Consider the following 144,179-nt stretch of genomic DNA (forward strand, 5'->3'; position numbering starts at 1 on the left):
GAATGGAATGGAATGGAATGGAATAGAATAGAATGGAATTGAATCAACCCGCGTGGAACGGAAATAAACGGAACGGAACGGAATGAACCAGAGTAGAACGGAATGGAGTGGACTGGAATGGAATGCAATGCAATGGAATGGAATGGAATGGAATGGAATGGAATGGAGTCGAATGAAATAGAATGGAATCAACCCGAGTAGAACGGAATGGAATGGAATGGAATGGAATGGAATGGAATGGAATGGAATGGAATGGAATGGAATAGAATGGAATCAACTCGAGTAGAACGGAATGGAATGGAATGGAATGGAATGGAATGGAATGGAATGGAATGGAATGGAACGGAACGGGACGGAATGAAACGGAACGGAATGGAATGGAATGAACCCGAGTAGAACGGAATGGAATGGAATGGAATGGAATGGAATGGAATGGAATGGAATGGAATGGAATGGAATCTACCCGACTAGAACGGAATGGAATGGATTGGAATGGTATGGAATCTACCAGAGTAGAATGGGATGGGATGGAATGGAATGGAATAGAATGGAATGGAATGGAATGGAATGGAACAGAACGGAATAGAATGGAATGGAATGGAATGGAATGGAATGGAATGGAATGGAATGGAATGGAATGGAATGGAATTTAATGGAATCGAATGGAATAGAATGGAATAAACCCGAGTAGAACGGAATGGAATGGAATGGAATGGAATGGAATGGAATGGAATGGAATGGAATGAAATGGAATGGAATGGAATGGAATGGAAAGGAATAGAATGGAATCAACCGGAGTAGAACGGAATGGAATGGAATGGAATGGAATGGAACGGAACGGAACGGAACGGAACGGAACGGAATGAACCCGAGTAGAACGGAATGGAATGGAATGGAATGGATTGCAATGGAATGGAATGGAATGGAATGCAATGGAATGCAATGGAATGGAATAGAATGCAATGGAATGCAATGGAATGGAATGGAATCGAATAGAATGGAATGGAATGGAATGGAATGGAAAGGAATGGATTGGAATGGAATGGAATGGAATTGAATGGAATCGAATAGAATGGAATTGAATGGAATGGAATGGAATGGAATGGAATGGAATGGAATGGGTAGGAATGGAATGGAATCAACCCGAGTAGAACGGAATGGAATGGAATGGAATGGAGTGGAATGGAATGGAATGGAATGGAATTCAATGGAATAGAATTGAATGGAATGGAATGGAATCGATTGGAATCGAATGTCATCGAATGGAATTGAATGGAATAGAATGGAATCAACCCCAGTAGAACGGAATGGAATGGAATGGAATGGAATGGAATGGAATGGAATGGAATCGAATGGAATGGAATGGAATGGAATGGAATGGAATGGAATGGAATGAATTGGAATGGAACGGAATGGAATGGAGTGGAGTGGAATGGAGTGTAATGGAATGGAATGGAATGGAATCAACCCGAGTATAATGGAATGGATTGGAATGGAATGGAATGGAATGGAATCGAATGGAATGGAATGAAATGATCAACCCGAGTAGAACGGAATGGAATGGAATGGAATGGAATGAAATGGAATAGAATGGAATCAACCCGAGTAGAACGGAACGGAACGGAATGGAATGGAATCAACCCGAGGAGAATGGAATGGAATGGAATGGAATGGAATGGAATGGAATGGAATGGAATGGAATCGAATGGAATCAACCCGAGTGGAACGGAACGGAACGGAACGGAATGGAATGGAATCAACCCGAGTAGAACGGAATGGAATGGAATGGAATGGAGTGGAGTGGAATGTAATTTAATGGAATGGATTGGAAAGGAATCGAATAGAATGGAATGGAATGGAATGGAATGGAATGGAATGGAATGGAATGGAACGGAATGGAATGGAATGGAATCAACCCGAGTAGAATTTAATGGATTGGAATGGAATGGAATGGAATGGAATGGAATCGAATGGAACGGAATGGAATGGAATGGAATGGAATGGAATGGAATGGAATGGAATGGAATGGAATGGAATGGAATCAACCCGAGTAGAATGGCATGGATTGGAATGGACTGGAATGGAATGGAATGGAATGGAATAAATCCGAGTAGAATGGAATGGAATGGAATGGAATTAAATGTAATAGAATGGAATTGAATCAACCCGCGTGGAACGGAATGGAACGGAACGGAAAGGAACGGAACGGAATGGAACGGAAACCACCCGAGCAGAACGGAACGGGATGGGACGGGATGGAACGGGACGGGACGGGTCGAGATGGGACGGAATGGAACGAAACGGAAAGGCATGGAATCAACCCGAGTAGAATGGAATGGAATGGAATGGAATGGAATGGAATAGAATAGAATGGAATTGAATCAACCCGCGTGGAACGGAATTAAACGGAACGGAACGGAATGAACCAGAGTAGAATGGAATGGAAAGAACTGGAATGGAATGGAATGCAATGGAATGGAATGGAATTTAATAGAATGGAGTCGAATGGAATAGAATGGAATCAACCCGAGTAGAACGGAATGGAATGGAATGGAATGGAATGGAATGGAATGGAATGGAATGGAATGGAATGGAATAGAATGGAATCAACTCGAGTAGAACGGAATGGAATGGAATGGAATGGAATGGAATGGAATGGAATGGAATGGAACGAAACGGAACGGAACGGAATGGAACGGAACGGAATGGAATGGAATGAACCCGAGTAGAACGGAATGGAATGGAATGGAATGGAATGGAATGGAATGGAATGGAATGGAATGGAATGGAATGGAATGGAATGGAATGGAATGGAATCTACCCGACTAGAACGGAATGGAATGGATTGGAATGGTATGGAATCTACCAGAGTAGAACGGGATGGAATGGAATGGAATGGAATGGAATGGAATGGAATGGAATGGAATTGAACAGAACGGAATAGAATGGAATGGAATGGAATGGAATGGAATGGAATGGAATGGAATGGAATTTAATGGAATCGAACGGAATAGAATGGAATCAACCCGAGTAGAACGGAATGGAATGGAATGGAATGGAATGGAATGGAATGGAATGGAATGGAATGAAATGGAATGGAATGGAATGGAATGGAATGGAAAGGAATAGAATGGAATCAACCGGAGTAGAACGGAATGGAATGGAATGGAATGGAATGGAACGGGTCGCAAGGAACGGAACGGAACGGAATGGAATGGAATGAACCCGAGGAGAACTGAACGGAATTGAATGGAATGGAATGGAATGGAATGGAATGGAATGGAATGGAATGGAATGGAATGGAATCGAATGGAATCGAATGGAATCGAATGGAATAGAATGGAATCAACCCGAGTAGAACGGAATGGAATGGAATGGAATGGAATGGAATGGAATGGAATGGAATGGAAGGGAACGGAAAGGAACGGAACGGAATAGAATGGAAAGAACCCGAGTAGAACGGAATGGAATGGAATGGAAAAGAATGGAATGGAATGGAATGGAATGGAATGGAATGGAATGGAATAGAATGGAATCAACCCGGGTAGAACGGAAAGGAATGGAATGGAATGGAATGGAATGGAATGGAATGGAATGGAATGGAATGGAATGGAATGGAATGGAATGGAATGGAATGGAGTGGAATGGAATGGAATGGAATGGAATGATCAACCCGAGCAGAACGGAATGGAATGGAATGGAATGGAATGGAATGGAATGGAATGGAATGAACCCGAGTAGAACGGAATGGAATGGAATGGAATGGAAAGGAATGGAATGGAATGGAATGGAATGGAATGGATTCGAATGGAATGGAATGGAATGGAATGGAATCGAATAGAATGGAATGGAATGGAATGGAATGGAATGGAATGGAATGGGAAGGAATGGAATGGAATCAACCCGAGTAGAACGGAATGGAATGGAATGGAACAGAATGGAATCAACCCGAGTAGAACGGAACGGAATGGAACGGAAAGTAACGGAATGGAATGGAATGGAATGGAATCAACCCGAGTAGAACGGAATGGAATGAAATCTAATGGAATGGAAAGGAATGGAATGGAGTGGAATGGAATGGAAGGGAATGGAATGGAATCGAATGGAATCGAATGGAATGGAATGTAATAGAATGGTGTCAACCCGAGTAGAACGGAATGGAATGGAATGGAATGGAATGGAATGGAATGCAACGGAATAGAACAGAATGGAACGGAAAGGAACGGAACGGAATGGAATGGAGAGTACCCGAGTAGAACGGAATGGAATGGAATGGAATGGATTGGAATGGAATGGAATGAAATGGAATGATCAACCCGAGTGGAATGGAATGGAATGGAATGGAATGGAATGGAATGGAATAGAATGGAATCTACCCAAGTAGAACGGAACGGAACGGAACAGAACGGAATGGAACGGAATGGAATGGAATGGAAAGGAATCAACCAGAGTAGAAAGGAATGGAATGGAGTGGAATGGAATGGAATGGAATGGAATGGAATGGAATGGAATAGAATGGAAAGGAATGGAATGAATTGGAATGGAATGGAATGGAATGGTATGGAATGGAATGGAATGGAATGGAATGGAATGGAATCAACCCTAGTAGAATGGCATGCATTGGAATGGACTGGAATGGAATGGAATGGAATGGAATAAATCCGAGTAGAATGGAATGGAATGGAATGGAATTAAATGTAATAGAATGGAATTGAATCAACCCGCGTGGAACGGAATGGAACGAAACGGAAAGGAACGGAACGGAATGGAACGGAAACCACCCGAGCAGAACGGAACGGGATGGGACGGGATGGGACGGGACGGGACGGGTCGAGATGGGACGGAATGGAACGAAACGGAAGGGCATGGAATCAACCCGAGTAGAAAGGAATGGAATGGAATGGAATGGAATGGAATAGAATAGAATGGAATTGAATCAACCCGCGTGGAACGGAATTAAACGGAACGGAACGGAATGAACCAGAGTAGAACGGAATGGAGTGGACTGGAATGGAATGGAATGCAATGGAATGGAATGGAATGGAATGGAGTCGAATGAAATAGAATGGAATCAACCCGAGTAGAACGGAATGGAATGGAATGGAATGGAATGGAATGGAATGGAATGGAATGGAATGGAATGGAATGGAATGGAATGGAATGGAATGGAATGGAATAGAATGGAATCAACTCGAGTAGAACGGAATGGAATGGAATGGAATGGAATGGAATGGAATGGAATGGAATGGAATGGAACGGAACGGGACGGAATGAAACGGAACGGAATGGAATGGAATGAACCCGAGTAGAACGGAATGGAATGGAATGGAATGGAATGGAATGGAATGGAATGGAATGGAATGGAATGGAATGGAATGGAATCTACCCGACTAGAACGGAATGGAATGGATTGGAATGGTATGGAATCTACCAGAGTAGAATGGGATGGGATGGAATGGAATGGAATGGAATGGAATGGAATGGAATGGAACAGAACGGAATAGAATGGAATGGAATGGAATGGAATGGAACGGAATGGAATGGAATGGAATGGAATGGAATTTAATGGAATCGAATGGAATAGAATGGAATAAACCCGAGTAGAACGGAATGGAATGGAATGGAATGGAATGGAATGGAATGGAATGGAATGGAATGGAATGAAATGGAATGGAATGGAATGGAATGGAAAGGAATAGAATGGAATCAACCGGAGTAGAACGGAATGGAATGGAATGGAATGGAATGGAACGGGTCGCAAGGAACGGAACGGAACGGAATGGAATGGAATGAACCCGAGTAGAACTGAACGGAATTGAATGGAATGGAATGGAATGGAATGGAATGGAATGGAATGGAATGGAATGGAGTGGAATCGAATGGAATCGAATGGAATCGAATGGAATAGAATGGAATCAACCCGAGTAGAACGGAATGGAATGGAATGGAATGGAATGGAATGGAATGGAAGGGAACGGAAAGGAACGGAATGGAATAGAATGGAAAGAACCCGAGTAGAACGGAATGGAATGGAATGGAAAAGAATGGAATGGAATGGAATGGAATGGAGGGGAATGGAATAGAATGGAATCAACCCGGGTAGAACGGAAAGGAATGGAATGGAATGGAATGGAATGGAATGGAGTGGAATGGAATGGAATGGAATGGAATGGAATGGAATGGAATGGAATGGAGGGGAATGGAATGGAATGGAATGGAATGATCAACCCGAGCAGAACGGAATGGAATGGAATGGAATGGAATGGAATGGAATGGAATGGAATGGAATGAACCCGAGTAGAACGGAATGGAATGGAATGGAATGGAATGGAATGGAATGGAATGGAATGGAATGGAATGGAATGGAATGGAATGGAATGGATTCGAATGGAATGGAATGGAATTGAAAGGAATGGAATGGAATGGAATGATCAACCCGAGTAGAACGGGATGGAATGGAATGGAATGGAATGGAATGGAATGGAATGGGAAGGAATGGAATGGAATCAACCCGAGTAGAACGGAATGGAATGGAATGGAACAGAATGGAATCAACCCGAGTAGAACGGAACGGAATGGAACGGAAAGTAACGGAATGGAATGGAATGGAATGGAATCAACCCGAGTAGAACGGAATGGAATGAAATCTAATGGAATGGAATGGAATGGAATGGAGTGGAATGGAATGGAAGGGAATGGAATGGAATCGAATGGAATCTAATGGAATGGAATGTAATAGAATGGTATCAACCCGAGTAGAACGGAATGGAATGGAATGGAATGGAATGGAATGCAAAGGAATAGAACAGAATGGAACGGAAAGGAACGGAACGGAATGGAATGGAGAGTACCCGAGTAGAACGGAATGGAATGGAATGGAATGGATTGGAATGGAATGGAATGGAATGGAATGATCAACCCGAGTGGAATGGAATGGAATGGAATGGAATGGAATGGAATGGAATGGAATGGAATAGAATGGAATCAACCCGAGTAGAACGGAACGGAACGGAACAGAACGGAATGGAACGGAATGGAATGGAATGGAAAGGAATCAACCAGAGTAGAAAGGAATGGAATGGAGTGGAATGGAATGAAATGGAATGGAATGGAATGGAATGGAATAGAATGGAAAGGAATGGAATGAATTGGAATGGAATGGAATAGAATGGTATGGAATGAAATGGAATGGAATGGAATGGAATGGAATTCAATGGAATAGAATGGAATGGAATGGAATGGAATCGATTGGAATCGAATGTCATCGAATGGAATTGAATGGAATAGAATGGAATCAACCCCAGTAGAACGGAATGGAATGGAATGGAATGGAATGGAATGGAATGGAATGGAATCGAATGGAATGGAATGGAATGGAATGGAATGGAATGAATTGGAATGGAACGGAATGGAATGGATTGGAGTGGAATGGAGTGTAATGGAATGGAATGGAATGGAATCAACCCGAGTATAATGGAATGGATTGGAATGGAATGGAATGGAATGGAATCGAATGGAATGGAATGAAATGATCAACCCGAGTAGAACGGAATGGAATGGAATGGAATGGAATGAAATGGAATAGAATGGAATCAACCCGAGTAGAACGGAACGGAACGGAATGGAATGGAATCAACCCGAGGAGAATGGAATGGAATGGAATGGAATGGAATGGAATGGAATGGAATGGAATCGAATGGAATCAACCCGAGTAGAACGGAACGGAACGGAACGGAATGGAATGGAATCAACCCGAGTAGAACGGAATGGAATGGAATGGAATGGAGTGGAGTGGAATGTAATGTAATGGAATGGAATGGAATGGAATCGAATGGAATGGAATGGAATGGAATGGAATGGAATGGAATGGAATGGAATGGAATGGAATGGAATGGAATCAACCCGAGTAGAATTTAATGGATTGGAATGGAATGGAATGGAATGGAATCGAATGGAACGGAATGGAATGGAATGGAATGGAATGGAATGGAATGGAATGGAATGGAATGGAATGGAATCAACTCGAGTAGAATGGCATGGATTGGAATGGACTGGAATGGAATGGAATGGAATGGAATAAATCCGAGTAGAATGGAATGGAATGGAATGGAATGGAATGGAATGGAATGGAATGAAATGGAATGGAATGGAATGGAATGGAATGGAAAGGAATAGAATGGAATCAACCGGAGTAGAACGGAGTGGAATGGAATGGAATGGAATGGAACGGGTCGCAAGGAACGGAACGGAACGGAATGGAATGGAATGAACCCGAGTAGAACTGAACGGAATTGAATGGAATGGAATGGAATGGAATGGAATGGAATGGAATGGAATGGAATCGAATGGAATCGAATGGAATCGAATGGAATAGAATGGAATCAACCCGAGTAGAACGGAATGGAATGGAATGGAATGGAATGGAATGGAATGGAAGGGAACGGAAAGGAACGGAACGGAATAGAATGGAAAGAACCCGAGTAGAACGGAATGGAATGCAATGGAAAAGAATGGAATGGAATGGAATGGAATGGAATGGAATGGAATAGAATGGAATCAACCCGGGTAGAACGGAAAGGAATGGAATGGAATGGAATGGAATGGAATGGAATGGAGTGGAATGGAATGGAATGGAATGGAATGGAATGGAATGGAGTGGAATGGAATGGAATGGAATGGAATGATCAACCCGAGCAGAACGGAATGGAATGGAATGGAATGGAATGGAATGGAATGGAATGGAATGGAATGGAATGAACCCGAGTAGAACGGAATGGAATGGAATGGAATGGAATGGAATGGAATGGAATGGAATGGAATGGAATGGAATGGATTCGAATGGAATGGAATGGAATGGAATGGAATCGAATAGAATGGAATGGAATGGAATGGAATGGAATGGAATGGAATGGAATGGGAAGGAATGGAATGGAATCAACCCGAGTAGAACGGAATGGAATGGAATGGAATGGAGTGGAGTGGAATGTAATGGAATGGAATGGAATGGAATGGAATCGAATGGAATGGAATGGAATGGAATGGAATGGAATGGAATGGAATGGAATGGAATGGAATGGAATGGAATCAACCCGAGTAGAATTTAATGGATTGGAATGGAATGGAATGGAATGGAATCGAATGGAACGGAATGGAATGGAATGGAATGGAATGGAATGGAATGGAATGGAATGGAATGGAATGGAATCAACTCGAGTAGAATGGCATGGATTGGAATGGACTGGAATGGAATGGAATGGAATGGAATAAATCCGAGTAGAATGGAATGGAATGGAATGGAATTAAATGTAATAGAATGGAATTGAATCAACCCGCGTGGAACGGAATGGAACGGAACGGAAAGGAACGGAACGGAATGGAACGGAAACGACCCGAGCAGAACGGAACGGGATGGGACGGGATGGAACGGGACGGGACGGGTCGAGATGGGACGGAATGGAACGAAACGGAAAGGCATGGAATCAACCCGAGTAGAATGGAATGGAATGGAATGGAATGGAATGGAATAGAATAGAATGGAATTGAATCAACCCGCGTGGAACGGAATTAAACGGAACGGAACGGAATGAACCAGAGTAGAATGGAATGGAATGGACTGGAATGGAATGGAATGCAATGGAATGGAATGGAATGGAATAGAATGGAGTCGAATGGAATAGAATGGAATCAACCCGAGTAGAACGGAATGGAATGGAATGGAATGGAATGGAATGGAATGGAATGGAATGGAATGCAATGGAATGGAATGGAATAGAATGGAATCAACTCGAGTAGAACGGAATGGAATGGAATGGAATGGAATGGAATGGAATGGAATGGAATGGAACGAAACGGAACGGAACGGAATGGAACGGAACGGAATGTAATGGAATGAACCCGAGTAGAACGGAATGGAATGGAATGGAATGGAATGGAATGGAATGGAATGGAATGGAATGGAATGGAATGGAATGGAATCTACCCGACTAGAACGGAATGGAATGGATTGGAATGGTATGGAATCTACCAGAGTAGAACGGGATGGAATGGATTGGAATGGAATGGAATGGAATGGAACAGAACGGAATAGAATGGAATGGAATGGAATGGAATGGAATGGAATGGAATGGAATGGAATGGAATGGAATGGAATTTAATGGAATCGAATGGAATAGAATGGAATCAACCCGAGTAGAACGGAATGGAATGGAATGGAATGGAATGGAATGGAATGGAATGGAATGGAATGGAATGGAATGAAATGGAATGGAATGGAATGGAATGGAATGGAAAGGAATAGAATGGAATCAACCGGAGTAGAACGGAATGGAATGGAATGGAATGGAATGGAACGGGTCGCAAGGAACGGAACGGAACGGAATGGAATGGAATGAACCCGAGTAGAAGTGAACGGAATTGAATGGAATGGAATGGAATGGAATGGAATGGAATGGAATGGAATGGAATGGAATGGAATCGAATGGAATCGAATGGAATAGAATGGAATCAACCCGAGTAGAACGGAATGGAATGGAATGGAATGGAATGGAATGGAATGGAAGGGAACGGAAAGGAACGGAACGGAATAGAATGGAAAGAACCCGAGTAGAACGGAATGGAATGCAATGGAAAAGAATGGAATGGAATGGAATGGAATGGAATGGAATGGAATAGAATGGAATCAACCCGGGTAGAACGGAATGGAATGGAATGGAATAGAATGGAATGGAATGGAATGGAATGGAATCGAATGGAATGGAATGGAAAGAACCCGAGTAGAACGGAATGGAATGGAATGAAATGGAATGGAATGGAATGGAATGAACCCGAGAAGAACGGAATGGAATGGAATGGAATGGAATGGAATGGAATGGAATGGAATGGAATGGAATGGAATGGAATAGAATGGAATCAACCCGAGTAGAACGGAATGGAATGGAATGGAATGGAATGGAGTGGAGTGGAATGGAATGGAATGGAATGGAATGGAATGGTATGGAATCAACCCGAGTAGAATGGAATGGATCGGAATGGAATGCAATGGAATGGAATGGAATGGAATGGAATGGAATGGAATGGAATGGAATGGAATGGAATCAACCCGAGTAGAACGGAATGGAATGGAATGGAATGGAATGGAATGGAATGGAATAGAATGGAATCAACCCGAGTAGAACGGAATGGAATGGAATGGAATGGAATGGAGTGGAATGGAATGGAATGGAATGGAATGGAATGGTATGGAATCAACCCGAGTAGAATGGAATGGATTGGAATGGAATGCAATGGAATGGAATGGAATGGAATGGAATGGAATCGAGTGGAATCGAATGGAATGGAGTGGAACAGAATGGAATCAATCCGAATAGAACGGAATGGAATGGAATGGAATGGAATGGAACGGAATGGAACAGAATGGAACGGAATGGAATGGAACGGAACGGAACGGAATGGAATGGAATGAACCCGAGTAGAATGGAATGGAATGGAATGGAATGGAATGGAATGGAATGGAATGGAATAGTATCGAATGGAATCGAATGGAATCGAATGGAATAGAATGGAGTCAACCCAAATAGAACGGAACGGAACTGAACAACACGGAACGGAACGGAATGGAATGGAATGGAATGGAATTGAAAAATCAACCCGAGTAAAATGGAATGGAATGAAATGATCAACCCGAGTGGAATGGAATGGAATGGAATGGAATGGAATGGAATGGAATGGAATGGAATGGAATAGAATGGAATCAACCCGAGTAGAACGGAATGGAATGGAATGGAATGGAATGGAATGGAATGAACCCGAGAAGAACGGAATGGAATGTAATGGAATGGATTGGAATGGAATGGAAAGGAATGGAATGGAATGGAATGGAATGGAATGGAATGCAATGGAATCAACCCGAGTAGAACGGAATGGAATGGAATGGAATGGAATGGAATGGAATGGAATGGAATGGAATGGAATGGAATGGAATGGAATGGAGTAGAATGGAATCAACCCGAGTAGAATGGAATGGAATAGAATGGAATGGAATGGAATGGAATGAACCCGAGTAGAATGGAATGCATTGGAACGGAATGTAATGTAATGTAATGGAAAGGAATGGAATGGAATCGAATGGAATCGAATGGAAAGGAATGGAACAGAATGGAATCAATGCGAGTAGAACGGAATGGAATGGAATGGAATGGAATGGAACGGAATGGAACAGAACGGAACGGAATGGAATGGAATGAACCCGAGTAGAACGGAATAGAATGGAATGGAATGGAATGGAATGGAATGGAATGGAATGGAATGGAATGGAATTGAATGGTATCGAATGGAATCGAATGAAATCGAATGGAATCGAATGGAATGGAATGGAACAGAATGGAATCAATCAGAGTAGAACGGAATGGAATGGAATGGAATGGAATGGAACAGAACGGAACGGAATGGAATGGAACGGAATGGAACTGAATGGAATGGAATAAACCCGAGTAGAAAGGAATGGAATGGAATGGAATGGAATGGAATGGAATGGAATGGAATGGAATGGAATTGAAGGGAATGGAATGGAATGGTATCGAATGGAATCGAATGGAATCGAATGGAATAGAATGGAATCAACCCCAGTAGAACGGAACGGAACTGAACAGAACGGAACGGAATGGAATGGAATGGAATGGAATGGAATGGAATGATCAACCCGAGTAGAATGGAATGGAATGGAATGGAATGGAATCGAATGGAATGGAATGGAATGGAATGGAATGGAATGGAATGGAATGGAATGGAATGGAATGGAATCAACCCGAGTAGAATGGAATGGATTGGAATGGAATGGAATGGAATGGAATGGAATGGAATGGAATGGAATCAAATGGAATCGAATGGAAAGGAATGGAACAGAATGGAATCAATCCGAGTAGAACGGAATGGAATGGAATGGAATGGAATGGAACGGAATGGAACAGAACGGAATGGAATGGAATGAACCCGAGTAGAACGGAATGGAATGGAATGGAATGGAATGGAATGGAATGGAATGGAACGCAATGGAATGGAATGGTATCGAATGGAAACGAATGGAATCGAATGGAATAGAATGGAATCAACCCCAGTAGAATGGAACGGAACTGAACAGAACGGAACGGAACGGAATGGAGTGGAATGGAATGGAATGGAATGGAATAATCAACCCGAGTAGAATGGAATGGAATGGAATGGAATGGAATGGAATGGAATGGAATGGAATGGAATGGAAAAGAATGGAATCAACCCGAGTAGAACGGAATTGAATGGAATGGAATGGAATGGAATGGAATGGAATGGAATGGAATGGAATAGAATGGAATCAACCCGAGTAGAACGGAATGGAATGGAATGGAATGGAATGGAATGGAATGGAATGGAACGGAACGGAATGGAACGGAATGGAACGGAATGGAATGGAATCAACCCGAGTAGAACGGGATGGAATGGAATGGAATGGAATGGAAGGGAATGGAATGGAATGGAATGGAATGGAATGGAATGATCAAACCGGGTAGAACGGAATGGAATGGAATTGAATTGAATGGAATGGAATGGTATGGAATGGAAAGGAATGGAATGGAATTTAATGGAATAGAATGGAATAGAATGGAATCAACCCGAGTAGAACGGAATGGAATGGAATGGAATGGAATGGAATGGAATGGAATGGAATGGAATGGAATGGAATGGAATGAAATGGAATGGAATGGAATGGAATGGAATGGAAAGGAATAGAATGGAATCAACCGGAGTAGAACGGAATGGAATGGAATGGAATGGAATGGAATGGAACGGGTCGCAAGGAACGGAACGGAACGGAATGGAATGGAATGAACCCGAGTAGAACTGAACGGAATTGAATGGAATGGAATGGAATGGAATTGAATGGAATGGAATGGAATCGAATGGAATCGAATGGAATCGAATGGAATAGAATGGAATCAACCCGAGTAGAACGGAATGGAATGGAATGGAATGGAATGGAATGGAATGGAATGGAAGGGAACGGAAAGGAACGGAACGGAATAGAATGGAAAGAACCCGAGTAGAACGGAATGGAATGGAATGGAATAGAATGGAATGGAATGGAATGGAATGGAATGGAATGGAATGGAATGGAATGGAATGGAATGGAATAGAATGGAATCAACCCGGGTAGAACGGAATGGAATGGAATGGAATGGAATGGAATGGAATGGAATGGAATGGAATGGAATGCAATGGAATGGAATGGAATGATCAACGCGAGCAGAACGGAATGGAATGGAATGGAATGGAATGGAATGGAATGGAATGGAATGGAATGGGAAGGAATGGAATGGAATCAACCCGAGTAGAACGGAATGGAATGGAATGGAACAGAATGGAATCAACCCGAGTAGAACGGAACGGAATGGAATGGAAAGTTACGGAATGGAATGGAATGGAATGGAATCAACCCGAGTAGAACGGAATGGAATGGAATCTAATGGAATGGAATGGAATGGAATGGAGTGGAATGGAATGGAAGGGAATGGAATGGAATCGAATGGAATCGAATGGAATGGAATGTAATAGAATGGTATCAACCAGAGTAGAACGGAATGGAATGGAACGGAATGGAATGGAACAGAATGGAACGGAAAGGAACGGAACGGAATGGAATGGAAAGTACCCGAGTAGATCGGAATGGAATGGAATGGAATGGATTGGAATGGAATGGAATGGAATGGAATGATCAACCCGAGTGGAATTGAAAGGAATGGAATGGAATGGAATGGAATGGAATGGAATGGAATAGAATGGAATCAACACGAGTAGAACGGAACGGAACGGAACAGAACGGAATGGAACAGAATGGAATGGAATGGAATGGAATCAACCAGAGTAGAAAGGAAAGGAATGGAATGGAATGGAATGGAATGGAATGGAATAGAATGGAAAGGAATGGAATGAATTGGAATGGAATGGAATGGAATGGTATGGAATGGAATGGAATGGAATGGAATAGAATGGAATCAACCCGAGTAGAACGGAATGGAATGGAATGGAATGGAATGGAATGGAACGGAACGGAACGGAACGGAACGGAACGGAATGAACCCGAGTAGAACGGAATGGAATGGAATGGAATGGAATGGAATGGAATGGAATGGAATGGAATGGAATGCAATGGAATGCAATGGAATGGAATGGAATGCAATGGAATGCAATGGATTGGAATGGAATCGAATAGAATGGAATGGAATGGAATGGAATGGAAAGGAATGGATTGGAATGGAATGGAATGGAATGGATTGGAATCGAATAGAATGGAATGGAATGGAATGGAATGGAATGGAATGGAATGGAATGGAATGGGAAGGAATGGAATGGAACCAACCCGAGTAGAACGGAATGGAATGGAATGGAATGGAGTGGAATGGAATGGAATGGAATGGAATGGAATTCAATGGAATAGAATGGAATGGAATGGAATGGAATCGATTGGAATCGAATGTCATCGAATGGAATTGAATGGAATAGAATGGAATCAACCCCAGTAGAACGGAATGGAATGGAATGGAATGGAATGGAATGGAATGGAATGGAATCGAATGGAATGGTATGGAATGGAATGGAATGGAATGGAATGGAATGGAATGGAATGGATTGGAATGGAATGGAGTGGAGTGGAATGGAGTGTAATTGAATGGAATGGAATGGAATGGAATCAACCCGAGTATAATGGAATGGATTGGAATGGAATGGAATGGAATGGAATCGAATGGAATGGAATGGAATGATCAACCCGAGTAGAACGGAAAGGAATGGAATGGAATGGAATGGAATGGAATGGAATGGAATGGAATGGAATAGAATGGAATCAACCCGAGTAGAACGGAACGGAACGGAATGGAATGGAATCAACTCGAGTAGAATGGAATGGAATGGAATGGAATGGAATCGAATGGAATCAACCCGAGTAGAATGGAAAGGAACGGAACGGAACGGACCGGAATGGAATGGAATCAACCCGAGTAGAACGGAATGGAATGGAATGGAATGGAGTGGAGTGGAATGGAATGGAATGGAATGGAATGGAATGGAATGGAATGGAATGGAATCAACCCGAGTAGAATTTAATGGATTGGAATGGAATGGAATGGAATGGAATGGAATCGAATGGAACGGAATGGAATGGAATGGAATGGAATGGAATGGAATGAACCCGAGTAGAACGGAATGGAATGGAATGGAATGGAATGGAATCTACCCGACTAGAACGGAATGGAATGGATTGGAATGGAATGGAATGAAACGGAACGGAACGGAATGGAACGGAACGGAATGGAATGGAATGAACCCGAGTAGAACGGAATGGAATGGAATGGAATGGAATGGAATGGAATGGAATGGAATGGAATGGAATGGAATGGAATGGAATCTACCCGACTAGAACGGAATGGAATGGATTGGAATGGAATGGAATCTACCAGAGTAGAACGGGATGGAATGGAATGGAATGGAATGGAATGGAATGGAATGGAATGGAATGGAATGGAACAGAACGGAATAGAATGGAATGGAATGGAATGGAATCTACCCCAGTAGAACGGAATGGAATGGAATGGAATGGAATGGAATGGAATGGAATGGAATGGAATGGAATGGAATGCAAAGGAATGGAAAGGTATGGAATCTAACCGGGTTGAACAGAATCGAATTGAGTGGAATGGAATGGAATGGAATGCAATGGAATGGAAAGGAATGGATTGGAATGGAATGGAATGGAATTGAATGGAATCGAATAGAATGGAATGGAATGGAATGGAATGGAATGGAATGGAATGGAATGGAATGGAATGGAATGGGAAGGAATGGAATGGAATCAACCCGAGTAGAACGGAATGGAATGGAATGGAATGGAGTGGAATGGAATGGAATGGAATGGAATGGAATGGAATGGAATGGAATTCAATGGAATAGAATGGAATGGAATGGAATGGAATCGATTGGAATCGAATGTCATCGAATGGAATTGAATGGAATAGAATGGAATCAACCCCAGTAGAACGGAACGGAATGGAATGGAATGGAATGGAATGGAATGGAATGGAATCGAATGGAATGGAATGGAATGGAATGGAATGGAATGGAATGGAATGGAATGGAATGGAGAGGAATGGAGTGTAATGTAATGGAATGGAATGGAATCAACCCGAGTATAATGGAATGGATTGGAATGGAATGGAATGCAATCGAATGGAATGGAATGGAATGATCAACTCGAGTAGAACGGAATGGAATGGAATGGAATGGAATGGAATGGAATGGAATGGAATGGAATAGAATGGAATCAACCCGAGTAGAACGGAACGGAACGGAACGGAACGGAACGGAACGGAACGGAACGGAAAGGAATGGAATCAACCCGAGTAGAATGGAATGGAATGGAATGGAATGGAATGGAATCGAATGGCATCAACCCGAGTAGAACGGAACGGATCGGAACGGAACGGAACGGAATGGAATGGAATCAACCCGAGTAGAACGGAATGGAATGGAATGGAATGGAGTGGAATGGAATGGAATGGAATGGAGTGGAATGGAATGGAATGGAATGGAACGGAATGGAATGGAATGGAATGGAATGGAATGGTATGGAATGGAATCAACCCGAGTAGAATTTAATGGATTGGAATGGAATGGAATGGAATGGAATGGAATGGAATGGAATGGAATGGAATGGAATCAACCCGATTAGAATTTAATGGATTGGAATGGAATGGAATGGAATGGAATGGAATCGAATGGAATGGAATGGAATGGAATGGAATGGAATGGAATGGAATGGAATGGAACGGAATCAACCCGAGTAGAATGGCATGGATTGGAATGGACTAGAATGGAATGGAATGGAATGGAATAAATCCGAGTAGAATGGAATGGAATGGAATGGAATTAAATGTAATAGAATGGAATTGAATCAACCCGCGTGGAACGGAATGGAACGGAACGGAAAGGAACGGAACGGAATGGAATGGAAACCACCCTAGCAGAACGGAACGGGATGGGACGGGATGGGACGGGACGGGACGGGTCGAGATGGGACGGAATGGAACGAAACGGAAAGGCATGGAATCAACCCGAGTAGAATGGAATGGAATGGAATGGAATAGAATAGAATGGAATTGAATCAACCCGCGTGGAACGGAATTAAACGGAACGGAACGGAATGAACCAGAGTAGAACGGAATGGAATGGACTGGAATGGAATGGAATGCAATGGAATGGAATGGAATGGAATGGAATGGAATGGAGTCGAATGAAATAGAATGGAATCAACCCGAGTAGAACGTAATGGAATGGAATGGAATGGAATGGAATGGAATGGAATGGAATGGAAAGGAATGGAATTGAATGGAATAGAATGGAATCAACTGGAGTAGAACGGAATGAAATGGAATGGAATGGAATGGAATGGAATGAAACGGAACGGAACGGAATGGAACGGAACGGAATGGAATGGAAAGAACCCGAGTAGAACGGAATGGAATGGAATGGAATGGAATGGAAAGGAATGGAATGGAATGGAATGGAATGGAATGGAATGGAATGGAATGGAATGGAATGGAATGGAATCTACCCGACTAGAACGGAATGGAATGGATTGGAATGGTATGGAATCTACCAGAGTAGAACGGGATGGAATGGAATGGAATGGAATGGAATGGAATGGAATGGAATGGAACGGAATGGAATGGAATGGAATGGAATGGTATGGAATGGAATCAACCCGAGTAGAATTTAATGGATTGGAATGGAATGGAATGGAATGGAATGGAATGGAATGGAATGGAATGGAATGGAATCAACCCGATTAGAATTTAATGGATTGGAATGGAATGGAATGGAATGGAATGGAATCGAATGGAATGGAATGGAATGGAACGGAATGGAATGGATTGGAATGGTATGGAATCTACCAGAGTAGAACGGGATGGAATGGAATGGAATGGAATGGAATGGAATGGAATGGAATGGAATGGAATGGAACAGAACGGAATAGAATGGAATGGAATGGAACGGAATCTACCCCAGTAGAACGGAATGGAATGGAATGGAATGGAATGGAATGGAATGGAATGGAATGGAATGGAATGGAATGCAAAGGAATGGAAAGGTATGGAATCTAACCGGGTTGAACAGAATCGAATTGAGTGGAATGGAATGGAATGGAATGCAATGGAATGGAAAGGAATGGATTGGAATGGAATGGAATGGAATTGAATGGAATCGAATAGAATGGAATGGAATGGAATGGAATGGAATGGAATGGAATGGAATGGAATGGAATGGAATGGAATGGAATGGAATGGAATGGGAAGGAATGGAATGGAATCAACCCGAGTAGAACGGAATGGAATGGAATGGAATGGAGTGGAATGGAATGGAATGGAATGGAATGGAATGGAATTCAATGGAATAGAATGGAATGGAATGGAATGGAATGGAATGGAATCGATTGGAATCGAATGTCATCGAATGGAATTGAATGGAATAGAATGGAATCAACCCCAGTAGAACGGAACGGAATGGAATGGAATGGAATGGAATGGAATGGAATGGAATGGAATGGAATGGAATGGAATGGAGAGGAATGGAGTGTAATGGAATGGAATGGAATGGAATCAACCCGAGTATAATGGAATGGATTGGAAGGGAATGGAATGGAATGCAATCGAATGGAATGGAATGGAATGATCAACTGGAGTAGAACGGAATGGAATGGAATGGAATGGAATGGAATGGAATGGAATGGAATGGAATGGAATAGAATGGAATCAACCCGAGTAGAACGGTACGGAACGGAACGGAACGGAACGGAAAGGAATGGAATCAACCCGAGTAGAATGGAATGGAATGGAACGGAACGGAATGCAATGGAATGGAATGGAATGGAATGGAATGGAGTCGAATGGAATAGAATGGAATCAACCCGAGTAGAACGGAATGGAATGGAATGGAATGGAATGGAATGGAATGGAATGGAATGGAATGGAATGGAATGGAATGGAATGTAATGGAATGTAATGGAATGGAATGGAATGGTATGGAATGGAATCAACCCGAGTAGAATTTAATGGATTGGAATGGAATGGAATGGAATGGAATGGAATGGAATGGAATGGAATGGAATGGAATGAAATGGAATCAACCCGAGTAGAATGGCATGGATTGTAATGGACTGGAATGGAATGCAATGGAATGGAATAAATCCGAGTAGAATGGAATGGAAGGGAATGGAATTAAATGTAATAGAATGGAATTGAATCAACCCGCGTGGAACGGAATGGAACGGAACGGAAAGGAACGGAACGGAATGGAACGGAAACCATCCGAGAAGAACGGAACGAGATGGGACGGGATGGGACGGGACGGGACGGGTCGAGATGGGACGGAATGGAACGAAACGGAAAGGTATGGAATCAACCCGAGTAGAATGGAATGGAATGGAATGGAATGGAATGGAATAGAATAGAATGGAATTGAATCAACCCGCGTGGAACGGAATTAAACGGAATGGAACGGAATGAACCAGAGTAGAACGGAATGGAATGGACTGGAATGGAATGGAATGAAATGGAATGGAATGGAATGGAATGGAATGGAGTCGAATGGAATAGAATGGAATCAACCCGAGTAGAACGGAATGGAATGGAATGGAATGGAATGGAATGGAATGGAATGGAATGGAATGGAATGGAATGGAATAGAATGGAATCAACTCGAGTAGAACGGAATGGAATGGAATGGAATGGAATGGAATGGAATGAAACGGAACGGAACGGAATGGAACGGAACGGAATGGAATGGAATGAACCCGTGTAGAACGGAATGGAATGGAATGGAATGGAATGGAATGGAATGGAATGGAATGGAATGGAATGGAATGGAATGGAATGGAATGGAATTGAATGGAATAGAATGGAATCAACTGGAGTAGAACGGAATGAAATGGAATGGAATGGAATGGAATGGAATGAAAGGGAACGGAACGGAATGGAACGGAACGGAATGGAATGGAAAGAACCCGAGTAGAACGGAATGGAATGGAATGGAATGGAATGGAAAGGAATGGAATGGAATGGAATGGAATGGAATGGAATGGAATGGAATGGAATGGAATGGAATGGAATGGAATGGAATCTACCCGACTAGAACGGAATGGAATGGATTGGAATGGTATGGAATCTACCAGAGTAGAACGGGATGGAATGGAATGGAATGGAATGGAATGGAATGGAATGGAATGGAACAGAACGGAATAGAATGGAATGGAATGGAACGGAATCTACCCCAGTAGAACGGAATGGAATGGAATGGAATGGAATGGAATGGAATGGAATGGAATGGAATGGAATGCAAAGGAATGGAAAGGTATGGAATCTAACCGGGTTGAACAGAATCGAATTGAGTGGAATGGAATGGAATGGAATGCAATGGAATGGAAAGGAATGTTTTGGAATGGAATGGAATGGAATTGAATGGAATCGAATAGAATGGAATGGAATGGAATGGAATGGAATGGAATGGAATGGAATGGAATGGAATGGAATGGGAAGGAATGGAATGGAATCAACCCGAGTAGAACGGAATGGAATGGAATGGAATGGAGTGGAATGGAATGGAATGGAATGGAATGGAATGGAATTCAATGGAATAGAATGGAATGGAATGGAATGGAATGGAATGGAATGGAATCGATTGGAATCGAATGTCATCGAATGGAATTGAATGGAATAGAATGGAATCAACCCCAGTAGAACGGAACGGAATGGAATGGAATGGAATGGAATGGAATGGAATGGAATGGAATGGAATGGAATGGAGAGGAATGGAGTGTAATGGAATGGAATGTAATGGAATCAACCCGAGTATAATGGAATGGATTGGAATGGAATGGAATGGAATGCAATCGAATGGAATGGAATGGAATGATCAACCCGAGTAGAACGGAATGGAATGGAATGGAATGGAATGGAATGGAATGGAATGGAATGGAATGGAATAGAATGGAATCAACCCGAGTAGAACGGAACGGAACGGAACGGAACGGAACGGAAAGGAATGGAATCAACCCGAGTAGAATGGAATGGAATGGAATGGAATGGAATGGAATCGAATGGCATCAACCCGAGTAGAACGGAACGGAACGGAACAGAACGGAACGGAATGGAATGGAATCAACCCGAGTAGAACGGAATGGAATGGAATGGAATGGAGTGGAATGGAATGAAATGGAATCAACCCGAGTAGAATGGCATGGATTGTAATGGACTGGAATGGAATGGAATGGAATGTAATGGAATAAATCCGAGTAGAAAGGAATGGAAGGGAATGGAATTAAATGTAATAGAATGGAATTGAATCAACCCGCGTGGAACGGAATGGAACGGAACGGAAAGGAACGGAACGGAATGGAACGGAAACCATCCGAGAAGAACGGAACGAGATGGGACGGGATGGGACGGGACGGGACGGGTCGAGATGGGAGGGAATGGAACGAAACGGAAAGGTATGGAATCAACCCGAGTAGAATGGAATGGAATGGAATGGAATGTAATGGAATAGAATAGAATGGAATTGAATCAACCCGCGTGGAACGGAATTAAACGGAACGGAACGGAATGAACCAGAGTAGAACGGAATGGAATGGACTGGAATGGAATGGAATGCAATGGAATGGAATGGAATGGAATGGAATGGAGTCGAATGGAATAGAATGGAATCAACCCGAGTAGAACGGAATGGAATGGAATGGAATGGAATGGAATGGAATGGAATGGAATGGAATGGAATGGAATGGAATAGAATGGAATCAACTCGAGTAGAACGGAATGGAATGGAATGGAATGGAATGGAATGGAATGAAACGGAACGGAACGGAATGGAACGGAACGGAATGGAATGGAATGAACCCGAGTAGAACGGAATGGAATGGAATGGAATGGAATGGAATGGAATGGAATGGAATGGGATGGAATTGAATGGAATAGAATGGAATCAACTGGAGTAGAACGGAATGAAATGGAATGGAATGGAATGGAATGGAATGAAACGGAACGGAACGGAATGGAACGGAACGGAATGGAATGGAAAGAACCCTAGTAGAACGGAATGGAATGGAATGGAATGGAATGGAAAGGAATGGAATGGAATGGAATGGAATGGAATGGAATGGAATGGAATGGAATGGAATGGAATGGAATGGAATGGAATCTACCCGACTAGAACGGAATGGAATGGATTGGAATGGTATGGAATCTACCAGAGTAGAACGGGATGGAATGGAATGGAATGGAATGGAATGGAATGGAATGGAATGGAATGGAATGGAATGGAACAGAACGGAATAGAATGGAATGGAATGGAACGGAATCTACCCCAGTAGAACGGAGTGGAATGGAATGGAATGGAATGGAATGGAATGGAATGGAATGGAATGGAATGCAAAGGAATGGAAAGGTATGGAATCTAACCGGGTTGAACAGAATCGAATTGAGTGGAATGGAATGGAATGGAATGCAATGGAATGGAAAGGAATGGATTGGAATGGAATGGAATGGAATTGAATGGAATCGAATAGAATGGAATGGAATGGAATGGAATGGAATGGAATGGAATGGAATGGAATGGAATGGAATGGAATGGAATGGGAAGGAATGGAATGGAATCAACCCGAGTAGAACGGAATGGAATGGAATGGAATGGAGTGGAATGGAATGGAATGGAATGGAATGGAATGGAATTCAATGGAATAGAATGGAATGGAATGGAATGGAATGGAATGGAATCGATTGGAATCGAATGTCATCGAATGGAATTGAATGGAATAGAATGGAATCAACCCCAGTAGAACGGAACGGAATGGAATGGAATGGAATGGAATGGAATAGAATGGAATGGAATGGAATGGAATGGAATGGAGAGGAATGGAGTGTAATGGAATGGAATGTAATGGAATCAACCCGAGTATAATGGAATGGATTGGAATGGAATGGAATGGAATGCAATCGAATGGAATGGAATGGAATGATCAACCGGAGTAGAACGTAATGGAATGGAATGGAATGGAATGGAATGGAATGGAATGGAATGGAATGGAATGGAATGGAATGGAATAGAATGGAATCAACCCGAGTAGAACGGAACGGAACGGAACGGAACGGAACGGAAAGGAATGGAATCAACCCGAGTAGAATGGAATGGAATGGAATGGAATGGAATGGAATCGAATGGCATCAACCCGAGTAGAACGGAACGGAACGGAACAGAACGGAACGGAATGGAATGGAATCAACCCGAGTAGAACGGAATGGAATGGAATGGAATGGAGTGGAATGGAATGGAATGGAATGGAGTGGAATGGAATGGAATGGAATGGAATGGAATGGAATGGAATGGAATGGAATGGAATGGAAAGGAATGGTATGGAATGGAATCAACCCGAGTAGAATTTAATGGATTGGAATGGAATGGAATGGAATGGAATGGAATGGAATGAAATGGAATCAACCCGAGTAGAATGGCATGGATTGTAATGGACTGGAATGGAATGGAATGGAATGGAATAAATCCGAGTAGAATGGAATGGAAGGGAATGGAATTAAATGTAATAGAATGGAATTGAATCAACCCGCGTGGAACGGAATGGAACGGAACGGAAAGGAACGGAACGGAATGGAACGGAAACCATCCGAGAAGAACGGAACGAGATGGGACGGGATGGGACGGGACGGGACGGGTCGAGATGGGAGGGAATGGAACGAAACGGAAAGGTATGGAATCAACCCGAGTAGAATGGAATGGAATGGAATGGAATGGAATGGAATGGAATAGAATAGAATGGATTTGAATCAACCCGCGTGGAACGGAATTAAACGGAACGGAACGGAATGAACCAGAGTAGAACGGAATGGAATGGACTGGAATGGAATGGAATGCAATGGAATGGAATGGAATGGAATGGAATGGAGTCCAATGGAATAGAATGGAATCAACCCGAGTAGAACGGAATGGAATGGAATGGAATGGAATGGAATGGAATGGAATGGAATGGAATGGAATGGAATGGAATAGAATGGAATCAACTCGAGTAGAACGGAATGGAATGGAATGGAATGGAATGGAATGGAATGAAACGGAACGGAACGGAATGGAACGGAACGGAATGGAATGGAATGAACCCGAGTAGAACGGAATGGAATGGAATGGAATGGAATGGAATGGAATGGAATGGAATGGAATGGAATGGAATGGAATGGAATGGAATGGAATGGAATGGAATCTACCCGACTAGAACGGAATGGAATGGATTGGAATGGTATGGAATCTACCAGAGTAGAACTGGATGGAATGGAATGGAATGGAATGGAATGGAATGGAATTGAATGGAACAGAACGGAATAGAATGGAATGGAATGGAATGGAATCTACCCCAGTAGAACGGAATGGAATGGAATGGAATGGAATGGAATGGAATGGAATGGAATGGAATGGAATGGAATGAAATGCAAAGGAATGGAAAGGTATGGAATCTAACCGGGTTGAACAGAATCGAATTGAGTGGAATGGAATTGAATGGAATGCAATGGAATGGAAAGGAATAGAATGGAATGGAATGGAATGGAATCGAATGGAATCTACCCGACTAGAACGGAATGGAATGGAATGGAATGGTATGGAATCCACACGAGTAGAACGGAATGGAATGGAATGGAATGGAATGGAATGGAATGGAATGGAATGGAATGGAATGGAATGGAATCTACCCAAGTAGAACTGAACGGAATGGAACGGAACGGAAGGGAGCGGAATGGAATCTACAGGAGAAGAACGGAATGGAATGCAATGGAATGGAATGGAATGGAATGGAATGGAATGGAATGGAATGGAAAGGAATGGAATGGAATGCACCCGAGTAGAATGCAATGGATTGTAATGCAATGGAATGGAATGGTATGAAATGGAATGGAATGGAATGAAATGGAATGGAATGGAATCTACCCGAGTAGAATGGAATGAAATGGAATGGAACGGAATGGAAATGAATGGAATGGAACAGAATGGAATGGAATGGAATGGAATGGAATCTACCCGAGTAGAACTGAACGGAATGGAATGGAATGGAATGGAATGTAAAGGACCCGAGAAGAATGGAACGGAATGGAATGGAATGGAATGGATTGTAATGGAAGGGAATGGAATGGAAAGGAATGAATTGGAATGGAATGAACTCGAGTAGAACGGAATGGAATGGAATGGAAAGGAATGGAATGAAATGGAATGGAATGGAATGGAATGGAATGGAATGGAATGGAATGAAATCAACCCCAGTAGAACGGAACGGAACGGAACGGAACGGAATGGAATGTACCCGATTAGAGCGGAATGGAATGGAATGGAATGGAATAGAATGGAGTGGAATGGAGTGTAATGGAATGGAATGGAATGGAATCAACCCGAGTATAATGGAATGGATTGGAATGGAATGGAATGGAATGGAATGGAATGGAATGGAATGGAATGGAATGGAATGATCAACCCGAGTAGAACGGAATGGAATGGAATGGAATGGAATGGAATGGAATAGAATGGAATCATCCCGAGTAGAACGGAACGGAACGGAACGGAACGGAACGGAATGGAATGGAATCAACCCGAGTGGAATGGAATGGAATGGAATGGAATGGAATGGAATCGAATGGAATCAACCCGAGTAGAACGGAACGGAACGGAACGGAACGAAACGGAATGGAATGGAATCAACCCGAGTAGAACGGAATGGAATGGAATGGAATGGGGTGGAATGGAATGGAATGGAATGGAACGGAATGGAATGGAATGGAATGGAATGGAATCGAATGGAATGAAATGGAATGGAATGGAATGGAATGGAATGGAATGGAATGGAATGGAATGGAATCAACCCGAGTAGAATTTAATGGATTGGAATGGAATGGAATGGAATGGAATGGAATGGAATGGAATGGAATGGAATGGAATTAACCCGAGTAGAATGGCATGGATTGGAATGGACTGGAATGGAATGGAATGGAATGGAATAAATCCGAGTAGAATGGAATGGAATGGAATGGAATTAAATGTAATAGAATGGAATTGAATCAACCCGCGTGGAACGGAATGGAACGGAACGGAAAGGAACGGAACGGAATGGAACGGAAACCACCCGAGCAGAACGGAACGGGATGGGACGGGATGGGACGGGACGGGACGGGTGGAGATGGGACGGAATGGAACGAAACGGAAAGGCATGGAATCAACCCGAGGAGAATGGAATGGAATGGAATGGAATGGAATGGAATAGAATAGAATGGAATTGAATCAACCCGCGTGGAACGGAATTAAACGGAACGGAACGGAATGAACCAGAGTAGAACGGAATGGAATGGACTGGAATGGAATGGAATGCAATGGAATGGAATGCAATGGAATGGAGTCGAATGGAATAGAATGGAATCAACCCGAGTAGAACGGAATGGAATGGAATGGAATGGAATGGAATGGAATGGAATGGAATGGAATGGAATAGAATGGAATCAACTCGAGTAGAACGGAATGGAATGGAATGGAATGGAACGGAACGGAACGGAATGTAACGGAACGGAATGGAATGGAATGAACCCGAGTAGAACGGAATGGAATGGAATGGAATGGAATGGAATGGAATGGAATGGAATGGAATGGAATGGAATGGAATGGAATGGAATGGAATGGAATCTACCCGACTAGAACGGAATGGAATGGATTGGAATGGTATGGAATGTACCAGACTAGAACGGGATGGAATGGAATGGAATGGAATGGAATGGAATGGAATGGAATGGAATGGAATCGAATGGAATGGAATGGAATGGAATGGAATGGAATGGAATCGAATGGAATGGAATGGAATGGAATGGAATGGAATGGAGTGGAATGGAATGGAATGGAATGGAATGGAATGGAGTGGAATGGAATGGAATGGAATGGAATGGAATGGAATGGAATGGAATGGAGTGGAATGGAATGGAATGGAATGGAATGGAATGGAATCAACCCGAGTAGAATTTAATGGATTGGAATGGAATGGAATGGAATGGAATGGAATGGAATGGAATGGAATTAACCCGAGTAGAATGGCATGGATTGGAATGGACTGGACTGGAATGGAATGGAATGGAATAAATCCGAGTAGAATGGAATGGAATGGAATGGAATTAAATGTAATAGAATGGAATTGAATCAACCCGCGTGGAACGGAATGGAACGGAACGGAAAGGAACGGAACGGAATGGAACGGAAACCACCCGAGCAGAACGGAACGGGATGGGACGGGACGGGACGGGACGGGACGGGTCGAGATGGGACGGAATGGAACGAAACGGAAAGGCATGGAATCAACCCGAGTAGAATGGAATGGAATGGAATGGAATGGAAAGGAATAGAATAGAATGGAATTGAATCAACCCGCGTGGAACGGAATTAAACGGAACGGAACGGAATGAACCAGAGTAGAACGGAATGGAATGGACTGGAATGGAATGGAATGCAATGGAATGGAATGCAATGGAATGGAGTCGAATGGAATAGAATGGAATCAACCCGAGTAGAACGGAATGGAATGGAATGGAATGGAATGGAATGGAATGGAATGGAATGGAATGGAATGGAATAGAATGGAATAAACTCGAGTAGAACGGAATGGAATGGAATGGAATGGAATGGAATGGAACGGAACGGAACGGAATGAAACGGAACGGAATGGAATGGAATGAACCCGAGTAGAACGGAATGGAATGGAATGGAATGGAATGGAATGGAATGGAATGGAATGGAATGGAATGGAATGGAATGGAATGGAATGGAATCTACCCGACTAGAACTGAATGGAATGGATTGGAATGGTATGGAATATACCAGACTAGAACGGGATGGAATGGAATGGAATGGAATGGAATGGATTGGAAAGGAATGGAATGGAATGGAACAGAACGGAATAGAATGGAATGGAATGGAATGGAATCTACCCCAGTAGAACGGAATGGAATGGAATGGAATGGAATGGAATGGAATGGAATGGAATGGAACGGAATGGAATGGAATGCAAAGGAATGGAAAGGTATGGAATCTAACCGGGTTGAACAGAATCTAATTGAGTGGAATGGAATGGAATGGAATGCAATGGAATGGAAAGGAATAGAATGAAATGGAATGGAATGGAATGGAATGGAATGGAATGGAATCTACCCAAGTAGAACTGAACGGAACGGAAAGGAACGGAAGGGAACGGAATGTAATCTACAGGAGAAGAACGGAATGGAATGCAATGGAATGGAATGGAATGGAATGGAATGGAATGGAATGGAATGGAATGTACCCGTGTAGAATGGAATGGATTGGAATGCAATGGAATGGAATGGTATGGAATGGAATGGAATGGAATGAGATGGAATGGAATGGAATCTACCCGAGTAGAATGGAATGAAATGGAATGGAATGGAATCTACCCGAGTAGAACGGAACGGAATGCAATGGAATGGAATGGAATGGAAAGGACCCGAGAAGAACGGAACGGAATGGAATGGAATGGAATGGATTGTAATGGAAGGGAATGGAATGGAATGGAATGGAATGGAATGGAATGGAATCAACCCGAGTAGAACGGAACGGAACGGAACGGAACGGAATAGAATGTACCCGATTAGAGCGGAATGGAATGGAATGGAACAGAATGTAATGTAATGGAATGGAATTCAATGGAATCTCCACTAATACAACGGAATGGAATGGAATGGAATGGAATGGAATGGAATGGAATGGAATGGAATGGAATGGAATGGAATGGAATGGAATGGAATGGAATGCAATGGAATGGAATGGAATGGAATCTACCCGAGTACAACGGAATGGAACTGATCGGAACGGAATGGAATCTACATGAGAAGAACGGAATGGAATGAGATGGAATGGAATGGAATGGAATGGAATGTGCACATGTAGAATGTAATTTATTGGAATGCAATGGAATGGAATGGAATAGAATGAAATGGAATGTAATGGAATCTACCCGAGTAGAAAAGAATGGAATGGAATGGAAAGGAATGGAATGGAATGTAATGGAATGGAATGGAACGGAATAGAATCTACCCGAAAAGAACGGCAGGGAACGGAACGGAATGGAACGGAACTGAATGTAATCTACCCGAGTAGAATGGAATGGAATCGAAAGGAATGGAACGGAACGGAATGGAATGGAATGGAATGCAATGGAATTGAATGGAATGGAATGGAATGGAATCTACTCGAGTAGAATGGAATGGAATGGAATGAATGGAATGGAATCTGCCCGACTAGAACGGAATGGAATGGAATGGAATGGAATGGAATGGAATGGAATGGAATGGAATGGAATGGAATGCAAAGGAATGGAAAGGTATGGAATCTACCCGGGTTGAACAGAATCGAATTGAGTGGAATGGAATGGAATGGAATGCAATGGAATGGAAAGGAATAGAATGGAATGGAATGGAATGGAATCGCATGGAGTCTACCCGACTAGAACGGAATGGAATGGAATGGAATGGTATGGAATCTACCCGAGTAGAACGGAATGGAATGGAATGGAATGGAATGGAATGGAATGGAATGGAATGGAACGGAACGGAAGAGAATGGAATGGAATGGAATGGAACAGAATAGAATCTACCCGAAAAGAACGGCACGGAACGGAACGGAACGGAAGAGAAATGAATGTAATCTAAACGAGAAGAATGGAATGGAATCGAAAGGAATGGAACGGAACTGAATGGAATGGAATGGAATGCAATGGAATGGAATGGAATGGAATGGAATCTACTCGAGTAGAATGGAATGGAATGGAATGGAATGGAATGGAATGGAATGGAATCTACCCGACTAGAACCGAATGGAATTGATTGGAATGGTATGGAATCTACCAGAGTAGAACGGGATGGAATGGAATGGAATGGAATGGAATGGAACAGAACGGAATAGAATGGAATGGAATGGAATGGAATCTACCCCAGTAGAACGGAATGGAATGGAATGGAATGGAATGGAATGGAATGGAATGGAATGGAATGGAACGGAAGAGAGTGGAATGGAACGGAATGGAACCTACCCGAGTAGAACGGAATGGAATGGAATGGAATGGTATGAAATCTACACGAGTAGAACGGAATGGAATGCAATGGAATGGAAAGGAACGGTATGGAATAGAATGGAATGGAATGGAACGGAATGCAATGGAATGGAATCTATCCGATTAGAATGGAATGGAAGGGAATGGAATGGAATGGAACGGAAAGTTACGGAAGAGGACGGAACGGAACGGAAGGGAACGCAATGGAATGGAATCCACCCGAGAAGAACGGAACGGAACGGAATGGAACGCAATGGAATGTAATCCAGCAGAGAAGAACGAAACGGAACGGAATGGAACGGAACGGAATGGAACGGAACGGAACGGATTGGAACGAAATGGAATGGAATGCAATGGAATGGAAACTACCCGAGTAGAAACGAATGGAATGGAATGGAATGGAAAGCAAAGGAATGGAATGGTATGGAATCTACCCGACTTGAACAGAATGGAATGGAATGGAATGGAATGGAATCTACCCGACTAGAATGGAAAGGAATGGATTGGAATGGTATGGAATCTACCAGAGTAGAACGGAATGGATTGTAATGGAATGGAACCGAATGGAATGGAATAGAATGGAATGGAATGAAAAGGAATGGAATGGAATGGAATCTTCCCGGGTTGAACAGAATCGACTTGAATGGAATGGAATGGAATGGAATGCAATGGAACGGAAAGGAATAGAATGGAATGGAATGGAATGGAATTGAATGGAATCTACCCGACTAGAACGGAATGGAATGGAATGGAATGGCATGGAATCTACCCGAGTAGAATGGAATTGAATGGACTGGAATGGAATGGAATGGAATGGAATGGAATGGAATGGAATGGAATGGAATAGAATGGAAAGGAATGGAATAGAATGGAATGGAATGGAATGGAATGGAATGGAATGGAATGGAATGGAATGGAATGGAATGGAATGGAATGCAATGGAAAGGAATGGAATGGAATCTACCCGAGTACAACGGAATGGAACGGATCGGAACGGAAAGGAATCTACATGAGAAGAACGGAATGGAATGAAATGGAATGGAATGGAATGGAATGGAAAGAAATGGAATGGAATGTGCACATGTAGAATGTAATTTATTGGAATGCAATGGAATGGAATGGAATGGAATGAAATGGAATGTAATGGAATCTACCCGAGTAGAATAGAATGGAATGGAATGGAAAGGAATGTAATGTAATGTAATGGAATGGAATGGAACGGAATAGAATCTACCCGAAAAGAAAGGCACGGAACGGAACGGAACGGAAGAGAACTGAATGTAATCTAAAGGAGTAGAATGGAATGGAATCGAAAGGAATGGAACGGAACGGAATGGAATGGAATGGAATGCAATGGAATGGAATGGAATGGAATGGAATCTACTCGAGTAGAATGGAATGGAATGGAATGGAATGGATTGGAAAGGAATCTACCCGACTAGAACGGAATGGAATGGATTGGAATGGTATGGAATCTACCAGAGTAGAACGGGATGGAATGGAATGGAATGGAATGGAATGGAATGGAATGGAACAGAACGGAATAGAATGGAATGGAAGGGAATGGAATCTACCCCAGTAGAACGGAATGGAATGGAATGGAATGGAATGGAATGGAATGGAATGGAATGGAATGGAATGGAATGGAATGGAATGGAATGCAAAGGAATGGAAAGGTATGGAATCTACCCGGGTTGAACAGAATCGAATTGAGTGGAATGGAATGGAATGGAATGCAATGGAATGGAAAGGAATAGAATGGAATGGAATGGAATGGAATCGCATGGAATCTACCCGACTAGAACGGAATGGAATGGAATGGAATGGTATGGAATCTACCCGAGTAGAACGGAATGGAATGGAATGGAATGGAATGGAATGGAATGGAATGGAATGGAACGGAACGGAAGAGAATGGAATGGAATGGAATGGAACGGAATAGAATCTACCCGAAAAGAACGGCACGGAACGGAACGGAACGGAAGAGAAATGAATGTAATCTAAACGAGAAGAATGGAATGGAATCGAAAGGAATGGAACGGAACTGAATGGAATGGAATGGAATGCAATGGAATGGAATGGAATGGAATGGAATCTACCCGACTAGAACGGAATGGAATGGATTGGAATGGTATGGAATCTACCAGAGTAGAACGGGATGAAATGGAATGGAATGGAATGGAATGGAACAGAACGGAATAGAATGGAATGGAATGGAATGGAATCTACCCCAGTAGAACGGAATGGAATGGAATGGAATGGAATTGAATGGAATGGAATGGAATGGAATGGAATGGAATGGAATGGAATGGAATGGAATGGAATGCAAAGGAATGGAAAGGTATGGAATCTACCCGGGTTGAACAGAATCGAATTGAGTGGAATGGAATGGAATGGAAAGTAATGGAATGGAAAGGAATAGAATGGAATGGAATGGAATGGAGTCAAATGGAATCTACCCGACTAGAACGGAATGGAATGGAATGGAATGGAATGGAATGGAACGGAAGAGAGTGGAATGGAACGGAATGGAACCTACCCGAGTAGAACGGAATGGAATGGAATGGAATAGTATGAAATCTACACGAGTAGAACGGAATGGAATGCAATGGAATGGAAAGGAACGGTATGGAATAGAATGGAATGGAATGGAACGGAATGCAATGGAATGGAATCTATCCGATTAGAATGGAATGGAAGGGAATGGAATGGAATGAAACGGAAAGTTACGGAAGAGGACGGAACGGAACGGAAGGGAACGCAATGGAATGGAATCCACCCGAGAAGAACGGAACGGAACGGAATGGAACGCAATGGAATGTAATCCAACAGAGAAGAACGAAATGGAACGGAATGGAACGGAACGGAATGGAACGGAACGGAACGGACTGGAACGCAATGGTATGGAATGCAATGGAATGGAAACTACCCGAGTAGAAACGAATGGAATGGAATGGAATGGAATGGAATGGAATGGAATGGAATGGAATGGAATGGTATGGAATCTACCCGAATTGAACAGAATGGAATGGAATGGAATGGAACGGAATCTACCCGACTAGAATGGAAGGGAATGGATTGGAATGGTATGAAATCTACCAGAGTAGAACGGAATGGATTGTAATGGAATGGAACCGAATGGAATGGAATGGAATGGAGTCTACCCGAGTAGAACGGAATGGAATGGAATGGAATGGAACCGAATGGAATGGAATAGAATGGAATGGAATGAAAAGGAATGGAATGGTATAGAATCTTCCCGGGTTGAACAGAATCGACTTGAATGGAATGGAATGGAATGGAATGCAATGGAACGGAAAGGAATAGAATGGAATGGAATGGAATGGAATTGAATGGAATCTACCCGACTAGAACGGAATGGAATGGAATGGAATGGCATGGAATCTACCCGAGTAGAATGGAATGGAATGGAATGGAATGGCATGGAATCTACCCGAGTAGAATGGAATGGAATGGAATGGAATGGAATGGAATGGAATGGAATGGAATGGAATAGAATGGAAAGGAATGGAATAGAATGGAATGGAATGGAATGGAATGGAATGGAATGGAATGGAATGGAATGGAATGGAATGCAATGGAAAGGAATGGAATGGAATCTACCCGAGTACAACGGAATGGAACGGATCGGAACGGAAAGGAATCTACATGAGAAGAACGGAATGGAATGAAATGGAATGGAATGGAATGGAATGGAAGGGAATGGAATGGAATGTGCACATGTAGAATGTAATTTATTGGAATGCAATGGAATGGAATGGAATGGAATGAAATGGAATGTAATGGAATCTACCCGAGTAGAATAGAATGGAATGAAATGGAAAGGAATGGAATGTAATGTAATGGAATGGAATGGAACGGAATAGAATCTACCCTAAAAGAACGGCACGGAACGGAACGGAACGGAAGAGAACTGAATGTAATCTAAACGAGTAGAATGGAATGGAATCGAAAGGAATGGAATGGAACGGAATGAAATGGAATGGAATGCAATGGAATGGAATGGAACGGAATGGAATCTACTCGACTAGAATGGAATGGAATGGAATGGAATGGATTGGAAAGGAATCTACCCGACTGGAACGGAATGGAATGGATTGGAATGGTATGGAATCTACCAGAGTAGAACGGGATGGAATGGAATGGAATGGAATGGAATGGAATGGAATGGAACAGAACGGAATAGAATGGAATGGAAGGGAATGGAATCTACCCCAGTAGAACGGAATGGAATGGAATGGAATGGAATGGAATGGAATGGAATGGAATGGAATGGAATGGAATGCAAAGGAATGGAAAGGTATGGAATCTACCCGGGTTGAACAGAATCGAATTGAGTGGAATGGAATGGAATGGAATGCAATGGAATGGAAAGGAATAGAATGGAATGGAATGGAATGGAATCGCATGGAATCTACCCGACTAGAGCGGAATGGAATGGAATGGAATGGTATGGAATCTACCCGAATAGAACGGAATGGAATGGAATGGAATGGAATGGAATGGAATGGAATGGAATGGAATGGAATGGAATGGAATGGAACGGAACTGAAGAGAATGGAATGGAATGGAATGGAACGGAATAGAATATACCCGAAAAGAACGGCACGGAATGGAACGGAACGGAAGAGAAATGAATGTAATCTAAACGAGTAGAATGGAATGGAATCGAAAGGAATGGAACGGAACGGAATGGAATGGAATGGAATGCAATGGAATGGAATGGAATGGAATGGAATCTACTCGAGTAGAATGGAATGGAATGGAATGGAATGGAATGGAATGGAATGGAATGGAATGGATTCTACCCGACTAGAACGGAATGGAATGGATTGGAATGGTATGGAATCTACCAGAGTAGAACGGGATGGAATGGAATGGAATGGAATGGAATGGAACAGAACGGAATAGAATGGAATGGAATGGAATGGAATCTACCCCAGTAGAACGGAATGGAATGGAATGGAATGGAATTGAATGGAATGGAATGGAATGGAATGGAATGGAATGGAATGGAATGGAATGGAATGCAAAGGAATGGAAAGGTATGGAATCTATCCGGGTTGAACAGAATCGAATTGAGTGGAATGGAATGGAATGGAAAGTAATGGAATGGAAAGGAATAGAATGGAATGGAATGGAATGGAGTCAAATGGAATCTACCCGACTAGAACCGAATGGAATGGAATGGAATGGAATGGAATGGAATGGAATGGAACGGAAGAGAGTGGAATGGAACGGAATGGAACCTACCCGAGTAGAACGGAATGGAATGGAATGGAATGGAATGGTATGAAATCTACACGAGTAGAACGGAATGGAATGCAATGGAATGGAAAGGAACGGTATGGAATAGAATGGAATGGAATGGAACGGAATGCAATGGAATGGAATCTATCCGATTAGAATGGAATGGAAGGGAATGGAATGGAATGGAACGGAAAGTTACGGAAGAGGACGGAACGGAACGGAAGGGAACGCAATGGAAAGGAATCCACCCGAGAAGAACGGAAAGGAACGGAATGGAACGCAATGGAATGTAATCCAACAGAGAAGAACGAAACGGTACGGAATGGAACGGAACGGAATGGAACGGAACGGAACGGATTGGAACGCAATGGAATGGAATGCAATGGAATGGAAACTACCCGAGTAGAAACGAATGGAATGGAATGGAATGGAATGGAATGGAATGGAATGGAATGGAATGGAATGGAATGGTATGGAATCTACCCGACTTGAACAGAATGGAATGGAATGGAATGGAATGGAATCTACCCGACTAGAATGGAAAGGAATGTATTGGAATGGTTTGGAATCTACCAGAGTAGAACGGGATGGAATGGAATGGAATGGAATGGAATGGAACAGAACGGAATAGAATGGAATGGAATGGAATGGAATCTACCCCAGTAGAACGGAATGGAATGGAATGGAATGGAATTGAATGGAATGGAATGGAATGGAATGGAATGGAATGGAATGCAAAGGAATGGAAAGGTACGGAATCTACCCGGGTTGAACAGAATCGAATTGAGTGGAATGGAATGGAATGGAAAGTAATGGAATGGAAAGGAATAGAATGGAATGGAATGGAATGGAGTCAAATGGAATCTACCCGACTAGAACGGAATGGAATGGAATGGAATGGAATGGAATGGAATGGAATGGAATGGAACGGAAGAGAGTGGAATGGAACGGAATGGAACCTACCCGAGTAGAACGGAATGGAAAGGAATGGAATGGGATGGAATTTAGCCGACTAGAACGGAATGGAATGCAATAGAATGGAATGGAATGGAAAGGTATGGAATAGAATGGAATGGAATGGAATGGAATGGAATGTAACGGAAAGGTACGGAAGAGAAGGGAATGGAATGGAACGGAACGCAATGGAATGGAATCCACCTGAGAAAAACGGAACGGAATGGAACAGAACGGAACGGAATGGAACGGAACGGAACGGAATGTACTTCAATGGAATGGAATGCAATGGAATGGAATCTTCCCGAGTAGAAAGGAATGGAATGGAATGGAATGAAATGGAATGGAATGGAATGGAATGGAATGGAACAGAATGGAATAGAATGGAATGGAATGGAAAGGAATCTACCCGAGTAGAACGGAATGGAATGGAATGGAATGGAGTGCAAACGAATGGAATGGTATGGAATCTACCCGGGTTGAACAGAATCGAATTGAATGGAATGGAAAGGAATGGAATGGAATGGAACGGAAAGGAATAGAATGGAATGGAATGGAATGGAATCGAATGGAATCTACCCGACTAGAACGGAATAGAATGGAATGGAATGGTATGGAATCTACCCTAGTAGAACGGAATGGAATGGAATGGAATGGAATGTACCCAAGTAGAACTGAACGGAACGGAACGGAACGGAAGGTAACGGAACGGAATCTACAGGAGAAGAACGGAATGGAATGCAATGGAATGGAATGGAATGGAATGGAATGGAATGCAAAGGAATGGAATGGTATGGAATCTACCAGGGTTGAACAGAATCGAATTGAGTGGAATGGAATGGAATGGAATGCAATGGAATGGAAAGGAATAGAATGGAATGGAAAGGAATGGAATCGAATGGAATCTACCCGACTAGAACGGAATGGAATGGAATGGAATGGTATGGAATCTACCCGAGTAGAACGGAATGGAATGGAATGGAATGGAATGGAATGGAACGGAATGGAAGATAATGGAATGGAATGGAATGGAATGGAACCTAACCGAGTAGAATGGAATAGAATGGAATGGAATGGTATGGAATTTACCCGAGTAGAACGGAATGGAATGCAATGGAATGGAATGGAATGGAAAGGAACGGGATGGAATAGAATGCAATGGAAAGGAACGGAATGCAATGCAATGGAATCTATCCGAGTAGAATGGAATGTAATGGAATGGAATGGAACGGAAAGGCACGGAAGAGAACGGAACGGAAGGGAACGGAACGCAATGGAATGGAATCCACCTGAGAAGAACGGAACGGAATGGAATGGAACGCAATGGAATGGAAGGGAACGGAACGGATTGGAACAAAATGGAATGGAATGCAATGGAATGGAATCTACCCGAGTAGAAACGAATGGAATGGAATGGAATGGAATGGAATCGTATGGAATCTACCCGAGTTGAACAGAATGGAATGGAATGGAATGGAATGGAATCTACCCGACTAGAACGGAAAGGAATGGATTAGAATGGTATGGAATCTACCAGAGTAGAACGGAATGGAATGGAATGGAATGCATTGGAATGGAATGGAATGGAATGGAATGGAATGGAATGGAATGTAAAGGAATGGAAATGTATGGAATCTACCCGGGACGAACAGAATCGAATTGAGTGGAATGGAATGGAATGGAATGCAATGGAATGGAAAGGAATAGAATGGAATGGAATGGAATGGAATCAAATGGAATCTACCTGTCTAGAACGGAATGGAATGGAATGCAATGGTATGGAATCTACACGAGTAGAACGGAATGGAATGGAATGCAATGGAATGGAATGGAATGGAACGGGATGGAACAGAATGGAATGGAATGGAATTGAATGGAATGGAATGCAATGGAATGGAATGGAATGGAATGGAATGGAACCTACCCGAGTAGAACGGAATGGAATGCAATGGAATGGAATGGAATGGAAAGGAACGGTATGGAATAGAATGGAACGGAATGGAACGGAATGCAATGGAATGGAATCTATTCGAGTAGTATGGAACGGAATGGAATGGAATGGAATGGAACAGAAAGGTACGAAAGAGAACGGAACGGAACAGAACGGAAAACAATGGAATGGAATCCAACCGAAAAGAATGGAACGGAATGGAACGGAACGGAACGGAATGGAACGGAACGGAACGGATTGGAACGCAGTGGAATGGAATGCAATGGAATGGTAACTACCCGAGTAGAACGGAATGGAATGGAATGGAATGGAATGGAATGGAATGGAATGGAATGGTATGGAATCTACCCGATTTGAATAGAATGGAATGGAATGGAATGGAATGGAATGGAATCTACCCGACTAGAACGGAAAGGAATGAATTGGAATGGTATGGAATCTACCAGAGTAGAAAGGATTGGAATGGAATGGAATGGAATGGAATGGAATGGAATGGAACAGAATGGAATGGAATGGAATGGAATCTACCCGAGTAGAACGGAATGGAATGGAATGGAATGGAATGGAATGGAATGGAATGGAATGGAATGGAATGGAATGGAATGGAATGGAATCTACCCGAGTAGAATGGAACGGAACGGAACGGAACGGAACGGAACGGAATGGAATGTACCCGATTAGAACGGAATGGAATGGAATGGAATTCAATGGAATCTCCACGAATACAACGGAATGGAATGGAATGGAATGGAATGGAATGGAACAGAATGGAATGGAATGGATTGGAATGGAATGTAAAGGAATGGAATGGAATGGAATCTACCCGAGTACAACGGAATGGAACGGATCGGAACGGAATGGAATCTACTTGAGAGGAGCGGAATGGAATGAAATGGAATGGAGTGGAATGGAATTGAATGGAATGGAAAGGAATGGAATGGAATGTGCACATGTAGAATGTAATATATTGGAATGCAATGGAATGGAATGGAATGGAATGGAATGGAATGAAATGGAATGGAATGGAATCTACCCGAGTAGAATAGAATGGAATGGAATGGAAAGGAATGGAATGTAATGTAACGGAATGGAATGGAACGGAATAGAATCTACCTGAAAAGAACGGCACGGAACCGAACGGAACGGAACGGAACTGAATGTAATCTACCCGAGTAGAATGGAATGGAATCGAAAGGAACGGAACGGAATAGAATGGAATGGAATGGAATGGAATGGAATGCAATGGAATGGAATGGTATAGAATGGAATCTACTCGAGTAGAATGGAATGGAATGGAATGGAATGGAATGGAATCTACCCGACCAGAACGGAATGGAATGGATTGGAATGGAATGGAATCTACCCGAGTTGAATAGAATGGAATGGAATGGAATGGAATGGAATGGAATGGAATGGAATGGAATGGAATGGAATCTACCCGACTTGAACGGAAAGGAATTAATTGGAATGGTATGGAATCTACCAGAGTAGAACGGAACGGAATGGGATGGAATGGAATGTAATGGAACAGAATGGAATGGAATGGAATGGAATCTACCCGAGTAGAACGGAATGGAATGGAATTTAATGGAATGGAATGGAATGGAATGGAATGGAATGGAATGGAATGGAATGCAAAGGAATGGAATGGTATGGAATCTACCTGGGTTGAACAGAATCGAATTGAATGGAATGGAGTGGAATGGAATGCAATGGAATGGAAAGAAATAGAATGGAATGGAATGGAATGGAATTCAATGGAATCTACCCGACTAGAACGGAATGGAATGGAATGGAATGGTGTGGAATCTACCCGAGTAGAATGGAATGGAATGGAATGGAATGGAATGAAATGGAAAGGAATGCAAAGGAATGGAATGGTATGGAATCTACCCGGTTTGAACAGAATCGAATGGAATGGAATGGAATGGAACGGAATGGAATGGAATGTAAAGGAAGGGAATGAAACGGAACGGAACGGAACGGAACCGAACGGAGTGGCGTCTACACGAGTATAACCGAATGGAATCTAATGGAATGGAATGGAATGGAATGGAATGGAATGGAATGGAATGGAATGCAATCTATCTGAGTTGAACAAAACCGAATGGAATGGAATGGAATGGAATGGAATGGAATCTACCCGAGTAGAACGGAATGGAAAGGAATGGAATGGGATGGAATTTACCCGACTAGAACGGAATGGAATGCAATAGAATGGAATGGAATGGAACGGTATGGAATAGAATGGAATGGAATGGAATGCAATGGAATGGTATCTATCCGAGTAGAACGGAAAGGAATGGAATGGAATGGAATGTAACGGAAAGGTACGGAAGAGAACGGAATGGAATGGAACGGAATGCAATGGAATGGAATCCACCAGAGAAAAACGGAACGGAATGGGACGGAACGGAACGGATTGGAACGGAACGGAACGGAATGTACTTCAATGGAATGGAATGCAATGGAATGGAATCTTCCCGAGTAGAAAGGAATGGAATGGAATGGAATGAAATGGAATGGAATGGAATGGAATGGAATGGAACAGAATGGAATAGAATGGAATGGAATGGAAAGGAATCTACCCGAGTAGAACGGAATGGAATGGAATGGAATGGAATGCAAACGAATGGAATGGTTTGGAATATACCCGGGTTGAACAGAATCGAATTGAATGGAATGGAAAGGAATGGAATGGAATGGAATGGAAAGGAATAGATTGGAATGGAATGGAATGGAATGGAATCGAATGGATTCTACCCGACTGGAACGGAATAGAATGGAATGGAATGGCATGGAATCTACCCTAGTAGAACGGAATGGAATGCAATGGAATGGAATGGTATGGAATCTACCTGAGTTGAACTGAATCGAATGGAATGGAAAGGAACGGAATGGAATGGAATGGAACGGAATGGGATAGAATGGAACGGAATGGAATTGAATGGAATCCACCCGAGAAGAACGGAATGGAATTGCAAGTTATGGAATGGAATGGAATGGAATGGAATGGAATGGAATGGAATGGAATCTACCCGAGTAGAACGGAAAGGAATGGAATGGAAGGCAAAGGAATGGAAGGGTATGGAATCTACCCGGGTTGAACAGAATGGAATGGAATGGAATGGAATGGAACGGAACGGAACGGAACAGAATGGAATGGAATGAAATGGAATGGAATGGAATGGAATCTAACCGAGTAGAACGAAATGGAATGGAGTGGCATGGTATGGAATCTACCGGAGTAGAATGGAATGGTATGGAACGTAACGGAATGGTACGGAACAGAATGGAACAGAACGGAAGGGAACCCAATTTAATGGAATCCACCTGAGAAGAGCGGAACGGAATGGAACGGAATGGAACGGAAAAACCAGAGTAGAACGGAATGGAATGGAATTGAAAGTAACGGAATGGAATGGAATCCACCCAAGAAGAACGGAATTTAACGGAAGGGAATGGAACGGAGCAGAACAGAATGGAATATAATGGAATGGAATAGAATGGAATGGAATAGATTGGAATCTACCCAAGTAGAACAGAATGGAATGGAATGGAATGGAATTTAATCCACCTGAGAAGAACGGAATGGAACGGAACGGAATGGAATGGAATGGAATGGAATGGAATGGAATCCACAAGAGAAGAACGGAATGGAATGGAACGGAATGGAATGGAATGGAATGGAATGGAATGGAACGGAACCGAACGGAATGGAATTGAATCTACCCGAGTAGAATGGAATGGAATGGAATGGAATGGAATGGAATGGAATGCAATGGAATGGAATGGAATGAAATGGAATGGAATGGAATCTATCTGAGTTGAACAGAATCGAATGGAATGGAATGGAAGGGAATGTAATGTAATGGAACGGAATGGAATAGAATGGAATGGAATGGAATGGAATGGAATGGAATGGAATTGAATGGAACGGAACGGAACGGAACAGAACGGAATGGAATGGAATGGAATCCACCCGAGAAGAACGGAGTGGAATGGTACAATATGGAATGGAATGGAATAGAATGGAATGGATTTGAATCGCATGGAATGGAATGGAATGGAACCTACCCGAGTAGAACGGAATGGAATGGAATGGAATGGAATACAATGGAATGGAATGGTATGGAATCTATCCGGGTTGAACAGAATCGAATGGAATGGAAATGAATGGAATGGAATGGAATGGAACGGAACGGAATAGAATGCAAAGGAATGGAACGGAATGGAATGGAATGGAATGGAATGGAATGGAATGGAATGGAATGGAATGGAATGGAATCTACCCGAGTAGAACACAATGGAATGGAATGGAATGGAATGGAATGGAATGGACCCAAGAAGAACGGAACGGAATGGAATGGAATGTAATGGAGTGTAATGGAACGGAATGGAATGGAATGGAATGGAATGGAATAAACTCGAGTAGAACGGAATGGAATGGAATGGAATGGAATGGAACGGAATGGAATGGAATGGAATCTACTCGAGTAGAATGGAACGGAATGGAACGGAATGGAACGTAATGGAATGTACCCGAGTAGAACGGAATGGATTGGAATGGAATGGAATGGAACGGAATGGAATGTAAAGGAATGGAATGCAATGGAATCTCCACGAATAGAACGGAATGGAATGGAATGGAATGGAATGGAATGGAATGGAATGGAATGGAATGGAATGGAATGGAATGCAATGGAATGGAATGGAATGGAATCCAACTGAGGACAACGGAACGGAACGGAACGGAAAGGAATGGAATCTACACGTGAAGAACAGAATGGAATCAAATGGAATGGAATGGAATAGAATGGAATGGAATGGAATGGAATGGAATCTATCCGAGTGGAAAGGAATGGAATGGAATGGAGGGGAATGGAATGGAGTGGAACGGAATAGAATGGATTCTACCCGAGTAAAGCTGAAAGGAATGGAATGGCATTGAATGGAATGGAATGGAATGGGATGGAATGGAATGGAATGGAATGGAATGGAATGGAATGGAATGGAATGGAATGGAATGAAATGGAATGGAATCTACAGGGGTAGAATGGAATCGAATCAAATGGAACGGAATCTACAGGAGCAGAATGAAATGGAATGTAATGTAATGGAATGGAATGGAATGCAATGCAAAGGAATGGAGTGGAATCTACACGAGAAGTAGGGAATGGAACGGAACGGAACGGATAAAAATGGAATGGAACGGAAGGGAACGGAATCTACCCGAGTAGAATGGAATGGATTGGAATGGAATGGAATGGAATGGAATGGAACGGAACGGAAGGGAACGGAACGGAACGGAAGGGAATGTACCCTAGTAGAACGGAATGGAATGGAATGGAATGAAATGGAACATAATATAACGGAGGGGAATGGAATGGAATGGAATGGAATCTTCCCGAGTAGAACAGAGCGGAACGGAACGGAAAGGAACGGAACGGAACGGAACGCAATGGAATGTACCAGAGTAGAACGGAATGGAATGGAATTTATTGGAATGGATTGAAATGGAATCTACCAGAGGAGAACGGAACTGAGTGGCATGGAATGGAGTGGAATGGAATGAAATCTACCCGAGTAGAACGGAACGGAATGGAACAGAACGGAACGGAATGGAATCTACCCGAGTAGAACGGAAGGGAATGGAATGGAATGGAATGGACCCGAGAAGAGCGGAACAGAATGGAATGGAATGGAATGGAATGGAATGGATTGGAATGCAATGGAATGGAAAGGAATGGAATGGAATGGAATGGAATGGAATGGAATGGAATGGAATGGAATGGAATGGAATGGAATGGAACGGAATGGAATGGAATGGAATGGAATCTACCCAAGTGGAAAGGAATGGAATGGAATGGAATGGAATATAATGGAATGGAATGGAATGGAATGGAATCTGCCCAAGTAGAACTGAACGTAACGGAACGGAACGGAAGGGAACGGAATGGAATCTAGAGGAGAAGAACGGAATGGAATGCAATGGAATGGAATGGAATGGAATGGAATGGAATGGAATGGAATGGAATGGAATGGAATGTACCCGAGTAGAATGGAATGGATTGTAATGCAATCGAATGGAATGGTATCAAATGGAATCTACCCGAGTAGAATGGAATGAAATGCAATGGAACGGAATGGAAATGAATGGAATGGAACAGAATGGAATGGAATGGAATCTACCCCAGTAGAACGGAGTGGAATGGAATGGAATGGAATGGAATGGAATGAAAAGGACCAGAGAAGAACGGAACGGAATGGAATGGAATGGAATGGAGTGTTATGGAATGGAATGGAATGGAATGGAATGGAATGGAATGGAATGGAATGGAATGGAATGGAATGGAACGGAATGGAATGGAATCTACCCGAGTAGAATGGAACGGAACGGAACGGAACGGAACGGAATGGAATGTACCGGATTAGAACGGAATGGAATGGAATGGAACGGAATGGAATGTAATGGAATGGAATTCAATGGAATATCGACGAATACAACGGAATGGAATGGAATGGAATGGAATGGGATAGAATGGAATGGAATGGAATGGAATGGAATGCAATGGAATGGAATGGAAAGGAATCTACACGAGTACAACGGAATGGAACGGATCGGAACGGAATGGAATCTACATGAGAAGAATGGAATGGATTGAAATGGAATGGAATGGAATGGAATGGAATGGAATGGAATGGAATGGAATGGAATGGAAAGGATTGGAATGGAATGTGCACATGTAGAATGTAATATATTGGAATGCAATGGAATGGAATGGAATGGAATGGAATGGAATGGAACGGAATGTAATGGAATCTACCCGAGTAGAATAGAATGGAATGGAATGGAAAAGAATGGAATGGAATGTAATGTAATGGAATGGAACGGAACAGAATCTACCCGAAAAGAACGGCACGGAAGGGAGCGGAACGGAACGGAACTGAATGTAATCTACCCAAGTAGAATGGAATGGAATCGAAAGGAATGGAACGGAACGGAATGGAATGGAATGGAATGCAATGGAATGGAATGGAATGGAATGGAATCTACTCGAGTAGAATGCAATGGAATGGAATGGAATGGAATGGAATGGAATCTACCTGACTAGAACGGAATGGAATGGATTGGAATGGTATGGAATCTACCAGAGTAGAACGGAATGGAATGGAATGGAATGGAATGGAATGGAATGGAATGGAATGGAATGGAATGGAATAGAATGGAATCAACCCGAGTAGAACGGAGTTAAATGGAATGGAATGGAATGGAATGGAATGGAATGGAATGGAATGGAATGGAATGGAATGAACCCGAGAAGAATGGAATGGAATGGAATGGAATGGAATGGAATGGAATGGAATGGAATGGAATGGAATCAACCCGACTAGTATGGAACGGAATGGAATGGAATGGAATGGAATGGAATGGAATGGAATGGAATGGAATGGAATGGAATTCAATGGAATAGAATGGAATGGAATGGAATGGAATGGAATGGAATGGAATGGAATGGAATGGAATGGAATGGAATGGAATGGAATGGAATGGAATGGAATGGAGTGGAATGGAACGGAATGGAATGGAATCGAATGGAATCGAATGGAATGGAATGGAACAGAACGGAACGTAACGGAACGGAACGGAACGGAACGGACTGGAATGGAATGAATCCGAGTAGAACGGAATGGAATGGAATGGAATGGATTGGAATGGAATGGAATGGAATGGAATGGAATGGAATGGAATGGATTGGAATCGAATGGAATCAAATGGAATCGAATGGAATAGAATGTAATCAACCCGAATAGAACGGAACGGAACGGAACGGAACGGAACGGAATGGAACGGAACGGAACGGAACGGAATGGAATGGAATGGAATGGAATGAAATGATCAATCCGAGTAGAATGGAATGGAATGGAATGGAGTTGAATGGAATGGAATGGAATGGAATGGAATGGAATGGAATCGAATGGAATGGAATGGAATGGAATGGAAAAGAATGGAATCAACCCGAGTAGAACGGAATGGAATGGAATGGAATGGAATGGAATGGAATGGAATGGAATGGAACGGAACGGAACGGAACGGAACGGAATAGACCGGAAAGAACACGAGTAGAACGGAATGGAATGGAATGGAATGGAATGGAATGGAATGGAATGGAATGGAATGGAATGGAATGGAATGGAATGGAATAGAATGGAATCAACCCGTGTAGAACGGAATGGAATGGAATGGAACGGAATGGAATCGAATGGAATGGAATGGAATGGAATGGAATTGAATGGAATGGAATGGAATGATCAACCCGAGTAGAACGGAATGGAATGGAATGGAATGGAATGGAATGGAATGGAATGGAATGGAATGGAGTGGAATGGAATGAACCCGAGAAGAACGGAATGGAATGGAATTGAATGGAATGGAATGGAATGGAATGGAATGGAATGGAAAGGAATGGAATCAACCCGAGTAGAATGGAATGGATTGGAATGGAATGGAATGGAATTGAATGGAATGGAATGGAATGGAATGGAATGGAATGGAGTCAACACTAGTAGAACGGAATGGAATGGAATGAAATGGAATGGAATGGAATGGAATGGAATGGAATGGAATGGAATCGAATCAAATGGAATGGAATGGAACGGAACAGAACGGAATGGAATGGAATGGAATGGAATGGAATAGAATAGAATCAACCGGAGTAGAACGGAATTGATTGGAATGGAAAGGAATTGAATGGAATGGAATGGAATGAAACGGAATGGAATGGAATGGATCGCAACGGAACGGAACGGAATGGAACGGAATGGAATGGAGTGAACCCGAGTAGAACGGAACGGAATGGAGTGGAATGGAATGGAATGGAATAGAATGGAATCAACCCGAGTAGAACGGAACAGAACGGAACGGAACAGAACGGAACGGAATGGAATGGAATGGAATGGAATCAACCCGAGTAGAACGGAATGGAATGGAATGGAATGGAATGGAATGGAATGGATTGGATTGGAATGGAATGGAATCGAATGGAATGGAATGTAATGGAACGGAATAGAATGGATTCAACCAGAGTAGAACGGAATGGAATGGAATGGAATGGAATGGAATGGAATGGAATAAAATGGAATCGAATAGAATGGAATGGAAAGAACCCGAGTAGAACGGAATGGAATGGAATGAAACGGAATGCAATGGAATGGAATGGAATGGAATGGAATGGAATGGAATGGAATGGAATGGAATGGAATGGAACCAACCCGAGTAGAACGGAATGGAATGGAATGGAATGGAATGGAATGGAATGGAACGGAATGGAATAGTATGGAATGGAATGGAATGGAATGGAATAGAATGGAATCAACCCGAGTAGAACGGAATGGAAAGGAATGGAATGGAATGGAATGGAATGGAATGGAATGGAATGGAATGAACCCAGGAAGAAGGGAATGGAATGGAATGCAATGGAATGGAATTGAATGGAAAGGAATGGAATCAACCCGAGTAGAATGGAATGGATTGGAATGGAATGGAATGGAATGGAATGGCATGGAATGGAATGGAATGGAACCCGAGTAGAACGGAATGGAATGGAATGGAATAGAATGGAATGGAATGGAATGGAATGGAATGGAATCGAATGGAATGGAATGGAAAGAACCCGAGTAGAACGGAATGGAATGGAATGAAATGGAATGGAATGGAATGGAATGGAATGGAATGGAATGGAATTGAATGGAATCAACCCGAGTAGAACGGAATGGAATGGAATGGAATGGAATGGAATGGAATGGAATGGAATGGAATGGACTGATCAACCCGAGTAGAACGGGATGGAATGGAATGGAATGGAATGGAATGGAATGGAATAGAATGGAATCAACCCGAGTAGAACGGAATGGAATGGAATGGAAAGGAATGGAATCAACCCGAGTAGAATGGAATGGATTGGAATGGAATGGAATGGAATGGAATGGAATGGAATCGAGTGGAATCGAATGGAATCGAATGGAATAGAATGGAACAGAATGGAATCAATCTGAGTAGAACGGAAAGGAATGGAAAGGAACGGAATGGAACAGAACGGAACGGAATGGAATGGAACGGAACGGAACGGAATGGAATGTAATGAACCCGAGTAGAACGGAATGGAATGGAACGGAACGGAATGGAATGGAATGGAATGGAATGGAATGGAATGGAATGGAATGGAATGGAATGGAATGGAATAGAATGGAATCAACCCGAGTAGAACGGAGTGGAATGGAATGGAATGGAATGGAATGGAATGGAATGGAATGGAATGGAATGGAATGAACCCGAGAAGAATAGAATGGAATGGAATGGAAGGGAATGGAATGGAATGGAATGGAATGGAATGGAATGGAATCAACCCGACTAGTATGGAACGGAATGGAATGGAATGGAATGGAATGGAATAGAATGGAATCAACCCGAGTAGAACGGAACAGAACGGAACGGAACAGAACGGAACGGAATGGAATGGAATGGAATGGAATCAACCCGAGTAGAACGGAATGGAATGGAATGGAATGGAATGGAATGGAATGGATTGGATTGGAATGGAATGGAATCGAATGGAATGGAATGTAATGGAACGGAATAGAATGGAATCAACCAGAGTAGAACGGAATGGAATGGAATGGAATGGAATGGAATGGAATGGAATGGAATGGAATGGAATGGAATCGAATAGAATGGAATGGAAAGAACCCGAGTAGAACGGAATGGAATGGAATGAAACAGAATGCAATGGAATGGAATGGAATGGAATGGAATGGAATGGAATGGAATGGAATGGAACCAACCCGAGTAGAACGGAATGGAATGGAATGGAATGGAATGGAATGGAACGGAATGGAATAGTATGGAATGGAATGGAATGGAATGGAATAGAATGGAATCAACCCGAGTAGAACGGAATGGAATGGAATGGAATGGAATGGAATGGAATGGAATGGAATGGAATGGAATGGAATGGAATGGAATGAACCCAGGAAGAACGGAATGGAATGGAATGCAATGGAATGGAATTGAATGGAAAGGAATGGAATCAACCCGAGTAGAATGGAATGGATTGGAATGGAATGGAATGGAATGGAATGGCATGGAATGGAATGGAATGGAACCCGAGTAGAACGGAATGGAATGGAATGGAATAGAATGGAATGGAATGGAATGGAATGGAATGGAATCGAATGGAATGGAATGGAAAGAACCCGAGTAGAACGGAATGGAATGGAATGAAATGGAATGGAATGGAATGGAATGGAATGGAATGGAATGGAATGGAATGGAATGGAATGGAATGGAATCGAATAGAATGGAATGGAAAGAACCCGAGTAGAACGGAATGGAACGGAATGAAACGGAATGCAATGGAATGGAATGGAATGGAATGGAATGGAATGGAATGGAATGGAATGGAATGGAACCAACCCGAGTAGAACGGAATGGAATGGAATGGAATGGAATGGAATGGAATGGAACGGAATGGAATAGTATGGAATGGAATGGAATGGAATGGAATAGAATGGAATCAACCCGAGTAGAACGGAATGGAATGGAATGGAATGGAATGGAATGGAATGGAATGGAATGGAATGGAATGGAATGGAATGGAATGAACCCAGGAAGAACGGAATGGAATGGAATGCAATGGAATGGAATTGAATGGAAAGGAATGGAATCAACCCGAGTAGAATGGAATGGATTGGAATGGAATGGAATGGAATGGAATGGCATGGAATGGAATGGAATGGAACCCGAGTAGAACGGAATGGAATGGAATGGAATAGAATGGAATGGAATGGAATGGAATGGAATGGAATCGAATGGAATGGAATGGAAAGAACCCGAGTAGAACGGAATGGAATGGAATGAAATGGAATGGAATGGAATGGAATGGAATGGAATGGAATGGAATGGAATGGAATGGAATCAACCCGAGTAGAACGGAATGGAATGGAATGGAATGGAATGGAATGGAATGGAATGGAATGGACTGATCAACCCGAGTAGAACGGGATGGAATGGAATGGAATGGAATGGAATGGAATGGAATTGAATGGAATGGAATAGAATGGAATCAACCCGAGTAGAACGGAATGGAATGGAATGGAAAGGAATGGAATCAACCCGAGTAGAATGGAATGGATTGGAATGGAATGGAATGGAATGGAATGGAATGGAATCGAGTGGAATCGAATGGAATCGAATGGAATAGAATGGAACAGAATGGAATCAATCTGAGTAGAACGGAAAGGAATGGAAAGGAACGGAATGGAACAGAACGGAACGGAATGGAATGGAACGGAACGGAACGGAATGGAATGTAATGAACCCGAGTAGAACGGAATGGAATGGAACGGAACGGAATGGAATGGAATGGAATGGAATGGAATGGAATGGAATGGAATGGAATAGAATGGAATCAACCCGAGTAGAACGGAGTGGAATGGAATGGAATGGAATGGAATGGAATGGAATGGAATGGAATGGAATGAACCCGAGAAGAATAGAATGGAATGGAATGGAATGGAATGGAATGGAATGGAATGGAATGGAATGGAATGGAATCAACCCGACTAGTATGGAACGGAATGGAATGGAATGGAATGGAATGGAATAGAATGGAATCAACCCGAGTAGAACGGAACAGAACGGAACGGAACAGAACGGAACGGAATGGAATGGAATGGAATGGAATCAACCCGAGTAGAACGGAATGGAATGGAATGGAATGGAATGGAATGGAATGGATTGGATTGGAATGGAATGGAATCGAATGGAATGGAATGTAATGGAACGGAATAGAATGGAATCAACCAGAGTAGAACGGAATGGAATGGAATGGAATGGAATGGAATGGAATGGAATGGAATGGAATGGAATGGAATGGAATGGAATGGAATGGAATCGAATAGAATGGAATGGAAAGAACCCGAGTAGAACGGAATGGAATGGAATGAAACGGAATGCAATGGAATGGAATGGAATGGAATGGAATGGAATGGAATGGAATGGAACCAACCCGAGTAGAACGGAATGGAATGGAATGGAATGGAATGGAATGGAACGGAATGGAATAGTATGGAATGGAATGGAATGGAATGGAATAGAATGGAATCAACCCGAGTAGAACGGAATGGAATGGAATGGAATGGAATGGAATGGAATGGAATGGAATGGAATGGAATGGAATGGAATGGAATGGAATGAACCCAGGAAGAACGGAATGGAATGGAATGCAATGGAATGGAATTGAATGGAAAGGAATGGAATCAACCCGAGTAGAATGGAATGGATTGGAATGGAATGGAATGGAATGGAATGGCATGGAATGGAATGGAATGGAACCCGAGTAGAACGGAATGGAATGGAATGGAATAGAATGGAATGGAATGGAATGGAATGGAATGGAATCGAATGGAATGGAATGGAATGGAATGGAATCGAATGGAATCGAATGGAATGGAATGGAATGGAATGGAATGGAATCAAATGCAATGGAATGGAATTGAATGGAAAGGAATGGAATCAACCCGAGTAGAATGGAATGGATTGGAATGGAATGGAATGGAATGGAATGGCATGGAATGGAATGGAATGGAACCCGAGTAGAACGGAATGGAATGGAATGGAATAGAATGGAATGGAATGGAATGGAATGGAATGGAATGGAATCGAATGGAATGGAATGGAAAGAACCCGAGTAGAACGGAATGGAATGGAATGAAATGGAATGGAATGGAATGGAATGGAATGGAATGGAATGGAATGGAATGGAATGGAATCAACCCGAGTAGAACGGAATGGAATGGAATGGAATGGAATGGAATGGAATGGAATGGAATGGACTGATCAACCCGAGTAGAACGGGATGGAATGGAATGGAATGGAATGGAATGGAATGGAATGGAATGGAATAGAATGGAATCAACCCGAGTAGAACGGAATGGAATGGAATGGAAAGGAATGGAATCAACCCGAGTAGAATGGAATGGATTGGAATGGAATGGAATGGAATGGAATGGAATGGAATCGAGTGGAATCGAATGGAATCGAATGGAATAGAATGGAACAGAATGGAATCAATCTGAGTAGAACGGAAAGGAATGGAAAGGAACGGAATGGAACAGAACGGAACGGAATGGAATGGAACGGAACGGAACGGAATGGAATGTAATGAACCCGAGTAGAACGGAATGGAATGGAACGGAACGGAATGGAATGGAATGGAATGGAATGGAATGGAATGGAATGGAATGGAATGGAATGGAATAGAATGGAATCAACCCGAGTAGAACGGAGTGGAATGGAATGGAATGGAATGGAATGGAATGGAATGGAATGGAATGGAATGAACCCGAGAAGAATAGAATGGAATGGAATGGAATGGAATGGAATGGAATGGAATGGAATGGAATGGAATGGAATGGAATGGAATAAACCCGACTAGTATGGAACGGAATGGAATGGAATGGAATGGAATGGAATGGAATGGAATGGAATGGAATGGAATGGAATTCAATGGAATAGAATGGAATGGAATGGAATGGAATGGAATGGAATGGAATGGATTGGAATGGAATGGAATGGAATGGAATGGAATGGAATGTAGTGGAATGGAACGGAATGGAATGGAATCGAATGGAATCGAATGGAATGGAATGGAACAGAACGGAACGGAACGGAACGGAACGGAACGGAACGGACTGGAATGGAATGAATCCGAGTAGAACAGAATGGAATGGAATGGAATGGAATGGAATGGAATGGAATGGAATGGAATGGATTGGAATCGAATGGAATCAAATGGAATCGAATGGAATAGAATGGAATCAACTCGAATAGAATGGAACGGAACGGAACGGAACGGAACGGAATGGAATGGAATGGAATGGAATGAAATGATCAATCCGAGTAGAATGGAATTTAATGGAATGGAATGGAATGGAATGGAATGGAATGGAATGGAATGGAATGGAATGGAATGGAATGGAATAGAATGGAATCAACCCGAGTAGAACGGAATGGAATGGAATGGAATGGAATGGAATGGAATGGAACGGAACGGAATGGAACGGAACGGAATGGAACGGAAAGAACACGAGTAGAAAGGAATGGAATGGAATTGATTGGAATGGAATGGAATGGAATGGAATGGAATGGAATGGAATGGAATGGAATAGAATGGAATCAACCCGAGTAGAACGGAATGGAATGGAATGGAACGGAATGGAATGGAATGGAATGGAATGGAATGGAATGGAATGGAATGGAATGGAATGGAATGGAATGGAATGTTCAACCCGAGTAGAACGGAATGGAATGGAATGGAATGGAATGGAATGGAATGGAGTGGAATGGAATGAATCCGAGTAGAACGGAATGGAATGGAATGGAATGGAATGGAATGGAATGGAATGGAATGGAGTGGAATGGAATGAACCCGAGAAGAACGGAATGGAATGGAATGGAATGGAATGGAATGGAATGGAATGGAATGGAATGGAAATGAATGGAATCAACCCGAGTAGAATGGAATGGATTGGAATGGAATGGAATGGAATGGAATGGAATGGAACGGAATGGAATGGAGTCAACACTAGTAGAACGGAATGGAATGGAATGAAATGGAATGGAATGGAATGGAATGGAATGGAATGGAATGGAATCGAATGGAATGGAATGGAATGGAATGGAACGGAACAGAACCGAACGGAATGGAATGGAATGGAATGGAATAGAATTGAATCAACCGGAGTAGAACGGAATTGATTGGAATGGAAAGGAATTGAATGGAATGGAATGGAATGAAACGGAATGGAATGGAATGGATCGCAACGGAACGGAACGGAATGGAACGGAATGGAATGGAGTGAACCCGAGTAGAACGGAACGGAATGGAGTGGAATGGAATGGAATGGAATAGAATGGAATCAACCCGAGTAGAACGGAACAGAACGGAACGGAACAGAACGGAACGGAATGGAATGGAATGGAATGGAATCAACCCGAGTAGATCGGAATGGAATGGAATGGAATGGAATGGAATGGAATGGATTGGATTGGAATGGAATGGAATCGAATGGAATGGAATGTAATGGAACGGAATAGAATGGAATCAACCAGAGGAGAACGGAATGGAATGGAATGGAATGGAATGGAATGGAATGGAATGGAATGGAATCGAATAGAATAGAATGGAATGGAAAGAACCCGAGTAGAACGGAATGGAATGGAATGAAACAGAATGGAATGGAATGGAATGGAATGGAATGGAATGGAATGGAATGGAATGGAATGGAACCAACCCGAGTAGAACGGAATGGAATGGAATGGAATGGAATGGAATGGAACGGAATGGAATCGAATGGAATGGAATGGAATGGAATGGAAGAGAATGGAATCAACCCGAGTAGAACGGAATGGAATGAAATGGAATGGAATGGAATGGAATGGAATGGAATGGAATGGAATGGAATGGAATGGAATGGAATGGAATGGAATGGAATGAACCCGGGAAGAACGGAATGGAATGGAATGGAATGGAATGGAATTGAATGGAAAGGAATGGAATCAACCCGAGTAGAATGGAATGGATTGGAATGGAATGGAATGGAATGGAATGGAATGGAATGGAATGGAATGGAATGGAATCAACCCGAGTAGAACGGAATGGAATGGAATGGAATAGAATGGAATGGAATGGAATGGAATGGAATCGAATGGAATGGAATGGAAAGAACCCGAGTAGAACGGAATGGAAAGGAGTGAAATGGAATGGAATGGAATGGAATGGAATGGAATGGAATGGAATGGAATGGAATGGAATGGAATGGAATGGAATGAACCCGAGTAGAACGGAATGGAATGGAATGGAATGGAATGGAATGGAATGGAATGGAATGGAATGGAATGGAATGGAATGATCAACCCGAGTAGAACGGGATGGAATGGAATGGAATGGAATGGAATGGAATGGAATGGAATGGAATAGAATGGAATCAACCCGAGTAGAACGGAATGGAATGGAATGGAATGGAATGGAAAGGATTGGAATCAAACCGAGTAGAATGGAATGGATTGGAATGGAGTGGAATGGAATGGAATGGAATGGAATGGAATGGAATATAACGGAATCGAATTGAATAGAATGGAACAGAATGGAATCAATCTGAGTAGAACGGAAAGGAATGGAAAGGAACGGAATGGAACAGAACGGAACGGAATGGAATGGTACGGAACGGAACGGAATGGAATGTAATGAACCCGAGTAGAACGGAATGGAATGGAACGGAACGGAATGGAATGGAATGGAATGGAATGGTATCGAATGGAATCGAATGGAATCGAATGGAAGAGAATGGAGTCAACCCCAGGAGAACGGAACGGAACTGAACAGAACGGAACGGAATGGAATGGATTGGAATGGAATGGAATGGAATGGAATGGAATGATCAACCCGAGTAAAATGGAATGGAATGGAATGATCAACCCGAGTGGAATGGAATGGAATGGAATGGAATGGAATGGAATGGAATGGAATGGAATGGAATAGAATGGAATCAACCCGAGTAGAACGGAGTGGAATGGAATGGAATGGAATGGAATGGAATGGAATGGAATGGAATGGAATGGAATGGAATGGAATGAACCCGAGAAGAATGGAATGGAATGGAATGGAATGGAATGGAATGGAATGGAATGGAATGGAATGGAGTGGAATGGAATGGAATGGAATCAACCCGAGTAGAATGGAATGGAATGGAATGGAATGGAATGGAATGGAATGGAATGGAAAGGAATGGAATCAACCCGAGTAGAATGGAATGGATTGGAATGGAATGGAATGGAATGGAATGGAATGGAATGGAATGGAATGGAATGGAATGGAACGGAATGGAATCAACCCGAGAAGAACGGAATGGAATGGAATGGAATAGAATGGAATGGAATGGAATGGAATGGAATCGAATGGGATGGAATGGAAAGAACCCGAGTAGAACGGAATGGAATGGAATGAAATGGAATGGAGTGGAATGGAATGGAATGGAATGGAATGGAATCAACCCGAGTAGAACGGAATGGAATGGAATGGAATGGAATGGAATGGAATGGAAAGGAATGGAATGGAATGGAATGAACAACCAGAGTAGAACGGGATGGAATGGAATGGAATGGAATTTAATGTAATCGAATGGAATGGAATAGAATGGAATGGAATAGAATTGAATCAACCCGAGTAGAACTGAATGGAATGGAATGGAATGGAATGCAATGGAATGGAATGGAATGGAATGGAATGGAATGAACCCGAGAAGAACGGAATGGAATGGAATGGAATGGAATGGAATGGAAAGGAATGGAATCATCCCACGTAGAATGGAATGGATTGGAATGGAATGGATTGGAATGGAATGGATTGGAATGGAATGGAATGGAATGGAATCAACCCGAGTAGAACGGAATGGAATGGAATGGAATGGAATGGAATGGAATGGAATGGAATGGAATGGAATGGAAAGGAAAGAACCCGAGTAAAACGGAATGCAATGGAATGGAATGGAATGGAATGGAATGGAATGGAATGGAATGGAATGGAATGGAATCGAATGGAGCGGAATGGAATGGAATAGAATGGAATGGAATGGTATGGAATGGAATGGAATGGAATGGAATGGAATGGAATGGAATGGAATGGAATGGAATCAACCCGACTAGTATGGAACGGAATGGAATGGAATGGAATGGAATGGAATGGAATGGAATGGAATAGAATGGAATGGAATGGAATGGAATGGAATGGAATGAAATGGAATTCAATGGAATAGAATGGAATGGAATGGAATGGAATGGAATGGAATGGAATGGAATGGAATGGAATGGAATGGAATGGAATGGAATCGAATGGAATGGAATGGAATGGAATGGAATGGAATGGAATGGAATGGAATGGAACGGAATGTAATGGAATCGAATGGAATCGAATGGAATGGAATGGAAAAGAACGGAACGTAACGGAACGGAACGGAACGGAACGAACTGGAATGGAATGAATTCGAGTAGAACGGAATGGAATGGAAGGGAATGGAATGGAATGGAATGGAATGGAATGGAATGGATTGGAATGGATTGGAATCGAATGGAATCGAATGGAATCGAATGGAATAGAATGTAATCAACCCGAATAGAACAGAACGGAACGGAACGGAACGGAACGGAATGGAACAGAACGGAACGGAACGGCATGGAATGGAATGGAATGGAATGGAATGAAATGATCAACCCGAGTAGAATGGAATGGAATGGAATGGAGTTGAATGGAATGGAATGGAATGGAATGGAATGGAATCGAATGGAATGGAATGGAATGGAATGGAAAAGAATGGAATCAACCCGAGTAGAATGGAATGGAATGGAATGGAATGGAATGGAATGGAACGGAACGGAACGGAACGGAACGGAATGGAACGGAAAGAACACGAAGTAGAACGGAATGGAATGGAATGGAATGGAATGGAATGGAATGGAATGGAATGGAATAGAATGGAATCAACCCGAGTAGAACGGAATGGAATGGAATGGAACGGAATGGAATGGAATGGAACGGAATGGAATGGAATGGAATGGAATGGAATGGAATGGAATGGAATCAACCAGAGTAGAACGGAATGGAATGGAATGGAATGGAATGGAATGGAACGGAATGGAATGGAATGGAATGGAATGGAATGGAATTGAATAGAATGGAATCAACCCGAGTAGAACGGAATGGAATGGAATGGAATGGAATGGAATGGAATGGAATGAACCCGAGAAGAACGGAATGGAATGGAATGGAATGGAATGGAATGGAATGGAATGGAATGGAATGGAATGGAATGGAATGGAAATGAATGGAATCAACCCGAGTAGAATGGAATGGATTGGAATGGAATGGAATGGAATGGAATGGAATGGAATGGAATGGAATGGAATGGAATCAACCCGAGTAGAACGGAATGGAATGGAATGGAATAGAATGGAATGCAATGGAATGGAATGGAATCGAATGGAATGGAATGGAATAGAATGGAATGATCAACCCGAGCAGAACGGTATGGAATGGAATGGAATGGAATGGAATGGAATGGAATGGAATGGAATGGAATGGAATGGAAATGAATGGAATCAACCCGAGTAGAATGGAATGGATTGGAATGGAATGGAATGGAATGGAATGGAATGGAATGGAATGGAATGGAATCAACCCGAGTAGAACGGAATGGAATGGAATGGAATAGAATGGAATGCAATGGAATGGAATGGAATCGAATGGAATGGAATGGAATAGAATGGAATGATCAACCCGAGCAGAACGGTATGGAATGGAATGGAATGGAATGGAATGGAATGGAATGGAATGGAATGGAATAGAATGGAATCAACCCGAGTAGAAAGGAATGGAATGGAACGGAATGGAATGGAATGGAATGGAATGGAATGGAATGGAATGGAATGGAATGGAATGGAAAGGAATGGAATCAACCCGAGTAGAATGGAATGGATTGGAATGGAATGGAATGGAATGGAATGGAATGGAATGGAATGGAATGGAATGGAATAGAATGGAATCAACCCGAGTAGAACGGAATGGAATGGAATGGAATGGAATAGAGTGGAATGGAATGGAATGGAATGGAATGGAATCAACCCGAGTAGAATGGAATGGATTGGAATGGAATGGAATGGAATGGAATGGAATGGAATGGAATGGAATGGAATTCAATGGAGTAGAATGGAATGGAATGGAATGGAATGGAATGGAATGGAATGGAATGGAATGGAATAGAATGGAATGGAATGGAATGGAATGGAATGGAATGGAATGGAATGGATTGGAATCGAATGGAATCAAATGGAATCGAATGGAATAGAATGTAATCAACCCGAATAGAACGGAACGGAACGGAACGGAACGGAACGGAATGGAACGGAACGGAACGGAACGGAATGGAATGAAATGGAGTGGAATGAAATGATCAACCCGAGTAGAATGGAATGGAATGGAATGGAGTTGAAAGGAATGGAATGGAATGGAATGGAATGGAATCGAATGGAATGGAATGTAATGGATGGAAAAGAATGGAATCAACCCGAGTAGAACGGAATGGAATGGAATGGAATGGAATGGAATGGAACGGAACGGAACGGAACGGAACGGAACGGAACGGAATGGAACGGAAAGAACACGAGTAGAATGGAATGGAATGGAATGGAATGGAATGGAATGGAATGGAATGGAATAGAATGGAATCAACCCGAGTAGAACGGAATGGAATGGAATGGAACGGAATGGAATGGAATGGAATGGAATGGAATGGAATGGAATATAATGGAATGGAATGGAATGGAATGATCAACCCGAGTAGAACGGAATGGAATGGAATGGAATGAAATGGAATGGAATGGAATGGAATGGAATGGAATGGAGTGGAATGGAATGACCCCGAGAAGAACGGAATGGAATGGAATGGAATGGAATGGAATGGAATGGAATGGAATGGAAAGGAATGGAATCAACCCGAGTAGAATGGAATGGATTGGAATGGAATGGAATGGAATGGAATGGAATGGAATAGAATGGAATCAACCCGAGTAGAACGGAATGGAATGGAATGGAACGGAATGGAATGGAATGGAATGGAATGGAATGGAATGGAATATAATGGAATGGAATGGAATGGAATGATCAACCCGAGTAGAACGGAATGGAATGGAATGGAATGAAATGGAATGGAATGGAATGGAATGGAATGGAGTGGAATGGAATGACCCCGAGAAGAACGGAATGGAATGGAATGGAATGGAATGGAATGGAATGGAATGGAATGGAAAGGAATGGAATCAACCCGAGTAGAATGGAATGGATTGGAATGGAATGGAATGGAATGGAATGGAATGGAATGGAATGGAATGGAATGGAATGGAGTCAACACTAGTAGAACGGAAAGGAAAGGAATGGAATGGAATGGAATGGAATGGAATGGAATGGAATGGAATGGAATGGAATCGAATGGAATCGAATGGAATGCAATGGAACGGAACAGAACGGAATGGAATAGAATGGAATGGAATGGAATAGAATAGAATCAACCGGAGTAGAACGGAATTGATTGGAATGGAAAGGAATTGAATGGAATGGAATGGAATGAAACGGAATGGAATGGAATGGATCGCAACGGAACGGAACGGAATGGAACGGAATGGAATGGAGTGAACCCGAGTAGAACGGAACGGAATGGAGTGGAATGGAATGGAATGGAATAGAATGGAATCAACCCGAGTAGAACGGAACGGAACGGAACGGAACAGAACGGAATGGAATGGAATGGAATGGAATGGAATCAACCCGAGTAGAACGGAATGGAATGGAATGGAATGGAATGGAATGGAATGGAATGGAATGGAATGGATTGGATTGGAATGGAATGGAATCGAATGGAATGGAATGTAATGGAACGGAATAGAATGGAATCAACCAGAGTAGAACGGAATGGAATGGAATGGAATGGAATGGAATGGAATGGAATGGAATGGAATGGAATGGAATGGAATCGAATAGAATGGAATGGAAAGAACCCGAGTAGAACGGAATGGAATGGAATGAAACGGAATGGAATGGAACGGAATGGAACGGAATGGAATGGAATGGAATGGAATGGAATGGAATGGAATGGAATAGAATGGAATCAACCCGAGTAGAACGGAATGGAATGGAATGGAATGGAATGGAATGGAATGGAATGGAATGAACCCGGGAAGAACGGAATGGAATGGAATGGAATGGAATGGAATGGAATGGAATGGAAAGGAATGGAATCAACCCGAGTAGAATGGAATGGATTGGAATGGAATGGAATGGAATGGAATGGAATGGAATCAACCCGAGTAGAACGGAATGGAATGGAATGGAATAGAATGGAATGGAATGGAATGGAATGGAATCGAATGGAATGGAATTGAAAGAACCCGAGAAGAACGGAATGGAATGGAATGAAATGGAATGGAATGGAATGGAATGGAATGGAATGGAATGGAATGGAATGGAATGGAATGGAATGGAATCAACCCGAGTCGAATGGAATGGAATGGAATGGAATGGAATGGAATGGAATGGAATGGATTGGAATGATCAACCCGAGTAGAACGGGATAGAATGGAATGGAATGGAATGGAATGGAATGGAATGGAATGGAATGGAATGGAATGGAATAGAGTGGAATCAACCCGAGTAGAACGGAATGGAATGGAATGGAATGGAATGGAATGGAATGCAATGTAATGGAATCAACCCGAGTCGAATGGAATGGAATGGAATGGAATGGAATGGAATGGAATGGAATGGAATGATCAACCCGAGTAGAACGGGATAGAATGGAATGGAATGGAATGGAATGGAATGGAATGGAATGGAATGGAATGGAATAGAATGGAATCAACCCGAGTACAACGGAATGGAATGGAATGGAATGGAATGGAATGGAATCAACCCGAGTAGAATGGAATGTATTGGAATGGAATGGAATGGAATGGAATGGAATGGAATGGAATGGAATGGAATGGAATCGAATGGAATCGAATGGAATAGAATGGAACAGAATGGAATCAATCTGAGTAGAACGGAAAGGAATGGAAAGGAACGGAATGGAACAGAACGGAACGGAATGGAGTGGAACGGAACGGAACGGAATGGAATGGAATGAACCCGAGTAGAACGGAATGGAATGGAACGGAACGGAATGGAATGGAATGGAATGGAATGGAATGGTATCGAATGGAATCGAATGGAATCGAATGGAAGAGAATGGAGTCAACCCCAGGAGAACGGAACGGAACTGAACAGAACGGAACGGAATGGAATGGAATGGAATGGAATGGAATGGAATGATCAACCCGAGTAAAATGGAATGGAATGGAATGATCAACCCGAGTGGAATGGAATGGAATGGAATGGAATGGAATGGAATGGAATGGAATAGAATGGAATCAACCCGAGTAGAACGGAGTGGAATGGAATGGAATGGAATGGAATGGAATGGAATGGAATGGAATGGAATGGAATGGAATGGAATGTACCCGAGAAGAATGGAATGGAATGGAATGGAATGGAATGGAATGGAATGGAATGGAATGGAATGGAATGGAATGGAATGGAATGGAATCAACCCGAGTAGAATGGAATGGATTGGAATGGAATGGAATGGAATGGAATGGAATGAACCCAAGTAGAACGGAATGGAATGGAACGGAACGGAATGGAATGGAATGGAATGGAATGGAATGGAATGGTATCAAATATAATCGAATGGAATCGAATGGAAGAGAATGGAGTCAACCCCAGGAGAACGGAACGGAACTGAACAGAACGGAACGGAATGGAATGGAATGGAATGGAATGGAATGGAATGATCAACCCGAGTAAAATGGAATGGAATGGAATGATCAACACGAGTGGAATGGAATGGAATGGAATGGAATGGAATGGAATTGAATGGAATGGAATGGAATAGAATGGAATCAACCCGAGTAGAACGGAGTGGAATGGAATGGAATGGAATGGAATGGAATGGAATGGAATGGAATGGAATGGAATGGAATGGAATGGAATGGAATGAACCCGAGAAGAAAGGAATGGAATGGAATGGAATGGAATGGAATGGAATGGAATGGAATGGAATGGAATGGAATCAACCCGAGTAGAATGGAATGGATTGGAATGGAATGGAATGGAATGGAATGGAATGGAATGGAATGGAATGGAATGGAATGGAATGGAATGGAATAGAATGGAATCAACCCGAGTAGAACGGAATGGAATGGAATGGAACGGAATGGAATGGAATGGAATGGAATGGAATGGAATGGAATGGAATGGAATGGAATGGAATGGAATGTTCAACCCGAGTAGAACGGAATGGAATGGAATGGAATGGAATGGAATGGAATGGAGTGGAATGGAATGAATCCGAGTAGAACGGAATGGAATGGAATGGAATGGAATGGAATGGAATGGAATGGAATGGAGTGGAATGGAATGAACCCGAGAAGAACGGAATGGAATGGAATGGAATGGAATGGAATGGAATGGAATGGAATGGAATGGAAAGGAATGGAATCAACCCGAGTAGAATGGAATGGATTGGAATGGAATGGAATGGAATGGAATGGAATGGAACGGAATGGAATGGAGTCAACACTAGTAGAACGGAATGGAATGGAATGAAATGGAATGGAATGGAATGGAATGGAATGGAATGGAATGGAATCGAATCGAATGGAATGGAATGGAATGGAACGGAACAGAACCGAACGGAATGGAATGGAATGGAATGGAATAGAATTGAATCAACCGGAGTAGAACGGAATTGATTGGAATGGAAAGGAATTGAATGGAATGGAATGGAATGAAACGTAATGGAATGGAATGGATCGCAACGGAACGGAACGGAATGGAACGGAATGGAATGGAGTGAACCCGAGTAGAACGGAACGGAATGGAGTGGAATGGAATGGAATGGAATAGAATGGAATCAACCCGAGTAGAACGGAACAGAACGGAACGGAACAGAACGGAACGGAATGGAATGGAATGGAATGGAATCAACCCGAGTAGATCGGAATGGAATGGAATGGAATGGAATGGAATGGAATGGATTGGATTGGAATGGAATGGAATCGAATGGAATGGAATGTAATGGAACGGAATAGAATGGAATCAACCAGAGGAGAACGGAATGGAATGGAATGGAATGGAATGGAATGGAATGGAATGGAATGGAATCGAATAGAATAGAATGGAATGGAAAGAACCCGAGTAGAACGGAATGGAATGGAATGAAACAGAATGGAATGGAATGGAATGGAATGGAATGGAATGGAATGGAATGGAATGGAATGGAACCAACCCGAGTAGAACGGAATGGAATGGAATGGAATGGAATGGAATGGAACGGAATGGAATCGAATGGAATGGAATGGAATGGAATGGAAGAGAATGGAATCAACCCGAGTAGAACGGAATGGAATGAAATGGAATGGAATGGAATGGAATGGAATGGAATGGAATGGAATGGAATGGAATGGAATGGAATGGAATGGAATGGAATGAACCCGGGAAGAACGGAATGGAATGGAATGGAATGGAATGGAATTGAATGGAAAGGAATGGAATCAACCCGAGTAGAATGGAATGGATTGGAATGGAATGGAATGGAATGGAATGGAATGGAATGGAATGGAATGGAATCAACCCGAGTAGAACGGAATGGAATGGAATGGAATAGAATGGAATGGAATGGAATGGAATGGAATCGAATGGAATGGAATGGAAAGAACCCGAGTAGAACGGAATGGAAAGGAGTGAAATGGAATGGAATGGAATGGAATGGAATGGAATGGAATGGAATGGAATGGAATGGAATGGAATGGAATGGAATGGAATGGAATGAACCCGAGTAGAACGGAATGGAATGGAATGGAATGGAATGGAATGGAATGGAATGGAATGGAATGGAATGGAATGTAATGATCAACCCGAGTAGAACGGGATGGAATGGAATGGAATGGAATGGAATGGAATGGAATGGAATGGAATAGAATGGAATCAACCCGAGTAGAACGGAATGGAATGGAATGGAATGGAATGGAAAGGATTGGAATCAAACCGAGTAGAATGGAATGGATTGGAATGGAGTGGAATGGAATGGAATGGAATGGAATGGAATGGAATATAACGGAATCGAATTGAATAGAATGGAACAGAATGGAATCAATCTGAGTAGAACGGAAAGGAATGGAAAGGAACGGAATGGAACAGAACGGAACGGAATGGAATGGAACGGAACGGAACGGAATGGAATGTAATGAACCCGAGTAGAACGGAATGGAATGGAACGGAACGGAATGGAATGGAATGGAATGGAATGGTATCGAATGGAATCGAATGGAATCGAATGGAAGAGAATGGAGTCAACCCCAGGAGAACGGAACGGAACTGAACAGAACGGAACGGAATGGAATGGATTGGAATGGAATGGAATGGAATGGAATGGAATGATCAACCCGAGTAAAATGGAATGGAATGGAATGATCAACCCGAGTGGAATGGAATGGAATGGAATGGAATGGAATGGAATGGAATGGAATGGAATAGAATGGAATCAACCCGAGTAGAACGGAGTGGAATGGAATGGAATGGAATGGAATGGAATGGAATGGAATGGAATGGAATGGAATGGAATGGAATGGAATGAACCCGAGAAGAATGGAATGGAATGGAATGGAATGGAATGGAATGGAATGGAATGGAATGGAATGGAATGGAATGGAATGGAATGGAATGGAATGGAATCAACCCGAGTAGAATGGAATGGAATGGAATGGAATGGAATGGAAAGGAGTGGAATCAACCCGAGTAGAATGGAATGGATTGGAATGGAATGGAATGGAATGGAATGGAATGGAATGGAATGGAATGGAATGGAATGGAACGGAATGGAATCAACCCGAGAAGAACGGAATGGAATGGAATGGAATAGAATGGAATGGAATGGAATGGAATGGAATCGAATGGGATGGAATGGAAAGAACCCGAGTAGAACGGAATGGAATGGAATGAAATGGAATGGAGTGGAATGGAATGGAATGGAATGGAATGGAATCAACCCGAGTAGAACGGAATGGAATGGAATGGAATGGAATGGAATGGAATGGAAAGGAATGGAATGGAATGGAATGATCAACCCGAGTAGAACGGGATGGAATGGAATGGAATGGAATTTAATGTAATCGAATGGAATGGAATAGAATGGAATGGAATAGAATTGAATCAACCCGAGTAGAACTGAATGGAATGGAATGGAATGGAATGCAATGGAATGGAATGGAATGGAATGGAATGGAATGAACCCGAGAAGAACGGAATGGAATGGAATGGAATGGAATGGAATGGAAAGGAATGGAATCATCCCACGTAGAATGGAATGGATTGGAATGGAATGGATTGGAATGGAATGGATTGGAATGGAATGGAATGGAATGGAATCAACCCGAGTAGAACGGAATGGAATGGAATGGAATGGAATGGAATGGAATGGAATGGAATGGAATGGAATGGAATGGAATGGAAAGGAAAGAACCCGAGTAAAACGGAATGCAATGGAATGGAATGGAATGGAATGGAATCGAATGGAGCGGAATGGAATGCAATAGAATGGAATGGAATGGTATGGAATGGAATGGAATGGAATGGAATGGAATGGAATGGAATGGAATGGAATCAACCCGACTAGTATGGAACGGAATGGAATGGAATGGAATGGAATGGAATGGAATAGAATGGAATGGAATGGAATGGAATGGAATGGAATGAAATGGAATTCAAAGGAATAGAATGGAATGGAATGGAATGGAATGGAATGGAATGGAATGGAATGGAATGGAATGGAATGGAATGGAATCGAATGGAATGGAATGGAATGGAATGGAATGGAATGGAATGGAATGGAATGGAATGGAACGGAATGTAATGGAATCGAATGGAATCGAATGGAATGGAATCGAAAAGAACGGAACGTAACGGAACGGAACGGAACGGAACGAACTGGAATGGAATGAATTCGAGTAGAACGGAATGGAATGGAAGGGAATGGAATGGAATGGAATGGAATGGAATGGAATGGATTGGAATGGATTGGAATCGAATGGAATCGAATGGAATCGAATGGAATAGAATGTAATCAACCCGAATAGAACAGAACGGAACGGAACGGAACGGAACGGAATGGAACAGAACGGAACGGAACGGCATGGAATGGAATGGAATGGAATGGAATGAAATGATCAACCCGAGTAGAATGGAATGGAATGGAATGGAGTTGAATGGAATGGAATGGAATGGAATGGAATGGAATCGAATGGAATGGAATGGAATGGAATGGAAAAGAATGGAATCAACCCGAGTAGAATGGAATGGAATGGAATGGAATGGAATGGAATGGAACGGAACGGAACGGAACGGAACGGAATGGAACGGAAAGAACACGAAGTAGAACGGAATGGAATGGAATGGAATGGAATGGAATGGAATGGAATGGAATGGAATAGAATGGAATCAACCCGAGTAGAACGGAATGGAATGGAATGGAACGGAATGGAATGGAATGGAACGGAATGGAATGGAATGGAATGGAATGGAATGGAATGGAATGGAATCAACCAGAGTAGAACGGAATGGAATGGAATGGAATGGAATGGAATGGAACGGAATGGAATGGAATGGAATGGAATGGAATGGAATTGAATAGAATGGAATCAACCCGAGTAGAACGGAATGGAATGGAATGGAATGGAATGGAATGGAATGGAATGAACCCGAGAAGAACGGAATGGAATGGAATGGAATGGAATGGAATGGAATGGAATGGAATGGAATGGAAATGAATGGAATCAACCCGAGTAGAATGGAATGGATTGGAATGGAATGGAATGGAATGGAATGGAATGGAATGGAATGGAATGGAATGGAATGGAATGGAATCAACCCGAGTAGAACGGAATGGAATGGAATGGAATAGAATGGAATGCAATGGAATGGAATGGAATCGAATGGAATGGAATGGAATAGAATGGAATGATCAACCCGAGCAGAACGGTATGGAATGGAATGGAATGGAATGGAATGGAAGGGAATGGAATGGAATGGAATAGAATGGAATCAACCCGAGTAGAAAGGAATGGAATGGAACGGAATGGAATGGAATGGAATGGAATGGAATGGAATGGAATGGAATGGAATGGAATGGAATGGAATGGAAAGGAATGGAATCAACCCGAGTAGAATGGAATGGATTGGAATGGAATGGAATGGAATGGAATGGAATGGAATGGAATGGAATGGAATGGAATAGAATGGAATCAACCCGAGTAGAACGGAATGGAATGGAATGGAATGGAATAGAGTGGAATGGAATGGAATGGAATGGAATGGAATCAACCCGAGTAGAATGGAATGGATTGGAATGGAATGGAATGGAATGGAATGGAATGGAATGGAATGGAATGGAATTCAATGGAGTAGAATGGAATGGAATGGAATGGAATGGAATGGAATGGAATGGAATGGAATAGAATGGAATGGAATGGAATGGAATGGAATGGAATGGAATGGAATGGATTGGAATCGAATGGAATCAAATGGAATCGAATGGAATAGAATGTAATCAACCCGAATAGAACGGAACGGAACGGAACGGAACGGAACGGAATGGAACGGAACGGAACGGAACGGAATGGAATGGAATGGAGTGGAATGAAATGATCAACCCGAGTAGAATGGAATGGAATGGAATGGAGTTGAAAGGAATGGAATGGAATGGAATGGAATGGAATCGAATGGAATGGAATGTAATGGATGGAAAAGAATGGAATCAACCCGAGTAGAACGGAATGGAATGGAATGGAATGGAATGGAATGGAACGGAACGGAACGGAACGGAACGGAACGGAACGGAATGGAACGGAAAGAACACGAGTAGAATGGAATGGAATGGAATGGAATGGAATGGAATGGAATGGAATAGAATGGAATCAACCCGAGTAGAACGGAATGGAATGGAATGGAACGGAATGGAATGGAATGGAATGGAATGGAATGGAATGGAATATAATGGAATGGAATGGAATGGAATGATCAACCCGAGTAGAACGGAATGGAATGGAATGGAATGGAATGGAATGGAATGGAATGGAATGGAATGGAATGGAGTGGAATGGAATGACCCCGAGAAGAACGGAATGGAATGGAATGGAATGGAATGGAATGGAATGGAATGGAATGGAAAGGAATGGAATCAACCCGAGTAGAATGGAATGGATTGGAATGGAATGGAATGGAATGGAATGGAATGGAATGGAATGGAATGGAATGGAATGGAGTCAACACTAGTAGAACGGAAAGGAAAGGAATGGAATGGAATGGAATGGAATGGAATGGAATGGAATGGAATGGAATGGAATCGAATGGAATCGAATGGAATGCAATGGAACGGAACAGAACGGAATGGAATAGAATGGAATGGAATGGAATAGAATAGAATCAACCGGAGTAGAACGGAATTGATTGGAATGGAAAGGAATTGAATGGAATGGAATGGAATGAAACGGAATGGAATGGAATGGATCGCAACGGAACGGAACGGAATGGAACGGAATGGAATGGAGTGAACCCGAGTAGAACGGAACGGAATGGAGTGGAATGGAATGGAATGGAATAGAATGGAATCAACCCGAGTAGAACGGAACGGAACGGAACGGAACAGAACGGAATGGAATGGAATGGAATGGAATGGAATCAACCCGAGTAGAACGGAATGGAATGGAATGGAATGGAATGGAATGGAATGGAATGGATTGGATTGGAATGGAATGGAATCGAATGGAATGGAATGTAATGGAACGGAATAGAATGGAATCAACCAGAGTAGAACGGAATGGAATGGAATGGAATGGAATGGAATGGAATGGAATGGAATGGAATGGAATGGAATGGAATGGAATCGAATAGAATGGAATGGAAAGAACCCGAGTAGAACGGAATGGAATGGAATGAAACGGAATGGAATGGAACGGAATGGAACGGAATGGAATGGAATGGAATGGAATGGAATGGAATGGAATGGAATAGAATGAAATCAACCCGAGTAGAACGGAATGGAATGGAATGGAATGGAATGGAATGGAATGGAATGGAATGAACCCGGGAAGAACGGAATGGAATGGAATGGAATGGAATGGAATGGAATGGAATGGAAAGGAATGGAATCAACCCGAGTAGAATGGAATGGATTGGAATGGAATGGAATGGAATGGAATGGAATGGAATCAACCCGAGTAGAACGGAATGGAATGGAATGGAATAGAATGGAATGGAATGGAATGGAATGGAATCGAATGGAATGGAATGGAAAGAACCCGAGAAGAACGGAATGGAATGGAATGAAATGGAATGGAATGGAATGGAATGGAATGGAATGGAATGGAATGGAATGGAATGGAATCAACCCGAGTCGAATGGAATGGAATGGAATGGAATGGAATGGAATGGAATGGAATGGATTGGAATGATCAACCCGAGTAGAACGGGATAGAATGGAATGGAATGGAATGGAATGGAATGGAATGGAATGGAATGGAATAGAGTGGAATCAACCCGAGTAGAACGGAATGGAATGGAATGGAATGGAATGGAATGGAATGCAATGTAATGGAATCAACCCGAGTCGAATGGAATGGAATGGAATGGAATGGAATGGAATGGAATGGAATGGAATGGAATGATCAACCCGAGTAGAACGGGATAGAATGGAATGGAATGGAATGGAATGGAATGGAATGGAATGGAATGGAATGGAATAGAATGGAATCAACCCGAGTAGAACGGAATGGAATGGAATGGAATGGAATGGAATGGAATCAACCCGAGTAGAATGGAATGTATTGGAATGGAATGGAATGGAATGGAATGGAATGGAATGGAATGGAATGGAATGGAATCGAATGGAATCGAATGGAATAGAATGGAACAGAATGGAATCAATCTGAGTAGAACGGAAAGGAATGGAAAGGAACGGAATGGAACAGAACGGAACGGAATGGAGTGGAACGGAACGGAACGGAATGGAATGGAATGAACCCGAGTAGAACGGAATGGAATGGAACGGAACGGAATGGAATGGAATGGAATGGAATGGAATGGTATCGAATGGAATCGAATGGAATCGAATGGAAGAGAATGGAGTCAACCCCAGGAGAACGGAACGGAACTGAACAGAACGGAACGGAATGGAATGGAATGGAATGGAATGGAATGGAATGATCAACCCGAGTAAAATGGAATGGAATGGAATGATCAACCCGAGTGGAATGGAATGGAATGGAATGGAATGGAATGGAATGGAATGGAATAGAATGGAATCAACCCGAGTAGAACGGAGTGGAATGGAATGGAATGGAATGGAATGGAATGGAATGGAATGGAATGGAATGGAATGGAATGGAATGGAATGTACCCGAGAAGAATGGAATGGAATGGAATGGAATGGAATGGAATGGAATGGAATGGAATGGAATGGAATGGAATGGAATGGAATCAACCCGAGTAGAATGGAATGGATTGGAATGGAATGGAATGGAATGGAATGGAATGAACCCAAGTAGAACGGAATGGAATGGAACGGAACGGAATGGAATGGAATGGAATGGAATGGAATGGTATCAAATATAATCGAATGGAATCGAATGGAAGAGAATGGAGTCAACCCCAGGAGAACGGAACGGAACTGAACAGAACGGAACGGAATGGAATGGAATGGAATGGAATGGAATGGAATGGAATGATCAACCCGAGTAAAATGGAATGGAATGGAATGATCAACACGAGTGGAATGGAATGGAATGGAATGGAATGGAATGGAATTGAATGGAATGGAATGGAATAGAATGGAATCAACCCGAGTAGAACGGAGTGGAATGGAATGGAATGGAATGGAATGGAATGGAATGGAATGGAATGGAATGGAATGGAATGGAATGAACCCGAGAAGAAAGGAATGGAATGGAATGGAATGGAATGGAATGGAATGGAATGGAATGGAATGGAATGGAATCAACCCGAGTAGAATGGAATGGATTGGAATGGAATGGAATGGAATGGAATGGAATGGAATGGAATGGAATGGAATGGAATGGAATGGAAAGGAATGGAATCAACCCGAGTAGAAAGGAATGGATTGGAATGGAATGGAATGGAATGGAACGGAATGGAATCAACCCGAGAAGAACGGAATGGAATGGAATGGAATGGAATGGAATGGAATGGAATAGAATGGAATCAACCCGAGTAGAACGGAATGGAATGGAATGGAATGGAATGGAATGGAATCAACCCGAGTAGAATGGAATGTATTGGAATGGAATGGAATGGAATGGAATGGAATGGAATGGAATGGAATGGAATGGAATCGAATGGAATCGAATGGAATAGAATGGAACAGAATGGAATCAATCTGAGTAGAACGGAAAGGAATGGAAAGGAACGGAATGGAACAGAACGGAACGGAATGGAGTGGAACGGAACGGAACGGAATGGAATGGAATGAACCCGAGTAGAACGGAATGGAATGGAACGGAACGGAATGGAATGGAATGGAATGGAATGGAATGGTATCGAATGGAATCGAATGGAATCGAATGGAAGAGAATGGAGTCAACCCCAGGAGAACGGAACGGAACTGAACAGAACGGAACGGAATGGAATGGAATGGAATGGAATGGAATGGAATGATCAACCCGAGTAAAATGGAATGGAATGGAATGATCAACCCGAGTGGAATGGAATGGAATGGAATGGAATGGAATGGAATGGAATAGAATGGAATCAACCCGAGTAGAACGGAGTGGAATGGAATGGAATGGAATGGAATGGAATGGAATGGAATGGAATGGAATGGAATGGAATGGAATGTACCCGAGAAGAATGGAATGGAATGGAATGGAATGGAATGGAATGGAATGGAATGGAATGGAATGGAATGGAATGGAATGGAATGGAATGGAATGGAATGGAATCAACCCGAGTAGAATGGAATGGATTGGAATGGAATGGAATGGAATGGAATGGAATGAACCCAAGTAGAACGGAATGGAATGGAACGGAACGGAATGGAATGGAATGGAATGGAATGGAATGGTATCAAATATAATCGAATGGAATCGAATGGAAGAGAATGGAGTCAACCCCAGGAGAACGGAACGGAACTGAACAGAACGGAACGGAATGGAATGGAATGGAATGGAATGGAATGGAATGATCAACCCGAGTAAAATGGAATGGAATGGAATGATCAACCCGAGTGGAATGGAATGGAATGGAATAGAATGGAATGGAATTGAATGGAATGGAATGGAATAGAATGGAATCAAACCGAGTAGAACGGAGTGGAATGGAATGGAATGGAATGGAATGGAATGGAATGGAATGGAATGGAATGGAATGGAATGGAATGGAATGGAATGAACCCGAGAAGAATGGAATGGAATGGAATGGAATGGAATGGAATGGAATGGAATGGAATGGAATGGAATCAACCCGAGTAGAATGGAATGGAGTGGAATGGAATGGAATGGAATGGAATGGAATGGAATGGAATGGAATGGAATGGAAAGGAATGGAATCAACCCGAGTAGAAAGGAATGGATTGGAATGGAATGGAGTGGAATGGAATGGAATGGAATGGAATGGAATGGAATGGAATGGAACGGAATGGAATCAACCCGAGAAGAACGGAATGGAATGGAATGGAACAGAATGGAATGGAATGGAATGGAATGGAATCGAATGGGATGGAATGGAAAGAACCCGAGTAGAACGGAATGGAATGGAATGAAATGGAATGGAGTGGAATGGAATGGAATGGAATGGAATGGAGTCAACCCGAGTATAACGGAATGGAATGGAATGGAATGGAATGGAATGGAAAGGAATGGAATGGAATGGAATGATCAACCCGAGTAGAACGGGATGGAATGGAATGGAATGGAATCGAATGGAATGGAATCGAATGGAATGGAATAGAATGGAATGGAATAGAATTGAATCAACCCGAGTAGAACTGAATGGAATGGAATGGAATGGAATGGAATGGAATGGAATGGAATGAACCCGAGAAGAACGGAATGGTATGGAATGGAATGAAATGGAATGTAAAGGAATCTACACGAGTAGAATAGAATGGAATGGAATGGAAAGGAATGGAATGGAATGTAATGGAATGGAATGGAACGGAATAGAATCTACCCGAAAAGAACGGCACGGAACGGAACGGAACGGAAGAGAACTGAATGTAATCTAAACGAGTAGAATGGAATGGAATCGAAAGGAATGGAACGGAAGGGAATGGAAAGGAATGGAATGGAATGGAATATACTCGAGTAGAATGGAATGGAATGGAATGGAATAGAATGGAATGGAATCTACCCGACTAGAACGGAATGGAATGGATTCGAATGGTATGGAATCTACCAGAGTAGAACGGGATGGAATGGAATGGAATGGAATGGAATGGAATGGAATGGAATGGAATGGAACAGAACGGAATACAATGGAATGGAATGGAATGGAATCTACCCCAGTAGAACGGAATGGAATGGAATGGAATGGAATGGAATGGAATGGAATGCAAAGGAATGGAAAGGTATGGAATCTACCCGGGTTGAACAGAATCGAATTGAGTGGAATGGAATGGAATGGAATGCAATGGAATGGAAAGGAATAGAATGGAATGGAATGGAATGGAATCGAATGGAATCTACCCGACTAGAATGGAATGGAATGGAATGGAATGGTATGGAATCTACCTCAGTAGAACGGAACGGAATGGAATGGAATGGAATGGAATGGAATGAAATGGAATGGAATGGAACGGAAGAGAATGGAATGGAATGGCATGGAACGTACCCGAGTGGAACGGAATGTAATGGAATGGAATGGTATGAAATCTACACGAGTAGAACGGAATGGAATGCAATGGAATGGAAAGGAACGGTATGGAATAGAATGGAATGGAATGGAACGGAATGCAATGGAATGGAATCTATCCGAGTAGAATGGAATGGAAGGGAATGGAATGGAATGGAACGGAAAGGTACGGAAGCGAACGGAACGGAACGGAACGCAATGGAATGGAATCCACCCGAGAAGAATGGAACGGAACGGAACGGAACGCAATGGAATGGAATCCAACCGAGAAGAACGGAACGGAATGGAATGGAACAGAACGGAATGGAACGGAACGGAACGGATTGGAACGCAATGGAACGGAATGAAATGGAATGGAAACTACTCGAGTAGAAACGAATGGAATGGAATGGAATGGAATGGTATGGAATCTACCCGACTTGAACAGAATGGAATGGAATGGAATGGAATGGAATCTACCCGACTAGAATGGAAAGGAATGGATTGGAATGGTATGGAATCTACCACAGTAGAACGGAATGGATTGGAATGGAATGGAACCGAATGGAATGGAATGGAATGGAATTTACCCGAGTAGAACGGAATGGAATGGAATGGAATGGAACCGAATGGAATGGAATAGAATGGAATGGAATGAAAAGGAATGGAATGGTATGGAATCTACCCGGGTTGAACAGAATGGAATTGAATGGAATGGAATGGAATGGAATGCAATGGAACGGAAAGGAATAGAATGGAATGGAATTGAATGGAATCTACCCGACTAGAACGGAATGGAATGGAATGGAATGGTATGGAATCTACCCGAGTAGAATGGAATGGAATGGAATGGAATGGAATAGAATGGAATGGAATGGAATAGAATGGAATGGAATGGAATGGAATGGAATTGAATGGAATGCAATGGAAAGGAATGGAATGGAATCTACCCGATTACAACGGAATGGAACGGATCGGAACGGAAAGGAATCTACATGAGAAGAACGGAATGGAATGAAATGGAATGGAATGGAATGGAATGGAAAGGAATGGAATGGAATGTGCACATGTAGAATGTAATTTATTGGAATGCAATGGAATGGAATGGAATGGAATGAAATGGAATGTAATGGAATCTACCCGAGTAGAATGGAATAGAATGGAATGGAAAGGAATGGAATGTAATGTAATGGAATGGAATGGAACGGAATAGAATCTACCCGAAAAGAACGGCACTTAACGGAACGGAACGGAAGAGAACTGAATGTAATCTAAACGAGTAGAATGGAATGGAATCGAAAGGAATGGAATGGAACGGAATGGAAAGGAATGGAATGCAATAGAATGGAAAGGAATGGAATGGAATCTACTCGAGTAGAATGGAATGGAATGGAATGGAATGGAATGGAATGGAATGGAATGGAATGGAATGGAATGGAATGGAATCTACCCGACTAGAACGGAATGGAATGGATTGGAATGGTATGGAATCTACCAGAGTAGAACGGGATGGAATGGAATGGAATGGAATGGAATGGAATGGAACAGAACGGAATAGAATGGAATGGAATGGAATGGAATCTACCCCAGTAGAACGGAATGGAATGGAATGGAATGGAATGGAATGGAATGGAATGGAATGGAATGGAATGGAATGGAATGGAACGGAATGGAATGGAATGGAATGGAATGGAATAGAATTGAATGGAACAGAACGGAATAGAATGGAATGGAATGGAATGGAATCTACCCCAGTAGAACGGAATGGAATGGAATGGAATGGAATGGAATGGAATGGAATGGAATGGAATGCAAAGGAATGGAAAGGTATGAAATCTAACCGGGTTGAACAGAATCGAATTGAGTGGAATGGAATGGAATGGAATGCAATGGAATGGAAAGGAATAGAATGGAATGGAATGGAATGGAATCGCATGGAATCTACCCGACTAGAACGGAATGGAATGGAAAGGAATGGTATGGAATCTACCCGAGTAGAACGGAATGGAATGGAATGGAATGGAATGGAATGGAATGGAATGGAACGGAAGAGAATAGAATGGAATGGAATGGAACCTACCCGAGTAAAACGGAATGGAATGGAATGGAATGGTATGAAATCTACACGAGTAGAACGTAATGGAATGCAATGGAATGGAAAGGAACAGTATTGAATAGAATGGAATGGAATGGAACGGAATGCAATGGAATGGAATCTATCCGAGTAGAATGGAATGGAAGGGAATGGAATGGAATTGAACGGAAAGGTACGGAAGAGAACGGAACGGAACGGAACGCAATGGAATGGAATCCAACCGAGAAGAACGGAACGGAATGGAATGGAACGGAACGGAATGGAACGGAACGGAACGGATTGGAACGCAATGGAATGGAATGCAATGGAATGGAAACTACCAGAGTAGAACGGAATGGAATGGAATGGAATGGAATGGAATGGAATGGTATGGAATCTACCCGAGTTGAACAGAATGGAATGGAATGGAATGGAATGGAATCTACCCGACTAGAACGGAAAGGAATGGATTGGAATGGTATGGAATCTACCAGAGTAGAACGGAATGGAATGGATTGGAATGGAATGGAATGGAACAGAATGGAATGGAATGGAATGGAAAGGAATGGAATGGAATGGAACGGAATCAACCCGAGTAGAACGGAATGGAACGGAATGGAATGTACCCGATAAGAACGGAATGGAATGGAATGGAACGGAATGGAATGTAATGGAATGGAATTCAATGGAATCTCCACGAATACAACGGAATGGAATGGAATGGAATGGAATGGGATGGAATGGAATTCAATGGAATGGAGTGGAATGGAATTTACCCGATTACAACGGAATGGAACGGATCGGAACGGAATGGAATCTACATGAGAAGAACGGAATGGAATGAGATGGAATGCAATGGAATGGAGTGGAAAGGAATGGAATGGAATGTGCACATGTAGAATGTAATTTATTGGAATGCAATGGAATGGAATGGAATAGAATGAAATGGAATGTAATGGAATCTACCCGAGTAGAATAGAATGGAATGGCATGGAAAGGAATGGAATGGAATGTAATGGAAAGGAATGGAACGGAATAGAATCTACCTGAAACGAACGGCACGGAACGGAACGGAACTGAATGTAATCTACCCGAGTAGAATGGAATGGAATCGAAAGGAATGGAACGGAATGGAATGGAATGGAATGGAATGGAATGCAATGGAATGGAATGGAATGGAATGGAATGGAATGGAATGGAATCTACTCGAGTAGAACAGAATGGAATGGATTGGAATGGTATGGAATCTACCAGAGTAGAACGGGAGGGAATGGAATGGAATGGAATGGAATGGAATGGAATGGAATGGAATGGAATGGAACAGAATGGAATAGAATGGAATGGAATGGATTGGAATCTACCCCAGTAGAATGGAATGGAATGGAATGGAATGGAATGGAATGGAATGGAATGGAATGGAATGGAATGCAAAGGAATGGAATGGTATGGAATCTACCCGGGTTGAACAGAATCGAATTGAGTGGAATGGAATGGAATGGAATGCAATGGAATGGAAAGGAATAGAATGGAATGGAATGGAATGGAATCGAATGGAATCTACCCGACTAGAACGGAATGGAATGGAATGGAATGGTATGGAATCTACCCGAGTAGAACGGAATGGAATGGAATGGAATGGAATGGAATGGAATGGAACGGAATGGAACAGAATGGGATGGAATGGAACCTACCCGAGTAGAATGGAATAGAATGGAATGGAATGGTATGGAATTTACACGAGTAGAACGGAATGGAATGCAATGGAATGGAATGGAATGGAAAGGAACGGTATGGAATAGAATGGAATGCAATGGAATGGAATCTATCCGAGTAGAATGGAATGGAATGGAATGGAATGGAAGGGAACGGAAAGGCACGGAAGAGAATGGAACGGAACGGAACGGAACGCAATGGAATGGAATCCACCTGAGAAGAACGGAACGGAATGGAACAGAATGCAATGGAATGGAATACAACCGAGAAGAACGGAACGGAATGGAACGGAATGGAATGGAATGGAAGGGAACGGAACGGATTGGAACGCAATGGAATGGAATGCAATGGAATGGAAACTACCGGAGTAGAAACGAATGGAATGGAATGGAATGGAATGGAATGGAATGGTATGGAATCTACCCGAGTTGAACAGAATGGAATGGAATGGAATGGAATGGAATCTACCCGACTAGAACGGAAAGGAGTGGATTGGAATGGTATAGAATCTACCAGAGTAGAACGGAATGGAATGGAATGGAATGGAAGGGAACGGAAAGGCACGGAAGAGAACGGAGCGGAACGGAACGGAACGCAATGGAATGGAATCCACCTGAGAAGAACGGAACGGAATGGAACAGAATGCTATGGAATGGAATACAACCGAGAAGAACGGAACGGAATGGAATGGAACGGAACGGAACGGAACGGAACGGATTGGAACGCAATGGAATGGAATGGAATGGAATGGAAACTACCCGAGTAGAACGGAATGGAATGAAATGGAATGGAATGGTATGGAATCTACCCGAGTTGAATAGAATGGAATGGAATGGAATGGAATGGAATGGAATGGAATGGAATCTACCCGACTAGAACGGAAAGGAATGAATTGGAATGGTATGGAATCTATTAGGGTAGAACGGAATGGCATGGAATGGAATGGAATGGAATGGAACAGAATGGAATGAAATGGAATGGAATCTACCCGAGTAGAACGGAATGGAATGGAATGGAATGGAATGGAATGGAATGGAATGAAATGCAAAGGAAGGGAATGGTATGGAATCTACCCGGGTTGAACAGAATCGAATTGAATGGAATGGACTGGAATGGAATGCAATGGAACGGAAAGATATAGAATGGAATGGAATGGAATGGAATTGAATGGAACCTACCCGACTAGAACGGAATGGAATGGAATGGAATGGTATGGAATCTACCCGAGTAGAATGGAATGGAATGGAATTGAATGGAATGGAATGGAAAGGAATGCAAAGGAATGGAATGGTATGGAATCTACGCGGGTTGAACAGAATCGAATGGAATGGAAAGAAATGGAATTGAATGTAAAGGAAGGGAATGAAACGGAACGGAACGGAACAGAACAGAAAGGAGTGGAGTCTACCCGAGTAGAACAGAATGGAATCTAATGGAATGGAATGGAATGGAATGGAATGGAATGGAATTAAATGGAATGGTATGGAATCTATCTGAGTTGAACAAAATCGAATGGAATGGAATCGAAAGGAATGGAATGGAATGGAATGGAATCTACCCGAGTAGAACGGAATGGAAAGGAATGGAATGGGAAGGAATTTACCCGACTAGAACGGAATGGAATGCAATAGAATGGAATGGAATGGAACGGTATGGAATAGAATGGAATGGAATGGAATGCAATGGAATGGTATCTATACGAGTAGAACGGAATGGAATGGAATGGAATGGAATGTAACGGAAAGGTACGGAAGAGAACGGAATGGAATGGAACGGAACGCAATGGAATGGAATCCACCCGAGAAAAACGGAACGGAATGGAACGGAACGGAACGGAATGGAACGGAACGGAACGGAATGTAATTCAATGGAATGGAATGCAATGGAATGGAATCTACCCGAGTAGAAAGGAATGGAATGGAATGGAATGAAATGGAATGGAATGGAATGGAATGGAATGGAATGGAATGGAATGGAACAGAATGGAATAGAATGGAATGGAATGGAAAGGAATCTACCAGAGTAGAACGGAATGGAATGGAATGGAATGGAATGCAAACGAATGGAATGGTATGGAATCTACACGGGTTGAACAGAATCGAAATGAATGGAATGGAAAGGAATGGAATGGAATGGAACGGAAAGGAATAGAATGGAATGGAATCGAATGGAATCTACCCGACTAGAACGGAATGGAATGGAATGGAATGGAATGGTATGGAATCTACCTGAGTTGAACTGAATCGAATGGAATGGATAGGAACGGAATGGAATGGAATGGAACGGAATGGGATAGAATTGAACGGAATGGAATGGAATGGAATCCACCCGAGAAGAACGGAATGGAATTGTAAGTTATGGAATGGAATGGAATGGAATGGAATGGAATGGAATGGAATGGAATGGAATCTACCCGAGTAGAACGGAATGGAATGGAATGGAATGGAATGGCAGGCAAAGGAATGGAAGGGTATGGAATCTACCCGGGTTGAACAGAATGGAATGGAATGGAAAGGAACGGAACGGAACAGAATGGAATGGAATGAAATGGAATGGAATGGAATGGAATCTAACCGAGTAGAACGAAATGGAATGGAATGGCATGGTATGGAATCTACCCGAGTAGAAAAGAATGGAATGGAACGGAATGGAATGGTATGGAACAGAATGGAACAGAACGGAACGGAACCCAATGGAATGGAATCCACCTGAGAAGAACGGAACGGAATGGAACGGTATGGAACGGATCGGAATGGAACGGAACGGAATGCAAAGGAATGGAATGGAATGAACCAGAGTAGAACGAAATGGAATGGAATGGAACGTAACGGAATGGAATGGAATCCACCCAAGAAGAACGGAATTTAATGGAAGGGAAAGGAACGGAGCAGAACAGAATGGAATATAATGGAATGGAATAGAATGGAATGGAATAGAATGGAATCTACCCAAGTAGAACAGAATGGAATGGAATGGAATGGAATTTAATCCACCTGAGAAGAACGGAATGGAACGGAACGGAATGGAATGGAATGGAATGGAATGGAATGGAATCCACAAGAGAAGAACAGAATGGAATGGAACGGAATGGAATGGAATGGAATGGAATGGAACGGAACGGAACCGAACGGAATGGAATTGAATCTACCCGAGTAGAACGGAATGGAATGGAATGGAAATGAATGGAATGGAATGGAATGGAATGGAATGCAATGGAATGGAATGGAATGAAATGGAATGGTATGGAATCTACCTGAGTTGAACAGAATCGAATGGAATGGCATGGAAAGGAATGTAATGGAATGGAACGGAATGGAATAGAATGGAATGGAATGGAATGGAATGGAATTGAATGGAACGGAACAGAACGGAATGGAATGGAATGGAATGGAATCCACCCGAGAAGAACGGAGTGGAATGGTACATTATGGAATGGAATGGAATAGAATGGAATGGATTTGAATCGCATGGAATGGAATGGAATGGAACCTACACGAGTAGAACGGAATGGAATGGAATGGAATGGAATACAATGGAATGGAATGGTATGGAATCTATCCGGGTTGAACAGAATCGAATGGAATGGAAATGAATGGAATGGAATGAAATGGAACGGAACGGAATAGAATGCAAAGGAATGGAAAGGAATGGAATGGAATGGAATGTAATGGAATCTACCAGAGTAGAACACAACGGAATGGAATGGAATGCAATGGAATGGATTGGACCCAAGAAGAACGGAATGGAATGGAATGGAATGGAATGGAATGGAATGTAGTGTAACGGAACGGAATGGAATGGAAAGGAATGGAATGGAATAAACTCGAGTAGAATGGAATGGAATGGAATGGAATGGAATGGAATTGAATGGAATGGAATGGAATGGAACGGAATGGAATGGAATGGAATCTACTCGAGTAGAATGGAACGGAACGGAACGGAATGGAACGGAATGGAATGTACCCGAGTAGAACGGAATGGATTGGAATGGAATAGAATGGAACGGAATGGAATGTAAAGGAATGGAATGCAATGGAATCTCCACGAATAGAACGGAATGAAATGGAATAGAGTGGAATGGAATGGAAGGCAGTGGAATGGAATGGAATGGAATCCACCTGAGTACAATGGAACGGAACGGAACGGAACGAAATGGAATCTACACGAGAAGAACTGAATGGAATCAAATGGAATGGAATGGAATAGAATGGAATGGAATGGAATGGAATGGAATCTATCCGAGTGGAAAGGAATCGAATGGAATGGAGTGGAATGGAATGGAATGGAACGGAATAGAATGGATTCTACTCGAGTAGAGCGGAACGGAATGGAATGGCATTGAATGGAATGGAATGGAATGGGATGGAATGGAATGGAATGGAATGGAATGGAATGGAATGGAATGGAATGGAATGGAAAGGAATGGAATGAAATGTACCCGAGTAGAACGGAATGGAATGGAAAGAAATGGAATGGAACGGAAAGGAATGGAATGAAATGTACCAGAGTAGAACGGAATGGAATGGAATGGAATGGAATGGAACGGAAAGGAATGGAATGGAATGGAATGGAATGGAATGGAATGGAATGGAATGGAATGGAATGGAATGGAATGGAATCTACAGGGGTAGAATGGAATCGAATGGAATGGAATGGAATCTACAGGAGCAGAATGAAATGTAATGTAATGTAATGGAATGGAATGGAATGCAATGCATTGGAATGGAGTGGAATCTACCCGAGAAGTACGGAATGGAACGGAACGGAATGGATAAAAATGGAACGGAACGGAAGGGAACGGAATCTACCCGAGTAGAATGGAATGGAATGGAATGGAATGGAATGGAATGGAATGGAACGCAACGGAAGTGAACGGAACAGAACGGAACGGAATTTACCCGAGCAGAACGGAATGGAATGGAATGGAATGGAATGAAATGGTACATAATATAATGGAGGGGAATGGAATGGAATGTAATGGAATCTACCCGAGTAGAACGGAGCGGAACGGAACGGAAAGGAACGGAACGGAACGGAACGCAATGGTATCTACCAGAGTAGAACGGAATGGAATGGAATGGATTGGAATGGATTGAAATAGAATCTACCAGAGTAGAACGGAACTGAGTGTCATGGAATGGAGTGGAATGGAATGAAATCTACCCGAGTAGAGCGGAACGGAATTTAACAGAACGGAACGGAATGGAATCTACCCGAGTAGAACGGAAGGGAATGGAATGGAAAGGAATGGACCAGAGAAGAACGGAACGGAATGGAATGGAATGGAATGGATTGGAATGCAATGGAATGGAAAGGAATGGAATGGAATGGAATGGAATGGAATGGAATTGAATGGAATGGAATGGAATGGAATGGAATGGAATCTACCCAAGTGGAAAGAATGGAATGGAATGGAATGGAATATAATGGAATGGAATGGAATGGAATGGAATCTACCCAAGTAGAACTGAACGGAACGGAACGGAACGGAAGGTAACGGAACGGAATCTACAGGAGAAGAACGGAATGGAATGCAATGGAATGGAATGGAATGGAATGCAAAGGAATGGAAAGGTATGGAATCTACCCGGGTTGAACAGAATCGAATTGAGTGGAACGGAATGGAATGGAATGCAATGGAATGGAAAGGAATAGAATGGAATGGAATGGAATGGAATCGAATGGAATCTACCCGACTAGAACGGAATGGAATGGAATGGAATGGAATGGAATCTACCCGAGTAGAACGGGATGGAATGGAATGGAATGGAATGGAATGGAATGGAATGGAATGGAACGGAATGGAAGATAATGGAATGGAATGGAATGGAATGGAACCTAATCGAGTAGAATGGAATAGAATGGAATGGAATGGTATGGAATTTACCCGAGTAGAACGGAATGGAATGCAATGGAATGGAATGGAATGGAAAGGAACGGTATGGAATAGAATGCAATGGAATGGAACGGAATGCAATGGAATGGAATCTATCCGAGTAGAATGTAATGTAATGGAATGGAATGGAATGGAACGGAAAGGCACAGAAGAGAACGGAACGGAACGGAACGGAACGCAATGGAATGGAATCCACCCGAGAAGAATGGAACGGAATGGAATGGAACGCAATGGAATGGAAGGGAACGGAACGGATTGGAACGCAATGGAATGGAATGCAATGGAATGGAAACTACCCGAGTAGAAACGAATGGAATGGAATGGAATGGTATGGAATCTACCCGAGTTGAACAGAATGGAATGGAATGGAATGGAATGGAATCTACCCGACTAGAATGGAAAGGAATGGATTGGAATGGTATGGAATCTACCAGAGTAGAACGGAATGGAATGGAATGGAATGCATTGGAATGGAATGGAATGGAATGGAATGCAAAGGAATGGAAATGTATGGAATCTACCCGGGACGAACAGAATCGAATTGAGTGGAATGGAATGGAATGGAATGCAATGGAATGGAAAGGAATAGAATGGAATGGAATGGAATGGAATCGCATGGAATCTACCCGACTAGAACGGAATGGAATGGAATGGAATGGTATGGAATCTACCCGAGTAGAACGGAATGGAATGGAATGGAATGGAATGGAATGGAATGGAATGGAATGGAATGGAATGGAATGGAATGGAACGGGATGGAACAGAATGGAATGGAATGGAATGGAATGGAATGGAACCAACCCGAGTAGAACAGAATGGAATGCAATGGAATGGAATGGAATGGAAAGGAACGGAATGCAATGGAATGGAATCTATCCGAGTAGAATGGAACGGAATGGAATGGAATGGAATGGAACAGATAGGTACGAAAGAGAACGGAACGGAACGGAACGGAACGCAATGGAATGGAATCCAACCGAAAAGAACGGAACTGAATGGAACGGAACGGGACGGAATGGAACGGAACGGAACGGATTGGAACACAATGTAATGGAATGCAATGGAATGGAAAATACCCGAGTAGAACGGAATGGAATGGAATGGAATGGAATGGTATGGAATCTACCCGAGTTGAATAGAATGGAATGGAATGGAATGGAATGGAATGGAATCTACCCGACTAGAACGGAAAGGAATGAATTGGAATGGTATGGAATCTACCAGAGTAGAACGGAATGGAATGGAATGGAGTGGAATGGAATGGAACAGAATGGAATGGAATGGAATGGAATGGAATCTACCCGAGTAGAACGGAATGGAATGAAATGGAATGGAATGGAATGGAATGGAATGGAATGGAATGGAATGGAATGGAATCTACCCGAGTAGAATGGAACGGAACGGAACGGAACGGAACGGAATGGAATGTACCCGATTAGAAAGGAATGTAATGGAATGGAATTCAATGGAATCTCCACGAATACATCGGAATGGAATATAAAGGAATGGAATGGAATAGAACGGAATGGAATGGAATGGAATGGAATGCAATGGAATGGAATGGAATGGAATCTACCCGAGTACAACGGAATGGAACGGATCGGAACGGAATGGAATCTACATGAGAAGAACGGAATGGAATGAAATGGAATGGAATGGAATGGAATGGAATGGAAAGGAATGGAATGGAATGCAAAGGAATGGAATGGTATGGAATCTACCCGTGTTGAACAGAATCGAATTGAGTGGAATGGAATGGAATGGAATGCAATGGAATGGAAAGGAATAGAATGGAATGGAATCGAATGGAATCTACCCGACAGGAACGGAATGGAATGGAATGGAATGGTATGGAATCTACCAGAGTAGAACGGAATGGAATGGAATGGAATGGAATGGAATGGAATGGAATGGAATGGAACGGAATGGAACAGAATGGAATGGAATGGAACCTACCCGAGTAGAATGGAATAGAATGGAATGGAATGGTATGGAATTTACACGAGTAGAACGGAATGGAATGCAATGGAATGGAATGGAATGGAAAGGAACGGTATGGAATAGAATGGAATGGAATGGAACGAAATGCAATGGAATGGAATCTATCCGAGTAGAATGGAATGGAATGGAATGGAATGGAATGGAATGGAATGGAACGGAAAGGCACGGAAGAGAATGGAACGGAACGGAACGGAACGCAATGGAATGGAATCCACCCGAGAAGAACGGATCGGAATGGAACGGAATGCAATGGAATGGAATCCAACCGAGAAGAACGGAAAGGAATGGAACGGAACGGAACGGAATGGAAGGGAACGGAACGGTTTGGAACGCAATGGAATGGAATGCAATGGAATGGAAACTACCAGAGTAGAAACGAATGGAATGGAATGGAATGGAATGGAATGGAATGGTATGGAATCTACCCGAGTTGAACAGAATGGAATGGAATGGAATGCAATGGAATCTACCCGACTAGAATGGAAAGGAATGGATTGGAATGGTATGGAATCTACCAGAGTAGAACGGAATGGAATGGATTGGAATGGAATGGAATGGAATGGAATGGAATGGATTGCAAAGGAATGGAAAGTTATGGAATCTACCCGGGATGAAAAGAATCGAATTGAGTGGAATGGAATGGAATGGAATGCAATGGAATGGATAGGAATAGAATGGAATGGAATGGAATGGAATCAAATGGAATCTACCCGACTAGAACGGAATGGAATGGAATGGAATGGTATGGAATCTACCCGAGTAGAACGGAATGGAATAGAATGGAATGGAATGGAATGGTATGGAATGGAATGGAATGGAAAGGAACGGGATGGAACAGAATGGAATGGAATGGATTGGAATGGAATGGAATAGAATGGAACCTACCCAAGTAGAACGGAATGGAATGCAATGGAATGGAATGGAATGGAAAGGAACGGTATGGAATAGAATGCAATGGAATGGAACGGAATGCAATGGAATGGAATCTATCCGAGTCGAATGGAATGGAATGGAATGGAATGGAATGGAACGGAAAGGTACGGAAGAGAACGGAACGGAACGGAACGGAACGCAATGGAATGGAATCCACCCGAGAAGAACGGAACGTAACGGAACGGAACGAAATGGAATGGAATACAACCGAGAAGAACGGAACTGAATAGAACGGAACGGAATGGAATGGAGCGGAACGGAACGGATTGGAACGCAATGGAATGGAATGCAATGGAATGGAAACTACCCGAGTAGAACGGAATGGAATGAAATGGAATGGAATGGTATGGAATCTACCCGAGTTGAATAGAATGGAATGGAATGGAATGGAATGGAATCTACCCGACTAGAATGGAAAGGAATGAATTGGAATAGTATGGAATCTACTAGAGTAGAACGGATTGGAATAGAATGGAATGGAATGTAATGGAACAGAAAGGAATGGAATGGAATGGAATCTACCAGAGTAGAACGGAATGGAATGGAATGCAAAGGAATGGAATGGTATGGAATCTACCAGGGTTGAACAGAATCGAATTGAATGGAATGGACTGGAATGGAATGCAATGGAACGGAAAGAAATTGAATGGAATGAATGGAATGGAATTGAATGGAATCTACCCGACTAGAACGGAATGGAATGGAATGGAATGGTATGGAATCTACCCGAGTAGAATGGAATGGAATGGAATGGAATGGAAAGGAATGCAAAGGAGTGGAATTGTATGGAATCTACGCGGGTTGAACAGAATCGAATGGAATGGAACGGAATGGAATGGAATGTAAAGGAAGGGAATGAAACGGAACGGAACGGAACAGAACAGAAAGGAGTGGAGTCTACCCGAGTAGAACAGAATGGAATCTAATGGAATGAAATGGAATGGAATGGAATGGTATGGAATCTATCTGAGTTGAACAAAATCGAATGGAATGGAATGGAATGGAATGGAATGGAATGGAATCTACCCGAGTAGAACGGAATGGAAAGGAATGGAATGGGATGGAATTTACCCGACTAGAAAGGAATGGAATGCAATAGAATGGAATGGAATGGAACGGTATGGAATAGAATGGAATGGAATGGAATGCCATGGAATGGTATCTATCCGAGTAGAACGGAATGGAATGGAATGGAATGGAATGGAATGGAAAGGTACGGAAGAGAATGGAATGGAAAGGAACGGAACGCAATGGAATGGAATCCACCCGAGAAAATCGGAACGGAATGGAACGGAACGGAACGGAATGGAACGGAACGGAACGGAATGTAATTCAACGGAATGGAATGCAATGGAATGGAATCTACCCGAGTAGAAAGGAATGGAATGGAATGGAATGAAATGGAATGGAATGGAATGGAACAGAATGGAATAGAATATAATGGAATGGAAAGGAATCTACCAGAGTAGAACGGAATGGAATGGAATGGAATGGAATGCAAACGAATGGAATGGTATGGAATCTACACGGGTTGAACAGAATCAAAATGAATGGAATGGAAAGGAATGGAATGGAATGGAACGGAAAGGAATAGAATGGAATGGAATGGTATGGAATCTACCCTAGTAGAACGGAATGGAATGGAATGGAATGGAATGGTATGGAATCTACCTGAGTTGAACTGAATCGAATGGAATGGAAAGGAACAGAATGGAATGGAATGGAACGGAATGGGATAGAATGGAACGGAATGGAACGGAATGGAATCCACCCGAGAAGAACGGAATGGAATTGTAAGTTAGGGAATGGAATGGAATGGAATGGAATGGAATGTAATGGAATGGAATGGAATCTACCCGAGTAGAACGGAATGGAATGGAATGGAATGGAATGGAAGGCAAAGGAATGGAAGGGTATGGAATCTACCCGGGTTGAACAGAATGGAATGGAATGGAATGGAATGTAAAGGAATGGAATGCAATGGAATCTCCACGAATAGAACGGAATGGAATGCAATGGAATGGAATGGAATGGAAGGGAAGGCAATGGAATGGAATGGAATGGAATCCACCTGAGTACAATAGAACGGAATGGAACGGAACGAAATGGAATATACACGAGAAGAACTGAATGGAATCAAATGGAATGGAATGGAATAGAATGGAATGGAATGGAATGGAATGGAATCTATCCGAGTGGAAAGGAATGGAATGGAATGGAGTGGAATGGAATGGAATGGAACGGAATAGAATGGATTCTGCTCGAGTAGAGCGGAATGGAATGGAATGGCATTGAATGGAATGGAATGGAATGGGATGGAATGGAATGGAAAGGAACGGGATGGAACAGAATGGAATGGAATGGATTGGAATGGAATTGAATAGAATGGAACCTACCCGAGTAGAACGGAATGGAATGCAATGGAATGGAATGGAATGGAAAGGAACGGTATGGAATAGAATGCAATGGAATGGAACGGAATGCAATGGAATGGAATCTATCCGAGTCGAATGGAATGGAATGGAATGGAACGGAAAGGTACGGAAGAGAACGGAACGGAACGGAACGGAACGCAATGGAATGCAATCCACCCGAGAAGAACGGAACGTAACGGAACGGAACGAAATGGAATGGAATCCAACCGAGAAGAACGGAATGGAATGGAACGGAACGGAATGGAATGGAGCGGAACGGAACGGATTGGAACGCAATGGAATGGAATGCAATGGAATGGAAACTACCCGAGTGGAACGGAATGGAATGAAATGGAATGGAATGGTATGGAATCTACCCGAGTTGAATAGAATGGAATGGAATGGAATGGAATGGAATGGAATCTACCCGACTAGAACGGAAAGGAATGAATTGGAATGGTATGGAATCTACTAGAGTAGAACGGATTGGAATAGAATGGAATGGAATGTAATGGAACAGAATGGAATGGAATGGAATGGAATCTACCCGAGTAGAACGGAATGGAATGGAATGCAAAGGAATGGAATGGTATGGAATCTACCCAGGTTGAACAGAATCGAATTGAATGGAATGGACTGGAATGGAATGCAATGGAACGGAAAGAAATAGAATGGAATGGAATTGAATGGAATCTACCCGACTAGAACGGAATGGAATGGAATGGAATGGTATGCAATCTACCCGAGTAGAATGGAATGGAATGGAATGGAATGGAAAGGAATGCAAAGGCATGGAAGGGTATGGAATCTACGCGGGTTGAACAGAATCGAATGGAATGGAACTGATTGGAATGGAATGTAAAGGAAGGGAATGAAACGGAACGGAACGGAACAGAACAGAAAGGAGTGGAGTCTACTCGAGTAGAACAGAATGGAATCTAATGGAATGGAATGGAATGGAATGGAATGGAATGGAATGGAATGGAATCTACCCGAGTAGAACGGAATGGAAAGGAATGGAATGGGATGGAATTTACCCGACTAGAACGGAATGGAATGCAATAGAATGGAATGGAATGGAACGGTATGGAATAGAATGGAATGGAATGGAATGCAATGGAATGGTATCTATACGAGTAGAACGGAATGGAATGGAATGGAATGGAATGGAATGGAAAGGTACGGAAGAGAACGGAATGGAACGGAACGGAACGCAATGGAATGGAATCCACCCGAGAAAATCGGAACGGAATGGAACGCAACGGAACGGAATGGAACGGAACGGAACGGAATGTAATTCAACGGAATGGAATGCAATGGAACGGAATCTACCCGAGTAGAAAGGAATGGAATGGAATGGAATGAAATGGAATGGAATGGAATGGAAGAGAATGGAATAGAATGAAATGGAATGGAAAGGAATCTACCAGAGTAGAACGGAATGGAATGGAATGGAATGGAATGCAAACGAATGGAATGGTATGGAATCTACACGGGTTGAACAGAATCGAAATGAATGGAATGGAAAGGAATGGAATGGAATGGAACGGAACGGAATGGAATGGAATGGAATGGAATGGAATGGAATCGAATGGAATCTACCCGACTAGAACGGAATAGAATGGAATGGAATGGTATGGAATCTACCCTAGTAGAACGGAATGGAATGGAATGGAATGGAATGGTATGGAATCTACCTGAGTTGAACTGAATCGAATGGAATGGAAAGGAACAGAATGGAATGGAATGGAATGGAATGGGATAGAATGGAACGGAATGGAATGGAATGGAATCCACTCGAGAAGAACGGAATGGAATTGTAAGTTATGGAATGGAATGGAATGGAATGGAATGGAATGGAATGTAATGGAATGGAAAGGAATCTACCCGAGTAGAACGGAATGGAATGGAATGGAATGGAATGGAAGGCAAAGGAATGGAAGGGTATGGAATCTACCCGGGTTGAACAGAATGGAATGGAATGGAATGGAATGTAAAGGAATGGAATGCAATGGAATCTCCACGAATAGAACGGAATGGAATGGAATGGAATGGAATGGAAGGGAAGGCAATGGAATGGAATGGAATGGAATCCACCTGAGTACAATGGAACGGAACGGAACGGAACGAAATGGAATCTACACGAGAACAACTGAATGGAATCAAATAGAATGGAATGGAATAGAATGGAATGGAATGGAATGGAATGGAATCTATCCGAGTGGAAAGGAATGGAATGGAATGGAGTGGAATGGAATGGAATGGAACGGAATAGAATGGATTCTGCTCGAGTAGAGCGGAATGGAATGGAATGGCATTGAATGGAATGGAATGGAATGGAATGGAATGGAATGGAATGGAATGGAATGGAATGAAATGAAATGTAACCGAGGAGAACGGAATGGAATGGAATGGAATGGAATGGAACGGAAAGGAATGGAATGGAATGGAATGGAATGGAATGGAATGGAATCTACAGGGTTAGAATGGAATCGAATGGAATGGAATGGAATCTACAGGAGCAGTATGAAATGTAATGTAATGTAATGTAATGGAATGGAATGGAATGCAATGCAATGGAATGGAGTGGAATCTACCCGAGAAGTACGGAATGGAACGGAACGGAAAGGATAAAAATGGAACGGAACGGAAGGGAACGGAATCTAACCGAGTAGAATGGAATGGAATGGAATGGAATGGAATGGAATGGAATGGAACGGAACGGAAGGGAACGGAACGGAACGGAACGGAATTTACCCGAGATGAACGGAATGAAATGGAATGGAATGAAATGGAACATAATATAATGATGGGGAATGGAATGGAATGGAATGGAATCTACCCGAGTAGAACGGAGCGGAACGGAACGGAAAGGAACGGAACGGAACGGAACGCAATGGCATCTACCCGAGTAGAACGGAATGGAAAGGAATGGATTGGAATGGATTGAAATGGAATCTACCAGAGTAGAACGGAACGGAGTGGCATGGAATGGAGTTGAATGGAATGAAATCTACCCGAGTAGAGCGGAACGGAATCGAACAGAATGGAACGGAATGGAATCTACCCGAGTAGAACGGAAGGGAATGGAATGGAATGGAATGCACCCAAGAAGAACGGAACGGAATGGAATGGAATGGAATTGATTGGAATGCAATGGAATGGAAAGGAATGGAATGGAATGGAATGGAATGGAATGGAATGGAATGGAATGGAATGGAATGGAATGGAACGGAATGGAACGGAATGGAATGGAATCAACTCAAGTGGAAAGGAATGGAATGGAATGGAATGGAATATAATGGAATGGAATGGAATGGAATGGAATCTACCCAAGTAGAACTGAACGGAATGGAACGGAACGGAAGGGAACGGAACGGAATCTACAGGAGAGGAAAGGAATGGAATGCAATGGAATGGAATGGAATGGAATGGAATGGAATGGAATGGAATGCAAAGGAATGGAATGGTATGGAATCTACCCTGGTTGAACAGAATCGAATTGAGTGGAATGGAATGGAATAGAATGGAATGGAATGGAATGGAATCGAATGGAATCTACCCGACTAGAACGGAATGGAATGGAATGGAATGGTGTGGAATCTACCCGAGTAGAACTGAATGGAATGGAATGGAATGGAATGGAATGGAATGGAATGGAATGGAATGGAATGGAATGGAATGGAATGGAATGGAATGGAATGGAATGGAACATAATGGAACAGAATGGAATGGAATGGAATGGAATGGAACCTAACCGAGTAGAATGGAATAGAATGGAATGGAATGGCATGGAATTTACCCGAGTAGAAGAGAATGGAATGCAATGGAATGGAATGGAATGGAAAGGAACGGTATGGAATAGAATGCAATGGAAGGGAACGGAATGCAATGGAATGGAATCTATCCGAGTAGAATGGAATGTAATGGAATGGAATGGAATGGAACGGAAAGGCACGGAAGAGAACGGAAAGGAACGGAACGGAACGCAATGGAATGGAATCCACCCGAGAAGAACGGAACGGAATGGAACGGAACGCAATGGAATGGAAGGGAACGGAACGGATTGGAACGCAATGGAATGGAATGCAATGGAATGGAAACTACCCGAGTGGAAACGAATGGAATGGAATGGAATGGAATGGAATGGAATGGAATGGAATGGAATGGAATGGAATGGTATGGAATCTACCCGAGTTGAACAGAATGGAATGGAATGGAATGGAATGGAATGGAATCTACCCGACTAGAACGGAAAGGAATGGATTGGAATGGTATGGTATCTACCAGAGTAGAACGTACCGGAATGGAATGGAATGCATTGGAATGGAATGGAATGGAATGGAATGGAATGGAATAGAATGGAAAGGAATGGAATGGAAAGGAATGGAAAGGTATGGAATCTACCCGGGACGAACAGAATCGAATTGAGTGGAATGGAATGGAATGGAATGCAATGGAATGGAAAGGAATAGAATGGAATGGAGTGGAATAGAATCAAACGGAATCTACCCGCCTAGAAAGGAGTGGAATGGAATGGAATGGTATGGAATCTACCCGAGTAGAACGGAATGGAATGGAATGGAATGGAATGGAATGGAACGGGATGGAACAGAATGGAACGGAACGGAATGGAATGGAATGGAATGGAATGGAATGGAACCTACCCGAGTAGAACGGAATGGAATGCAATGGAATGGAATGGAATGGAAAGGAACGGTATGGAATAGAATGGAATGGAATGGAACGGAATGCAATGGAATGGAATCTATCCGAGTAGTATGGAACGGAATGGAATGGAATGGAATGGAACAGAAAGGTACGAAAGAGAACGGAACGTAACGGAACGGAACGCAATGGAATGGAATCCAACCGAAAAGAACGGAACGGAATGGAACGGAATGGAATGGAACGGAACGGATTGGAACGCAATGGAATGGAATGCAATGGAATGGAAACTACCCGAGTAGAACGGAATGGAATGGAATGGAATGGAATGGAATGGAATGGAATGGTATGGAATCTACCCGAGTTGAATAGAATGGAATGGAATGGAATGGAATGGAATGGAATCTACCCGACTAGAACGGAAAGGAATGAATTGGAATGGTATGGAATCTACCAGAGTAGAACGGAATGGAATGGAATGGAATGGAATGGAATGGAAGGGAACAGAATGGAATGGAATGGAATGGAATGGAATGGAATGGAATCTACCCGAGTAGTATGGAACGGAACGGAACGGAACGGAACGGAATGGAATGTACCCGATTAGAACGGAATGGAATGGAATGGAATTCAATGGAATCTCCACAAATACAATGGAATGGAATGGAATGGAATGGAATGGAATAGAATTGAATGCAATGGAATGGAATGGAATGCAAAGGAATGGAATGGAATGAAATCTACCCGAGTACAACGGAATGGAACGGATCAGAATGGAATGGAATCTACATGAGAAGAACGGAATGGAATGAAATGGAATGGAATGGAATGGAATGGAATGGAATGGAAAGGAATGGAATGGAATGTGCACATGTAGAATGTAATATATTGGAATGCAATGGAATGGAATGGAATGGAATGAAATGGAATGTAATGGAATCTACCCGAGTAGAATAGAATGGAATGGAATTGAATGGAATGCAATGGAATGGAATGGTATGAAATGGAATCTACTCGAGTAGAATGGAATGGAATGGAATGGAATGGAATGGAATGGAATGGAATGGAATGGAATGGAATCTACCCGACTAGAACGGAATGGAATGGATTGGAATGGTATGGAATCTACCAGAGTAGAACGGGATGGAATGGAATGGAATGGAATGGAATGGAATGGAATGGAATGGAATGGAATGGAATCTACCCAAGTGGAACGGAATGGAATGGAATGGAAGGGAATATAATGGAATGGAATGGAATGGAATGGAATCTACCAAAGTAGAACTGAACGGAACGGAACGGAACGGAAGGGAACGGAATGGAATCTACAGGAGAAGAACGGAATGGAATGCAATGGAATGGAATGGAATGGAATGGAATGGAATGGAATGGAATGGAATGTACCCGAGTAGAATGGAATGGATTGGAATGCAATGGAATGGAATGGTATGGAATGGAATCTACCCGAGTAGAATGGAATGAAATGGAATGGAACGAAATGGAAATGAATGAAATGGAACAGAATGGAATGGAATGGAATGGAATGGAATCTACCCGAGTAGAACGGAACGGAATGGAATGGAACGGAATGGAATGGAAAGGACCCGAGAAGAACGGAACGGAATGGAATGGAATGGAATTGAGTGTAATGGAAGGGAAAGGAATGGAATGGAATGGCCTGGAATGGAATGGAATGGAATTGAATGGAATGGAATGGAATGGAATGGAATGGAATCTACCCATGTAGAATGGAACGGAACAGAACGGAACAGAACGGAATGGAATGTACCCGATTAGAAAGGAATGTAGTGGAATGGAATTCAATGGAATCTCCACGAATACAACGGAATGGAATGGAAAGGAATGGAATGGAATAGAATGGAATGGAATGGAATGGAATGGAATGCAATGGAATGGAATGGAATGGAATCTACCCGAGTACAACGGAATGGAACGGATCGGAACGGAATGGAATCTACATGAGAAGAACGGAATGGAATGAAATGGAATGGAATGGAATGGAAAGGAATGGAATGGAATGTGCACATGTAGAATGTAATATATTGGAATGCAATGCAATGGAATGGAATGGAATGGAATGAAATGGAATGTAATGGAATCTACCCGAGTAGAATAGAATGGAATGGAATGGAAAGGAATGTAATGTAATGCAATGGAATGGAATGGAACGGAATATAATCTACCTGAAGAGAACGGCACGGAACGGAATGGAACGGAACGGAACTGAATGTAATCTACCCGAGTAGAATGGAATGGAATCGAAAGGAACTGAACGGAATGGAATGGAATGGAATGGAATGGAATGCAATGGAATGGAATGGTATGGAATGGAATCTACTGCAGTAGAATGGAATGGAATGGAATGGAATGCAATGGAATGGAATGGAATGGAATCTTCCCGACTAGAACGGAATGGAATGGATTGGAATTGTATGGAACCTACCAGAGTAGAACGGGGTGGAATGGAATGGAATGGAATGGAATGGAATACAATGGAATGGAATGGTATGGAATCTATCCGGGTTGAACAGAATCGAATGGAATGGAAATGAATGGAATGGAACGGAACGGAATAGAATGCAAAGGAATGGAAAGGAATGGAATGGAATGGAATGGAATGGAATGGAATGGAATGGAATGGAATGGAATGGAATGGAATCTACCCGAGTAGAACACAATGGAATGGAATGGAATGGAATGGAATGGAATGGACCCAAGAAGAACGGAACGGAATGGAATGGAATGGAATGGAGTGTAACGGAACGGAATGGAATGGAATGGAATGGAATGGAATAAACTCGAGTAGAACGGAATGGAATGGAATGGAATGGAATGGAACGGAATGGAATGGAATGGAATCTACTCGAGTAGAATGGAACGGAATGGAACGGAATGGAACGGAATTGAATGTACCCGAGTAGAACGGAATGGAATGGAATGGAATGGAATGGAATCGAATGGAATGGAATGGAATGGAATGGAATGGAATGCAATGCAATGGAATGGAATGGAATCCAACTGAGGACAACGGAACGGAACGGAACGGAAAGGAATGGAATCTACACGTGAAGAACAGTATGGAATCAAATGGAATGGAATGGAATAGAATGGAATGGAATGGAATGGAATGGAATCTATCCGAGTGGAAAGGAATGGAATGGAATGGAGGGGAATGGAATGGAGTGGAACGGAATAGAATGGATTCTACCCGAGTAAAGCTGAAAGGAATGGAATGGCATTGAATGGAATGGAATGGAATGGGATGGAATGGAATGGAATGGAATGGAATGGAATGGAATTGAATGGAATGGAATGAAATGTACCCGAGTAGAACGGAATGGATTGGAATGGAATGGAATGGAATGGAACGGAAAGGAATGGAATGGAATGGAATGGAATGGAATCTACAGGGGTAGAATGGAATCGAATCAAATGGAATGGAATCTACAGGAGCAGAATGAAATGGAATGTAATGTAATGGAATGGAATGGAATGTTATGCAATGGAATGGAGTGGAATCTACCCGAGAAGTACGGAATGGAACGGAACGGAACGGATAAAAATGGAATGGAACGGAAGGGAACGGAATCTACCCGAGTAGAATGGAATGGATTGGAATGGAATGGAATGGAATGGAATGGAACGGAACGGAAGGGAACGGAACGGAACGGAAGGGAATGTACCCGAGTAGAACGGAATGGAATGGAATGGAATGAAATGGAACAAAATATAACGGAGGGGAATGGAATGGAATGGAATGGAATCTACCCGAGTAGAACAGAGCGGAACGGAACGGAAAGGAACGGAACGGAATGGAACGCAATGGAATCTACCAGAGTAGAACGGAATGGAATGGAATGGATTGGAATGGATTGAAATGGAATCTACCAGAGGAGAACGGAACTGAGTGGCATGGAATGGAGTGGAATGGAATGAAATCTACCCGAGTAGAACGGAACGGAATGGAACAGAACGGAACGGAATGGAATCTACCCGAGTAGAACGGAAGGGAATGGAATGGAATGGAATGGACCCGAGAAGAGCGGAACAGAATGGAATGGAATGGAATGGAATGGAATGGATTGGAATGCAATGGAATGGAAAGGAATGGAATGGAATGGAATGGAAAGAAATGGAATGGAATGGAACGGAATGGAATGGAATGGAATGGAATCTACCCAAGTGGAAAGGAATGGAGTGGAATGGAATGGAATTTAATGGAAGGGAATGGAATGGAATGGAATCTACCCAAGTAGAACTGAACGGAACGGAACGGAACGGAAGGGAACGGAATGGAATCTAGAGGAGAAGAACGGAATGGAATGCAATGGAATGGAATGGAATGGAATGGAATGTACCCGAGTAGAATGGAATGGATTGTAATGCAATCGAATGGAATCGTATCAAATGGAATCTACCCGAGTAGAATGGAATGAAATGCAATGGAACGGAATGGAAATGAATGGAATGGAACAGAATGGAATGGAATGGAATGGAATCTACCCCAGTAGAACGGAGTGGAATGGAATGGAATGGAATGGAATGGAATGGAAAGGACCAGAGAAGAATGGAACGGAATGGAATGGAATGGAATGGAGTGTTATGGAATGGAATGGAATGGAATGGAATGGAATGGAATGGAATGGAATGGAACGGAATGGAATGGAATCTACCCGAGTAGAATGGAACGGAACGGAACGGAACGGAACCGAATGGAATGTACCGGATTAGAACGGAATGGAATGGAATGGAACGGAATGGAATGTAATGGAATGGAATTCAATGGAATCTCCACGAATACAACGGAATGGAATGGAATGGAATGGAATGGGTTAGAATGGAATGGAATGGAATGGAATGGAATGCAATAGAATGGAATGGAATGGAATCTACCCGAGTACAACGGAATGGAACGGATCGGAACGGAATGGAATCTACATGAGAAGCATGGAATGGATTGAAATGGAATGGAAAGGAATGGAATGGAATGGAATGGAATGGAGTGGAATGGAAAGGATTGGAATGGAATGTGCACATGTAGAATGTAATATATTGGAATGGAATGGAATGGAATGGAATGGAATGGAATGGAATGGAATGGAATGGAATGGAACGGAATGTAATGGAATCTACCCGAGTAGAATAGAATGGAATGGAATGGAAAAGAATGGAATGTAATGTAATGTAATGGAATGGAACGGAACAGAATCTACCCGAAAAGAACGGCACGGAAGGGAGCGGAACGGAACGGAACTGAATGTAATCTACCCAAGTAGAATGGAATGGAATCGAAAGGAATGGAAAGGAACGGAATGGAATGGAGTGGAATGCAATGGAATTTAATGGAATGGAATGGAATCTACTCGAGTAGAATGCAATGGAATGGAATGGAATGGAATGGAATGGAATCTACCTGATTAGAACGGAATGGAATGGATTGGAATGGTATGGAATCTACCAGAGTAGAACGGAATGGAATGGAATGGAATGGAATGGAATGGAATGGAATGGAATGGAATGGAATGGAACAGAGTGGAATAGAATGGAATGGAATGGAATGGAATGGAATCTACCCCAGTAGAACGGAATGGAATGGAATGGAATGGAATGGAATGGAAAGCAAAGGAATGGAATGGTATGGAATCTACTCGGGTTGAATAGAATCGAATTGAGTGGCATGGAATGGAATGGAATGCAATGGAATGGAAAGGAATAGAATGGAATGGAATGGAATGGAATCGAATGTAATCTACCCGACTAGAACGGAATGGAAAGGAATGGAATGGTATGGAATCTACCCGAGTAGAACGGAATGGAATGGAATGGAAAGGAATGGAATTGAATGGAATGGAATGGAACGGAATAGAACAGAATGAAACGGAATGGAATGGAATGGAATGGAATGGAACCTACCCGAGTAGAACGGAATGGAATGGTATGGAATTTACACGAGTAGAACGGAATGGAATGCAATGGAATGGAATGGAATGGAAAGGAACGCTATGGAATAGAAATAAATGGAATGGAAAGGAATGCAGTGGAATGGAATATATCAGAGTAGAATGGAATGGAATGGAATGGAATGGAATGGAAGTGAATGGAATGGAATGGAATGGAATGGAACGGAAATGTACGGAATAGAACGGAACGGAACAGAATGGAACGCAATGGAATGGAATACACCCGAGAAGAACGGAACGGAACGGAATGGAACACAATGGAATGGAGTCCAACAGAGAAGAACGGAACGGAATGGAACGGAACGGAACGGAATGGAACGGAACGGAACGGATTGGAACGCAATGGAATGTAATGTAATGGAATGGTATGGAATGGAATGGAATGGAATGGAATGGAATGGAATGGAATGGAATGGAATGGAATGGAATGGATTCAACCCGAGTAGAACGGAATGGAATGGAATGGAATGGAATGGAATGGAATCAACCCGAGTAGAACGGAATGGAATGGAATGGAATGGAATGGAATGGAATGGAATGGAATGGATTGGATTGGAATGGAATGGAATCGAATGGAATGGAATGTAATGGAACGGAATAGAATGGAATCAACCAGAGTAGAACGGAATGGAATGGAATGGAATGGAATGGAATGGAATGGAATGGAATGGAATGGAATGGAATGGAATCGAATAGAATGGAATGGAAAGAACCCGAGTAGAACGGAATGGAATGGAATGAAACGGAATGGAATGGAATGGAATGGAATGGAATGGAATGGAATGGAACCAACCCGAGTAGAACGGAATGGAATGAAATGGAATGGAATGGAATGGAACGGAATGGAATCGAATGGAATGGAATGGAATGGAATGGAATAGAATGGAATCAACCCGAGTAGAACGGAATGGAATGGAATGGAATGGAATGGAATGGAATGGAATGGAATTGAATGGAATGGAATGGAATGGAATGGAATGAACCCGGGAAGAACGGAATGGAATGGAATGGAATGGAATGGAATTGAATGGAAAGGAATGGAATCAACCCGAGTAGAATGGAATGGATTGGAATGGAATGGAATGGAATGGAATGGAATGGAATGGAATGGAATGGAATGGAATCAACCCGAGTAGAACGGAATCGAATGGAATGGAATAGAATGGAATGGAATGGAATGGAATGGAATGGAATCGAATGCAATAGAATGGAATCAACCCGAGTAGAACGGAATGGAATGGAATCGAATGGAATGGAAAGGATTGGAATCAAACCGAGTAGAATGGAATGGATTGGAATGGAATGGAATGGAATGGAATGGAATGGAATCGAACGGAATCGAATGGAATAGAATGGAACAGAATGGAATCAATCTGAGTAGAACGGAAAGGAATGGAAAGGAACGGAATGGAACAGAACGGAACGGAATGGAATGGTTCGGAACGGAACGGAATGGAATGGAATGAACCCGAGTAGAACGGAATGGAATGGAACGGAACGGAATGGAATGGAATGGAATGGAATGGTATCGAATGGAATCGAATGGAATCGAATGGAAGAGAATGGAGTCAACCCCAGGAGAACGGAACGGAACTGAACAGAACGGAACGGAATGGAATGGAATGGAATGGAATGGAATGGAATGGAATGATCAACCCGAGTAAAATAGAATGTAATAGAATGATCAACCCGAGTGGAATGGAATGGAATGGAATGGAATGGAACGGAATGGAACGGAATGGAATGGAATGGAATAGAATGGAATCAACCCGAGTAGAACGGAGTGGAATGGAATGGAATGGAATGGAATGGAATGGAATGGAATGGAATGGAATGGAATGAACCCGAGAAGAATGGAATGGAATGGAATGGAATGGAATGGAATGGAATGGAATGGAATTGAATGGAATGGAATGGAATGGAATCAACCCGAGTAGAATGGAATGGATTGGAATGGAATGGAATGGATTGGAATGGAATGGAATGGAATGGAATGGAATGGAACGGAATGGAATCAACCCGAGAAGAACGGAATGGAATGGAATGGAATAGAATGGAATGGAATGGAATGGAATGGAATCGAAAGGGATGGAATGGAAAGAACCCGAGTAGAACGGAATGGAATGGAATGAAATGGAATGGAGTGGAATGGAATGGAATGGAATGGAATGGAATCAACCCGAGTAGAACGGAATGGAATGGAACGGAATGGAATGGAAAGGAATGGAATGGAATGGAATGATCAACCCGAGTAGAACGGGATGGAATGGAATGGAATGGAATGGAAAGGAATCGAATGGAATGGAATAGAATGGAATGGAATAGAATTGAATCAACCCGAGTAGAACTGAATGGAATGGAATGGAATGGAATGGAATGGAATGGAATGGAATGAACCCGAGAAGAACGGAATGGAATGGAATGGAATGGAATGGAATGGAATGGAAAGGAATGGAATCATCCCACGTAGAATGGAATGGATTGGAATGGAACGGATTGGAATGGAATGGATTGGAATGGAATGGAATGGAATGGAATCAACCCGAGTAGAACGGAATGGAATGGAATGGAATAGAATGGAATGGAATGGAATGGAATGGAATGGAATGGAATGGAAGGAACCCGAGTAAAACGGAATGCAATGGAATGGAATGGAATGGAATGCAATGGAATGGAATGGAATGGAATGGAATGGAATGGAATCGAATGGAATCGAATGGAATGGAATGGAATAGAATGGAATGGAATGGAATGGAATGGAATGGAATCGAATGGAGCGGAATGGAATGGAATAGAATGGAATGGAATGGTATGGAATGGAATGGAATGGAATGCAATGGAATGGAATGGAATGGAATCAACCCGACTAGTATGGAACGGAATGGAATGGAATGGAATGGAATGGAATGGAATGGAATGGAATGGAATGGAATGAAATGGAATTCAGTGGAATAGAATGGAAGGGAATGGAATGGAATGGAATGGAATGGAATGGAATGGAAAGGAATGGAATGGAATGGAATGGAATCGAATGGAATGGAATGGAATGGAATGGAATGGAATGGAATGGAACGGAATGGAATGGAATCGAATGGAATCGAATGGAATGGAATGGAAAAGAACGGAACGTAACGGAACGGAACGGAACGGAACGAACTGGAATGGAATGAATTCGAGTAGAACGGAATGGAATGGAATGAAACGGAATGGAATGGAATGGAATGGAATGGAATGGAATGGAATGGAATGGAATGGAACCAACCCGAGTAGAACGGAATGGAATGGAATGGAATGGAATGGAATGGAATGGAACGGAATGGAATCGAATGGAATGGAATGGAATGGAATGGAATGGAATAGAATGGAATCAACCCGAGTAGAACGGAATGGAATGGAATGGAATGGAATGGAATGGAATGGAATGGAATGGAATGGAATGGAATGGAATGGAATGGAATGGAATGAACCCGGGAAGAACGGAATGGAATGGAATGTAATGGAATGGAATTGAATGGAAAGGAATGGAATCAACCCGAGTAGAATGTAATGGATTGGAATAGAATGGAATGGAATGGAATGGAATCAACCCGAGTAGAACGGAATGGAATGGAATGGAATAGAATGGAATGGAATGGAATGGAATGGAATCGAATGGAATGGAATGGAAAGAACCCGAGTAGAACGGAATGGAATGGAATGAAATGGAATGGAATGGAATGGAATGGAATGGATTGGAATGGAATGGAATGAAATGGAATGGAAGGGAATGGAATGGAATGGAATGGAATGGAATGGAATGGAATGGAATGGAATGGAATGGAATGGAATGGAATGGAATCAACCCGAGTCGAATGGAATGGAATGGAATGGAATGGAATGGAATGGAATGGAATGGAATGGAATGGAATGGAATGGAATGGAATGGAATGGAATGGAATGATCAACCCGAGTAGAACGGGATGGAATGGAATGGAATGGAATGGAATGGAATGGAATAGAATGGAATCAACCCGAGTAGAACGGAATGGAATGGAATGGAATGGAATGGAAAGGAATGGAATCAACCCGAGTAGAATGGAATGTATTGGAATGGAATGGAATGGAATGGAGTGGAATGGAATGGAATGGAATGGAATGGAATCGAATGGAATCGAATGGAATAGAATGGAACAGAATGGAATCAATCTGAGTAGAACGGAAAGGAATGGAAAGGAACGGAATGGAACAGAACGGAACGGAATGGAATGGAACGGAACGGAACGGAATGGAATGGAATGAACCCGAGTAGAACGGAATGGAATGGAACGGAACGGAATGGAATGGAATGGAATGGAATGGTATCAAATGGAATCGAATGGAATCGAATGGAAGAGAATGGAGTCAACCCCAGGAGAACGGAACGGAACTGAACAGAACGGAACGGAATGGAATGGAATGGAATGGAATGGAATGGAATGATCAACCCGAGTAAAATGGAATGGAATGGAATGATCAACCCGAGTGGAATGGAATGGAATGGAATGGAATGGAATGGAATGGAATGGAATGGAATGGAATGGAATAGAATGGAATCAACCCGAGTAGAACGGAGTGGAATGGAATGGAATGGAATGGAATGGAATGGAATGGAATGGAATGGAATGGAATGGAATGGAATGGAATGGAATGGAATGGAATGAACCCGAGAAGAATGGAATGGAATGGAATGGAATGGAATGGAATGGAATGGAATGGAATGGAATGGAATGGAATCAACCCGAGTAGAATGGAATGGATTGGAATGGAATGGAATGGAATGGAATGGAATGGAATGGAATGGAAAGGAATGGAATCAACCCGAGTAGAAAGGAATGGATTGGAATGGAATGGAATTTAATGGAATGGAATGGAATGGAATGGAATGGAATGGAGCGGAATGGAATCAACCCGAGAAGAACGGAATGGAATGGAATGGAATAGAATGGAATGGAATGGAATGGAATGGAATCGAATGGGATGGAATGGAAAGAACCCGAGTAGAACGGAATGGAATGGAATGAAATGGAATGGAGTGGAATGGAATGGAATGGAATGGAATGGAGTCAACCCGAGTATAACGGAATGGAATGGAATGGAATGGAATGGAAAGGAATGGAATGGAATGGAATGATCAACCCGAGTAGAACGGAATGGAATGGAATGGAATGGAATGGAATGGAATGGAATGGAATGGAATGGAATCGAATGGAATGGAATAGAATGGAATGGAATAGAATTGAATCAACCCGAGTAGAACTGAATGGAATGGAATGGAATGGAATGGAATGGAATGGAATGAACCCGAGAACAACGGAATGGTATGGAATGGAATGAAATGGAATGTAATGGCATCTACCCGAGTAGAATAGAATGGAATGGAATGGAAAGGAATGGAATGGAATGTAATGGAATGGAATGGAACGGAATAGAATCTACCCGAAAAGAACGGCACGGAACGGAACGGAACGGAAGAGAACTGAATGTAATCTAAACGAGTAGAATGGAATGGAATCGAAAGGAATGGAACGGAAGGGAATGGAAATGAATGGAATGGAATGGAATATACTCGAGTAGAATGGAATGGAATGGAATGGAATAGAATGGAATGGAATGGAATCTACCAGACTAGAACGGAATGGAATGGATTGGAATGGTATGGAATCAACCAGAGTATAACGGGATGGAATGGAATGGAATGGAATGGAATGGAATGGAATGGAATGGAACAGAACGGAATAGAATGGAATGGAATGGAATGGAATCTACCCCAGTAGAAAGGAATGGAATGGAATGGAATGGAATGGAATGGAATGGAATGGAATGGAATGCAAAGGAATGGAAAGGTATGGAATCAACCCGGGTTGAACAGAATCGAATTGAGTGGAATGGAATGGAATGGAATGCAATGGAATGGAAAGGAATAGAATGGAATGGAATGGAATGGAATCGAATGGAATCTACCCGACTAGAACGGAAAGGAATGGAATGGAATGGTATGGAATCTACCCGAGTAGAACGGAATGGAATGGAATGGAATGGAATGGAGTCCAACCAAGAAGATCAGAACGGAATGGAACTGAACGGAAGAGAATGGAAAGAAACGGAACGGATTGGAATGAAATGAAATGGAATGCAATGGAATGGAAACTACCCGAGTAGAATGGAATGGAATGGAATGGAATGGAATGGAATGGAATGGAGTGGAATGGAATGGAATGGAATGGAAGGGAATCTACACGAGTTGAACAGAATGGAATAGAATGGAATGGAATGGAATCGAATGGAATGGAATGGAATCTACCCGACTAGAACGGAAAGGAATGGATTGGAATGGCATGGAATCTACCAGAGTAGAACGGAATGGAATGGAATTGAATGGAATGGAATGGAACAGAATGGAATGGAATGGAATGGAATCTACCTGAGTAGAACGGAATTCAATGGAATGGAATGGAATGCAAAGGAATGGAATAGTATGGAATCTACCCGGGTTGAACAGAATCGAATTGAATGGAATGGAATGGAATGGAATGCAATGGAACGGAAAGGAATAGAATGGAATGGAATGGAATGGAATTGAATGGAATCTACCCGACTAGTACGGAATGGAATGGAATGGAATGGTATGGAATCTACCCGAGTAGAACGGAATGGAATGGAATGGAATGGAATGGTATGGATTGCAAAGGAATGGAATGGGATGGAATCTACCCGGGTTGAACAGAATCGAATGGAATGGAATGGATTGGAACGGAATGGAATGGAATGTAAAGGAAGGGAATAAAACGGAACGGAACGGAATGGAACCGAACGGAATGGAATCTACCCGAATAGAACAGAATGGAATGGAACGGAATGGAATGGAATGGAATGGAATGGAATGGAATGGAATGGAATGGAATCTATCTGAGTTGAACAGAATCGAATGGAATGGAATGGTATGGAATATAATGGAATGGAATGGAATGGAATGGAAAGGAATGGAATCTACCCGAGTAGAACGGAATGGAATGGGATGGAATTCATTCGATTAGAACGGAATGGAATGCAATGGAATGGAGTGGAATCGAACGGTATGGAATGGAATGGAATGGAATGGAATGGAATGGAATGAAATGGAATGCAATGGAATGGTATCTATCCGATTAGAATGGAATGGAATGGAATGGAATGGAATGGAACGGAATCGAATGGAATGTAAAGGAAGGGAATAAAACGGAATGGAACGGAATGGAACCGAACGGAATGGAATCTACCCGAATAGAACAGAATGGAATGTAATGGAATGGAATGGAATGGAATGGAATGGAATGGAATGGAATGGAATGGAATGGAATGGAATGGAATGGAATCTATCTGAGTTGAACAAAATCGAATGGAATGGAATGGAACGGAATAGAATAGAATGGAATGGAATGGAATGGAATGGAATGGAATGGAACGGTGTGTAATAGAATGGAAAGGAATGGAATGGAATGGAATGCAATTGAATGGTATCTATCCGAGTAGAACGGAATGGAATGGATTGGAATGGAATGTAACAGAAAGGTACAGAAGAGAACGGAATGGAACGGAACGGAACGCAATGGAATGGAATCCACCAGAGAAGAACGGACGGAATGGAACGGAACGGAACGGAATGGAACGGAACGGAACGGAATGTAATTCAATGGAATGGAATGCAATGGAATGGAATCTACCCGAGTAGAACGGAATGGAATGGAATGGAATGGAATGGAATGGAATGGAATGGAATGGAATGGAATGGAAAAGAATGGAATAGAATGGAATGGAATTGAATGGAATCTACCCGAGTAGAATGGAATGGAATGGAATGGAATGGAATGGAATGGAATGGAATGCAAACGAATGTAATGATATGGAATCAACCCGGGTTGAGCAGAATCGAATTGAATGGAATGGAACGGAAAGGAATAGAATGGAATGGAATCGAATGGAATGGAATGGAATGGAATAGAATGGAATCAACCCGAGTAGAACGGAATGGAATGGAATGGAATGGAATGGAATGGAATGGAATGGAATGGAATAGAATGGAATCAACCCGAGTAGAACGGAATGGAATGGAATGGAATGGAATGGAATGGAAAGGAATGGAACGGAACGGAATGGAACGGAATGGAATGGAATGGAATGGAATCAACCCGAGTAGAACGGGATGGAATGGAATGGAATGGAATGGAAGGGAATGGAATGGAATGGAATGGAATAGAATGGAATCAACCCGAGTAGAACGGAATGGAATGGAATGGAATGGAATGGAATGGAATGGAATGGAATGGAATGGAATGGAATGGAATGGAAAAGAATGGAATAGAATGGAATGGAATTGAATGGAATCTACCCGAGTAGAATGGAATGGAATGGAATGGAATGGAATGGAATGGAATGCAAACGAATGTAATGATATGGAATCAACCCGGGTTGAGCAGAATCGAATTGAATGGAATGGAACGGAAAGGAATAGAATGGAATGGAATCGAATGGAATCTACCCGACTAGAACAGAATGGAATGGAATGGAATGGTATGGAATCTAGCCTAGTAGAACGGAATGGAATGGAATTGAATGGAATGGTATGGAATTTACCTGAGTTGAACAGAATCGAATGGAATGGAAAGGTGCGGAATGGAATGGAATGGAACGGAATGGGATAGAATGGAACGGAATGGAATGGAATGGAATCCACCCGAGAAGAACGGAATGGAATTGTAAGTTATGGAATGGAATGGAATGGAATGGAATGGAATGGAATGGAATGGAGTGGAACGGAATCTACACGAGTAGAAGAGAATGGAATGGAATGGAATGGAATGGAATGGAATGCAAATGAATGGAATGGTATGGAATCTACCCGGGTTGAACAGAATGGAATGGAATGGAATGGAATGGAATGGAACGGAACGGAACGGAACGGAACGAAATGGAACGGAAAGGAATGGTATCTAACCGACTAGAAGGAAATGGAATGGAATGGCATGGTATGGAATCTACCCGAGTTGAATGCAATGGAATGGAATGGAATGGAATGGAATGGAATGGAATGGAATGGAATGGAATAGAATGGAATGGAATGGAATGGAATGGAATGGAATGGAATCTACCTGAGTAGAATGGAATGGAATGGAACGGAACGGAACGGTACGGAACAGAATGGAACAGAACGGAACGGAACCCAATGGAATGTAATCCACCCGAGAAGAAAGGAACGGAATGGAACGGAACGGAAAGGAACGGAATGGAATGGAACGGAATGAAAAGGAATGGAATGGAATCTACCCGAGTAGAACGGAATGGAATGGAATGGAAAGGAGTAGAATGGAATGGAATCCACCCGAGAAGAACGGAATGGAATGGAACGGAATGGAATGGAACAGAACAGAATAGAATGGAATGGAATGGAATAGAATGGAATGGAATAGAATGGAATCTACCCAAGTAGAACAGAATGGAATGGAATGGAATGGAATGGAATCCACCTGAGAAGAACGGAATGGAATGGAACGGAATGGAATGAAATGGAATGGAATGGAATGGAACGGAATGGAATGGAATGGAATGGAATGGAATCCACAAGAGAAGAACGGAATGGAATGGAACGGAATTGAATGGAATGGAATGGAACGGAACGGAACCGAACGGAATGGAATTGAATCTACCCGAGTAGAACGGAATGGAATGGAATGGAATGGAATGCAATGGAATGGAATGGAATGAAATGGAATGTTATGGAATCTCCCTGAGTTGAATAGAATCGAATGGAATGGAATGTAATGGAATAGAACGGAATGGAATAGAATGGAATGGAATGGAAAGGAATGGAATTGAATGGAACGGAACGGAACGGAACGGAATGGAATGGAATGGAATCCACCCGAGAAGAACGGAATGGAATTGTACATTATGGAATGGAATGGAATAGAATGGAATGGATTTGAATCGCATTTAATGGAATGGAATGGAATGGAATGCAATGAAATGGAATGGTATGGAATCTACCCGGGTTGAGCAGAATGGAATGGAATGCAAAGGAATGGAATGGAATGGAATGGAACGGAACGGAATAGAATGAAAATGAATGGAATGGAATGGAATGGAATGGAATGGAATGGAATGGAATGGACTCTACCCGAGTAGAACGCAATGGAATGAAATGGAATTGTATGCAATCTACCTGAGTAGAACGGAATGGAATGGAATGCAATGGAATGGAATGGAATGGAACGGAACGTAATGGAACGGAACGGAATGGAACGGAATGGAACGGAATGGAATCGAATGGAATGGAATGGAATGGAATGGAATCTACATGAGTAGAATGGAATGGAATGGAATGGAATGGAATGGAATGGAACGGAATGAAAAGGAATGGAATGGAATCTACCCTAGTAGAACGGAATGGAATGGAATGGAACGGAATAGAATGGAATGGAATCCACCCGAGAAGAACGGAATGGAATGGAACGGAATGGAATGGAACAGAACAGAATGGAATGGAATGGAATGGAATAGAACGGAATGGAATAGAACGGAATCTACCCAAGTAGAACAGAATGGAATTGAATGGTATGGAATGGAATCCACCTGAGAAGAACGGAATGGAATGGAACGGAATGGAATGAAATGGAATGGAATGGAATGGAACGGAACAGATCCGAACGGAATGGAATTGAATCTACCCGAGTAGAACGGAATGGAATGGAATGGAATGGAATGCAACGGAATGGAATGGAATGAAATGGAATGGTATGGAATCTACCTGAGTTGAACAGGATCGAATGGAATGGAATGGAAGGGTATGTAATGGAATGGAACGGAATGGAATGGAATGGAATGGAATGGAATGGAATTGAATGGAACGGAAAGGAACGGAACGGAATGGAATGGAATGGAATCCACCCGAGAAGAACGGAATGGAATGGTACATTATGGAATGGAATGGAACAGAATGGAATGGATTTGAATCTCACTGAATGGAATGGAATGGCATGGAATGCCATGGAATGGAATGGTATGGAATCTATCCGGGTTGAAAAGAATCGAATGCAATGGAAAGGAATGGAATGGAATGGAATGGAACGGAACGGAAGGGAACGGAATGGAATGGAATGGATTGGAATGGAATGGAATGGAATGGAATGGAATGGAATGGAATGGAATGGAATCTACCCGAGTAGAACGCAATGGAATGGAATGGAATGGTATGCAATCTACCCGAGTAGAACGGAATGGAATTGAATGCAATGGAAAGGAATGGAATGGAACGGAACGAAATGGAACGGAACGGAACGGAACGGAAAGGAACGGAACGGAACGGAATAGAATAGAATGGAATGGAATGGAATGGAATGGAAACTACCCGAGTAGAACAGAATGGAATGGAATGGAATGGAATGGAATGGAATGCAAAGGGATGAAATGGTATGGAATCTACCCGGGTTGAACAGAATCGAATTGAGTGGAATGGAATGGAATGGAATGCAATGGAACGGAAAGGAATAGAATGGAAGGGAATGGAACGGAATCGAATGGAATCTACCCTACTAGAACGGAATGGAATGGAATGGAATGGTATGGAATCTACCCGACTAGAACGGAATGGAATGGAATGGAATGGAATGGAATGGAATGGAACAGAATGGAATGGAATGGAATGGAATGGAATGGAATGGAACCTACCCGTGTAGAACGGAATGGAATGGAATGGAATGGTATTTAATTTACACGAGTAGAACGGAGTGGAATGCAATGGAATGGAATGGAATGGAAAGCAACGGTATGGAAAAGAATGGAATGGAATGGAACGGAATGCAATGTAATGGAATCTATCCGAGTAGAATGGAATGGAATGGAATGGAATGGAATGGAATGGAATGGAACGGAAAGGTTCGGAAGAGAACGGAACGTAACGCAATGGAATGGAATACACCCGAGAAGAACGGAACGGAACGGAATGGAACGCAATGGAATGGAGTCCAACCAAGAAGATCGGAACGGAATGGAACGGAACGGAATGGAATGGAAAGAAACGGAACGGATTGGAATGCAATGAAATGGAATTCAATGGAATGGAAACTACCCGAGAAGAATGGAATGGAATGGAATGGAATGGAATGGAATGGAATGGAGTGGAATGGAATGGAATGGAACGGAATGGAATCTACACGAGTTGAACAGAATGGAATAGAATGGAATGGAATGGAATCGAATGGAATGGAATGGAATCTACCCGACTAAAACGGAAAGGAATGGATTGGAATGGCATGGAATTTACCAGAGTAGAACGGAATGGAATGGAATGGAATGGAATGGAATGGAATGGAATGGAATGGAATGGAATGGAACAGAATGGAATGGAATGGAATGGAATCTACCTGAGTAGAACGGAATGCAATGGAATGGAATGGAATGCAAGGTAATGGAATAGTATGGAATCTACCCGGGTTGAACAGAATCGAATTGAATGGAATGGAATGGAATGGAATGCAATGGAACGGAAAGGAATAGAATGGAATGGAATGGAATGGAATGGAATGGAATCTACCCGTCTAGAACGGAATGGAATGGAATGGAATGGTATGGAATCTACCCGAGTAGAACGGAGTGGAATGGAATGGAATGGATGGCAAAGGAATGGAATGGTATGGAATCTACCCGGGTTGAACAGAATCGAATGGAATGGAATGGATTGGAACGGAATGGAATGGAATGTAAAGGAAGGGAATAAAACGGAACGGAACGGAATGGAACCGAACGGAATGGAATCTACCAGAATAGAACAGAATGTAATGGAATGTAATGGAATGGAATGGAATGGAATGGAGTGGAATGGAATGGAATGGAATGGAATCTATCTGAGTTGAACAGAATGGAATGGAATGGAATGGAATGGAATGGAATATAATGGAATTGAATGGAATGGAATGGAAAGAAATGGAATCTACCCGAGTAGAACGAAATGGAATGGAATGGAATTGGATGGAATTCATCCGAGTAGAACGGAATGCAATGCAATGGAATGGAGTGGAATCGAATGGTATGGAATAGAATGGAATGGAATGGAATGAAATGGAATGCAATGGAATGGTATCTATCCGAGTAGAATGGAATGGAATGGAATGGAATGGAATGGAACGGAATCGAATGGAATGTAAAGGAAGGGAATAAAACGGAATGGAACGGAATGGAACCGAACGGAATGGAATCTACCCGAATAGAACAGAATGGAAGGTAATGGAATGGAAAGGAATGGAATGGAATGGAATGGAATGGAATGGAATGGAATCTATCTGAGTTGAACAAAATCGAACGGAATGGAATGGAACGGAATAGAATAGAATGGAATGGAATGGAATGGAATGGAATGGAATGGAATCTACCCGAGTAGAACGGAATGGAATGGAATGGAATGGGATGGAATTTACCCGAGTAGAACGGAATGGAATGCAATGGAAAGGAATGGAATGGAACGGTGTGTAATAGAATGGAATGGAATGCAATGGAATGGTATCTATCCGAGTAGAACGGAATCGAATGGATTGGAATGGAATGTAACAGAAAGGTACAGAAGAGAACGGAATGGAACGGAACGGAACGCAATGGAATGGAATCCACCAGAGAAGAACGGACGGAATGGAACGGAACGGAACGGAATGGAACGGAACGGAACGGAATGTAATGCAATGGAATGGAATGCAATGGAATGGAATCTACCCGAGTAGAACGGAATGGAATGGAATGGAATGGAATGGAATGGAATGGAATGGAATGGAATGGAATGGAATGGAATGGAATGGAATGGAATGGAACAGAATGGAATAGAATGGAATGGAATTGAATGGAATCTACCCGAGTAGAATGGAATGGAAAGGAATGGAATGGAATGCAAACGAATGTAATGGTATGGAATCTACCCGGGTTGAGCAGAATCGAATTGAATGGAATGGAAAGGAATGGAATGGAATGGAATGGAATGGAAAGGAATAGAATGGAATGGAATCGAATGGAATCTACCCGAATAGAACAGAATGGAATGGAATGGAATGGTATGGAATCTAGCCTAGTAGAACGGAATGGAATGGAATGGTATGGAATTTACCTGAGTTGAACAGAATCGAATGGAATGGAAAGGTACGGAATGGAATGGAATGGAACGGAATGGGATAGAATGGAACGGAATGGAATGGAATGGAATCCACCCGAGAAGAACGGAATGGAATTGTAAGTTATGGAATGGAATGGAATGGAATGGAATGGAATGGAATGGAATGGAATGGAATCTACACGATAGAACAGAATGGAATGGAATGGAATGGAATGGAATGGAATGCAAATGAATGGAATGGTATGGAATCTACCCGGGTTGAACAGAATGGAATGGAATGGAATGGAATGGAATGGAATGGAATGGAATGGAATAGAATGGAATGGAACGGAACAGAGTGGAAGGGAATGGAATGGAATGGAGTGGAATGGAATCTAACCGAGTAGAACGATATGGAATGGAATGGAATGGAATGGAACGGAATGAAAAGGAATAGAATGGAATCTACCCGAGTAGAACAGAATGGAATGGAAAGGAACGGAATAGAATGGAATGGAATCCACCCGAGAAGAACGGAATGGAATGGAACGGAATGGAATGGAACAGAACAGAATGGAATGGAATGGAATGGAATAGAATGGAAAGGAATAGAACGGAATCTACCCAAGTAGAACAGAATGGAATTGAATGGTATGGAATGGAATCCACCTGAGAAGAACGGAATGGAATGGAACGGAATGGAATGAAATGGAATGGAATGGAATGGAACGGAACGGAATGGAATGGAATGGTATGGAATGGAATCCAAAAGAGACGAACGGAATGGAATGGAAAGGAATGGAATGGAATGGAATGGAACGGAACAGATCCGAACGGAATGGAATTGAATCTACCCGAGTAGAACGGAATGGAATGGAATGGAATGGAATGCAACGGAATGGAATGGAATGAAATGGAATGGTATGGAATCTACCTGAGTTGAACAGGATCGAATGGAATGGAATGGAAGGGTATGTAATGGAATGGAACGGAATGGAATAGAACGGAATGGAATGGAATGGAATGGAATTGAATGGAACGGAACGGAATGGAACGGAATGGAATGGAATGGAATCCACCCGAGAAGAACGGAATGGAATGGTACACTATGGAATGGAACGGAACAAAATGGAATGGATTTGAATCGCACGGAATGGAATGGAATGGCATGCAATGCCATGGAATGGAATGGTATGGAATCGATCCGGGTTGAAAAGAATCGAAAGCAATGGAAAGGAATGGAATGGAATGGAATGGAACTGAACGGAAGGGAATGGAATGGAATGGAATGGAATGGAATGGAATGGAATGGAATGGAACGGAATGGAATCTACACGAGTAGAACGCAATGGAATGGAATGGAATGGAATGGAATGGAATGGAATGGAACGGAACGTAATGGAACGGAACGGAACGAAACGGAATGGAACGGAATGGAATAGAATAGAAAGGAATGGAATGGAATGGAATCTACCCGAGTAGAACAGAATGGAATGGAATGGAATGCAAAGGAATGAAATGGTATGGAATCTAACCGGGTTGAACAGAATCGAATTGAGTCGAATGGAATGGAATGGAATGCAATGGAACGGAAAGGAATAGAATGGACGGGAATGGAACGGAATCGAATGGAATCTACCCGACTAGAACGGAATGGAATGGAATGGAATGGTATGGAATCTACCCGACTAGAACGGAATGGAATGGAATGGAATGGAATGGAATGGAATAGAATGGAACAGAATGGAATGGAATGGAATGGAATGGAATGGAACCTACCCGTGTAGAATGGAATGGAATGGAATGGAATGGTATTTAATTTACACGAGTAGAACGGAGTTGAATGCAATGGAATGGAATGGAATGGAAAGCAACGGTATGGAAAAGAATGGAATGGAATGGAACGGAATGCAATGTAATGGAATCTATCCGAGTAGAATGGAATGGAATGGAATGGAATGCAATGGAACGGAAAGGAATAGAATGGAATGGAATGGAATGGAATTGAATGGAGTCTACCCGAGTAGAACGGAATGGAATGGAATGGAATGGTATGGAATCTACCCGAGTAGAATGGAATGGAATGGAATGGAATGGAATGGAATGGAATGGAATAGAATGGAATGGAATGGAATAGAATGGAATGGAATGGAATGGAATGGAATGGAATGGAATGGAACAGAACGGAATAGAATGGAATGGAATGGAATGGAATCTACCCCAGTAGAACGGAATGGAATGGAATGGAATGGAATGGAATCTACCCGAGTACAATGGAATGGAACGGATCGGAACGGAAAGGAATCTACATGATAAGAACGGAATGGAATGGAATGGAATGGAATGGAAAGGAGTGGAATGGAATGTGCACATGTGGAATGCAATTTATTGGAATGCAATGGAATGGAATGGAATGGAATGAAATGGAATGTAATGGAATCTACCCGAGTAGAATAGAATGGAATGGAATGGAAAGGAATGGAATGGAATGTAATGGAATGGAATGGAACGGAATAGAATCTACCCGAAAAGAACGGCACGGAACGGAACGGAACGGAAGAGAACTGAATGTAATCTAAACGAGTAGAATGGAATGGAATCGAAAGGAATGGAACGGAAGGGAATGGAAAGGAATGGAATGGAATGGAATATATTCGAGTAGAATGGAATGGAATGGAATGGAATGGAATGGAATGGAATGGAATGGAATGGAATCTACCCGACTAGAACGGAATGGAATGGATTGGAATGGTATGGAATCTACCAGAGTAGAACGGGATGGAATGGAATGGAATGGAATGGAATGGAACAGAACGGAATAGAATGGAATGGAATGGAATGGAATCTACCCCAGTAGAACGGAATGGAATGGAATGGAATGGAATGGAATGGAATGGAATGGAATGGAATGGAATGGAATGCAAAGGAATGGAAAGGTATGGAATCTACCCGGGTTGAACAGAATCGAATTGAGTGGAATGGAATGGAATGGAATGCAATGGAATGGAAAGGAATAGAATGGAATGGAATGGAATGGAATCGAATGGAATCTACCCGACTAGAACGGAATGGAATGGAATGGAATGGTATGGAATCTACCCCAGTAGAACGGAATGGAATGGAATGGAATGGAATGGAATGGAATGGAATGGAACGGAAGAGAATGGAATGGAATGGCATGGAACATACCCGAGTAGAACGGAATGTAATGGAATGGAATGGTATGAAATCTACACGAGTAGAACGGAATGGAATGCAATGGAATGGAAAGGAACGGTATGGAATAGAATGGAATGGAATGGAACGGAATGCAATGGAATGGAATCTATCCGAGTAGAATGGAATGGAAGGGAATGGAATGGAATGGAACGGAAAGGAACGGAAGAGAACGGAACGGAACGGAACGCAATGGAATGGAATCCACCCGAGAAGAACGGAACGGAACGGAACGGAACGCAATGGAATGGAATCCAACCGAGAAGAACGGAACGGAATGGAATGGAACAGAACGGAATGGAACGGAACGGAACGGATTGGAACACAATGGAATGGAATGAAATGGAATGGAAACTACCCGAGTAGAATCGAATGGAATGGAATGGAATGGAATGGTATGGAATCTACCCGACTTGAACAGAATGGAATGGAATGGAATGGAATTGAATCTACCCGACTAGAATGGAAAGGAATGGATTGGTATGGTATGGAATCTACTAGAGTAGAACGGAATGGATTGGAATGGAATGGAACCGAATGGAATGGAATGGAATGGAATTTACCCGAGTAGAACGGAATGGAATGGAATGGAATGGAACCGAATGGAATGGAATAGAATGGAATGGAATGAAAAGGAACGGAATGGTATGGAATCTACCCGGGTTGAACAGAATGGAATTGAATGGAATGGAATGGAATGGAATGCAATGGAATGGAAAGGAATAGAATGGAATGGAATGGAATGGAATCGAATGGAATCTACCCGACTAGAACGGAATGGAATGGAATGGAATGGTATGGAATCTACCCGAGTAGAATGGAATGGAATGGAATGGAATGGAATAGAATGGAATGGAATGGAATAGAATGGAATGGAATGGAATGGAATGGAATTGAAGGGAACGGAATGGAAAGGAATGGAATGCAATAGAATGGAAAGGAATTGAATGGAATCTACTCGAGTAGAATGGAATGGAATGGAATGGAATGGAATGGAATGGAATCTACCCGACTAGAACGGAATGGAATGGATTGGAATGGTATGGAATCTACCAGAGTAGAACGGGATGGAATGGAATGGAATGTAATGGAATGGAATGGAACAGAACGGAATAGAATGGAATGGAATGGAATGGAATCTACCCCAGTAGAACGGAATGGAATGGAAGGGAATGGAATGGAATGAAATGGAATGGAATGGAATGGAATGGAATGGAACGGAATGGAATGGAATAGAATGGAATGGAATGGAATTGAATGGAACAGAACGGAATAGAATGGAATGGAATGGAATGGAATCTACCCCAGTAGAACGGAATGGAATGGAATGGAATGGAATGGAATGGAATGGAATGGAATGGAATGGAATGGAATGCAAAGGAATGGAAAGGTATGAAATCTAACCGGGTTGAACAGAATCGAATTGAGTGGAATGGAATGGAATGGAATGCAATGCAATGGAAAGGAATAGAATGGAATGGAATGGAATGGAATCGCATGGAATCTACCACACTAGAACGGAATGGAATGGAATGGAATGGTATGGAATCTACCCGAGTAGAGCGGAATGGAATGGAATGGAATGGAATGGAATGGAATGGAATGGAACGGAAGAGAATAGAATGGAATGGAATGGAACCTACCCGAGTAAAACGGAATGGAATGGAATAGAATGGTATGAAATCTACACGAGTAGAACGGAATGGAATGCAATGGAATGGAAAGGAACAGTATGGAATAGAATGGAATGGAATGGAACGGAATGCAATGGAATGGAATCTATCCGAGTAGAATGGAATGGAAGGGAATGGAATGGAATTGAACGGAAAGGTACGGAAGAGAACGGAACGGAACGGAACGGAACGCAATGGAATGGAATCCAACTGAGAAGAACGGAACGGAATGGAATGGAACGGAACGGAATGGAACGGAACGGAACGGATTGGAACGCAATGGAATGGAATGCAATGGAATGGAAACTACCCGAGTAGAACGGAATGGAATGGAATGGAATGGAATGGAATGGAATGGAATCTACCCGACTAGAACGGAAAGGAATGGATTGGAATGGAATGGAATGGAACAGAATGGAATGGAATGGAATGGAAAGGAATGGAATGGAATGGATCGGAATCAACCCGAGTAGAACGGAATGGAACGGAATGGAATGTACCCGATAAGAACGGAATGGAATGGAATGGAATGGAATGGAATGTAATGGAATGGAATTCAATGCAATCTCCACGATTACAACGGAATGGAATGGAATGGAATGGAATGGAATGGAATTCAATGGAATGGAAAGGAATGGAATTTACCCGATTACAACGGAATGGAACGGATCAGAACGGAATGGAATCTACATGAGAAGAACGGAATGGAATGAGATGGAATGCAATGGAATGGAGTGGAAAGGAATGGAATGGAATGTGCACATGTAGAATGTAATTTATTGGAATGCAATGGAATGGAATGGAATAGAATGAAATGGAATGTAATGGAATCTACCCGAGTAGAATAGAATGGAATGGCATGGAAAGGAATGGAATGGAATGTAATGGAAAGGAATGGAACGGAATAGAATCTACCTGAAAAGAACGGCACGGAACGGAACGGAACTGAATGTAATCTACCCGAGTAGAATGGAATGGAATCGAAAGGAATGGAACGGAACGGAATGGAATGGAATGGAATGCAATGGAATGGAATGGAATGGAATGGAATGGAATGGAATCTACTCGAGTAGAACAGAATGGAATGGATTGGAATGGTATGGAATCTACCAGAGTAGAACGGGATGGAATGGAATGGAATGGAATGGAATGGAATGGAATGGAATGGAACAGAATGGAATGGAATGGAATGGAATGGAATGGAATGGAATCTACCACAGTAGAATGGAATGGAATGGAATGGAATGGAATGGAATGGAATGGAATGGAATGGAAAGGAATGGAATGGTATGGAATCTACCCGGGTTGAACAGAATCGAATTGAGTGGAATGGAATGGAATGCAATGGAATGGAAAGGAATAGAATGGAATGGAATGGAATGGAATCGAATGGAATCTACCCGACTAGAACGGAATGGAATGGAATGGAATGGTATGGAATCTACCCGAGTAGAACGGAATGGAATGGAATGGAATGGAATGGAATGGAATGGAATGGAACGGAATGGAACAGAATGGAATGGAATGGAACCTACCCGTGTAGAATGGAATAGAATGGAATGGAATGGTATGGAATTTACACGAGTAGAACGGAACGGAATGCAATGGAATGGAATGGAATGGAAAGGAACGGTATGGAATAGAATGGAATGGAATGGAACGGAATGCAATGGAATGGAATCTATCCGAGTAGAATGGAATGGAATGGAATGGAATGGAAGGGAACGGAAAGGCACGGAAGAGAACGGAACGGAACGGAACGGAACGCAATGGAATGGAATCCACCTGAGAAGAACGGAAAGGAATGGAACAGAATGCAATGGAATGGAATACAACCGAGAAGAACGGAACGGAATGGAACGGAATGGAATGGAATGGAAGGGAACGGAACGGATTGGAACGCAATGGAATGGAATGCAATGGAATGGAATCTACCGGAGTAGAAACGAATGGAATGGAATGGAATGGAATGGAATGGAATGGAATGGAATGGAATGGAATGGTATGGAATCTACCCGAGTTGAACAGAATGGAATGGAATGGAATGGAATGGAATCTACCCGACTAGAACGGAAAGGAATGGATTGGAATGGTATAGAATCTACCAGAGTAGAATGGAATGGAATGGAATGGAATGGAAGGGAACGGAAAGGCACGGAAGAGAACGGAACGGAACGGAACGGAACGCAATGGAATGGAATCCACCTGAGAAGAACGGAACGGAATGGAACAGAATGCTATGGAATGGAATACAACCGAGAAGAACGGAACGGAATGGAATGGAACGGAACGGAACGGAACGGAACGGATTGGAACGCAATGGAATGGAATGCAATGGAATGGAAACTACCCGAGTAGAACGGAATGGAATGAAATGGAATGGAATGGTATGGAATCTACCCGAGTTGAATAGAATGGAATGGAATGGAATGGAATGGAATGGAATGGAATGGAATGGAATGGAATGGAATGGAATCTACCCGACTAGAATGGAAAGGAATGAATTGGAATGGTATGGAATCTACTGGGGTAGAACGGAATGGAATGGAATGGAATGGAATGGAATGGAACAGAATGGAATGGAATGGAATGGAATCTACCCGAGTAGAACGGAATGGAATGGAATGGAATGGAATGGAATGGAATGGAATGGAATGGAATGGAATGGAATGGAATGGAATGGAATGCAAAGGAAGGGAATGGTATGGAATCTACCCGGGTTGAACAGAATCGAATTGAATGGAATTGACTGGAATGGAATGCAATGGAACGGAAAGATATAGAATGGAATGGAATGGAATGGAATTGAATGGAACCTACCCGACTAGAACGGAATGGAATGGAATGGAATGGTATGGAATCTACCCGAGTAGAATGGAATGGAATGGAATTGAATGGAATGGAATGGAAAGGAATGCAAAGGAATGGAATGGTATGGAATCTACGCGGGTTGAACAGAATCGAATGGAATGGAACGAAATGGAATTGAATGTAAAGGAAGGGAATGAAACGGAACGGAACGGAACAGAACAGAAAGGAGTGGAGTCTACCCGAGTAGAACAGAATGGAATCTAATGGAATGGAATGGAATGGAATGGAATGGAATGGAATTAAATGGAATGGTATGGAATCTATCTGAGTTGAACAAAATCGAATGGAATGGAATCGAAAGGAATGGAATGGAATGGAATGGAATCTACCCGAGTAGAACGGAATGGAAAGGAATGGAATGGGATGGAATTTACCCGACTAGAACGGAATGGAATGCAATAGAATGGAATGGAATGGAATGGTATGGAATAGAATGGAATGGAATGGAATGCAATGGAATGGTATCTATACGAGTAGAACGCAATGGAATGGAATGGAATGGAATGTAACGGAAAGGTACGGAAGAGAACGGAATGGAATGGAACGGAACGCAATGGAATGGAATCCACCCGAGAAAAACGGAACGGAATGGAACGGAACGGAACGGAATGGAACGGAACGGAACGGAATGTAATTCAATGGAATGGAATGCAATGGAATGGAATCTACCCGAGTAGAAAGGAATGGAATGGAATGGAATGAAATGGAATGGAATGGAATGGAATGGAATGGAACAGAATGGAATAGAATGGAATGGAATGGAAAGGAATCTACCAGAGTAGAACGGAATGGAATGGAATGGAATGGAATGCAAACGAATGGAATGGTATGGAATCTACACGGGTTGAACAGAATCGAAATGAATGGAATGGAAAGGAATGGAATGGAATGGAACAGAAAGGAATAGAATGGAATGGAATCGAATGGAATCTACCCGACTAGAACGGAATAGAATGGAATGGAATGGTATGGAATCTACCCTAGTAGAACGGAATGGAATGGAATGGAATGGAATGGTATGGAATCTACCTGAGTTGAACTGAATCGAATGGAATGGATAGGAACGGAATGGAATGGAATGGAACAGAATGGGATAGAATTCAACGGAATGGAATGGAATGGAATCCACCCGAGAAGAACGGAATGGAATTGTAAGTTATGGAATGGAATGGAATGGAATGGAATGGAATGGAATGGAATGGAATGGAATGGAATGGAATGGAATGGAATCTACAGGGGTAGAATGGAATCGAATGGAATGGAATGGAATCTACAGGAGCAGAATGAAATGTAATGTAATGTAATGGAATGGAATGGAATGCAATGCATTGGAATGGAGTGGAATCTACCCGAGAAGTACGGAATGGAACGGAACGGAATGGATAAAAATGGAACGGAACGGAAGGGAACGGAATCTACCCGAGTAGAATGGAATGGAATGGAATGGAATGGAATGGAATGGAACTCAACGGAAGTGAACGGAACAGAACGGAACGGAATTTACCCGAGCAGAACGGAATGGAATGGAATGGAATGAAATGGAACATAATATAATGGAGGGGAATGGAATGGAATGTAATGGAATCTACCCGAGTAGAACGGAGCGGAACGGAACGGAAAGGAACGGAACGGAACGGAACGCAATGGTATCTACCCGAGTAGAACGGAATGGAATGGAATGGATTGGAATGGATTGAAATAGAATCTACCAGAGTAGAACGGAACTGACTGGCATGGAATGGAGTGGAATGGAATGAAATCTACCCGAGTAGAGCGGAACGGAATGGAACAGAACGGAACGGAATGGAATCTACCCGAGTAGAACGGAAGGGAATGGAATGGAATGGAATGGACCCGAGAAGAACGGAACGGAATGGAATGGAATGGAATGGATTGGAATGCAATGGAATGGAAAGGAATGGAATGGAATGGAATGGAATGGAATGGAATGGAATGGAATGGAGCGGAATGGAATGGAATGGAATGGAATCTACCCAAGTGGAAAGAATGGAATGGAATGGAATGGAATATAATGGAATGGAATGGAATGGAATGGAATCTACCCAAGTAGAACTGAACGGAACGGAACGGAACGGAAGGTAACGGAACGGAATCTACAGGAGAAGAACGGAATGGAATGCAATGGAATGGAATGGAATGGAATGCAAAGGAATGGAAAGGTATGGAATCTACCCGGGTTGAACAGAATCGAATTGAGTGGAATGGAATGGAATGGAATGCAATGGAATGGAAAGGAATAGAATGGAATGGAATGGAATGGAATCGAATGGAATCTACCCGACTAGAACGGAATGGAATGGAATGGAATGGTATGGAATCTACCCGAGTAGAACGGAATGGAATGGAATGGAATGGAATGGAATGGAATGGAATGGAATGGAACGGAATGGAAGATAATGGAATGGAATGGAATGGAATGGAAACTATCCGAGTAGAATGGAATAGAATGGAATGGAATGGTATGGAATTTACCCGAGTAGAACGGAATGGAATGCAATGGAATGGAATGGAATGGAAAGGAACGGTATGGAATAGAATGCAATGGAATGGAACGGAATGCAATGGAATGGAATCTATCCGAGTAGAATGTAATGTAATGGAATGGAATGGAATGGAATGGAACGGAAAGGCACAGAAGAGAACGGAACGGAACGGAACGGAACGCAATGGAATGGAATCCACCCGAGAAGAATGGAACGGAATGGAATGGAACGCAATGGAATGGAAGGGAACGGAACGGATTGGAACGCAATGGAATGGAATGCAATGGAATGGAAACTACCCGAGTAGAAACGAATGGAATGGAATGGAATGGTATGGAATCTACCCGAGTTGAACAGAATGGAATGGAATGGAATGGAATGGAATCTACCCGACTAGAACGGAAAGGAATGGATTGGAATGGTATGGAATCTACCAGAGTAGAACGGAATGGAATGGAATGGAATGCATTGGAATGGAATGGAATGGAATGGAATGGAATGGAATGGAATGCAAAGGAATGGAAATGTATGGAATCTACCCGGGACAAACAGAATCGAATTGAGTGGAATGGAATGGAATGGAATGCAATGGAATGGAAAGGAATAGAATGGAATGGAATGGAATGGAATCGCATGGAATCTACCCGACTAGAACGGAATGGAATGGAATGGAATGGTATGGAATCTACCCAAGTAGAACGGAATGGAATGGAATGGAATGGAATGGAATGGAATGGAATGGAATGGAATGGAATGGAACGGGATGGAACAGAATGGAATGGAATGGAATGGAATGGAATGGAACCAACCCGAGTTGAACAGAATGGAATGCAATAGAATGGAATGGAATGGAAAGGAACGGAATGCAATGGAATGGAATCTATCCGAGTAGTATGGAACGGAATGGAATGGAATGGAATGGAACAGATAGGTACGAAAGAGAACGGAACGGAACGGAACGGAACGTAATGGAATGGAATCCAACCGAAAAGAACGGAACGGAATGGAATGGAACGGGACGGAATGGAACGGAACGGAACGGATTGGAACACAATGTAATGGAATGCAATGGAATGGAAACTACCCGAGTAGAACGGAATGGAATGGAATGGAATGGAATGGTATGCAATCTACCCGAGTTGAATAGAATGGAATGGAATGGAATGGAATGGAATGGAATCTACCCGACTAGAACGGAAAGGAATGAATTGGAATGGTATGGAATCTACCAGAGTAGAACGGAATGGAATGGAATGGAGTGGAATGGAATGGAACAGAATGGAATGGAATGGAATGGAATGGAATCTACCCGAGTAGAACGGAATGGAATGGAATGGAATGGAATGGAATGGAATGGAATGGAATGGAATGGAATCTACCCGAGTAGAATGGAACGGAACGGAACGGAACGGAACGGAATGGAATGTACCCGATTAGAAAGGAATGTAATGGAATGGAATTCAATGGAATGTCCACGAATACATCGGAATGGAATATAAAGGAATGGAATGGAATAGAACGGAATGGAATGGAATGGAATGGAATGCAATGGAATGCAATGGAATGGAATCTACCCGAGTACAACGGAATGGAACGGATCGGAACGGAATGGAATCTACATGAGAAGAACGGAATGGAATGAAATGGAATGGAATGGAATGGAATGGAATGGAAAGGAATGGAAAGGAATGCAAAGGAATGGAATGGTATGGAATCTACCCGGGTTGAACAGAATCGAATTGAGTGGAATGGAATGGAATGGAATGCAATGGAATGGAAAGGAATGGAATGGAATGGAATGGAATGGAATCGAATGGAATCTACCCGACAAGAACGGAATGGAATGGAATGGAATGGTATGGAATCTACCCGAGTAGAACGGAATGGAATGGAATGGAATGGAATGGAATGGAACGGAATGGAACAGAATGGAATGGAATGGAATGGAATGGAACCTACCCGAGTAGAATGGAATAGAATGGAATGGAATGGTATGGAATTTACACGAGTAGAACGGAATGGAATGCAATGGAATGGAATGGAATGGAAAGGAACGGTATGGAATAGAATGGAATGGAGTGGAACGGAATGCAATGGAATGGAATCTATCCGAGTAGAATGGAATGGAATGGAATGGAATGGAAGGGAACGGAAAGGCACGGAAGAGAACGGAACGGAACGGAACGGAACGCAATGGAATGGAATCCACCCGAGAAGAACGGAACGGAATGGAACAGAACGCAATGGAATGGAATCCAACCGAGAAGAACGGAACGGAATGGAACGGAACGGAACGGAATGGAAGGGAATGGAACGGATTGGAACGCAATGGAATGGAATGCAATGGAATGGAAACTACCCGAGTAGAAACGAATGGAATGGAATGGAATGGAATGGAATGGAATGGAATGGAATGGAATGGTATGGAATCTACCCGAGTTGAACAGAATGGAATGGAATGGAATGGAATGGAATCTACCCGACTAGAACGGAAAGGAATGGATTGGAATGGTATAGAATCTACCAGAGTAGATTGGAATGGAATGGAATGGAATGGATTGGAATGGAATGGAATGGAATGGAATGGAATGGAATGGATTGCAAAGGAATGGAAAGTTATGGAATCTACCCGGGATGAACAGAATCGAATTGAGTGGAATCGAATGGAATGGAATGCAATGGAATGGATAGGAATAGAATGGAATGGAATGGAATGGAATCAAATGGAATCTACCCGACTAGAACGGAATGGAATGGAATGGAATGGTATGGAATCTACCCGAGTAGAACGGAATGGAATAGAATGGAATGGAATGGAATGGAATGGAATGGAATGGAATGGAAAGGAACGGGATGGAACAGAATGGAATGGAATGGATTGGAATGGAATGGAATAGAATGGAACCTACCCGAGTAGAACGGAATGGAATGCAATGGAATGGAATGGAATGGAAAGGAACGGTATGGAATAGAATGCAATGGAATGGAACGGAATGCAATGGAATGGAATCTATCCGAGTCGAATGGAATGGAATGAAATGGAATGGAAAGGAAAGGTACGGAAGAGAACGGAACGGAACGGAACGGAACGCAATGAAATGGAATCCACCCGAGAAGAACGGAACGTAACGGAACGGAACGAAATGGAATGGAATCCAACCGAGAAGAACGGAACGGAATAGAACGGAACGGAATGGAATGGAGCGGAACGGAACGGATTGGAACGCAATGGAATGGAATGCAATGGAATGGAAACTACCCGAGTAGAACGGAATGGAATGAAATGGAATGGAATGGTATGGAATCTACCCGAGTTGAATAGAATGGAATGGAATGGAATGGAATGGAATGGAATGGAATGGAATGGAATCTACCCGACTAGAACGGAAAGGAATGAATTGGAATGGTATGGAATCTACTAGAGTAGAACGGATTGGAATAGAATGGAATGGAATATAATGGAACAGAATGGAATGGAATGGAATGGAATCTACCCGAGTAGAACGGAATGGAATGGAATGCAAAGGAATGGAATGGTATGGAATCTACCAGGGTTGAACAGAATCGAATTGAATGGAATGGACTGGAATGGAATGCAATGGAACGGAAAGAAATAGAATGGAATGGAATGGAATGGAATTGAATGGAATCTACCCGACTAGAACGGAATGGAATGGAATGGAATGGTATGGAATCTACCCGAGTAGAATGGAATGGAATGGAATGGAATGGAAAGGAATGCAAAGGAATGGAATTGTATGGAATCTACGCGGGTTGAACAGAATCGAATGGAATGGAACGGAATGGAATGGAATGTAAAGGAAGGGAATGAAACGGAATGGAACGGAACAGAACAGAAATGAGTGGAGTCTACCCGAGTAGAACAGAATGGAATCTAGTGGAATGGAATGGAATGGAATGGAATGGAATGGAATGGAATGGAATGGAATGGTATGGAATCTATCTGAGTTGAACAAAATCGAATGGAATGGAATGGAATGGAATGGAATGGAATGGAATCTACCCGAGTAGAACGGAATGGAAAGGAATGGAATGGGATGGAATTTACCCGACTAGAATGGAATGGAATGCAATAGAATGGAATGGAATGGAACGGTATGGAATAGAATGGAATGGAATGGAATGGAATGCAATGGAATGGTATCTATCCGAGTAGAACGGAATGGAATGGAATGGAATGGAATGGAATGGAATGGAATGGAAAGGTACGGAAGAGAATGGAATGGAACGGAACGGAACGCAATGGAATGGAATCCACCCGAGAAAATTGGAACGGAATGGAACGGAACGGAACGGAATGGAACGGAACGTAACGGAATGTAATTCAACGGAATGGAATGCAATGGAATGGAATCTACCCTAGTAGAAAGGAATGGAATGGAATGGAATGAAATGGAATGGAATGGAATGGAACAGAATGGAATAGAATGGAATGGAATGGAAAGGAATCTACCAGAGTAGAACGGAATGGAATGGAATGGAATGGAATGCAAACGAATGGAATGGTATGGAATCTACACGGGTTGAACAGAATCGAAATGAATGGAATGGAAAGGAATGGAATGGAATGGAACGGAAAGGAATAGAATGGAATGGAATGGTTTGGAATCTACCCTAGTAGAACGGAATGGAGTGGAATGGAATGGAATGGTATGGAATCTACCTGAGTTGAACTGAATCGAATGGAATGGAAAGGAACAGAATGGAATGGAATGGAACGGAATGGGATAGAATGGAACGGAATGGAATGGAATGGAATCCACCCGAGAAGAACGGAATGGAATTGTAAGTTATGGAATGGAATGGAATGGAATGGAATGGAATGGAATGGAATCTACCCGAGTAGAACGGAATGGAATGGAATGGAATGGAATGGAAGGCAAAGGAATGGAAGGGTATGGAATCTACCCGGGTTGAACAGAATGGAATGGAATGGAATGGAATGTAAAGGAATGGAATGCAATGGAATCTCCACGAATAGAACGGAATGGAATGGAATGGAATGGAATGGAAGGGAAGGCAATGGAATGGAATGGAATGGAATCCACCTGAGTACAATGGAACGGAACGAAACGGAACGAAATGGAATCTACACGAGAAGAACTGAATGGAATCAAATGGATTGGAATGGAATAGAATGGAATGGAATGGAATGGAATGGAATCTACCCGAGTGGAAAGGAATGGAATGGAATGGAGTGGAATGGAATGGAATGGAACGGAATAGAATGGATTCTGCTCGAGTAGAGCGGAATGGAATGGAATGGCATTGAATGGAATGGAATGGAATGGGATGGAATGGAATGGAAAGGAACGGGATGGAACAGAATGGAATGGAATGGATTGGAATGGAATTGAATAGAATGGAACCTACCCGAGTAGAACGGAATGGAATGCAATGGAATGGAATGGAATGGAAAGGAACGGTATGGAATAGAATGCAATGGAATGGAACGGAATGCAATGGAATGGAATCTATCCGAGTCGAATGGAATGGAATGGAATGGAATGGAATGGAATGGAATGGAACGGAAAGGTACGGAAGAGAACGGAACGGAACGGAACGGAACGCAATGGAATGCAATCCACCCGAGAAGAACGGAACGTAACGGAACGGAACGAAATGGAATGGAATCCAACCGAGAAGAACGGAACGGAATGGAACGGAACGGAATGGAATGGAGCGGAACGGAACGGATTGGAACGCAATGGAATGGAATGCAATGGAATGGAAACTACCCGAGTAGAACAGAATGGAATGAAATGGAATGGAATGGTATGGAATCTACCCGAGTTGAATAGAATGGAATGGAATGGAATGGAATGGAATGGAATGGAATGGAATGGAATGGAATGGAATCTACCCGACTAGAACGGAAAGGAATGAATTGCAATGGTATGGAATCTACGAGAGTAGAACGGATTGGAATAGAATGGAATGGAATGGAATGGAACAGAATGGAATGGGATGGAATGGAATCTACCCGAGTAGAACGGAATGGAATGGAATGCAAAGGAATGGAATGGTATGGAATCTACCCGGGTTGAACAGAATCGAATTGAATGGAATGGACTGGAATGGAATGCAATGGAACGGAAAGAAATAGAATGGAATGGAATGGAATGGAATTGAATGGAATCTACCCGACTAGAACGGAATGGTATGGAATGGAATGGTATGGAATCTACCCGAGTAGAATGGAATGGAATGGAATGGAATGGAAAGGAATGCAAAGGCCTGGAAGGGTATGGAATCTACGCGGGTTGAACAGAATCGAATGGAATGGAACGGAATGGAATGGAATGTAAAGGAAGGGAATGAAACGGAACGGAACGGAACAGAACAGAAAGGAGTGGAGTCTACCCGAGTAGAACAGAATGGAATCTAATGGAATGGAATGGAATGGAATGGAATGGAATGGAATGGAATGGTATGGAATCTATCTGAGTTGAACAAAATCGAATGGAATGGAATGGAATGGAATGGAATGGAATGGAATGGAATGGAATCTACCCGAGTAGAACGGAATGGAAAGGAATGGAATGGGATGGAATTTACCCGACTAGAACGGAATAGAATGCAATAGAATGGAATGGAATGGAACGGTATGGAATAGAATGGAATGGAATGGAATGCAATGGAATGGTATCTATCCGAGTAGAACGGAATGGAATGGAATGGAATGGAATGGAATGGAAAGGTACGGAAGAGAACGGAATGGAATGGAATGGAACGCAATGGAATGGAATCCACCCGAGAAAATCGGAACGGAACGGAACGGAACGGAACGGAATGGAACGGAACGGAACGGAATGTAATTCAACGGAATGGAATGCAATGGAATGGAATCTACCCGAGTAGAAAGGAATGGAATGCAATGGAATGAAATGGAATGGAATGGAATGGAACAGAATGGAATAGAATGAAATGGAATGGAAAGGAATCTACCAGAGTAGAACGGAATGGAATGGAATGGAATGGAATGCAAACGAATGGAATGGTATGGAACCTACACGGGTTGAACTGAATCGAAATGAATGGAATGGAAAGGAATGGAATGGAATGGAACGGAAAGGAATGGAATGGAATGGAATGGAATGGATTCGAATGGAATCTACCCGACTAGAACGGAATAGAATGGAATGGAATGGTATGGAATCTACCCTAGTAGAACGGAATGGAATGGAATGGAATGGAATGGTATGGAATCTACCTGAGTTGAAGTGAATCGAATGGTATGGAAAGGAACAGAATGGAATGGAATGGAACGGAATGGGATAGAATGGAACGGAATGGAATGGAATGGAATCCACTCGAGAAGAACGGAATGGAATTGTAAGTTATGGAATGGAATGGAATGGCATGGAATGGAATGGAATCTACCCGAGTAGAACGGAATGGAATGGAATGGAATGGAATGGAAGGCAAAGGAATGGAAGGGTATGGAATCTACCCGGGTTGAAAAGAATGGAATGGAATGGAATCGAATGTAAAGGAATGGAATGCAATGGAATCTCCACGAATAGAACGGAATGGAATGGAATGGAATGGAATGGAAGGGAAGGCAATGGAATGGAATGGAATGGAATCCACCTGAGTACAATGGAACGGAACGGAACGGAACGAAATGGAATCTACACGAGAAGAACTGAATGGAATCAAATAGAATGGAATGGAATAGAATGGAATGGAATGGAATGCAATGGAATGGAATCTATCCGAGTGGAAAGGAATGGAATGGAATGGAGTGGAATGGAATGGAATGGAACGGAATAGAATGGATTCTGCTCGAGTAGAGCGGAATGGAATGGAATGGCATTGAATGGAATGGAATGGAATGGGATGGAATGGAATGGAATGGAATGGAATGGAATGGAATGGAATGGAATGGAATGGAATGAAATGAAATGTAACCGAGTAGAACGGAATGGAATGGAATGGAATGGAATGGAACGGAAAGGAATGGAATGGAATGGAATGGAATGGAATGGAATGGAATGGAATCTACAGGGGTAGAATGGAATCGAATGGAATGGAATGGAATCTGCAGGAGCAGAATGAAATGTAATGTAATGTAATGGAATGGAATGGAATGCAATGCAACGGAATGGAGTGGAATCTACCCGAGAAGTACGGAATGGAACGGAACGGAATGGACAAAAATGGAACGGAACGGAAGGGAACGGAATCTAACCGAGTAGAATGGAATGGAATGGAATGGAATGGAATGGAATGGAATGGAACGGAACAGAAGGGAACGGAACGGAACGGAACGGAATTTACCCGAGAAGAACGGAATGAAATGGAATGGAATGAAATGGAACATAATATAATGATGGGGAATGGAATGGAATGGAATGGAATCTACCCGAGTAGAACGGAGCGGAACGGAACGGAAAGGAACGGAACGGAATGGAACGCAATGGCATCTACCCGAGTAGAACGGAATGGAATGGAATGGATTGGAATGGATTGAAATGGAATCTACCAGAGTAGAACGGAACGGAGTGGCATGGAATGGAGTTGAATGGAATGAAATCTACCCGAGTAGAGCGGAACGGAATCGAACAGAATAGAACGGAATGGAATCTACCCGAGTAGAACGGAAGGGAATGGAATGGAATGGAATGGACCCAAGAAGAACGGAACGGAATGGAATGGAATGGAATTGATTGGAATGCAATGGAATGGAAAGGAATGGAATGGAATGGAATGGAATGGAATGGAATGGAATGGAATGGAATGGAACGGAATGGAATGGAATGGAATGGAATCAACTCAAGTGGAAAGGAATGGAATGGAATGGAATTGAATATAATGGAATGGAATGGAATGGAATGGAATCTACCCAAGTAGAACTGAACGGAATGGAATGGAACGGAAGGGAACGGAACGGAATCTACAGGAGAAGAAAGGAATGGAATGCAATGGAATGGAATGGAATGGAATGGAATGGAATGCAAAGGAATGGAATGGTATGGAATCTACCCGGGTTGAACAGAATCGAATTGAGTGGAATGGAATGGAATAGAATGGAATGGAATGGAATGGAATCGAATGGAATCTACCCGACTAGAACGGAATGGAATGGAATGGAATGGTATGGAATCTACCCGAGTAGAACTGAATGGAATGGAATGGAATTGAATGGAATGGAATGGAATGGAATGGAACATAATGGAACAGAATGGAATGGAATGGAATGGAATGGAACCTAACCGAGTAGAATGGAATAGAATGGAATGGAATGGTATGGAATTTACCCGAGTAGAAGAGAATGGAATGCAATGGAATGGAATGGAATGGAAAGGAACGGTATGGAATAGAATGCAATGGAAGGGAACGGAATGCAATGGAATGGAATCTATCCGAGTAGAATGGAATGTAATGGAATGGAATGGAATGGAACGGAAAGGCACGGAAGAGAACGGAAAGGAACGGAACGGAACACAATGGAATGGAATCCACTCGAGAAGAACGGAACGGAATGGAACGGAACGCAATGGAATGGAAGGGAACGGAACGGATTGGAACGCAATGGAATGGAATGCAATGGAATGGAAACTACCCGAGTGGAAACGAATGGAATGGAATGGAATGGAATGGAATGGAATGGAATGTTATGGAATCTACCCGAGTTGAACAGAATGGAATGGAATGGAATGGAATGGAATCTACCCGACTAGAACGGAAAGGAATGGATTGGAATGGTATGGTATCTACCAGAGTAGAACGGAACGGAATGGAATGGAATGCATTGGAATGGAATGGAATGGAATGGAATGGAATGGAATGGAATGGAATGGAATGGAATGGAATGGAAAGGAATGGAAAAGTATGGAATCTACCCGGGACGAACAGAATCGAATTGAGTGGAATGGAATGGAATGGAATGCAATGGAATGGAAAGGAATAGAATGGAATGGAGTGGAATAGAATCAAACGGAATCTACCCGAATAGAACGGAATGGAATGGAATGGAATGGTATGGAATCTACCCGAGTAGAACGGAATGGAATGGAATTTAATAGAATGGAATGGAACGGGATGGAATAGAATGGAACGGAACGGAATGGAATGGAATGGAATGGAATGGAATGGAATGGAACCTACCCGAGTAGAACGGAATGGAATGCAATGGAATGGAATGGAATGGAAAGGAACGGTATGGAATAGAATGGAATGGAATGGAACGGAATGCAATGGAATGGAATCTATCCGAGTAGTATGGAACGGAATGGAATGGAATGGAATGGAACAGAAAGGTACGAAAGAGAACGGAACGTAACGGAACGGAACGCAATGGAATGGAATCCAACCGAAAAGAACGGAACGGAATGGAACGGAATGGAATGGAACGGAACGGATTGGAACGCAATGGAATGGAATGCAATGGAATGGAAACTACCCGAGGAGAACGGAATGGAATGGAATGGAATGGAATGGAATGGAATGGAATGGAATGGAATGGTATGGAATCTACCCGAGTTGAATAGAATGGAATGGAATGGAATGGAATGGAATGGAATGGAATCTACCCGACTAGAACGGAAAGGAATGAATTAGAATGGTATCGAATCTACCAGAATAGAACGGAATGGAATGGAATGGAATGGAATGGAATGGAAGGGAACAGAATGGAATGGAATGGAATGGAATGGAATGGAATCTACCCGAGTAGTATGGAACGGAACGGAACGGAACGGAACGGAATGGAATGTACCCGATTAGAACGGAATGGAATGGAATGGAATTCAATGGAATCTCCACAAATACAATGGAATGGAATGGAATGGAATGGAATGTAATAGAATTGAATACAATGGAATGGAATGGAATGCAAAGGAATGGAATGGAATGGAATCTACCCGAGTACAACGGAATGGAACGGATCGGAATGGAATGGAATCTTCATGAGAAGAACGGAATGGAATGAAATGGAATGGAATGGAATGGAATGGAATGGAATGGAATGGAAAGGAATGGAATGGAATGTGCACATGTAGAATGTAATATATTGGAATGCAATGGAATGGAATGGAATGGAATGAAATGGAATGTAATGGAATCTACCCGAGTAGAATAGAATGGAATGGAATGGAAAGGAATGGAATGTAATGTAACGGAATGGAATGGAACGGAATAGAATCTACCTGAAAAGAACGGCACGGAACGGAACGGAACGGAACGGAACTGAATGTAATCTACCCGAGCAGAATGGAATGGAATCGAAAGGAACGGAACGGAATGGAATGGAATGGAATGGAATGGAATGGAATGGAATGGAATGGAATGGAATTGAATGGAATGCAATTGAATGGAATGGTATGAAATGGAATCTACTCGAGTAGAATGGAACGGAATGGAATGGAATGGAATGGAATGGAATGGAATCTACCCGACTAGAACGGAATGGAATGGATTGGAATGGTATGGAATCTACCAGAGTAGAACGGGATGGAATGGAATGGAATGGAATGGAATGGAATGGAATGGAATGGAATGGAATGGAATGGAATGGAATGGAATCTACACAAGTGGAACGGAATGGAATGGAACGGAAGGGAATATAATGGAATGGAATGGAATGGAATGGAATCTACCAAAGTAGAACTGAACGGAACGGAACGGAACGGAAGGGAACGGAATGGAATCTACAGGAGAAGAACGGAATGGAATGCAATGGAATGGAATGGAATGGAATGGAATGGAATGGAATGTACCCGAGTAGAATGGAATGGATTGGAATGCAATGGAATGGAATGGTATGGAATGGAATCTACCCGAGTAGAATGGAATGAAATGGAATGGAACGAAATGGAAATGAATGAAATGGAACAGAATGGAATGGAATGGAATGGAATGGAATGGAATGGAATGGTATGGAATCTACCCGAGTTGAATAGAATGGAATGGAATGGAATGGAATGGAATGGAATGGAATGGAATGGAATCTACCCGACTAGAACGGAAAGGAATGAATTGGAATGGTATGGAATCTACTAGAGTAGAACGGATTGGAATAGAATGGAATGGAATATAATGGAACAGAATGGAATGGAATGGAATGGAATCTACCCGAGTAGAACGGAATGGAATGGAATGCAAAGGAATGGAATGGTATGGAATCTACCAGGGTTGAACAGAATCGAATTGAATGGAATGGACTGGAATGGAATGCAATGGAACGGAAAGAAATAGAATGGAATGGAATGGAATGGAATTGAATGGAATCTACCCGACTAGAACGGAATGGAATGGAATGGAATGGTATGGAATCTACCCGAGTAGAATGGAATGGAATGGAATGGAATGGAAAGGAATGCAAAGGAATGGAATTGTATGGAATCTACGCGGGTTGAACAGAATCGAATGGAATGGAACGGAATGGAATGGAATGTAAAGGAAGGGAATGAAACGGAACGGAACGGAACAGAACAGAAATGAGTGGAGTCTACCCGAGTAGAACAGAATGGAATCTAGTGGAATGGAATGGAATGGAATGGAATGGAATGGAATGGAATGGAATGGAATGGAATGGTATGGAATCTATCTGAGTTGAACAAAATCGAATGGAATGGAATGGAATGGAATGGAATGGAATCTACCCGAGTAGAACGGAATGGAAAGGAATGGAATGGGATGGAATTTACCCGACTAGAATGGAATGGAATGCAATAGAATGGAATGGAATGGAACGGTATGGAATAGAATGGAATGGAATGGAATGGAATGCAATGGAATGGTATCTATCCGAGTAGAACGGAATGGAATGGAATGGAATGGAATGGAATGGAATGGAATGGAAAGGTACGGAAGAGAATGGAATGGAACGGAACGGAACGCAATGGAATGGAATCCACCCGAGAAAATTGGAACGGAATGGAACGGAACGGAACGGAATGGAACGGAACGTAACGGAATGTAATTCAACGGAATGGAATGCAATGGAATGGAATCTACCCTAGTAGAAAGGAATGGAATGGAATGGAATGAAATGGAATGGAATGGAATGGAACAGAATGGAATAGAATGGAATGGAATGGAAAGGAATCTACCAGAGTAGAACGGAATGGAATGGAATGGAATGGAATGCAAACGAATGGAATGGTATGGAATCTACACGGGTTGAACAGAATCGAAATGAATGGAAGGGAAAGGAATGGAATGGAATGGAACGGAAAGGAATAGAATGGTATGGAATGGTTTGGAATCTACCCTAGTAGAACGGAATGGAATGGAATGGAATGGAATGGTATGGAATCTACCTGAGTTGAACTGAATCGAATGGAATGGAAAGGAACAGAATGGAATGGAATGGAACGGAATGGGATAGAATGGAACGGAATGGAATGGAATGGAATCCACCCGAGAAGAACGGAATGGAATTGTAAGTTATGGAATGGAATGGAATGGAATGGAATGGAATGGAATGGAATGGAATGGAATCTACCCGAGTAGAACGGAATGGAATGGAATGGAATGGAATGGAAGGCAAAGGAATGGAAGGGTATGGAATCTACCCGGGTTGAACAGAATGGAATGGAATGGAATGGAATGTAAAGGAATGGAATGCAATGGAATCTCCACGAATAGAACGGAATGGAATGGAATGGAATGGAATGGAAGGGAAGGCAATGGAATGGAATGGAATGGAATCCACCTGAGTACAATGGAACGGAACGAAACGGAACGAAATGGAATCTACACGAGAAGAACTGAATGGAATCAAATGGATTGGAATGGAATAGAATGGAATGGAATGGAATGGAATGGAATCTACCCGAGTGGAAAGGAATGGAATGGAATGGAGTGGAATGGAATGGAATGGAACGGAATAGAATGGATTCTGCTCGAGTAGAGCGGAATGGAATGGAATGGCATTGAATGGAATGGAATGGAATGGGATGGAATGGAATGGAAAGGAACGGGATGGAACAGAATGGAATGGAATGGATTGGAATGGAATTGAATAGAATGGAACCTACCCGAGTAGAACGGAATGGAATGCAATGGAATGGAATGGAATGGAAAGGAACGGTATGGAATAGAATGCAATGGAATGGAACGGAATGCAATGGAATGGAATCTATCCGAGTCGAATGGAATGGAATGGAATGGAATGGAATGGAATGGAACGGAAAGGTACGGAAGAGAACGGAACGGAACGGAACGGAACGCAATGGAATGCAATCCACCCGAGAAGAACGGAACGTAACGGAACGGAACGAAATGGAATGGAATCCAACCGAGAAGAACGGAACGGAATGGAACGGAACGGAATGGAATGGAGCGGAACGGAACGGATTGGAACGCAATGGAATGGAATGCAATGGAATGGAAACTACCCGAGTAGAACAGAATGGAATGAAATGGAATGGAATGGTATGGAATCTACCCGAGTTGAATAGAATGGAATGGAATGGAATGGAATGGAATGGAATGGAATGGAATGGAATGGAATCTACCCGACTAGAACGGAAAGGAATGAATTGCAATGGTATGGAATCTACTAGAGTAGAACGGATTGGAATAGAATGGAATGGAATGGAATGGAACAGAATGGAATGGGATGAAATGGAATCTACCCGAGTAGAACGGAATGGAATGGAATGCAAAGGAATGGAATGGTATGGAATCTACCCGGGTTGAACAGAATCGAATTGAATGGAATGGACTGGAATGGAATGCAATGGAACGGAAAGAAATAGAATGGAATGGAATGGAATGGAATTGAATGGAATCTACCCGACTAGAACGGAATGGTATGGAATGGAATGGTATGGAATCTACCCGAGTAGAATGGAATGGAATGGAATGGAATGGAAAGGAATGCAAAGGCCTGGAAGGGTATGGAATCTACGCGGGTTGAACAGAATCGAATGGAATGGAACGGAATGGAATGGAATGTAAAGGAAGGGAATGAAACGGAACGGAACGGAACAGAACAGAAAGGAGTGGAGTCTACCCGAGTAGAACAGAATGGAATCTAATGGAATGGAATGGAATGGAATGGAATGGAATGGAATGGAATGGAATGGTATGGAATCTATCTGAGTTGAACAAAATCGAATGGAATGGAATGGAATGGAATGGAATGGAATGGAATGGAATGGAATCTACCCGAGTAGAACGGAATGGAAAGGAATGGAATGGGATGGAATTTACCCGACTAGAACGGAATAGAATGCAATAGAATGGAATGGAATGGAACGGTATGGAATAGAATGGAATGGAATGGAATGCAATGGAATGGTATCTATCCGAGTAGAACGGAATGGAATGGAATGGAATGGAATGGAATGGAAAGGTACGGAAGAGAACGGAATGGAATGGAATGGAACGCAATGGAATGGAATCCACCCGAGAAAATCGGAACGGAACGGAACGGAACGGAACGGAATGGAACGGAACGGAACGGAATGTAATTCAACGGAATGGAATGCAATGGAATGGAATCTACCCGAGTAGAAAGGAATGGAATGCAATGGAATGAAATGGAATGGAATGGAATGGAACAGAATGGAATAGAATGAAATGGAATGGAAAGGAATCTACCAGAGTAGAACGGAATGGAATGGAATGGAATGGAATGCAAACGAATGGAATGGTATGGAACCTACACGGGTTGAACTGAATCGAAATGAATGGAATGGAAAGGAATGGAATGGAATGGAACGGAAAGGAATGGAATGGAATGGAATGGAATGGATTCGAATGGAATCTACCCGACTAGAACGGAATAGAATGGAATGGAATGGTATGGAATCTACCCTAGTAGAACGGAATGGAATGGAATGGAATGGAATGGTATGGAATCTACCTGAGTTGAAGTGAATCGAATGGTATGGAAAGGAACAGAATGGAATGGAATGGAACGGAATGGGATAGAATGGAAGGGAATGGAATGGAATGGAATCCACTCGAGAAGAACGGAATGGAATTGTAAGTTATGGAATGGAATGGAATGGAATGGAATGGAATGGAATCTACCCGAGTAGAACGGAATGGAATGGAATGGAATGGAATGGAAGGCAAAGGAATGGAAGGGTATGGAATCTACCCGGGTTGAACAGAATGGAATGGAATGGAATGGAATGTAAAGGAATGGAATGCAATGGAATCTCCACGAATAGAACGGAATGGAATGGAATGGAATGGAATGGAAGGGAAGGCAATGGAATGGAATGGAATGGAATCCACCTGAGTACAATGGAACGGAACGGAACGGAACGAAATGGAATCTACACGAGAAGAACTGAATGGAATCAAATAGAATGGAATGGAATAGAATGGAATGGAATGGAATGCAATGGAATGGAATCTATCCGAGTGGAAAGGAATGGAATGGAATGGAGTGGAATGGAATGAAATGGAACGGAATAGAATGGATTCTGCTCGAGTAGAGCGGAATGGAATGGAATGGCATTGAATGGAATGGAATGGAATGGGATGGAATGGAATGGAATGGAATGGAATGGAATGGAATGGAATGGAATGGAATGGAATGAAATGAAATGTAACCGAGTAGAACGGAATGGAATGGAATGGAATGGAATGGAACGGAAAGGAATGCAATGGAATGGAATGGAATGGAATGGAATGGAATGGAATCTACAGGGGTAGAATGGAATCGAATGGAATGGAATGGAATCTGCAGGAGCAGAATGAAATGTAATGTAATGTAATGGAATGGAATGGAATGCAATGCAATGGAATGGAGTGGAATCTACCCGAGAAGTACGGAATGGAACGGAACGGAATGGACAAAAATGGAACGGAACGGAAGGGAACGGAATCTAACCGAGTAGAATGGAATGGAATGGAATGGAATGGAATGGAATGGAATGGAACGGAACAGAAGGGAACGGAACGGAACGGAACGGAATTTACCCGAGAAGAACGGAATGAAATGGAATGGAATGAAATGGAACATAATATAATGATGGGGAATGGAATGGAATGGAATGGAATCTACCCGAGTAGAACGGAGCGGAACGGAACGGAAAGGAACGGAACGGAATGGAACGCAATGGCATCTACCCGAGTAGAACGGAATGGAATGGAATGGATTGGAATGGATTGAAATGGAATCTACCAGAGTAGAACGGAACGGAGTGGCATGGAATGGAGTTGAATGGAATGAAATCTACCCGAGTAGAGTGGAACGGAATCGAACAGAATAGAACGGAATGGAATCTACCCGAGTAGAACGGAAGGGAATGGAATGGAATGGAATGGACCCAAGAAGAACGGAACGGAATGGAATGGAATGGAATTGATTGGAATGCAATGGAATGGAAAGGAATGGAATGGAATGGAATGGAATGGAATGGAATGGAATGGAATGGAACGGAATGGAATGGAATGGAATGGAATCAACTCAAGTGGAAAGGAATGGAATGGAATGGAATTGAATATAATGGAATGGAATGGAATGGAATGGAATCTACCCAAGTAGAACTGAACGGAATGGAATGGAACGGAAGGGAACGGAACGGAATCTACAGGAGAAGAAAGGAATGGAATGCAATGGAATGGAATGGAATGGAATGGAATGGAATGCAAAGGAATGGAATGGTATGGAATCTACCCGGGTTGAACAGAATCGAATTGAGTGGAATGGAATGGAATAGAATGGAATGGAATGGAATGGAATCGAATGGAATCTACCCGACTAGAACGGAATGGAATGGAATGGAATGGTATGGAATCTACCCGAGTAGAACTGAATGGAATGGAATGGAATTGAATGGAATGGAATGGAATGGAATGGAACATAATGGAACAGAATGGAATGGAATGGAATGGAATGGAACCTAACCGAGTAGAATGGAATAGAATGGAATGGAATGGTATGGAATTTACCCGAGTAGAAGAGAATGGAATGCAATGGAATGGAATGGAATGGAAAGGAACGGTATGGAATAGAATGCAATGGAAGGGAACGGAATGCAATGGAATGGAATCTATCCGAGTAGAATGGAATGTAATGGAATGGAATGGAATGGAACGGAAAGGCACGGGAGAGAACGGAAAGGAACGGAACGGAACACAATGGAATGGAATCCACTCGAGAAGAACGGAACGGAATGGAACGGAAC

The sequence above is a fragment of the Gorilla gorilla genome, chromosome Y (assembly GCF_029281585.2).
Source record: "Gorilla gorilla gorilla isolate KB3781 chromosome Y, NHGRI_mGorGor1-v2.1_pri, whole genome shotgun sequence".
Lineage (NCBI taxonomy): Eukaryota > Metazoa > Chordata > Mammalia > Primates > Hominidae > Gorilla > Gorilla gorilla.